The sequence below is a fragment of the Stegodyphus dumicola genome, chromosome 2 (genome assembly GCF_044657685.1).
Source record: "Stegodyphus dumicola isolate Sdum_Otavi_A_Nest chromosome 2, ASM4465768v1".
NCBI lineage: Eukaryota > Metazoa > Arthropoda > Arachnida > Araneae > Eresidae > Stegodyphus > Stegodyphus dumicola.
The window spans coordinates 173722559-173837741 of record NC_140769.1 but is presented as its reverse complement, the minus strand read 5'-3'; the positions used below and the strand labels follow the sequence as shown (position 1 = coordinate 173837741).

General features: G+C 32.7%; 1 protein-coding gene across 3 annotated transcripts; it reads right to left on the bottom strand.

Moving 5' to 3' along the window:
• Positions 1 to 8057: 8057 nt before the first annotated feature.
• On the bottom strand, positions 8058 to 86078 carry LOC118199002 (uncharacterized). 3 transcript variants are annotated; one of them, XM_085811455.1, is made up of 5 exons: positions 85677 to 85987; positions 70807 to 70897; positions 55387 to 55434; positions 31761 to 31826; positions 8058 to 10115 (listed from the first exon to the last, which is right to left on the bottom strand). In XM_085811455.1, the coding sequence occupies exons 2-5, from the start codon at positions 70895 to 70897 to the stop codon at positions 9787 to 9789; spliced, it is 534 nt and encodes a 177-aa protein (XP_085667581.1). In that variant the 5' UTR covers positions 85677 to 85987; the 3' UTR covers positions 8058 to 9786. The 3 variants fall into 3 exon arrangements, with proteins under 3 accessions (XP_085667581.1, XP_085667583.1, XP_085667582.1); XM_085811457.1 differs by lacking the exon at positions 55387 to 55434 and having other exon boundaries at positions 85677 to 85998; XM_085811456.1 differs by lacking the exons at positions 8058 to 10115; positions 31761 to 31826 and adding an exon at positions 46258 to 49049 and having other exon boundaries at positions 85677 to 86078.
• Between the last annotated feature and the right edge of the window lie 29105 nt (positions 86079 to 115183).

Sequence of the window (115183 nt, the reverse complement as noted above, 5' to 3'; positions counted from 1 at the left end):
AAGTGTTATTTTATTTAATTAGTATTTTATATAATATACTGTCATGAAATGGATCATCTGCAAAACTTCAAATTTTGTTTTTTATAACTATTGTGTGCATCAAATTAAGTATCTGGTGCAATGATGGACCTTTCTTAACTGCATCACAAATGCATTTCTCATTCTCTCTGTCTCATATGGTAAGAGACGGTAATGCACATTTTAATATTTTAATTTTCTTCCATTTATACATCTTTATAATCAGAAAAAAGAAGTATAGAAGTAAGTGCTGGAGTTTTCAAAACTGAATTTTTTAATGCTCAACTTCTATCTTTAATTTGTATAAAAATAAATATTAAATTTTATGCTTGACATATTTTATTTTTTATTTCCCAAATCCATATTGAGGTGCTGTACTGTAATTTGCCCGAAAGTTTCAAATTACAATTTTTTATAGTATATAGAGCTGTTTTCGCGAAAATTGCATGGTGAAAATATTATATTTTATCAGAAATCTATTTTATGCATTCAGGCATAAAAAGCCCTAATAACATAAATTTAATAACATAAACTTATTATCTAAAAATTTTAGCTGAAATTCATACATATATCGCAATTTTTTTCGATTTTTTATAACCATTAATATGCTTTAACTCATAGATATGTTATACAATTTTTGACCCTCCAATAGACAAGGTGATGAGTCATCGTGTAATAATAATTTGTTCTACTTTATAGTAAAACGAATGTTTGCGTCATTTAAAACCTTTTTATAAGTGCATATCTGCAACCAACCCTTGCAAAAATAAAAACCACGTAATAACTTTTATGGATACGCTGTATATTTAACTGATACTGACCGCCAAGAAAGGCATTAGTGTCAAAGAAGTCATAGCACTGATGCAGATTTATGAAATTGTTCGCAGTAGTTACAACATGATTTACTCAGAAACAACAACAAAATTAGGTGTCTTAATAGGCAGTGCTCATTCCATCATTCAAGTCCTGCTTGATTATTCCAAAGTGTTTTTAGGATAGGGTCTCCGTTTATTGTCACTGGAACACAGAGGAGGAGGATTTTCTTCTTCTTTAAATTTCCTTCAGTAATATTCTGTTGAAAGCAATGCCATTTTAGGTCACATCGTTACAAACGATGAGATATAGTTGCAGAAGTTCCTTCAGAAACAGAGATGGAATTTATGTAAACCAAATTTTTACCATCAGTCAGCGAGTTCATGGTTGTTGTCTTCTTCAACAAATCCTCCCACTTTCATCTTAAGCAGGCTTTGTATATCATTAAACCAGCATAATTACAAAAAACGGGTGTATAATGACTTTATGCAAAAAGCCACAACATGAATTTAAATTCTTACTGCTGAATACTAAGATCTCTGTGCAAGCTTATTGTTTTTACTGAAACAAAAAGTATTATTTTCTGTCATAGCAATGCGTCTCTGCATCAATGTTTCTCAGTCTTTATTTTCGTTACGGAACGCCTGTAATGATTAAACATTTAGTGGAATACGAAAAATAAGATAAATTTAAAAGAATTTTACGTTTCTAATTGATTGATGTACAAGTCTCTGGAAAAAATATTTGGACAGTTCTATATCTTTTGTTCTGCTGAGCCGACTGACGAAATTTACCTGGCGATGTTCATGTCTCAAAAGTGCGACTTAGAATATTACATTTAGATATAGTATTTTTCTAACATAAGTATTTGAACACAAATCGGACTTGTTCTGGAATGATATCTTGATTTCTCTTTCCCACATTTCGTTCCTACACCTCAAATTATGCCAAAGTGCCAAGTTTCGTAAAAATTGCACGAGTAGTTTTAAAAAATTAGCTATCAAACAAACTTTTAGCACTTCAATGTTAATTGAATTTTGAATATATTTATTAATATCTCTTTTTTATTAAACTTATTTGATTCCTTCTTTCCCAACTCGAAATTTAGATTCAATCCAAATAAAATTCGCGTATTTTTTATTTACTTTGCTATGGAGAAATTTTGATTTCAGTGATTTTTCTAACTGTAGATTCCTTGACAGGAAATTGGTCGGCAAAATATGGGGTTGGACATAAGACGTAAAGAGTAGGATGCTTTTCGCGATTTGTGTTTGTTGTGTAAGTGAAATTGTTTTCCCTTTTCTTAATGAGCTGCTGCTCGGCGGTCTGCAGGAAACGACGTTTTGATAAAGCTTTCTTACGGCGGTGATTTGTATGGCTTGAAGGAAAAGATTGTTTACATTGTAGGCGGCAACCTTTGTAAAACGTCTTGTCTTCAAGACAGGCTCCATTCATTGTTATGGTTCCTTAATCTAGGATACAAATACAAGATGTAGACAAGTGTATTGTTCATCGTAGAAGACGTTTTGTCGGGGCGTGATCTTTTTTGATTTTTCTCCCAGGAAGAGGAAAATTAACCTCAAGGACTCAAGGACCCCATTCCGGATATGAATTCCTGGGGTATTTATAGGATTCCTTGGCAGTGTGGTTTAATTTACATTGGCCAAACTAAGAGAGCCTTAAAATTTCGCATCAAGGAACATGAGGCATATGTTAGAAAAAAGGAAACACAGAAGTCTTCTGTTGCCCAACATTGTTGGTCCGAAAATCACACTTTCGATTTTTCTGCTGCCCAAATTATTCAAAAAACATCTTGCATTAGAGAACTGGATTTTCTAGAGGCATTTCACATTCAAAAAAATCTTTCTGCTCTAGTTAACGATCCTAATTTCAGTCCATGTTTGCCTTCGGCCTTTAAAGAAATTATGTTTTAGTTCTGATTTCACCAACAGATGGCGTCACTAGCTTATTTTCTGTCCAGGCTTTCCTATCTTATTTGATCATTATATCCTATCTCGTTCATTTGCGCTTTTGCAGCTGACGATGGTGGTTCGGTAAAACCATCGAAACTAGTCCTGTGAAAATTTGAAAATATAACGCTGATTTTTGCTGTTTGACTTCTGAATTAGTAAGAGAGTATGAACTTTTTAGAAGATTTTTGATGGATTGTGCATTATTGAAGGATAAAGTTTATGAAAAATTTAAGATTAGGCTAAGTAAAGGTGAGATTTTCCGGCATTGTTTTTAAAATTACATCCTTTTAAGCTTAACCATTTTCATTATATATAATATTTTGAGAACAATTGGTACCTTGACGGTTAGCTTTTCTTTCATGATCCTTTTGTCGACAGCGTTTACAGCAACAACAAATACAAGCTGCTGCAGGAATTGCAAAAACCGCACGTCCTAATTTAATGGATCTTTTTTCTTTATTTTGTTTGAAATGTCTGGAAATTTCACTTTTGAAATGTCTGGAATCTTTATATCCTTCCTTTTTGGAATTGGTATATACGAGGTATATATTGGTATATACGATATATATATATATATATATATATATATATATATATATATATATATATATATATATGTAATTATTTACACATATCAAATCATCCTTTTGCAGATAAGATGTTTCCTAATTATATTTGAAAACAAGTTTCATTTTGAAGTACAACGTCATTTTAAGCAAGTAAGCGGCAGCAGCATGCATGAAAAGCGTCTTGCCGGCAAGAGAGCTTATGCAGAAAAGGGAAGAGTGTCATAGCACTTTAGAGGAAGAAAGTTGGGAAGCCGAAAAGTTTCAATTCGGAGTTTTGGTTTACAGTTAATTTGATTACACAAGAGGTATCTGCATTAAAACATTACGTAAGATAGAAAAGTCTGGAACCTGTGAGAAGAGATAAATTTAGGAGCAGATCATCAAATTTAGGATGTTAATTTTGATGTCGCCAATTATTTTTTGAAAGAGCCATCATATTTTGTTATATCTTAAAATATATCTGCAAGGAAAACAATGATTGTAAAATTAAATTAACACACAGAATATTTCTTCAAACGTTTTTTAGATAGAAGTTTAGGTTAAGTTTTTAAGTTTAGGGTTTGGATTTACTATTAGGGTTCTAACAATAGTCAAAATTGCTAAATTCTTTGTTTTCATCGTAGAATTCTGTAGGATTCCTTTCAGTTCTCGACAGCATTATATTTAATTTGATTGGGCATTAAATAAATGAAGACTTTCTTGAGATATATTTACCATGAAAGTATTCATAACAAATAAAGTAAAATAAAATGAAGACAATCCTCACTTTAACATCATAATTGTAAAGCATTTTACTTTTTATTAAAGTTTTAACAAAACAATTTGTTATCTCTACTCACTTTTATTTTCTCTTATTGACTTTCAACCTTAACTGTTTCCATTGAACTCTAGTAAACTCGCACTGAGGAGATCAAGATTATTACTGGTCCGAATGGCAATAAAAGGACATTGAGGAACAAATGGGCATTAAGAACATACTCGGAAAAATTGATTGCTTATAAACACTTTTGAAACAGAAATTTAAGCATTCAAGCTGTTGCATAAATATTACAGTCACGCAAATATATTAATCATACCAAATTATGCCCAATTACCATACCAAATTCATACAAGTTAGTTTAAACTTTAAGAAGAATTTTATATTTTTATTCGTAGCTTGCAAGCTGCTATTCCATTCTTCAAAAACTCATGATCATAAATTGGTATTGGCAATTATTCCAGCATGATCAAAGAGTATTTTCTTCCAACGCATCCAGTTGCGAGTACTGTGGTAGGCTCTACGAGTTATGCGTCTTACGCACGTTCAATTCTATAAATAATTTGAGATATTTTTAATTTTTACTGAGCTATTATTCAATGTATTAAATTGTTTAATTATTACGACTTTTCTAGAAGTTATCTCCTACTTTGAAAGTTTTAAGTTTGACTACCCAGTTTTTATTTATAGATTGCTATTCTACGTTCTTCCTTTCCAAATAGACCCTTCAACTGACACATCCAAATTTTCAAATACTTTAGTTTAATAATTAAGTTTTTATTACTGCGTTTGAGTCTTCGCGTATTTTTTGGAAGCATGCACTCTTAAAACCCTATGTCAAAAACAAAGTAGCGAATTCTTGCTATGTCTTTAAGGATAAATATTGTAGATGAAAGGTTTAAATAAACTTTTTATTAAAATCTAAATTAAAACAGATGCACTCACTTCGTACTCACAAATTACCATCACTTGCGGCTACGTAACAGAAAATAAGAATGTCACAATTCAATAGTAATTTAAGATAATCTAATGACTGGCTCCTTAGCTTACTTAACGCTAAATCGACTGCACACAGCAAAGCCGAGCCGAGGAATATCAGTATAAACTGAAAGGTGTCGAACACCGAACTAGAGAGCTAATTTTAAAACTCGCTGTATAAACATCGGAATTAAGTCCGCTACTACTCTTTTAAACTCTTGCAAAGCAGCTTAACCAGTACCTCCTACATACATGTATGTAGGAGGTACTGTAATGTAAGAGGTACTGGCTTAACACGCTGAGCGGGTTACAGACTTTCCGTGTGGCCGGCGTCGGTCCCTGGGGACCGGCACTGGAATTTTCGTTTGCCTGGCTTCGGTCCGTGGGACCGACAGTATTAAAGTTAAAAAATAAATATAGTCTCAATGAAATGTGATCAAATTTAGTTTTAATGAAATGTATTGAAACATTCTGAACAAAAAGACGGCTTAGCTTTACGGCTTAGGTCGCTGCCGGCTGAACGGAAAAGACAGCAAATTCGGGGCCGCGCTCAACGTGTTAAATACTGCTTCTGAAACACGTTCCGACAGGAAACTGGCATCAGGAGAAACAGGACAGTCAAACTAAAAATAACTGGTTAGAATAAAGTAAAACCTTTCAGGGTTAGCCGCAGTTAAATTTACTACTAATTTAGTATTCGAGAAAAGTTCCCGAAGTATTCTTAGCTTGCTGCACCTTCTACAGCTGAGCTCCCCTTGTCAGGGAGTTTACTGGGGTTTGCATATAAGGATGAGTCGGTCAGAGCTGGACTAACCAAAATAAGCAAGTGCTTAAGACATCAAAGATTTGTGCCGCTTTAAGAAAGGTACTTAGGAATTCAAGGAAAGGGGGCACCACCAAAAAATTCCCGCTGCCAGTTTTATTATGGAAAACATAGTGCAGATAAACCAACGCCGAGAAGGAAGGAATATAGAAAAAATAGACGTTGTACTGTAATGGGAGAGAGGGGCTCCGTAATCTTCTAAGTCCTTAGAGACTCTAAAAATCTAAATTCTGACCCTAGAGTCGGACGCACCCAACTTTGTAGCCCGAATTCCATATCTTATACTGCATGTAGTTAACCGTTACTTCTGGTTCCTTTTCACTCGACTTTGGTATTGTTCGGTATTATGTATATATTGGTTTGCACTATTGGTATAGTCATTCAAAGAGTTCTTTTATGATTTCAGAGATTTAATTGTTAACTCTCTTATGTACAAGATTTAAGTCTATCGATTACTGAAACAACCGACTCCTACTAATTTCGGCTGGCTATACGGGTATTTTCACAGTTTTCTTCATATATACGAGCCAGTTGTTCCCCTTAGAAAGTCCTCCACGAGGGTATCTCTCCCCTAGGCAGATAGCCCTATTGTGCTTTGCCATTATCAACTAAACCAAACCTAATTTGTGTTTTCTATTTTATGTTCTTCACTAGAAACTTTTCGACATGTTCAAAGTAATTACTTAATTTAGCATTCATTTACACTTTTGAATTGTTATTTTCTTTCCATTAGCTTTTTAAGATGAAACTATAGTCCAGAGTTCATGAAAGGTAATTCAAGAGATTATTAGAAGCATGTTATCCCAAAATTGTTACAAAAAACATAACATAATAATATAGCATATATGACTAATATAAGTTTAATTAACAAGCTAGGAAGTAATTACAATACTGAAAGACCAATTTGGTCTAAAAAATTTTTTGCGCAATATGTTGCAAATTTAAGGAAATGAGAAATTGTAGAGAGCTCGCCAAAAAGTTACCAGGAGCTGTGGCTCCAAGAAAAAGTTCAACACATTTTTAAAAAAAAAACAATGTCATTAAAGGGTGAAAAATTAGGCTACACGCGAAATAGAATGTAAAATACTAATCGTTGGAAACTAGTAATGGCAAAAAATACAGTAAAATACCTATCGATGTGATAAGTGAAAAGTAAAAACATATAAAAAAAACCAATCGCTTGAACAAGTTAAAACAAATAAAACAAACAAAAAATATAAAAATATAAAGCGGAAAATGGTAAATTAGCTCAATTCGAAGTCCAATCTGGCTTTTCAAGGAAAATTTCTAATTAAACGTCGAACCAAGCTAACTCCATCACGCGTTTCGCCGAAACAGACAATTGAAACTTTTGCGTTACAAAATTTTTTATTTAATTAGATGAATTGTTTTAAAAAAATTTTTAGTCTCATTTCTCTGTTCCAATTTCCCGACGCGTCCGCACAAAATGACACATTAAAATGTTAAAAGATGTAAATGCAATTACGATGTACAGCAATAATTAAGAAAAAAATAAATAGCGATCTGCTATTAGTCAAAATATACAATAACTTACAGGCTGGACCTGCTAGCTGAAAGAATTAAACCTTTATAAAATTTAGAAATCAAAATTTGAATAATGTAGTCCTCCACCCGAATATGGGTACCTGAATTAAATAATATGGTATATGGGTACCTTAAAATTTGTTTTTTTTTATTATCTATTTCATATTTTGTAAAACTTTAACGAGTTTTCATCAAAAACTCAATGATTTTAAAGCAAAAAATGGCTACTCCGAACGCAGTACAGCATTTCTATCTCCAAAGCGGGAGATTGTCTGTCGGAAATTCTAAAGATATGCTTTTTTCAAATATTTTTGTTCCAAAGGAGTGTTGGCTCAAATGCTCTCGAAACTTGTATGTGTGTATAAATGAAAAAAAATCTCCCGTTTGGGCTTAATATAAAATCTGAAAGATTTCAGACTTTTTTGCCTTATTTTTTATTAAAATGCTCTCATAAAAATGATATGCTTTTAATTTTTAAGGGACTGCTATATCAAATCAGCTTCACGAAAAGCAAAATGTTCAAAGATAAATTGGGACACAGATTGATTATTTTAATATATAGAAAAAGAAAAGAAACATCAGACGCGTCACAATACTTTATTAAAAATTTATTCAAGTCCATTGTTACAATAACAAATTGTCTAAATTCATAAAGCAAATAATTTAAACTATGCTTCATTTATATACATTTATAAATCTTAAGATTTCATTTTATTCCATACCTCTAGAATAGTATATCAGTTTTGAATCAGTTCAATATCTTTTATGTAATTTCTGGTGTATTTAAAAGAAAACATTTGAATTATTTGCTCCAATGGCAATGTCTTAAATACATATTTCTAAAATCTACACTTTTTTAAAAAAGAGTTATGTGTGCCTAGCCAGAGTCGTAGCTAGAGTTTACAGCTGAATATTTTGCATTCCTATCTGTGTGCCACGATGGATAACATTTCCTTCTAAAATTTCTTAACATCAATTTGGAGTTCATTGGATACTGCTTTGGTGACAGATGCCCCCCCTTGCTCCACCCTAGCTACGTCACTGTGCCTAGCTGAATACAGAATGATGAATTGAAATAAAAAATATAGATAAAAATATTTTGATGCGATAAAGTGCATTAAACTATTAACTATATCTTGAAACTTATTTTAACTGTAAACGATATTTGAAATCATCATTCAAGTATTTTCTGAAACTAAATAGTTTAGCTTTACCTCTTTTTTATCTATATGAATTTTATCTTTATCTATTATATTTTATCTTTTTATCTTTTTTATTTATATATCACTGTTTTTAAAATCTCCATTAAAATTCGTATGAGATAAAATTTGATACATGCCCCCATTTTATTTGCTTTATTATTTTTATTTACAGAAATATTCATGTTGGGTACACGTTAGAAGGACGAATTATTAAAAGAAATGCTTTGAGAAGTTTCTCATAAAGTTCTACCTGCTTTACAATATTGTAAAACGTGTTTTACAATATTAAACCAGATTTTTATTATTCCTCAATTCCTTATACACGTAAAAATTATAGTGAAGATAAATTTATGTCGTAAAATTTATTAAAAAAACGCCTAGTTTTATGTCGTATTATTTTAATTTCTTTGTTTAACTATTCGTTTTTTTAATTTTTTACTCTCACCTCTTAAGTTTCAGTTATCATCTACAGCTGTCAATTTAAGAATATTATATTTCCAATGGCTTCATTAAATTATGTAATGCAAATTTGTTTGACTGAGGATACAGGTTACAGCCTCTTAAGTAATATTTATATAACCAAAAAAAAAAAAAAAAAAAAAGAACACTTGCATATCGAAGGAATATGCTAGGAAAAAAATTGACAGGAAAAGTACTTTTGCATGTATACATTTATATGAGGTATTTTTTCAATAAATTTATAATTTTAAGGGGGGGGAAGGAAAACTGCAAAATTTGAGATTTGAGTGTGATTAATTTTGGTAAAACTTAGTGCTAACTAATTAACTTTACTAATCCAATTTCTCACTCATTAAATATGTTTAATAGCTTTTTCCAAGAAATGTTGTCTTAATACATCTCTTTACCATTATACTGTATAACACTCTAGATTAAAGCATTTAATCCCATTAGTTTAGATATATAACAAAATATTTTAAAAACAGTTCTATGGGAAAGATGAGAGCTATGGGTATACTAAAACTTAACGGAAGCGGGGGTCTGAAAAAAGTTGGGAGGTCTCTGATTTAATCGTTCGATTTTTATTTATCATAATCTGCAACAGAATAATGTTCCACAACAGAGATTTTAACATAATGACTATACAATATTAATATTTGTAATTCGAAGGATTTGAAAATTCAGAATAACCAGGCGGCGGTGCGTACGGTGGTTGAGGACCATACTGAGTTTGCGGGATTTGTTGAAAATGTGGTTGCACAGCAAAAGGTTGCACAATAATTTGTGGAGGAGGAGCAGCGTGGGTTTCGTTGGAGTTCATAACAATAACATTTGGAGTATCATCTCGGCATGAATCACAACAGCACCTGCAGCACCAATAGCAGCAACAACAGACGAAAATGACGCCTACTATTGGGATACTGACGATGGCTCCTAGGCTTAATCCCACATTTTCTTTAAAGTCATCAAAAGAAGAACCTACAAGAGAAGTCAGTTTAGTAACTGAAAGTTCAGAGTAACATAATCTTAGAAAGGATGTGAATGTTCTATAACTAAAGAATAATGCTTTTAACGTTAGAAGTACAGAAACTACAGTTTTCTACTTAAAACTAGGTAAAAAAACTTAGATTGAAGTAGACTTTAAATAAAACTGTATCAGGTTCTAGGGCGTTGCTTGTTTTAAAAAAAGTAAACCATCTGTATGTTTCCGAATTTTAAATTTTAAATGGTTCTGCTCCTCTTAAACTGCTCTGTGCCTAGAATCACAGCAGCTGTTCTCTTAACTGTTTGTTTTATAATTTAATAATTTAAATTATTTGACGTTTTCTTAATGATTCGTAAGCATATACAATGCAGGCAAATAAAATAGTTCCCAATGGAATTTCCATCATAAACTATTTTAACAGTTTTAAATGATTAAAATTGCAGAAATTTCTTAATTTATGCCCCTATGTATGCATTCTTAAGAGGCTTAAAGGACAAACCACGCTACCTTTAAAGTTAAAAAGTACTGCTTTTTATAAATATTCTTATTAAGACATGTACTTTTAATTATAAAGTTCTAAATTTTCATATTATTTGGTACTGTGCACTTACTTTTATGATGGCAGAAAGGATGAAACATATTAATGTGTCATTTCCTTTTAAAGTAAAATTTTTATTTATATCAAAGATTTCAAAAGTAGAGACCGAAGACACGTTTATTACATAATAATGAATTCTAAATGCAAAATGAGTTTCCTGCTTTCCCCATGCCTATAAATAGAAAAGAGGATAGGACCAAAAAATTGGTATTTATATAAGAAAACGAATAAATTCTCCCATTTTGTGTCTTGAACATATATAACAATGTAGCAGACGTACGTTCTACATGTGTTTTACACAAGTCCAAATTTTTATTTGTTCCTTCTTTTTGATATACACTAGAGACGTTTTCTGTAATATTTTTGCATGTATATTCTTTCTATGTTTCTGAAATAAACTATTTCAGAAACATATAACGTATTTCCTAAATGCCTTCTCTCTCTATTCTTTTCTTAAATTTTTTTGTTGGAGTTTCGAGTAGTTTTCATTGTAGTAGTTATATGATAATATAACCAACACAAGAAAGGTAGTATATAGTAGTTATATGATAACATAACTACTGCATTATTATATAATAATATAGTTACTACACAATAGTACACTTATTGATCTAAACTAATCACCCATTTATTGCAGATAGGTAGAAATATAACGAAATACTTAAGAGGCCAATTTTTTAGAAGATGCTTTTACTGAATGCATTTTACTCCTTAATTTAAAATTTTCGTAGGGTTTAAAGTGCTAATAGTTCTGATAATTGCTTTACATGCTAGTTACTTTATTATTTAAAAGTAAGATATATTTATCTTATTTTCCTCATAGTCTGTACTCTCCCCCCTTTTCCTTCCTTGTGTTTCTCTACATGTACCTGAAGAATAGGGTATTTACAGAACAGGAAAAAATAAATATAAAATTAAAAGTTAAACGAAAGGTCAGATCATGGAAAGTTTTACTTAGCAAGCATGTAGTTTATTTAATCAAAGTGCTATGGTCACTTAGATTAGGGAAAAGTTTACTTAGCAAACATTTATACATATTTTATTTAATAAAGGCTCATGCTCATGATGAGAATCGAACACGCATTTAAAAATTGTACATATTTAGGATGAGGATTGACACTTTAATTTTAATAACTTTATCAAGATAGACAAAATGTACTGCACATAAGGTGGTGTAAATGACAACTTAATCATGAGAGCGCACATGGCAAAATGCAATACTTCCTTACAAACTTATTCATATTGTTCGAAAATTTATTATAACTCAATTCCTTCCCCAGACATGCTTTTCCTCGCAGAATATATTCTCTACAATGATTAAAAAATAATTTAATTCGCTCATAATTTTTATATCAAATAAATTCAATGTCAAATATTTTCAGAAGTTAAAATGCAATTTCCAAGTACACGGATCTAATATTTTGCCTTTGAGAATTTCCCTTTTTTCATTTATTTTTTAAATTTTATATCTGTGAACATGTAAATGTACTTAATCTACAGAATATGAATATAATGCTTTCCATCTTTCTTTACATATGCATATGTACACTGCAGAAAAAAAAAAAAAAAAAAAAAAAAAAAAAAGGGGGACAGTTCTATATCTTCCTATCTATTGGGCCGATTGACGAAATTCAAATTGCATTTTTCATGTTTCGAAAGCGCGAATAGGATATATATTAGATTTAAATATGGCATTATTGTAATATGGGTATTTTCACACAAAAATCGGCCTTTCTTCTGAAATGACATGCCAAATTCTTTCCCTATTTCGTTTCTTTCAAATTATGCCTAATATTAAAATTTTTAAAATTTAGTGCGACATTTAAGGAGAAATTCAGAAGTTTATCTAGGCGCATTTTTTTTAACTTTGCACCAAGAATAATTCACCTGGCAAACTTCTTAATATACGGCAATCTATTTTCCTTTCCTTTTGTACATTGTGCAAGAGCGGGAAAAAAGTCTCATCATTCCTACTTTCAAATAATTTAAAAAAGTGCCTAAACCCCATTTGATGTTATCATCGCTTTCAACAACTATGTCAAATTTCAAAACGCGCCAATATATAAATTTACGTATATCTTCGGAAATTTTGAATAAAAAACTCTAATTTTTTTTCAGTTATGTTTAGAAATGCATCTACTTTAAGATCATAATAAAAATTTTATAGATTATAAGATATTATAATTTTCGAAAATTTTTGAAAAATTACTTAAAAATACATAAATAAATCATAAAAAATGGCCGAATTTTATTTGGAATGAACCTAAATTTCGAAATTCGAAAGGAAGAATCAAATAAGTTTGATAAAAAAAAGAGTTTTGCATAATTTGAGTCGTAGAATCGAAACATGGAAAAAAAATTGGCATGTCATTTCAGAAAAAGTCAGATTTTGTGTCAAAATCCTATATATAAATCTAATATGTATCCTAAGTCGCTCTTTCGAGACATGAAAAACGCAAGTTGAATTTCGCCAATCGGCCTAGTAGAAAGGAAGATATAGAACGGTCGTTTCTTTTCTTTTTCTTTTTCTTTTTTTTTAGCAGTATACATATGTATGCAATAATTTGGAATTTAATTCACTTTTTATTTTGGAAAACCTATCACAACAGAAGCAACAACTGATGTAAAACAGAAAACGTTTATACTACTGGAGAAATACATAATTATTTTCTTACCTAATTGTTATCATGTCTTCAAACTGCTGAGAAAGCGATAAAATTTCACTTGGTTTTCAATTCTTTTATTTAGTTCCATGCTAAAAAATGGTGATTATAAACAAAAGCAGAAATTTTTGTTTCGATCCAAACCTTAGCAAGAGAAATAAGTCACAATTCTTTCGTGGTCAATACATTACTAAGGTTAGAACTCTAAAGGTGACCATTGTTTCTGAGAACATAAACCTAATTGGTATTTAAAACCATTTCTCTAAGAATACCACTTCTACGAAAGACCACAATCATGTGGAATTGTGGATCAGCATCGTCTAGAAGGAATCTTAGAGTTGGTTAGCTATATTACTAGTTCTAAAATGCAGCAATGTTTTAAGGGAGGAATTTAGAACAATTTATGTAAGTTTTAAACTAATTTATTATTAGATAATTTTACATTATTTCAATGCTTATTTTCACTACAATTTATTTTTATCCATTCTTTCAACTTGCTATTTTAACTGTGTAAAGAAGGGGTTAAAATCAGAACAAAACATTTTTCCCTGTGCCAAATACACATTGAAAAGTGCCTTTGATGCATGGTAAAATTTGCTTTTAGGATGACTTAGTATGCTTATAAAAAAGTAAACTTCTATTTCATTTAACATGAATACACAAACGCCTATATTCATCCTTTGGAATCACAAACTTATGTTCACCCACAGACGGAAACTGTTATTTTGAATTCACATAGCTATATATGCAAAATTTCATTAATGTGGTCACAAAAATTCGCGTATGCCTACAGGTAAAGGTAAATGTATGGGGAACACCGGCGATCTACATGGGTCTTTCCACACTAACACTAAAAACATTAAAAAATAAAAATAAAATTTAAATTAAAAAAATTAAATTGCAAGCTTTACAAAAGTTTACAAAGGATGGTTAAGGAAATGAGCAACAGAAGCTTTATAAAGGATCTGGAGTTTAGCTGTTATGGTACACGGCGTATGTTTGAACCAGTGTTCTTCAAACTTTGTCGACTCGCAGAATCTTTAGAACTGTAAGGTTGTTTTCGTGTAGCCCCATCCTACCTTTACAAAAATTTATATTTAAAGTAGATCAATATAGGTACTTTACCTAAAGACAATTAAAGAAAAATATTGCATTTTTATTAAAAAATTATAACATAAGACTAAAGCAGTTTATTCATTATAGCGTTAGCTCTTGTTCCAGGTATCACCTACGATAGTATTATTCTAGTGTCAGGAATGTGCTTGCTTTTTTTTACACAAATTGTCCAAGTATAGCTCTGTTGATGTTACCTGCAGTCGCGTTTCATATTCTGTATTTAATTTGCTTCTATATTTGGTTAGTGTTGGCACATATGTTCAGAAAGACTTGAATCCGTTGTCCCGAATGGCATTAAAATGCTTATAGCAATGCAAGAAATTTCTAGGTATTCTGCATGAATCTACAACCGAAAATGTTGGATCTGCTATTGCTTAAATTTATATTTTAAATCTGAGCCTGTTGATATGTAAGTTGTTCTTTTTCCTTCAATGGCAAGCATTCTGATTCATCTTAGTACTCAAACGGAGTTTTTTATAAAATCATGCTTATGTTTTTCCGTCTGAGAAATATTCTCTTATAGTTTTCTTTAACTGGAAAAGAAGCTCCATTGTATAACTTTTAACACCGTCATCTAATCAATTCATTTTCTATTAGAAAATTGTTTAGTTCTGCAAAGCATCGCACGTCATTCTGTTTGACATATTATGACCACATGTTAAGTCTTAAAATTAATTTATAACGAAATGTATCTTAATATGTTTTTAGTTAATAAGCACTGGTGAACTATTTTGAGTGCTTTATAATTCTTTTTTAACTTAAGAAACCCTAGGGTTTGACTCACAGAACTCCAGGATACCTTGGAACACAGTTTGAAGACTACTGATCTACATCATGTCTGTCGAAAAAAGAATAATATTTCATAAAATGTCATATGTGAATCCAAATAAACACAAATTAACAAAGTTAAACATGCGCTTAACAAATTAAATGTATTGAACAGTCTCCCAGCTAACAGCAGACAGAGCATTATTTACTAAAAAGTATCTTACACTTATCAAAATTCTGAAAACGTAGCAGAAAATCTACAGTCAGGAAGTTTGCAATTCGGAGGGTGAATCAAACGCGTCCAAAAAGTTACTGTTCCCAGAAATTTTCTCTTACTTTGTTGCCATTTCCTTTAAGGTGCTGAATCTAATTCCCACCGAGATACAGATAAGAATGTACACAATTTTTTTTTACCCCTTGTTAAAGGTTTAAAGGTTTATTGTATATTTATCCCATCTTTATTATGATTCTATCTCCTGAATTTCACGTGGATTAACTTCATATTCCATCCCAGGAAAACTACAGGCTGGTTCAGATCAGGTAAGGGTTTGGGTTACTTAATCAAGTAATACGAAGACCCTGAGTAGTATTACATTCTTCCAAAAAAACAAAATGATCGCAAAGAATAATGCTGCTCCATCGTTACGAGAAGATGCACATCAGCCATTCGTCGTAAGTTTTAGGAGCTATTCTTCATAATAACGGGTTGTGAATGGAGAAGGAGGAGTACTGTTCTGGTTAAATCATTTCATTGAAGGAAAACCGGAACTTAGCTAGTATATTAAAAACAATGTCCTGACCTAATATTGGCACACTAAACTCGTAAAGTGCTTGTTTAGTTTATCATAATTTGCACGCGCCTTTATGGTCGTAAAGAGTTCCGATCATGAAGAGACATTTTTATAAATTCGTGAGTATTCTCAGGATTCGACAGATGATTTTTATGGCTGTTGTTAAGTTAAAGGATATTGAGCTACGTTTCATTAAAAAATATTACCAGTTGAACGCAGTCAGAATACCTTCTTCAGCAAATAATGTTCTCATTTCACATATAGTACTGGAAGAACTTTAATGCTCTTAGTTTTCCAATTAATGCACGGTGAAAACTATATGCATAATAAGTAATGACATTTCCGTCAATTAGAGAAATAATAATTTTTTTCGCACATTAACTTGCTTTGACAGATATGTTTGATGGACTTAGTATATGGATTCATCTGTATTCTTTCCTAAATAACCGAAACGGTCTTGAACGGCAGTATTCGTAAATCAGTTTCGCAACCGAGGAAGAGCTTTTGAGTGCAGAATGGGATTCTACTGTTCTTGTAAAGCTTAGTATTAAAATATAGTTTACATAGTTTACATTAGTTACACTAAGCATTTGCTTTACAAGATCCAACATGTAGTTTTATTCCTTTCAACCATACTGAAATTTTCATAATTACTTTCATTTGATCTAATTTCGTGTTTCGTGTTGGAAGTTTTCATAAGAAATCCACAAAATATTTTGTAGAGGAAATTGTATGGAAAAAAATTCAAGCAACAGTTTATAAGAGCGTAAAGTCAAAAAGTGGCAGAAGTCTCGTGCCATAGTAGAAAATATAATTGGAAACTCACTGGTCTACTTCGCCTTAGAAGCGCCTCTCTCGGTTGCGATACCAATCTGCATTTATAAATTATATCTCGGGCAGTGGCGTAGCGAGGGGGGGGGCAAGGGGGTGCATGATGCCCCGGGCGCCTCTCGTACAGGGGCGCCAAATGGTCTCCAAACAAGAATTTCCGGAAAATTTCAGTTTTCATTTTGATCGATTTCTGGAAAATATATTTAAAATTAATAACGATTGTAATATAATTAATCATTTATTTTCTTGATTTGTCTGATAAAATGTGTAATAAATGTTTGCAGTACATTAGCCAAAACGTTCTTCCTGACCACTTTATTTCTCCAAAGTAGAGATCTTTTTTTTAAACGAAATGCACGTATATGTTAAAACGATTTCTCAAACAAACCGATTCCATAATCTGGGAATGACATTTTTTGGGAAAATCCTAACGCTTCCGCTACAATGGATTGCGTTTGACTCTCCTGTAAACGACTGATGGCCTTTCTGGCTACCGATTCAACTAAGTCATCTTGCTGAGACATCGTATATTCACTGCTACGAAGCATTCAACGCATGTCAATTCTATTTAATCTCCTATTACAAAAGGAATACTGCAGGTCGCTCCTTACTCCTTATCTAAAACTCATAGATTTCGACGTCACAGACTAAATTCGCATATTCCCAACTTGTAAACGTTATAATTTTCCTGTATAAGCTCTTCTATTTCCTTTTGTTCAAAAAGGTTGTCCATTATATGGTTATTTCATACCGAACCCACAATATCCCCTAATTGTGCCCACCAGCGGCCGAGCGGTAAAGACGCAGAACACTGGTAGTTCGGTCCGAGGTTCGAATCCCGCGAACGGGCTGGCTGCATGGGCGTTTTCGTGGTTTTCCCCATGTGTAACGTGTATACGAGCCAGTTTCCCTTAGAAAGTCCTCCACGAAGACATCCCTCCCTTTAGGTAGATAGCCCTCGTGTGCTTTGCCATAATTGAATAATCCTAACCCCTAATCCCCTGTTTTGAGCAGTGAATGTGAATGCATGACGTTACTCCGCAGTAGAAAAGAAACGGAACTTAAAACTACACTACAGATCTATAGAGTAAATGTTTTTCTAAGCCTAAGAGTCGCACTTCAAATACTACTTACTACTTCATTATCAAATGCTAACTATGAACGTTCGTTCAGCAAACTAAAATAAATGTTCACATATTTACATTCAGCGATGGGACAAGATCCCCTAAGTCATCTAGCATTTTTAAGTGTGGAAAGAGAAAAATTAGAAAGGGTCGACTTAAATAAATTTGCTTCATCCAAGGTAAGAAAAATGTATACATAATAATTAATTGTATTCATGTATTATATTATTATTAATAAATATAAGTGCCCGACCAAGTCGAGGTGCACGTGATTGAAGCGAGATGAGGGCAAATTTAAATTTTTAAGTTGGCTGGTCGTGTGTCTGACAATTTTAGATCTTTGGCCCTCCAAGCACGAACGTGTCCAGTTGGCTATGTCCTTTTGCATGCTAGGTCATACGAAGCGTTTCTGTATCAGTTTCCTCGAAGCCTTGATGCCAGGATGTGACAGACGATGTAACTGACCAAAAATGGCATGGCGAAATCCGGAGGGAACATAAGGTCGAAATCTTGAATCCTGAACTTCACAATAAAGTGATTTTCCAGTCGACAGCTGCTTAGGCTGCAAGTTGAGATTGGTGGAAGTTTTGCTTTTCAAGAGGGTTTGAATCTCGGTGTTGTTCATCCGCAAGAGCAGCAAACTTTTCTGGCGAAGAAACGGCTAGTTCTTCAATACGAGACAAGGTGTCTGCAACAATATTCTGCAAACCCTCAATATAATGGATAGCTGTTGAAAATTGCCCTATGAATTCTACGTGTCTCATTTGACGAGAAGTTTTATTGTGTTGAAAACCATAGGTTAAGTGTTTGTGATCTGTGAAGATCATGAAAACGCGTCCGTCTAGCATGTGTCGAAAATATTTGACAGCTTCATAAATTGCTAATAATTGCAATCGTAAGTGCTGTATCTGGTTTGTGCTGGTGAGAGTTTTTTAGAAACATATGAGTCTCCATAATTCTTCATCTTTCTGTTGTAAAACTGCTCCTATACCTGTTGTTGATGCGTCAACGTGTAGAGACATTAGGTTATTTTTTGGAAGCAGAAGAGATGAAAAATATGCAACTCCTTCGCCGGGAATCGAACCGCGGACCTCTGGAATACCGGCCCAGCGTGCTACCGTTACACCACGAAGACACGCTATGGAAGGGGTAGAAATACCTTATAATGTATATAATATATCGTGTATAATGCGACTGGTGTTTTTAGGGAACCCAATCGCCAAATACTAGGTGTGGAGAATCCTCATCCAAAACCCCTTTCAGTTCGGGCGTCACTGTAGAGACATTAGGATTTTTGGGAGCAAAAGAGATTGAAAAATTAGCAACCGCCTTCGCCGGGAATCGAATTGCAGACCTCTGGAGTACCGGCACAGCGTGCAGAACTACTACACCACGAAGGCACGCTAGGAAAGCGGAAGAAATACCTTATAAACGTAGAGTGATAATGGTTTAGATGCGGAAGGATACTGCAGATTTGTTGCCGAAATTAAATCCTTTTTGCGTTTTTGGAACGCTTCGAGAGATTCTGTGGTCCAGGTTATAAAGCGTTTATCGCTTTTCTTGCTTCCAACCAAAAAAGAATTCAGAGGTGATTGTATGGTTGCTGCATGAGGTAAGAAACGTCGATAAAAATTGAACATAGCAAGAAATAATCTTAAGTCCTTCACTGTAGATGGTTCGGACATATCGCGGATAGCGGTGAGTCTGGAAGGGGTTGAACGCCATGAGTGAAAATTTCATGACCGAGAAAGGATACTCTTGATTGGCCAAAAACGCAATTGTAAGGATTAAGACTGACACAGTACCTTTGAAAATGTTCAAAAACTGTTCTCAAATGTGATATGTGTTCTTGCTCTGAAGAGGAAGTGATTAAGACCTCATCAAAAAAAGGTACACGAAAGTCGAGGCCGATTAACACCTGATTCATGAAGCGATGTAACGTTTGAGCAGCATTGCATAAGCCGAAAGTCATGACCGAAAACTCAAATAGTCCAAAAGGCGTAATAACCCCAGTTTCAGCTGGGTTAACGGGTTAGCAGCTGGGAATATCAGCTGGGTTAACGGGCACTTGGTGATACGCCCACTCAAGATCAATGGTTGTAAAAATAGCTTTTCCCTCTAAAACTTGCATACAGTTTTGAATGCGCGGGATTGGGTAACGATGAAAAATTGTAGCTGCATTTAACCGGCGATAATCGCCACTTACCATTTCGTTTCCGAACTAGATGGAGCGAACTGGCCCATGAACTTTTTGAAAGACCGCAAATTCCCTGTTCCATCATGTATTAAAATTCCTCTTTGGTGGCTTTAAGCTTGTCCGGAGGTAAGCGTCTAGGTTTAGCGGCAATTGGCGGTCCGTTAGTTTCAATATAATGTAGTACATCGTTCTTGGGTTCGGAAATACCCATAACTGTGCGCGTGATTGTAGGGAATTCTCTGAGAAGTTGATGCCATGGGGAGTTACTCGAAATCAGTTTAATGCTGAAATCTTGACTATTGCGAATTACTCCCGGATAAGTTAAGTTGGTTGTGGAATCTATCAAACGGCGATTCTTAAGATCGACAAGCAAAGAAAATTTTTGTAAAATGTCAGCGCCAATAATAGGACAGTAGCAATAATGAATGGCTATTTGGAAGTCGCAGCGCAATCCTAAATCAACAGATATCAGGCGTTCACCAAAAGTTGGAATAGGAGTTCCATTTGCTACATAAAGTTGTAACTTGGTAAGGCGCTTTTGTTCGTGAAAATGTGGTGAAACGACAGAAACATCAGCCCCGGTGTCTAGAAGAAACCTTAAGCCCGAAATTCTCTTCTATGACGAAAAGGCTTGCAAGCTTCCGGCCGCTGTGATATATGACTTCGAGCAACGGTCCTTCTCGTCTCCCTGGTCGTTATAACAACGCACGGTGGTAGGCATTTGTTTGCCTTGTTTCCAAATTTGTGGTGGTAAAAAACAAATACCCGGAGGAGGGCTTTCATAACGTTTCCTCAGTGGGTTAGGACGTGTATTTCGACTACGTGATGTGGAGCGGTTGCGCGAAAAGCTTCAGCTTGAATGGCTACTAACTGAGCAACCTGTTTGAAAAAGTCATCAATTTGAGCCTGTAACGCCACAATACCTGACTCAGGAGCCTGCACTGGATGTATTTGCGCAGGAATGGCCAGCTTGTGAATTTTATCAGCGATTTCGGGAAGATTTTTAAGTGGCTTTCTACTGGCCGCTAAAATGGTTTGCATGTTAGATGGGAGTCTATTCATCCATAATGTTTTAAGAATGTTATCCGTTAGGTTACCGGCGACTAAGTCTGTCATTTTAGACAGCAATTGAGAAGGCCTTATATCACCCAACTGTAAATCGTAGTACAGCTGCTTGATTTTAACTGTCTCGGATTCTTCATAAACAGAAATTAATTTTTTTAAAGATGTGTATTTGTCTGTCGCCGGTGGATTCAAAATTATTTCACGAGCTGATTGATTGAAGTTTCTCTGATACTAACGTGGCGATCGCTGTATAAAATCGAGTTTCGTTGGCAGTAATGTGACTCAATTTAAACTGCGCATCCAATTGAATGAATCATAACGATGGGTCTCGGCGACAAAAAGGTGGTGGCTTAACTGTCACTCGTGCCAATTGTGAAGCAGCATCGTTGTCAACCACTTTAGATCAATCATATATGCACAGTAATAATATGTATAGAAAAATAATATGTATATAGTGACACAGTTTCTTGGTACTTGAAATTAGAGAAACTGGCGGCGCAAATGCAGCAGACGATACATATATCCGCTGAAATTATGACAAAAATATGTTGACTCATTGGAATATGGCGCAACGCTTGAAATCACGTGTGAAATGTCTTACTTGCATCTCATCACACTGGGTAACTTACTGCTGTTCAGAATTTTGATATATAAAACTCCATATTTGTGCAACATTGAAGGTTGCTATTCGTAATAAATACGGGTCACCAATTATGGCAGTACAATTTTTTGAGACTGATCGTTAAATAATTATAACAATTGAATAGAATAAATATTATTTTGTTTTGGGTTGCTATGGGTTACCAGACTGGCAGAGTTGAGTTGTAGTAGGAAAGTTGCCACATATCTATTTATTTATCTATAATGTATATTAAACTTTTAATTGTTTAAAAACACTTATATAAATATGTAAAATAAATAACACCTTTTCAACTAATTCTAGATCATCGTATGTCTGATTTTTTCGCTGACACAGATGCATTTCCAAATTCAAGGATAATGTAGTTAGGTAGTGACTATTCTTAATATATTTTTGAGTATTTTATGGCAGATTCAGCATTTTATTATTATTTGCATTATTTTCTTATTACGAATGTATTGTATACATCATATTACTGAAAGTGTTTTTTTTTGGGGGGGGCGCCAAAAAGGTATTTTGCCCCGGGCGCCAGTTATGCTTGCTACGCCACTGATCTCGGGTGATTGCGAATGGCTTGTAGAAGTGTGTTACATCCGAGACTCTTCCAATTTCAAAGAACTTTGTCCCAAGAATCAAGACTCATGGATATTCTTGATGAAACTGAAACTATATTTTTGCGGGTAGTCCTCGTTTAATCTTAAATTGAATAATCTATTCCAATATGATACGCATTTTGCATATTCGGAAAGCTAAGAAACAACTGCGCATTAGCCTTGAAATGATGAAGGCAGTTAGAGACGCAATGAACTTCTGGTGGCACATAAATTCAAATCACATTCATGCAGTTATGAAAATAACATGGCACAATAACTTTCAGATATATTGAATTAAGTTTCTGAGCTGAAGTTTTTCCCTTGATTAATAGTATCTGAAAAATATTAAACGAGACATTATTACCTAATTCTCACTGTAATTCAAAATTTATGAGCCTTCTGAAACTTTTCAAAGAAAATAAAGAATACTTTTCAATTTCAATAAGATGCATTTCAGTAAGTATTGCAAAATCTTTGATTTTTGATAAAAAAAAAAAAAAATCTCAGTTCCTTTGGGATACACCAGAACTGTTATTCAGATAGCGAAGGATTAGTTTTGCCATTTGATCTTGTGTTATAATTTTAAGTTTTCACCTTGCCAAAGATAGCATTTGTCATTCGTATTTTTTTGCAGAAAAAGTAAATATGTAAATCTCTACATAGTGTTACGAAATGTCCAAACACGGTAAGATAGCTTCCGCACAAAGCAGTTTTAGGGTTGCCATAAAATGGCAAGGAAAGTCAAAATTGCCACATTTGGCGAGAAATCGCCCAGATTTGGCGACAAAATTGGCGATATGCCGTGAACGGATGGAGAACCTTCTGAAAGGAATTCTTACCGGTTTAGCCCAGAATGTTTTCGAACACAAGCCAAAAGCTATATAAACCCTGCTGGTACGCATTGAGTGTGTCTCGTCAGTATCGAATCACTTAGGCAGTCCGTGCGGAGTCTATCGAGTTGACAGTCGGTCAGCGAGTGGCGAGTTGGTCGTTGAGAGCACCGAAAGAGTCTCTTAGTGTATCGCGGTTAGTGCATAGTCGAGAGAATGTGTGTTGAGCTCCGGGAACGACTGAGTCGAGGGTCGGGAGCTGTACTCTAGGGTATCGTCGAATGCACCGCGAGTTGTAGCGTGGAGAGTCTCGAGAGTACGTGGATTTCCTAGAACGACCGAGCAGAGTCGGGAGCTGTACTCTGGTGCTTTGAAGCTGTCTTCACCGTAATAGCTTGATAGTCTGAAGGTTGTGCTGCTGATTGTTCCAGAATGTTTATAGTGGATCTTCGACGACTATAAACGTGTTTTGGAGATGTCCTGAGAATACTGTGCAATAAAGTGAGTTTTGGTACTTCATCAAGTGTCGTCGTCGCTATTCACTCCAAATCCTTACAAAGACCGTACGTAACGAACGTACTAAAGGAAAGAAAATAACGTAACAATGTAATAAAAGAAAGAGTCTGTGTGTCTTTAGTTCGTGTTGATAATAGACCCAGGGCTACAAAATTTGGTATATAGGTGCATCTAGACCAGTGGCGTAGCAAGCATAACTGGCGCCCGGGGCAAAATACCTTTTTGGCGCCCCCCCCAAAAAAACACTTTCAGTAATATGATGTATACAATACATTCGTAATAAGAAAATAATGCAAATAATAATAAAATGCTGAATCTGCCATAAAATACTCAAAAATATATTAAGAATAGTCACTACCTAACTACATTATCCTTGAATTTGGAAATGCATCTGTGTCAGCGAAAAAATCAGACATACGATGATCTAGAATTAGTTGAAAAGGTGTTATTTATTTTACATATTTATATAAGTGTTTTTAAACAATTAAAAGTTTAATATACATTATAGATAAATAAATAGATATGTGGCAACTTTCCTACTACAACTCAACTCTGCCAGTCTGGTAACCCATAGCAACCCAAAACAAAATAATATTTATTCTATTCAATTGTTATAATTATTTAACGATCAGTCTCAAAAAATTGTACTGCCATAATTGGTGACCCGTATTTATTACGAATAGCAACCTTCAATGTTGCACAAATATGGAGTTTTATATATCAAAATTCTGAACAGCAGTAAGTTACCCAGTGTGATGAGATGCAAGTAAGACATTTCACACGTGATTTCAAGCGTTGCGCCATATTCCAATGAGTCAACATATTTTTGTCATAATTTCAGCGGATATATGTATCGTCTGCTGCATTTGCGCCGCCAGTTTCTCTAATTTCAAGTACCAAGAAACTGTGTCACTATATACATATTATTTTTCTATACATATTATTACTGTGCATATATGATTGATCTAAAGTGGTTGACAACGATGCTGCTTCACAATTGGCACGAGTGACAGTTAAGCCACCACCTTTTTGTCGCCGAGACCCATCGTTATGATTCATTCAATTGGATGCGCAGTTTAAATTGAGTCACATTACTGCCAACGAAACTCGATTTTATACAGCGATCGCCACGTTAGTATCAGAGAAACTTCAATCAATCAGCTCGTGAAATAATTTTGAATCCACCGGCGACAGACAAATACACATCTTTAAAAAAATTAATTTCTGTTTATGAAGAATCCGAGACAGTTAAAATCAAGCAGCTGTACTACGATTTACAGTTGGGTGATATAAGGCCTTCTCAATTGCTGTCTAAAATGACAGACTTAGTCGCCGGTAACCTAACGGATAACATTCTTAAAACATTATGGATGAATAGACTCCCATCTAACATGCAAACCATTTTAGCGGCCAGTAGAAAGCCACTTAAAAATCTTCCCGAAATCGCTGATAAAATTCACAAGCTGGCCATTCCTGCGCAAATACATCCAGTGCAGGCTCCTGAGTCAGGTATTGTGGCGTTACAGGCTCAAATTGATGACTTTTTCAAACAGGTTGCTCAGTTAGTAGCCATTCAAGCTGAAGCTTTTCGCGCAACCGCTCCACATCACGTAGTCGAAATACACGTCCTAACCCACTGAGGAAACGTTATGAAAGCCCTCCTCCGGGTATTTGTTTTTTACCACCACAAATTTGGAAACAAGGCAAACAAATGCCTACCACCGTGCGTTGTTATAACGACCAGGGAAACGAGAAGGGCCGTTGCTCGAAGTCATATATGACAGCGGCCGGAAGCTTGCAAGCCTTTTCGTCATAGAAGAGAATTTCGGGCTTAAGGTTTCTTCTAGACACCGGGGCTGATGTTTCTGTCGTTTCACCACATTTTCACGAACAAAAGCGCCTTACCAAGTTACAACTTTATGTAGCAAATGGAACTCCTATTCCAACTTTTGGTGAACGCCTGATATCTGTTGATTTAGGATTGCGCTGCGACTTCCAAATAGCCATTCATTATTGCTACTGTCCTATTATTGGCGCTGACATTTTACAAAAATTTTCTTTGCTTGTCGATCTTAAGAATCGCCGTTTGATAGATTCCACAACCAACTTAACTTATCCGGGAGTAATTCGCAATAGTCAAGATTTCAGCATTAAACTGATTTCGAGTAACTCCCCATGGCATCAACTTCTCAGAGAATTCCCTACAATCACGCGCACAGTTATGGGTATTTCCGAACCCAAGAACGATGTACTACATTATATTGAAACTAACGGACCGCCAATTGCCGCTAAACCTAGACGCTTACCTCCGGACAAGCTTAAAGCCACCAAAGAGGAATTTTAATACATGATGGAACAGGGAATTTGCGGTCTTTCAAAAAGTTCATGGGCCAGTTCGCTCCATCTAGTTCGGAAACGAAATGGTAAGTGGCGATTATCGCCGGTTAAATGCAGCTACAATTTCTCATCGTTACCCAATCCCGCGCATTCAAAACTGTATGCAAGTTTTAGAGGGAAAAGCTATTTTTACAACCATTGATCTTGAGTGGGCGTATCACCAAGTGCTCGTTAACCCAGCTGATATTCCCAGCTGTTAACCCGTTAACCCAGCTGAAACTGGAATTATTACGCCTTTTGGACTATTTGAGTTTTCGGTCATGACTTTCGGCTTATGCAATGCTGCTCAAACGTTACATCGCTTCATGAATCAGGTGTTAATCGGCCTCGACTTTCGTGTACCTTATTTTGATGAGGTCTTAATCACCTCCTCTTCAGAGCAAGAACACATATCACATTTGAGAACAGTTTTTGAACATTTTCAAAGGTACTGTGTCAGTCTTAATCCTTACAATTGCGTTTTTGGCCAATCAAGAGTATCCTTTCTCGGTCATGAAATTTTCACTCATGGCGTTCAACCCCTTCCAGACTCACCGCTATCCGCGATATGTCCGAACCATCTACAGTGAAGGACTTAAGATTATTTCTTGCTATGTTCAATTTTTATCGACGTTTCTTACCTCATGCAGCAACCATACAATCACCTCTGAATTCTTTTTTGGTTGGAAGCAAGAAAAGCGATAAACGCTTTATAACCTGGACCACAGAATCTCTCGAAGCGTTCCAAAAACGCAAAAAGGATTTAATTTCGGCAACAAATCTGCAGTATCCTTCCGCATCTAAACCATTATCACTCTACGTTTATAAGGTATTTCTTCCGCTTTCCTAGCGTGCCTTCGTGGTGTAGTAGTTCTGCACGCTGTGCCGGTACTCCAGAGGTCTGCAATTCGATTCCCGGCGAAGGCGGTTGCTAATTTTTCAATCTCTTTTGCTCCCAAAAATCCTAATGTCTCTACAGTGACGCCCGAACTGAAAGGGGTTTTGGATGAGGATTCTCCACACCTAGTATTTGGCGATTGGGTTCCCTAAAAACACCAGTCGCATTATACACGATATATTATATACATTATAAGGTATTTCTACCCCTTCCATAGCGTGTCTTCGTGGTGTAACGGTAGCACGCTGGGCCGGTATTCCAGAGGTCCGCGGTTCGATTCCCGGCGAAGGAGTTGCATATTTTTCATCTCTTCTGCTTCCAAAAAATAACCTAATGTCTCTACACGTTGACGCATCAACAACAGGTATAGGAGCAGTTTTACAACAGAAAGATGAAGAATTATGGAGACTCATATGTTTCTAAAAAACTCTCACCAGCACAAACCAGATACAGCACTTACGATTGCAATTATTAGCAATTTATGAAGCTGTCAAATATTTTCGACACATGCTAGACGGACGCGTTTTCATGATCTTCACAGATCACAAACACTTAACCTATGGTTTTCAACACAATAAAACTTCTCGTCAAATGAGACACGTAGAATTCATAGGGCAATTTTCAACAGCTATCCATTATATTGAGGGTTTGCAGAATATTGTTGCAGACACCTTGTCTCGTATTGAAGAACTAGCCGTTTCTTCGCCAGAAAAGTTTGCTGCTCTTGCGGATGAACAACACCGAGATTCAAACCCTCTTGAAAAGCAAAACTTCCACCAATCTCAACTTGCAGCCTAAGCAGCTGTCGACTGGAAAATCACTTTATTGTGAAGTTCAGGATTCAAGATTTCGACCTTATGTTCCCTCCGGATTTCGCCATGCCATTTTTGGTCAGTTACATCGTCTGTCACATCCTGGCATCAAGGCTTCGAGGAAACTGATACAGAAACGCTTCGTATGACCTAGCATGCAAAAGGACATAGCCAACTGGACACGTTCGTGCTTGGAGGGCCAAAGATCTAAAATTGTCAGACACACGACCAGCCAACTTAAAAATTTAAATTTGCCCTCATCTCGCTTCAATCACGTGCACCTCGACTTGGTCGGGCACTTATATTTATTAATAATAATATAATACATGAATACAATTAATTATTATGTATACATTTTTCTTACCTTGGATGAAGCAAATTTATTTAAGTCGACCCTTTCTAATTTTTCTCTTTCCACACTTAAAAATGCTAGATGACTTAGGGGATCTTGTCCCATCGCTGAATGTAAATATGTGAACATTTATTTTAGTTTGCTGAACGAACGTTCATAGTTAGCATTTGATAATGAAGTAGTAAGTAGTATTTGAAGTGCGACTCTTAGGCTTAGAAAAACATTTACTCTATAGATCTGTAGTGTAGTTTTAAGTTCCGTTTCTTTTCTACTGCGGAGTAACGTCATGCATTCACATTCACTGCTCAAAACAGGGGATTAGGGGTTAGGATTATTCAATTATGGCAAAGCACACGAGGGCTATCTACCTAAAGGGAGGGATGTCTTCGTGGAGGACTTTCTAAGGGAAACTGGCTCGTATACACGTTACACATGGGGAAAACCACGAAAACGCCCATGCAGCCAGCCCGTTCGCGGGATTCGAACCTCGGACCGAACTACCAGTGTTCTGCGTCTTTACCGCTCGGCCGCTGGTGGGCACAATTAGGGGATATTGTGGGTTCGGTATGAAATAACCATATAATGGACAACCTTTTTGAACAAAAGGAAATAGAAGAGCTTATACAGGAAAATTATAACGTTTACAAGTTGGGAATATGCGAATTTAGTCTGTGACGTCGAAATCTATGAGTTTTAGATAAGGAGTAAGGAGCGACCTGCAGTATTCCTTTTGTAATAGGAGATTAAATAGAATTGACATGCGTTGAATGCTTCGTAGCAGTGAATATACGATGTCTCAGCAAGATGACTTAGTTGAATCGGTAGCCAGAAAGGCCATCAGTCGTTTACAGGAGAGTCAAACGCAATCCATTGTAGCGGAAGCGTTAGGATTTTCCCAAAAAATGTCATTCCCAGATTATGGAATCGGTTTGTTTGAGAAATCGTTTTAACATATACGTGCATTTCGTTTAAAAAAAAGATCTCTACTTTGGAGAAATAAAGTGGTCAGGAAGAACGTTTTGGCTAATGTACTGCAAACATTTATTACACATTTTATCAGACAAATCAAGAAAATAAATGATTAATTATATTACAATCGTTATTAATTTTAAATATATTTTCCAGAAATCGATCAAAATGAAAACTGAAATTTTCCGGAAATTCTTGTTTGGAGACCATTTGGCGCCCCTGTACGAGAGGCGCCCGGGGCATCATGCACCCCCTTGCCCCCCCCTCGCTACGCCACTGATCTAGACAATAGCCAGTGCACCTCGAAGCGATTTTTTCAAAATTCGAATCAGATTTTTTTTAATTTTATCTTTTCGATTTTATCGCATCATTTTGAATAGTTTCATTCTTTTAGAAATGTGGTTTTGGCAACAGTTTTTCATTCAATGCTTTCTGCTGAGTGTTGAAAATACAAGATAAAATGCTGCTTTCTTTTATTTGATTTTTGGACACGCACATCGCAATCTTCTTATTCTGAAGCGCATGTGTCTCGCGAGGCACAACAGAAAGAATTTCCTATCTCTATCTCTCTTTATTAGCTAATGGCAAGGAGGTTTGTATATTTTGAATTATGTCATTCACAAAGCACAGTTTTGATTGGCTATTCCTTCTTGATGATAGTTTTTTTTTAAGCGTTTTTCATTCATTGCTTTGGATACTGGACTGCTGACTGTCTTCTCTTGAAAATATGAGATTTATTGCTTATTTCATTGCAATTTTTTATATAATGTTTTAATTATATAAAAAAGTTTTGCATGATTTTTGTTAGGAAACAAAGTTTTTAACTTCCTTTATACCATTTGAATTCTTAAGATTTTGCAACGGGAAGTTAGTTAATTTATTTATTAGGATAATTAATATTTGTATTAGGGGATATTGTTTATTTTATTGTAATTTTGTCATACGAAATACATTTAAAAAAAAAAAATGTGTGGTTTTTTTTTTTCTGAAGTTTTTCTGCGGAGTAAAATTCTGCGCAGTTTTTAAATTTAACGTTAGATATTCCCTTTAGTCATTTTCCCGGTACATTTAAAAGCCAGACGAAGGCTGGCCGCGTAGCTGCTAGTTAATAATAAAACGAAATCCACTAAAGAAGAAGATTGAGTATATTGAATGAATGATAAAGTTATGACATTTTGTGTGCTTGAAGAAACGCATTCTCTCTTTTTCCTGTAAACCAATATATATATATATACAGATAACAAAAATAAATAATGGATGTATGTCGCGCGACATAATCAAGGAGTAATCACAGGCTGTTATTCACGTTAATTACACGCATGTTTATTCGCAGGAAAATTTTTCGGTATTGCATGAAAGGTGCGAGAAGGGTTCGACGCTTCACCTGTGGCCTCTAGAGATGAACTGTCATTCTCAAGTTCGTCCCGCTCACGGGAATTACGGGAATTTAGAGATATTCCGTGGTCTCCCTACTACAAAAAATATGAAACGAGAAAACGTCGTGGTACAAAACATCGTGGAAAGAGAAGAAAGCAAAGAGGAAAACATCGTAGTTCTAAAACATCGTGGTAGAAAATATCGTCAACCAAAATAAAGCGCTTTAAAAACTTTGCAGTTTAAAAACATCGTCATCGAAAATATCATGGTAAAAAGTAAAATACCTACAAATAATCGCATGACGATATCATCGCACACATGCGTTATCAGATTTTGAAAGGTGTAAATGCATTTTCGCATAATGATTTGGGAACGCAGAAGGAAAGAGGGATATCTTTATTTTATATTTCATATTTTTCAATGAACTAATACATTTTTGCTGAAAAAATAAGGAGGAAACTTAAGCATTTAAAAATTAAAAATCAGTAGAATATTAATGCAATTTACAGAGCTTAATAGAAATTAATAAATTAATATATTTTTTATAAAGTTTTACTCATAACGTTTCAAGAAAAATACAGCCTAAAAATGTTTAGAAAAAGGAAAATAAATAACTGCATGAGGTTACCTCTATTAAAATTGCTTAGTTATTATCAAATTACTTTCCTTCCCGTTTGTTAATCTGATATTGTTTTGATGAAAATTATATCTTGTTTTGTTTCCGTTATCCTTAAAGTGTCGCAACATTTCTTGCGCTTTCAAATCTTCATGCGAATATGCATTTAGAACTTTTAAAACTTGAAAAACCGCATGTGTGCGATGCTATCGTCATGCTGTGATTTTGTAGGTGCTTTATTTTTTACCGCGATGTTTTTTACGACGATGATTTTAAACTGCGAAGTTTTTTAACTGCATTATTTTCGACCATGATGCTGTCTCTTCGCTTTCTTTTCTCCCACGATGTTTTCTACCAGGACGTTTTCGCGTTGCGTTGTTTTCTCCGCGATGTTTTCGACTGTCACCTAGTAAGAGATAAGTAAGAGTAAATCCATTAAGAGAATAACCTAATAATTTTTCATAATAATAACTTACTCATAAAAATAGTAATAAATATTTTATTACCTTGCTGCAATGCAGTGAAATTTCCTGAATTGTTCTTCAGTGCAGTGGATTCGGTAGTGTAAATCTCTGGAATAAAAATTTAAATAATTTAAAAACCATGTAATGGGAAAGAAAAAAGATTGTAACTAACTATCCTTGGAAAATTCAATATAACGAAATTCCATTTTTTTCTTCTAAATTCATGTCGAAATTCTTTTAGTTGGACATAATCCTGGACATTTCAAGTATATTATGTTAAAATGCAAAACAAGTATGTTTATTAAATTTAAACAAAAATTTAGATTCAGGAACAAATGAAGCTTAAAAATGTTGCAAACATAGATTTTATTATGTATTTACGTATAAAGCAGCTCGAAGACAGAATGTTTATATAAGTTCTGAAGTTATTAAGCAATAAACGTTTCCAGTTCTTCTTCTTTTATACATTCACTGCATATTATGAAATTTCTCTCATAAAATTAAAATGCTAATTTAAAACTGCAGGTAATTCCTAATGTTAAGGTATTTAAAAGTTGCAACTTTCTTCAGTACCGTATTTTATTTTTGAAAGAATTTGAATGAAACAGACAGTTTAGGTTACTAAACAACACTGCCATTTTTCAGAAATAATAATTCGTAGTGAATCATGGTTTATTTTGCATAAAAACTAAAAATAGAGGGAAATATTCTCATGGCGCCAATCTCCCTAATACGACCACTACTGAAAATACCAAGTTCTAGGAACGTAAACAAACATTTTGAACATCGGCTTTGTAAAAATAAACTGTTCCATGGAAGACTGGAATCCTCTGGCACTAAGCAACCGCTTTAGTGAGAGTTTACGCTATTCTTATCCGAAATGGGTAACTGATAAAAGAACATATTCATTTTTAATATCATATTCCATATGTTTATTTTTATCGAAGCATTGCCTATTTCAGTGTTGTTGCTTGTAAAATGGTATTGCAATATATTTCATTGCTTGGATATGCTAATTAATTTTATTAATCATTTATTTAATTAGAAAATAATGTATTACATCAATTAAAGTCAACACTGTAAATGATTCCATCTGGCATTGCGCCTGTCTGGTATTACCTATGTACAAAATACAAGGGAAATAAAATCTTAACTTCGAAAATAAATGTTATAATGAATTCGACTAGCAAATATTTTGATAATAAATAAGCAAACGACTTTATCATTTAAAAAGTTTTCTTTAAATTTCTAAGAAAAGATGAACTCTCCAGCCTTCCCAACAGTTACATTAAGGAGGAAGGTAAGTCATTGCGTACTTCCGGTATTTCATGGTTGGTCCCGATAAGCATTTACCTTGGAAGAAAAGACAACTCAAACCGGATTCGAGATACATGTACTATTTCTGCAGATAGTTACAGTGTCTTTGAGCTTTCATAATACCTTAATGAAATATTTTTTAGTTTATTACGTATTTGTAGTGTCAGAGATAATCAATGATAATATTTCTAAATCTAATCTGAGGTAATTAACTACTATATGTGAATAAAAAGTGATTGCCCTTTACTAACTATATGAAAAAAGGTAACGAGTTGCAAAAAATAATGGTATGTCAAAATAAATATTTAAAAAAAAACAAAAAAAAAAAAAAACACCTGGCTAGAAAGCATGTATGTTAACTCCGAAAGTTAAAACTTCGATTAATAACATACACACATTCAGGATTCAGGTTATTTCTCTGCCTCGAATGAGCATTTAAATTTTCCAAACAGAAATAAGTTGAACATATATGCAAAGTTGAATGTATAATAAAAATAGATAAAAGTAGTAAAGCGGCAAAAATTGGCATTTTTCTGAGTATGCTCAGTGTTTGCTACAATATACATAGTTTTTAACTAGTTCATGTAACGTTCCCGGCATATAAAAGAAAGAAAAAAAACTATTTATACTATTAAAAATGCGTAAAGAAAATATAAAAGTAATAAAACATTTTAGACGATTCTGTTTCAAATTTATTAACATTTTGAAACTGATTTAAGCAAATTTTAAATTAAAAACTAAAAGGCTAAAAAGGCGATTATTTCTGTAAGATCCTATAATAAAAAAGTAGTACTTGGATTAAAAACGTGTAAGCCATAAATGAATTATTGTCAGTTTCTGTACATGTTTAAATCTGTTTGATTGCGTTCTTATTTTTGTGCATTGTTTGATACTGTGTACTTTTATTTATTTATTTATTCAATTTTTAAATTTAGGATAGTATTTTTATGCTTAATTTATATGTTAATGAATTTGAGGCCTCAGTTTTTGTATATAAGCATTCAGTTTTTGTGTAGTCAGTTTTGTGCATCCAGTTACATTTCAATTGTAAAATTTAATTAAACAAATTAGTTCAATTAGAACCCAAAACATGTGCACAACCGGCTTACGGACAAATTTTGTTGCCAATTTGACGACAGATTGCGTTTTTCCGGAAGATTCTGGAAAGTGCATTTGGAGACCCTTCCCCCCCCCCGAAGCTTCCAGATTCGTTCCAAGCCCCAGAGCTTGCTTCGTGTATCACCATTTTAATGTGGCTCCCAGAGCCAGTAATCAGTTGTTATTCAGATCTAGGAAACTGCGTTTCAAACATAGTTAGTTGAAGTGCTTGTAATGGCTTATTTAGTTTTATAGTAACCAGTTTTGTTCATTTTTTAATCTTTTTAGTTTTCTCTCATTTCCAGAATGATATTTTAGTTTCGTGTAATAGGCAAAGTAGGGCAGAAAGATACTATTTAATCTGGGGTCTGAAATCCTTCAGACAGAGCATGTTCTGACTTCCAGCCATGTTGTTTTGCTGATATTTAAGCTTGCTATTTTACGGCCGTGTATATTAATTGCTGGGTTGTCTATGTAGGTGGTAGGGTTAAAAGTCAGCTCAGCTGATTATATAGCTTAGTATTAATTTTATATTTCTATTTTGAATTACAGCCAAAAGTATTGGTATGTGTTTAAGTACCAGGAGTGCCTAGTATAAATTCTTTCTTAAGTCGAGGGTCTTTTCATCCACCGTACGCCTTGTCATTGATACAGTCGAACATAGTAAATAGTCACTTTACATTTCAACTAAAGATCTAGCTAGCAAAAGTACAGTTATTTTATAGCTAGAATTTTACACGCTCTTTAATGTTTGCTGTAAGAGTGATATCTGTAATTTACAATATTTCTCGTGTGCTAAAGAAGAGTTTATGAGTATCTGCCTTCTCCTTGTCCTGTTTATAGCTATTAATATTTTCGATGCACTATCCTGTTCCAATTCTTATTTTTTTAACAAATTGTAAATTTCTTCCTCCTCATTTAAAGTGATCATGAAAAGAAACATGCATGAAGCAACATTAATTTTTAGACGACATTATGTAAACCATTAAAATAGTTTGAAATTAGATCGCGCTGATGTCTGATTTAAAACCGTCAGTAAAAAACCATCTTTGTGAAAAATTCCAACGTATTTTTGGATTAAAAATGCTGCTATCAACTGAAGTAAAAGCCTGTGATAAAACCTATTATAAAAGCAGTATAATAGTTTAAAGAGGGCCTTATTTCAAGTTCGTAAATGCTTTGAAATTAATTTCCGCAGATGTACAATTTAATTTGCGAAAAAATTATTTAAAAATTATCTCAGCGTGTAGCAGAAACTGAGTATTTTTATTCAAAATGTGTAAGCCACTGAAATACGAATTCTGATAAAAATAATATAATATTTTAGACAAGAAGCTATTTTATCGCTATCTTTCTAACCATGGTATTTTTAGATTAAGCTTATATATATATATATATATGCGTATTCGAAATATGGCTAACATTTAAAATAGTCTTTTTAATGTTAATTTTTTTTTTTTTTTTTTTTTTTTTTTTTTTGTGTGTGTGTGTGTGTGTGTTTACTTAATAAGGTATTTTCTCCCTCCTTTCCGCATGTCTTCAAGGTACAATTGGAAGCATACTTCCGTTCGAGTACCGACTAGGACACAACACATGTTTCATGTCTCCTGTTTCGAAAAACAAATCGAAGTGACGCCCGAACTAAAAGGTGGCCGATGATAATTCGTCATCTCCAGGATTTGGTGATTGGGCCCTCTAATCCCCAGTCGCCATTTAAAATGGGTTACTTTATAAGGTATTTTCTTCCTCCTTTCCGTATGGCGTCGTGGAATAATTGGAAGCATACTTGAAAAGTATTCAAAAGTTCCAGGGTTCGAGTCCCGGGGAGGACAGTGTACGTTTTGCACATCTCCAGTTTCAAAATAATAACAATAATGGCTCTACAACTTTATTTATTAACTCTCACGCAAAATACCATTTCGAGAATAATATCCCCATTCGCGAGTAACGTTCCTTTTGGGATAGTAATACTTTGATATAAAATCTTTTTATCTTGCGATATTTCTGCCTTAAATCTTTAACAGACGTCTACGTGCATAATACTGAATACATCATTAAGGAAAGCCTGCAGCGTAGAAAGGGTTGCCATAATTGTCTGTTATATATATATTGTAACTCCTTTAAATTTCACAGAAAAACAAACTGCAGGAAATATTAAAATTTTTAAAGGCTTATTACCTTTCTAATCAATTTAAGGAGAAAACTTTGCTTTCCGGATTGGAAAACTAATAAATTATTGATATCTGTAAAAAATAGCTGAACTAGTAACTATCTCCGAAGAATAAGTAAACTAATACATTATTTATAAAGAATAGGCATGCCAAACTCTTAGAGATGATTTGGAGTTAATGCTTATGTAAGTTAATTGTTTTCATTCATTCTGAAATTGATTTCTGTGTTTCTCGGGAAGCTCTGCCTGCTATTATCCAGTCTCCCATAATCCTTTTTAGCTATGTTGCAATCTATTATGTCTCATTAAATAATATTTATTGGCATCAGTCTTTCGAAACAGTATCGGATTTCCGGTAAATTGAACTAAATGAGATAAAAATAAGCTCTTGCGGTTATGTTCGTATGAGCAAAGAATGAATGCGAATAATGGGGAACAAATATGTTAAATAACATGAAAACTGAAGTTTATTAGGTATTTTTATTTGAGCTAGGTTTAAAGTTCTTTAAAATTTGACCGAAAAATAGGATTTGGTTCAATTTGCAATGAACTAATATATTTTCTCGTCGTTATTACATGTTTTAAAACCGAGAGAAACGGGGAAAATTGTGGGATTAAGATTTTGTAAAAAGATCAGAAAAGAAAGCTTAAAAGGTACATGTTTCTGAGAATTCTTTTTTTTTTTTTTTTTTTTTTTTTTTTTTTTTCAGCAAATTTTAATTTAGAGAGGTGTTAACTCATGAAATATTCTACAATTTTTTCCCCAAAACCTGCAGTTGCTTTTAAAGTTCTTCCTTTTTTCTTCTTCTTCCCATTTTTTAAAGCTTCGTATGTTCTAAAAGGCTTCTTTATTTTTTAGAGAAGGGGAGAAGAGGAAAATAATTAAAATTTTGATTAACTTTAATTATTTCAGAAAGCCTAAGACTTATGTATGGCTTATATCTACGTATCAGTGAAAATTAGAATTTAAAAACATAACTTCAAACGGTTAATTCTTTTTTGGTGTAAAGGTGACGCTTATAAAAATAACATTTAAGCTTCGTAATTTTTCACGGTAACTCTAAGTAATATAAAGTATGGAAACTACAGTTGGCACACTAATGAACACAGAAATCCTGAAAAATGTTAAAAATTTTATTTCAAAGTATTAGATAGTACGTTAGGTTAAACTATTATATAGTAAAGCATACGAAAGATATTTACTAAAAAGGAGGAGTGCTTTCATGGAAGAATTTCTAAGGATATTTACTATTTGATAGCACAAGTCTAAGAAATAAATGTAGAAGACAATTTTATTTTTTACATAGTACAGTTTTCTTAAGCAAGTTTTTTAAGCTTAATTGTATTTTGCCTTAATCTGGTATTTTTTTTAATAATGTATGCATTATAATCATATGACATCCGTACAAACGATATGGTTCAATGTTCAAGTGCATTCAACCTTATTATTTGTATAATAAGTTCTACTATTATTGTGAAAGTTATATACTTTTCTTTGTAGAACTTTAAAGCTCAAAGTCGAGAACTTCACCAAACAAGAATTTAAACTGAAGTTTACTTTGCATTGAAATATACGTTTTGGAAGATTTCAAATAATTGTGAGTTATATTATTATGCGAAGACAGCGTTTTTTGAATCTGGAACGTAAAATATGAGCTATGTCCTCGGCGGTACTCAAAACACGGATTTTGCAATTTCCAGCCTTACATACTACGAGTCAGACATCGACAGCAGACACGGGAAGAGGTTATAATTCTTTAAAATATTATAACAGGACATGGACCCTTCCCCACATATTTCTACGCAAGAAATTTGTCAAATTCTGATATCTGTATATGTGGGGAACAGGGAACTCCTGATCATTACACTTTCTCATGCCCCTTAACTGAGGATATTCACATAAAATCCCCAAGAACTGACCTCCTGGCATTTCAAAGGTTTTTAATTAAAGATAAACATCAATATCCAAAATTTCAGTAAATTATGCAACGACTCTCTTCCTACGGCTTAGATCTCTGTCAAGTGTAAGTCCACATACAGTTTAAACTTAGTGAACTTTTACATGCTGTGATTATGGACAAAAATGGCTCCGCTCGTGAACTTTATAAACTGCAATAAACCAATATATTTGAAATAACCCATGGACACCCACCTCTTTAGCATTATTATAACAATTCATTTGAACATTGTGTTGCCAGTACTAATTATAATTATCTCAGTATGTTTATTTGTTTATTAATTATGTTTATCTCCTATTTTCGTTGCACCAAATCAGATGTTCCATTTATCTTGTGAATCTCAAATTGTATTCCGACTATTTTGTAATCTACTTATGCCCTAAACCATTATTTTTAATAAATACTGGATGCGGGGCGTACTGTGGAATTGCACGATGTACCATAATAGGCAAACTCTAGACCTTTTGAAAAGCTTCAGTCTATGCAAATTCTTATGAAACTTGCAATTACCCCCACCCCACCCCCCCTTTTTTTTTTTTCAAAGAGTTAGTATGGGAAGGCATTACCAGTTGACCTATGGTACATCGTTGGTGTCCCCCATACTTTTACCTTTACCTTTACATTCTTTAAAATACTTTCGTGCTTAATGGTAGCTGGTAGGAAAAGAAAGAGTTCCAGACAGAGAAATATACATGGTGGTGAAGTATCGACCACTCATTTTAGTCGGGCTATTCTGAAGAGCTTATTAGATTTTCGAAGCCAGAAGCAAAAAAATCATGTATGCTTATAAGCATGATTTTTCTTCCAACTTCCAGCCGGTCGTGCCACTAGTTACACTCCGACAGAATGTGCAGGGGGAAGATTATAACTCTCTATAAAGTTATTCTAAGTAAATAATAATCCCTATAAAATAAATAATATCTCTATAATAAATAATCTGTAAAATTATTATATGTCAATCTTAGTTTCAAATTTTTGTTAAATTTTACAGTGATGTGTGTGGGTATTTGGGAGCGAGAGAATCATATTTATGAGCTTCAAAATTGTCATTTATTTTCAGCTTCATATTTTGTCATTAAAATACTTATCCAAAATTCTACAAGTTTCTGAACATACAAGTTATAAAAAATGTTACAAAGTTTTGCTGGAGTAGAATTTTTTACAACAGAAACATAAAATATCCTGCCGAATATTTTCGTCAATATTTTGGTTTTGTAGCGGGACAAAAAAAAAAAAAAAAAAAAGGTAAAATGATCACATTGGAATATTTATTTTAGATAACATGTTATTTTTATATTGATTCTTTCCTGTAATACCTACAGCTTCTGTCTTCTTAACCAGAATGCAAAAACTGTGTTGAGTTTGAACAACGAAAAATATGTAATTATAGCTTTTGCAAAGCACAAGGAAAGCAGTTGGTTTAGCAAGCTGCCCATTCTTATGTCGATTTGGATTTCGCTGAGTGTTTTCTTGCATTTCATAACATTTTATGCATACATATTGTGATTAGTTGATGGAAAGCTTATTACTACATAAAATACAGTTCTACTTCAATAATGTAGTATACGGGTAGAATTTAAAAAATTTATCAGAAAACAACAAAATTTCAAGCATTCATTTCGAATGTTCATTCGAATTCCTTCGAATGAAGGGACATCATCATTTCGAATGTCATTAACTGTGTCAATATCATATAGGCACAGCTTTCTTTGCCTCCGTTTTCTTATCTTTATGTCCTCCTGGATCCACTGGTGACTTAATTATCATGCATTATTTTCTATAATTAAAGTTAAGTACCGTAATAGCTGTCATCTTTAGCCTTGAAGTTTTTTAAATTTATGCACCTGTTTTAATATTAAAAACACCTCTGAAAAGAATTTTATTTCTGATATTGCTATTATTTGTAATTGTTTCATATCAGAATATGAATTTGCTAATTAGCAAATTCCGTGCTATAAGATCTTGAATTATTACTTTTTTTCATTAAAAAAAATTCTTACAGCTTTTCATTGCATTTTTTAAAAAAGTTTTTTACTAGCATTATGAAAGAAATATATAGGAAATTTAATTAAATATAGTTTAAAGTAATTTTTGGAAAGCAAAAAATTTCAGTATTTAACAGAGAGAATTTCATTTTTACGGAACACTTGATAAATGAATTTTAGGGCTTTATTATTAAAACCAAAATCGTTTCTTTCATGCACTTATTTAATTAACCTCTTATTAATACTATGTTTTCTAAATCTCATATTTCATTTCACGAAGAATTAAATAAAAAAAATCAAGGATTATTTATTTAAAAAAATTAAAATTATGTCTTAAAACAAATGAGTTTATTTTGATAAATATTCTTGCTGTATTTGGCTATATTTGCAAAGAATTATCGTTTTCCCCGACGCTTGCTTCATGGTGTAAGTGCTATCATAGTGCTTGCTGTTATCACGTCCACCTAGCTATTGGAACATCGACAGTATGTATCCCAGGAATACAATCACTTAACAGATTTTACACTAGTTGCCGAATCTTCTTTATATATTGTATATAAGCGACTAAAGTGTGTGTCGCCAATAGTTTTTTGTTGCTACTCGGAAAAAACGAGCGCGGAAATTAATGTTTTCGCAGTTTTTCTCAGCCGATTATAGTCGTATGAAGATGAGAACGGCATCGATGGATTCCGAGAATTTTTTGGAATTCGAGGATACGTGTCTCGAATTTCAACTCGGCACGTTCCGTAGATATTCGAGAAAAAAGAATTTGGCACGTAGCCAAATCCCTCTAATAGGGAAAACCCAAGAAAGAAAGTAGAAAATGTAGGGAAAACTTAGGGAAAAATTAGTTTTTAATTAATATCTCGGCTAATTAAAGTCCCAAGAAGACGTGAATGGTCAAAAAGCCGTGCCAAGGACCTCCGGAATCCAACGGTGTGCTTTGCTAAGCCCGGGAGCCAGCCGTTTCGGAGGAGATGATGTTACTTCACCCTATATATATATATATGTGCGGCTTAACTGTCTGTTTGTCGCCGATAGTTTATTGGTTGCTTGCGTAACTGTACTAGCCAATGGGGTGAAGTTGCCACGGCACAGGGTTGCCGTTTCAGTTGAGACGTAGGCAATTTCCTGTAAAACTTACCTTTGCTATGACCGTCCATAAGTCTCAGGGCCAAACGCTTAAGCGTGTTGGCATTTATTTACTTGAGCCTGCATTTGGAAACGGTCAACTTTATGTTGCCCGTTCAAGAGTTCGTGAAAGAACGGACGTAAAATTAAAAATAATTGATGGTCCTCTGCAAGGATAGCTTAAAAATGATGGAAAGATCTACACAAGAAATGTTATGTACAAAGAGATCTTCGACATGTGAGTTAACATTTCATTATTTAAATCATTTTTATTGATTGAGCTAGCGGTGGACTCTTAAGAATTGTACCGCCAGTGGTTTCCTTCATTGTACCCTACTTTAAGCAATTAAGCAAGTAGAAGGGGGAAACCCCGTGGGACAATAAGCAAAGGGACGTCCTCGCCGCCTGCCCTGGGCAATTCAGTTTAAATTAGCAGACACCTTTGCACAAATCATTTTAATTACAGTTTATAATATCTAGGCGGTCATTTCGTATGACCGCCCGGCTTTCTAGTTGAATATAACGGATGATACTTCCTCACAATCTCAATTTCGTTCGGGATGTATAATAATCTTTACAATGATGCTGAAATTAAAATATGGTGAATAATAGTTCGTCATCCCGTGGCTTTGATTATAAGCTCTCGTGCGTCTGCTCTGTCATCCTTCAAAGGGGAGAGATGAATACAAATTTTATCGCATATTCTCGGGCGTGCTCTCTTAGTGTAACTGATTAGCACAATCTAATTGTAATTGCAAGATTTGTGGTTTGAAATCCGGCGAGGGCACATATGACTTTCCCTTTGTTCTTGCCAAATGAACTTTCTAAACTCTATACTTTCGATAATAATTTTCAAATTTGCGATAGAATTGATCTAGAATAAAAACCTGGGCGAAAACTAAGACACTAAGGGGAAAAAAAATAAAGGTCATGCTAGAAATGTTAAAATGAATAATAATAACAATAACATGCTTAGAGTACAATGTAATATATGCTTAATTCAGCCTTTTAACTTCCGACCTATCAGTCGTTCATTCACATTTTCATCTGCTTTCTCAAAAAGGATGAAAATGCTAAGCGATGTAAATAGTCTGTAAAGACCTGTTCAAGCATCAATTTATTGAACGTAACTCCTAGCTTAGTAAAATGAATTGTTTCCTTGAACTGCTTAACAAATGCTGCTAAATATCTGAGGATTTAAACTGTAGCACACAGATTAGATAGGGTGAAAACCAACTGAGCTAGCAAATGTTCCAGCTTAATTTCTGTTATTATCATAGTAAATAGTAATTATGAGGCATTGTCTCTATGTTATCAATCCGCTAGTTTTAATGGTTTTGATTTTGCATTTCAATTAAATAGTAACCTTATTTGAGGTTCAGATGAAGTTATTATTTTTGTATCACACCAAATTTTACGATTACTAAATTCGTCTGGCATATGAATAACTTGTTAAATGGCAGAAGGCCAAGTAAAAGCAGAAAGATCTCCAGAGGAAATACTAGAAAGTCTGCATAATTCTTTTTTTAAATAGAACTTAAAGGACATTCAATTTCTAGTTAATTATTTCTCAAGAATGCGAGAATTATGGTAGAACTCATTCGTCATTTAACTATCTCATTACTGAGAATTTCACCTAGTGTGTGCTTCAGGGTATGACCGACATTACATCTTTTAGAAGTGAGAAGAAACCTTACAGGGCAGTGGAGCCGCACCCTTTATTTAGGACTAGTATTCAGTTTTCCCATTGCTCAAAGCGGCACGAGAGAAAACACAACAGTTCAAATTCTTCAATTTTTAGTACAAAAGTTCCTGATATAACTGATGAACTTATATTTGTTGTCTTTACTTTCAATGAAAGAGAGTTGGTGCATTCTGAATGAAGGTGTCACGATAATGAACATAAATGAAGAAGCTGCGCCCTCTCATGGCCGGCAACATGAAATTGTAACGTCTTATGCTGGATTCAAAATTACCTATGACTCACCCGTTTACTTAGCCAACTGGGTGAAGAAGACGCTTAGCACAAATTAAAATTTTTAGTGTGTTATTTATATTCCAAATATGTTCATTTAAATTTAGACTGGTAAAAATTTACGTGCGTCGCGCTGGTTTTAAACATCCATTATCAAAGTCAGAAAGATCTTAGTCCAGCCAAAACAAATTTCGCTGTTGAAAACAAAATTGGAATTGATCTGCATTCTCTGGAGTATTTCTAGCCAGAATAAGTATACTTAACATTTTTCATTAGATTTTTAAGTCTTTCTTATTGAATTTAAAGCTAAAACCTCGAGAATGTGGCTGATTGTTAAAACACAATTTGCATCCTTTTCTTGAGTCACTCGATAACTTCTCTTTTCTATACCGTTAAAAATATCGGAACCAAAATTTGACAGTTTTCGTTTTGTTCCTAAGTGACCAATATTAGGTAATATTATTTGAATATGGCAAAGCAAATGATGGCTATCTTTCTAAAAGGAGGGGCTGCCTTCATGGAGCCCCTCTTTTAGGAGATCCTCTTTTAGGGATTTTATGGAGGATTTGCTAAGGGAAACTGGTTCGTATTCACGTTACAAGCGTTGAAAACAGCGGAAACTCACCATGCAGCCAGCCTGTTTGCTTAGGATCGAATCCGGTTTGAACTCCCAGCATTTAGCGGTCTTAAGCACTCGGCCATTGGTGAAGGCCTCAGCCGCCAAATCTGAAGGAAGTTCGAAAAACTTACACGAAACGCTACCAAAAACATAAAAATCATAACAAACACTGATCGTTGTTTACATTTATTGAGAAGTGATATTAATCTGGAACGAGAACAAAATAAGCAGTAATTCAACGATAACAATTTTCAAGCAACAAAACGAGAAATGCGAGTTTAAAAATTTATTCTGCGATTTAATGGGAGTTTTACGTCGGCGAATTTGAAGGCAGCATGTCAAAAAGTCAAGACCCAGAAAAACTATAAAATGATAAAATGACAACTAAACAAACATAAATAGTTCTAAGTATGCTTAATTACTTTGATTTTTTCTGCAAATTTGCTTTCATTGGTTCTAACATATTCGTGCTTCTAGATAGTCATAGACATTTTTATTATTACCATTACTTACGTGTTCCGCACTAAGGCTCTACATGGAAAGGAGCGATGCCTTCGTGGAGGACTTTCTAAGGAATACTGGCTTGTATTAACACGTTACGCATGGGCAAAACTACGAAAACGCCCATGGAGTCAGCCCGTTCGCGGCATTCGAAACTCGGATATTGAAAGACTTTACCGCACGGCTGCTGGTGAGCCGTTATAGATATTTGTAATATAAATTTTAAATTTCGAATTATTAGTAACGACATTTTCATCTTTAGTAGTACAGATACCCAATTCTTTCTAAACCATATAAAATTAAACTTTTATTGAAGTTATTTACAAGTAGTCTTTTATTTATTTTTTAATTTATTATTATTAATTGAATTTAAATTATACGAGAAAATAATACATTACAGTGTCTAATTTTGAAGAAGCTATTAATTAAGGTAAATGTGTACAACATACCCATATTACGAATAACATTTAGCCTATAAAATAGTGACTTAGAAAATTCAGCAAATACCCAGACAGTAAACACAAAGCAAAAACGGTTTGTCTATAGATGCAGATAGGTTAATTGTTCTTCGTCTATTCCTCGAATTAGGTAGCTGACCTCATTCAAAAAGTCGATTTTGGCTAAAAATCTGTTCTTTTTAATTTCATATTTTTAAAAGTTGCACTCTTAGCTATAAAAAACAACTTTTCTTTTCTTGATATGTTTATTAGAAGTAGAGATATACCAGTGTTTCTGAGAGACGACAAACCGGAAATTATTGTTTGTCACAGCGGAAGTAAAAGTTTAAAGAGCAAATTAAAAATGCAGTTTTCGCCCTTTTTTATGTTATTTGTTAACTACATAATTTTAAGTATTTCAATTAGTTTGGAGAATCTGGGAAAGTATTTTTATTATGTATTTTCTCCGTATTATGTAATCCGTTTGGCAACGTGAGTAGTTCTGTATACATGTCACGTAAAGCTAATCTGAAACTTTTAATGCGATTTTTGATAATTTTTTTTATGATTTATGTTCACAGCAACTATGACAACGCTAAAAGCTCCTTATAGAATCACTTGAAATTTTGCAGACAGTTTGTATATTATTAGGCATGATGTAGGTTAAAAGCAAGAAAATTAGCCTTACAGAATTTAAATTATATCATTTTTCCTTGCTACTATAGACACATTTAAAAAAAGTTTTATGTGTTGACTAACATATTTTAGCCATACATCACTAGTGAATATTTTCCAATTATTATAGTTCACTGTATGTTTATACAGTGATATATATAAATATATATCAAAAATATATATTTATCATCATTATTTTCTGGTCAGTGATGGTTGATGTTTTAGTAATTTGGATGTAAATTTTCCAGTTTTTTTGCATAATTTTCACAAAATAATGAATTTTTATCATTTTTGTAGTGTTTAAGTGTGAGCGTATTCCAACAAAAACGTCATAAATATACTAAGAATTTGAAAGAGGCCCTTCAAACGAGGTCAGTTAACATTGATTCCGGTTTTAAAAATATGTTAATATATATTACATTTTCATTTTCATTCTTGTGTATACATAAAAAGTAATGTTTTAGTTCAATTTTAGTACAATAAAAACACGCGATGCTTTAGGTTTTATTAAAATAACAAATGATTTATTTATTTTATTTTAGTATAGGAAACATAAAATCTTGGTTATGTACTTATTGCCAGCAACTGTGTAGGTTAAAAAAAGAACTTCATTATTTTGGTTTAATTGAAATGGAAATGAACTATGAGTTAAATGAGAAATGGTTTCATTGAATAACTTTGTAGAAGAACGTATGATGTATTTTATTTTGTAAGACTAAAAGTACTTCTTGCCTATATAATCTTTGAACATTACACGAGGCCTAAGAAATAAAATGTCTTCATTTGCACTACAATAAACACATATTTGTGTCTCCTCCAACAAGTGAAAATATAGACGATATACATATAATCTTTGAGCATTACACGAGGACTAAGAAATAAAATGTCTTCATTTGCACTACAATAAACACATATTTGTGTCTCCTCCAACAAGTGAAAATATTTGCATTGATTTTCTTTCTCTTTCGACATAAATGAACTATATTTTAATACAGAAGCCTGAATTTTCGGCCACAGCTTTCACCTTTCTGCGTTTTTCCATCATGATCGTTTAAAGGTCTTCAAATTCCCTTAATCTGATATTATTCTGTGAGTATCGTGCATACGATTTGACAAGTTTTTGTAGCAAAATGTCTTTCAAGCGTAATTTTTGTCATTAGGTGAACTTATCATGCATGAACTTGAATATGTGCACAATACAGCAACAGCCTTCAATGTGCATGTTATACTATAAGAGTGCGTGTTGTAGAAGGTTATAAAGTTATTTGAGGCACCGCTGTTGCTAAACAACAGTGGCATCAGTTCCACACACAAGGCTTATGTTGCCTCTCTGCCCCAGTCTCCGCTCAGGCTATCCACACGATTCGATTTCATTCCCATCAAGAAACATCAAACTCATCTTCATCTTTTCAGGACATAGTTTGGATCAGCACAACTTTCCTTAATCATCTACGTGATAGTATTCTAGCATCGAATATTGAGGTGAATAATAAATATTCATGTAATTGCTGCAGTTTTACCCTTTTAAACTTTTTGGATTAAATGACATTAATGCACCCTTCATCATTTTCTTTTTGTGGTCGATTAAGATATTTATTCTTTCCTTCTAAAATTTAGATAGCATATCAAAGTATCAATCCGAAACTTTGGAGCCCAAACAAATCCGAGAGCTATTTTTCTAGTGATGCAAACCAAAGAAATATTTAAATTTAAGATATAATATTCTTATGTTAATGTGTAGAATTTGTCGAATATAATGTACATTTTAGCTCAATAGATTCGATAATTAGATTTATAAAAGGTACATTAAGCCTAACACTACAAAGAGAAAATGCACATCCCGCACAAAAAGGGGGGTGACAGTTCTTTATTTTCCTTTCAACTGAGCCAATTGACGAAATTTAGGTTACATTTTTCATGGCTCGAAAGCTGACTTGGGATATGTATTAGATTTACACATAGCATTGTTCCAACATAGGTATTCTCATATAAAATCGGACCTTTTTTCTGAAAAGACATATCCATTTTTTCCATATTACAATCATACGACTGAAATTATACCTAAACATTAAATTTTGAAACAACTGGTTAGAAACTTACCGAGAAATTAAAAAAAAAAATATCTTGGAACACTTTTTTTAGTTTGCGCGAAGAACAATTCAAAATTGGCGTAATTCTTAATTTATGGTAACCTATTTTCCTTCCCTTTCATTGCGCTCGAGCAGAAAAAAGGTACATCTTTCATTCTTCCAAAGAATTTTATTCAGGTGCGTAAACCACATTTGACGTTAATATCGCTTATAACAAATATGCCAAATTTTAAAATGCTCCAATATGCAAATTCACGTATTTCTTGGAAAATTTTGAATAAAATTTTGTAATGTTTTGTAGGCATGCTAAGAAATGCATTTACTTTGAAGTGATGGTAAAAACTTCATAATTCAAAAAGCTTTTCGAAAAATTGCTAAAAAATACAAACTTTAAAAAGAAACCAGAGAATATTTGCGAATTTTATTTGGATTGAACCTAAATTTCGAATTGTGAAAGAAGGAATCAAGCGAGCTTAATAAAAAAAGGGATATTAATGAATATATATCCCATTTTAATAACATTGAGGAGCTAAAATTTTGAAAGCTAATTTTTTCAATATTGGTATGTCATCTCATATAATCTAATTTACACTTTTGAGGCATGAAAATCGCGTTAAATTTCGTCAGTCGGCCCAGTAGAAAGGGGTGTTTAGAACGGTTCTCTCCTCATTTTTTTATGAAGAATGTACCTGTGCACAATTTGAAATTTTCAGGTCAGTCATTTATTGACAGATAACATAAGCATTTAAAAGTTTTGTACTCCACAATTTATTTTAAAATGCATTTATTTATATAATCCCAGAATATGTGAGGTACGGCATAAGGCATAACGCTCAAGTATAGCTGAAATTCTCTCCAAGAGCTTCTAGTTTTTTCGGCTTTATTTAAGACATTTCGTGGTAAGATATGTTTTTCTAGAACATAGGGAAAAAATCATATTTTTGAACTTCTATTATATCTGACATTTGAATTAAAGCATTCAGCTTTCATAGGTCTTCTAAAGGTGGGGCTGTTGGGGTGCATATATTGTAAGAGTTGTGAACATTTGAAGGCCCAGAAGGTAGAGAAGTGTTTCGTTTCACGTTTTGTGGTACTGGAATGAACTGCATTTGTTGCTGAAATTTCATATTTTGTTGCATATCACCCGAAGATATAGTTGGTATGTGATTTTGTCCAGGTGCCAGGTCTAGTGGAATCTGAGTATTTTTGGATCTACACTTTCTGAAGCGTCCGAAGATACAGCAGTATAAAAGTCCGACGCAACTAAGAACGACCACTAGGCATGCAATCGCAATGCCAATGACAGCACCTGTAGACAGGGCATTCTTCTTGCTTTCTTCGACTATGCGGTTATTATGAATGTTGCTGATGTAACCTATATGAAAAAGGAAGCCTTTTCATTTTAAGATAAATGAACATAAGCTTTTATTAAAAAAAAGCAAAATATGGTAAGTGTTTAAATATTACATATTTGATACTTACCATACTAAGTTATATATTTTGAAAGAAAATTACTTCAGTGTTCGTTACTCTTGAATGGATACTAAATAGGAAAAATGTTGCGAGAAACCTAACATTTACTTGTGTGAAGTTGCTGTCGAAATCAAGTATATCGAAATTCTATAAAAACATTAATCTCAGTGTATGTGTATTAGTGAAACAGGGAATTACTTTTGACTAGCGTTCCAAGCAAATTGTTCAAATAAAGAGGCTCTGTGCTCTATACATGCATCTCTCAAAGTTATTTACAAAGGAAGTCTCTCAACCTTGAATTATTTTTTCTTGATCGAAATACAAAGAATCAAGTAAGTCTGCTCACCTAGATATACATTAAAAATGAAAATTTGATGTCTGAAGAAATGAGCCCAGACTACAAGAAATTTTAAAATCACCTACTGTAGAAAGATGTCTCATACCGTAGTAGTTTTAGGGCGAAACAAATAAACTGATATCAAGTAATAATAAACCCATTGATTAATGTATAACATAGAAGTGCAGTGAAAAAAATTATAAAAACTGTGATGTTTTACATTAGCTGCATTGAACGCACTGAAGCTAATTAGAAGATTCATAACTACAGAACTACAAATAACTGCAGTTATTTTACATAATACAAATTCAATAAGATTTTCGACCTTAATGAGGTGTGCCTTCTTTGTATATGCATATTCACATAACTGAATTCTTTACTTTGGTAAAAAATTAAATTCACTGTCTGCTTAACTTTTAACTTTTAGACTTTGGCAGTTAATTTGAGTGCAGTGTACTAAAAACGAAATTTTTAAGAAACGTCAGAATAGTTTGCATTTAACGAGAGTCAGAGTGATTTGAAATTAAACAAAAATAAAAAAAAAATTGTTTATAATTAACTTATACGCAGACTGAGACTGCAGTGTTTTACAAAATGAATTTTTTTTCAAGTGTTTTCTTCACCTAAACCTGTCGAAAAAAATAATTCTTAGATTGAGTAGAATTTATAAAGTGTGTCTTTGGTGACTAAACATTTATTCACTTTTGTTTATGTATAAGACTTTAGTCGTTAATTTTAATTCGATAGCTTTCATTTTAGAGTGTAGAACTGTATTTCTTATCGGTATAAGATTAAAGTGAGTACAGATTGCAGTCTTGCTCAAAACCTGAAGAAACGTTTTTCGTAAACATTGAAATTATTGAAAATAAGGTAATACACATAATTTTTCTAATGTTTTTGTTCAATTATGTATACGAAATGTTAAGAAATTAAATGCTAATTTAAATTTTTTAACACTGCATTTGAACATTATGAGAAAAGCTGAGAGCTCTAGGTTGGAAGATTTACCTTATTAATAATCTTATAAGAATAACATATTCTTTTTGACATTAATTATGCAAATATATAATTTGAAAATTTGGTCCTTTTTACTTCCTTGTACGAAGTAAAAAGGAAGTATTGTAATCGCGAAAAGTTTCAGGCAGCATATTTCAACGAAAATATCCTATTTTGACCCCTTTCAAATGCAATTTAACGATGTATTTCCGTGATATCTGTATGTAAGGACAGAATAAAAAACTCGTTTCCTCCAAAAAAATTATAAAACTGCTTTAAAATGAATTCTGAAGAGAATTTTTCGTGGCGTCTCTACGAACGTATGTACGTACGTGTGTACGTACGTATCTCGCAAAACTCAAAAACGAGTAACCTCAGAACGTTGAAATTTTGTATATAGGACTGCTATAACATGTAGATGTGCACCTCGTATTTTGGTTGCAATCGGCTGCACCAAACGTATATAAATATATTTATATATATATCCACTCTGTTACCCGGCTCAGTGATCTCAGTTTCTTTAGTGTTATATGTTCGTAAATTGTACATTTTTTTTGCTTTAAAAATGATTGAATTATGTTGTTCTTATCTTCCGGTTAAGGTTTTTATGCCTTTAGTAAATCTGTATGCGATAATTTTAGAATTATCAACAATTTTAAAATTGTTTAAGTGCCGCTAAGCCTAATAATATTTTTTATGGCGGCCATGGATTGTTTACATTTGAAACAGCAGATTAGTGGATTTGTTGCCAATCTAGAGAAACTTAGCTTCGCAACAACAAAGATAACGCTTTCATTTATTATTGCCAATTAAATCGTGCTTAATCCTTTATGGAATTTTTTCGAGGAAATAAGCGTTTAAGATTTACTTCGTAATTTTTAATACAGATATTTTGAGATTTTATGTATTTTTGCCATGTCGCGAAGTGAAAACGGAATTAATTGAATGAGAACTACTCAATCGTCTGTGAAAAACTGTTTCTTTTTTGTTTTGTTTGCTTAATTTCTTTTATACATCGTTCTAGCTTTATTATAGTATTTGAATAGAACATGTGGCAACGATTAGATAATTCTTTAAATGATATAAATTTTGTGCTTTATGAGTTATAATATGAACGAAATATAATACTGTTAAGTAAACCTAGCGCCAGAGTGTCGCTATGGTAAACAAAGTGAATTTTAAAGAATGCATTTATTCTATTGTGGTTTATGCGCTGTCGGCGAAGTAGGTTTAATTTAATCTAATAAGTTTAAATAAAAAGCAAGAAAAAATACGTATAATTTAATATTCCGTACAAGGAAGTCATGTGGTGTACACATCAGATTTTTTTTCTTTGACTTTATGAGAAGCCTCTCTTGGAAACGTTTTGTTGTGGCTGTGATGAAGGAGTGGAAGAAGAAAAATTATACAAAATTTTCTTTTGATATTACAAGGGATAAGAGCTTATTATTGAAATTGCTTATAATTTGCTCTGAATAACAAACTTAATGATTGTGGAATAACCTTCTTGTGCAAAACAAAACGATATATAGTTAAGTTATAAACAGCTGTAATGTTAGTTTGATAGTTGGAAAAATTTACAGTGTAATTATCTTATATAACAGCTTAAAATGTGATCTTCGAGTGAATTCATTTACTAAGAGATAACACAAGCATTGAGTAAATTACATCTAATCTTGAGTTTAAGTAGTTTGTGCAATTTGAATTGATGATAATTCACACCGTTTGGGCCTTTTTGTAGACTTTTTTGACAGAGTTGTACAAATTAACAATCATTTACAAAAGTCTAGGAAAGAAATATTACACATTCTAGCTAAATAAGCTGATTATTTCAGAACAATTAAGTTAAATAACTGTGCATGAAATCTTAAATAAACCGTGAACTCCGAAAAATATAAACCCGCAATTTTGTTTGCGGATAGAGAAAATAAAAGGCAGTACAGCAAGTAGAGAATAAATTCAAAACAAAAGCTTTGCTCCGACGAATCATACATACTATTTGACATGATTGGTTGGTTCTGAACGGCTTTCAAAAAACAGCTCAGCTAAATGTTTAAGAACAGAACGGAAAGAGACACAGATGTGCAATGAAAATATCAAGAAAAATTCACTGTTCCCACTAATGGAAACTGTTAGAGAAAACTGTGATTCAAGGTATGTCAAAAAGGCTATCTAAATTTATCTTGATCAGTTGCTAGCAAATACATGGTGCCAGTTTAAGTATGATTCCAATGTGATTTTAATTCACAATCTGGTAAGCAATATAAATTTTTATTATTGTCAAGGTTAAAAATCATCTTTAAGTACTCAAAACTTCTGAAAAAATTACACTTCGTTTTAAGATTTATTGTCCCTTACTCTTTTAAAATACTATAAATAAGTCCTTTATAACTAAGATTTAGTTTAGATATCTAAACATGTAAGAATGTATCTAAGTGTAAACATGCATATTTATAAAAGAATAAAATTACGAAAAAAATGAAAATTAAAAAAATAGATTTAAACAAACGTTTCTAACTCACATTAAGCTGCAACAAAAAGTAGTTTATATGTAAAAGAAAATTTTTGACATAAGGAGAAAAAGAAAATATTTAATGTAATAAATTTTCTTCAGGACAAATGTGTCAAAAGATTCAATACAAACAATTAGACATAAAAGATTTTAAAAGTCATTAGACAGGCATTAAAAGGATATTGCAGTGGAGAAATATTTCTACTTTCTGACAGCTGCAATTTGCTTTGAGCTTATAATTCTAGATGATTTTGGTCATTTATGAAGCGGTTGTCTTAGTATATATCAATGACAATGCAAAGCAAAAGCATGTGAAATAAACATTCATATCTTTGATAAGTGATATAATAACAATATAAATAATTGTAAATAAGCAAGCGTGCAGAAAAGTAGAACATGGAAATAATTAAATTACTTCCAGAGTAATAATTTAATTACTTTTTACTTTTTACTTTTTTTACTACTCTAAATATAAGAAGATACAGAATGATTTGGAAATGAAATCGCAAATAACGTGTGATTGCATCAAAAACAGGGAGCATAAGCTCAATGTATAATATAAGTCCCTAATCGTTTTATTGCCCCTTACGAAGTTTTTCTTTGTTCAGCTCTCACTAACCTTACAATAATGAAATACTAGATGTCATCTGAGCATGATCTCTAGGTACTGACAGAATAAGCTTTGAAATTTTCAGGCATTTTTTGCACCTTGATTGCACGCAATTATGAATTAAATCTTATTTCGAGAAGAGACTAGTAAAGATTAAAGGTTCTCAAACTACTCAAAGTTATAATTCTGACAAATATGTAGATTTTGACCACAGCATATGTAGTGATGTATAGTGAAAAGAGCATTTGTGGATGCTTTATATTATTATATGTAGAGAATTGTGAGTAGGTTTTTGATGTTGTGCATTGCTTTTTGCATTATTATTTGGAAAAGAAATGAGTTTACACCTTGGACCAACATATCTAAATGATCAATTGGCATGGTTTGATATGATTCTTGAAAAAATATGCAAATAGTAATCAAGTTGTAAGGTGTATTTTAATTCTATAGCAGTTATTTTTAATTTTGAAACCCCTTCCTTTCTCTTCTTGTTTCTCACTTACACCTTCTTACCAGAATGAGTTTTAGAATCGCTTTGAATGCAAGTGAGTTAGAAGAAGTATTTAAAGGAAGTTCAACTTACTTCGAGAGAGAGTGCTTCTAGTGGCGCGTGTTTGTCTCCTGCCTATTTCGGTCTTAAATCTATTACGCTCAGCCGTATTGTACGTGCCCCTTGAGAACCGCCGGCTAGTTTAATTTAAGGGCCAAATACGTTAGGTACTTGTGTCTAGCTTCGGCTAAGTCTATTTAGTTTACTATTAGATTAGTTTCTTATTTTCTGACCCTGATTTAAAAGCCCAAATGGAAGCTTTACTGTAAGCCCAAGAAGGAGCCATCTGTTATTATATTTTTGTGTAAATAAAAAGGTGTTTTAACCCTTCTTAAATCTCTGTATCAACTGCTTGGTGATAATTCGCTACTTAGTTCAATAGGTTCATCGACATTTTATCTAGACAAGGTATTGAAGAACATTTTAAAGTGAATGTTTAAGAGCTAGTTTAAAAATTTCAAAAAGCATTCAGATTTTTCAGGAGAATTTTTTGCTCTCCATCGGACCACTAACGTTTTCGTAGATCATCACAACGCTTATGTTAGGAAATGATAATGTACATTTAATAGGAGATACTCTTTTTTTTGACAATAAAGTGACATGTTCTCTCTGCAGAATTCATTTCTGAAATACTAAAAACCTCTCCTCTCAAAAGTCATAGACACTTAAGGGAGGGTTACTTTTTATATATTCAGTAGCTTTAAAAAAATGCTATATTTATGTGAATTGCATTCATTTTTTAAAGTATTTTGAAAAATATAAACCTTAAAAATTGTTTGTATAATACTATTTCAGAAATTTATTAATGCTTTCCAACTGCCTGCTGCTACGATACTAGATGAAAATATTGCCCTAAAGCATTATTAGGTTTGAAATTTTACATGCTACATTCTTTAAGCAATTTTAGAAAAAGTCGTGCAGTTTCTCTTTTAATGTTAACACATGTATGAGAATGCAAATTTTGTCAGCTGTCATTTTGATTTGTCCCGTGGCGTTAGTATTTACGAAGACATCATTTATTCATTTAAAAAGTAACGTGTTTTTAAATTAATTAATTGCTTTATAACATAAAGTAAAAAGATATAACTTTGGCCTCGTTTCACAATTCTAGTATTAAGAATTATTGCTATATATGATATATTAAAAGTTGATTCATATTTGATGGACTAAAATCAATTCTATATTTTCAATTATTCATCAAATTTTAGCCAATAAATTTATGTTAACTACTTACCGCTATATCCATGATGCAACTTTTCATCATTTTCGGCGGTGTAATGGTCTAGGAGAAAAAACAAATTCTGAAATTTCGAAGTAAATTAAATGTACTTAGAAGACAACTATAAGGAAACTAAAGTTAATGCTTGAAATTCATGTCAGTAAAGAAATATAAAGCAAGGAAATAGGAAAAACGGAGCTCATTGCATAGCTTTTCCAAAAAAGTAAAAACGGAATCTGAAAATTCGTTGGCTAACAGCCAGGATCAAGTTCTAATCTATACAGCGAAGAGCGGTTTTATATAAAACATGCGAATTAGAATAGTTGGATATTGGTTTTTTTCCCCTCTTACATGCCTACATAAACATTTTTAGTTTAACTACCTACTATCTGTAACACCACAGCTTTCCTCTTCAAACTGTAATACAATCCTACTAATGCCCTTGTAAGGCCATGTACTTCCCTTTGACAACCTCAATAATCTCCTGGTGCAGCCTCGTGTGGTTCCAGGTTCCTCGTGTGGTTTTGCCGTAGTTAGAGGAGGGTTTGGAACACATGCCTGTTTACCTCTGTTAGACACCAGGCGTTCCAGTCCTCCGTAACCTACCTACCTACCTACCTACCTCTTACATGCCTGCCAATGACATCCTTTTGTGACTTACCAATATCTTTATTCACAATTTTGTTACGTTTTCTATGCTAAACGACTTTCACACAAGTAATTTATAAGTTTCAAAGTCTAAAAATGCGTTATTAATATTCTCATGAAGTATTTTTACTTTATAAACATACTTAGATAATCCTAAAAATCATTAAACATTAAAGTAGAAAGATTTTTAATTTTTAATTAATGCAAGTAATATAAAGAGCTGGTTGCACGCCTACACTAAAGCTTGGAAGTGTTTTCTAGAACACAAATTCTATAAGGTTCTGTAAATAAGGTCTCATTTTTGAAAATAAATATTAAAATGACTAATAGTTTTCACAATAATCTGCATAAACATATTCATCACGTAAAGCTGTTAACATTATAAACATTTTTCAGAATAGTGTCTTTTTTCCCTCTTTAGCTACCCATAAATGTACATATTTTGGTTTTCAATTAGTGTTGTAGAGACATTAAGATAATTTTTTGAATCCAAGAAACATGAAAAATGAGCAATGCCCTCGCCGGGACTCAAAACACGGACCTCACGAATATGCATTAAGTGTACTGGCCATTACACCACGAAGGCATGCTAAGAAGGCGGAAAAGTACCTTATAGTGTACGGCCCCTATATATCAAATGTCACGATCAGTTTGTATTGCAAAAGCTACAAACGTAATGTTTTTACTTTTCAAAACAAATCGAGAGATTTCCTAAATATAAGTATAGAAACCAAAGGAAAGTGTAAAAAGTAAATTTCGTAATTTTTATAAAAATGATTTCTTTAAATTTAAAATGCCAAAATATGAATCTTTGCATCATTTAAAACACTTTTTATAAGCAGAAGCATATAATTTAATTTCCTTTTAAAATTTTATTAAGAAGATGAATTTCTTCTTATTGTTCAATTTCTGTGTAAACTTTTTTAATTATAGTAATTTATTTAAAAATTGCATTTGCCATTATTTTTTAGAGATGTTGGGGTACCAGTTCATAAATTTTAATGTAGAACAATTAAACGCTCTTCTTTTTATCAAGCAGTCTAATTTCTGTAAGATTATGAACGCTAAGATCCAGATAATTTATAACTAAATTTTTTTTATTGGTTTTATTAAGTTTTAGACAGTTGGGGTGAATGTTGCTAATTTCATTAAGATTATTAGTGTTGAATGTAATAATATTCCTGCAGCTATAGTGCAGGACGAGTTTAATTTAATTTTTTTTTTTTTTTTTTTTTTTTTTTTTTACTTTTAGCCTAGCCTATTATTATGCTTCTTTATAGATAAACCTAAAGCATTAAGTAGTAAATTCGAATGTCATTAATTAGTAAATTTAGATGCTTAAAATTTATTCTATTGCAATCCTGCAGCGCAGGACGGTAAAAAAAATTTATAATTCAAATTTTTAGCCTATTTTTATACTTATATTTATATATAATAATTTATCTACTAAAGAAATATTGACCATATTATCTTCTAATATAAATGTAGTAGTTTTCCTAATATACATGTAGTAGAATGCATCAAAATGAGGAAACCCAGAAGTATGAAATTTAACTCCGAAATAAATTCCAATTTAAGAGATACGAGCAAGTGTTTATAGTAAAGAGGCTGCTAACCTTCAGTACACTAAAGCTTTTGTAGAAAAACTTTAAACTTAAAAATAAGAAGCGAAGATAATATATTGGTGTAATGCATCAATAAAGATAAATAGCGCTAATATCAAATCTTGAATGAGTTAAAATTCATTGAAATCGGAAAAGGTGTTTCTAATACTTGCGCAATAGCTGCAAAGTAAGATGATAATAATTTATCTACTAAGGAAATGTTGACCATATTATCTCCTAATATAAATCAAGTAGAATGCATCAAAATGAGGCAACTCAGAAGTATGAAATTTAACTCCGAAATAAATTCAATTTGAGAGCCTGCGTGCCATTATCATCTTAAAAGTACTCTCCTTCAGCATTCACACATTCCTAAATTCGGTGCTGCCATTGCTGATAACAGTTTTGAAACGAAGTTTTGTGAAACGCCCTTCAGGAGATTCTCCATGTTTGCCTGAACCTCTTGAACTGTGGTAAAATGGCCCTTTAAGCAATATTTAACTTTAGGAAATAAAAAAAAAGTCGCATGAAGTAAAATCAAGTGAATAAGGAGGATGCCCCAGGACAGTAATGTTTTTGCTGGTCAGAAACTGCTTAACAGATAAGGCCGTGTAAGTCAGTGCATTGTCTTGGTGCAACAACGATTCATCACTCCCCAACTGTGGACTTATTTTCCTAATTTTTTCTTGAAGTCTTTCCAGTACTTCAATGTAGTAGTGCTGATTAACAATCTGACCACTGGGTTTTTGATGAACGTGCTGGGACCCCCCCCAGGAAGTTCATCATCTTCCACACCTTCCCTTCCCCCTAAAAGCCGCTTATGCCATTCAAGCACACGTGCATGAGACAAAGTTTCATCTCCATAAGCATTTGAAACATTTGTTAACATTCGAAGTGTTTCCTCCGTGACTGATTTCTTAAGTTTCACAAGAAACTTGATGTTAATTCGCTGTTCGGTTTTTGCATTACACATTTTTCCGGCATAATCAGTTGCACATGTTCACTCAATGATGCAGTTTTCCCAACTGGCGTGATCGGTTAAATCGAAACTGGTCTCATGGATAGAGGAGGAGTGTGACATGACGTCACCAAAGCAGTTGTTGCCAACTCCGCTCTTCTTTCAAGCTACACACTTAGTCTTCTTTTTTTTTTCACTTTTTGTATATATATATATTTATATATAATGGATAGAAAATAAAAAAAAAGGATATTTACATCACATATATAATATAAGAGTAATAAAAAGGTTATTAAATCGTATCTTCTGATGTATTCCCAGTGTGTACTATCTTATGTATTCCCACTATGTACTATCATATTTACAAATCAGAAAATAACCAATGGAATAGTAGTACTTATTTTTTTTGGGGGGGGGGAGAATTAGTAATATTGTTAAACTCTAACTATAAAAAAATATTGTAAATAATCCAATAAATGCAATCAGGGATTCTGAGTAAATCAATAAAGAGATGATAAGGATAAAAGATTTTAAAATTCGAGTATTAAGAGTTCCAGCAAAATTAAAGAAAATAATCAAAATTTAGGGTACAAAAGGAAGCTTAAAAAATGCAAACTGTTTACTTCAGAGATATTCCGTGCCATTAGATGGACAAAATTTTATCCATTTATATGGGACTCAGTTATTTTTTATATAGTTCAGATTCTAGGTTTCACCTAGGCTCTAGATGTTACCCAAAACTTACATAAATATAATTTTCATTTCCTTTTAATGGAATTTTTCTTCTTATCGAGAGCTTCACGAATTCAGCAATTCTGATGACCTAATAAATAACAAACCTTTTCTCAATTCTGATGATCTAGTGAGTTGCAGTTTTGTTCTCAAACTGTGGATATATGAGTGTAAGAAAAGTAAAGACTATGTAAAAGATTAAATCAGGAACGTAAATTTCCCTTCTGTGTTCTAAAAGTAGTAACTCTATTTGCACTGCGTCATTTCGAGACTGATCTATGTCATATGACTCTTACATAATTCTGATGATATAAATGAAACTAAAACAGCAAACAGTAATTTTATAGCAGTATTAACTATCCGATCAAATTGTTTTGAAAACCAAAACTAATTCAGTCTGAATTAAGATTTCACCCTAAACATAACTCACTTGCTTTCTACGCTTTCGCCTAGCTTGATAGCAGTCTGTCTCTGTCTGCTCTTTCTTTCTTACCGCAACTTTATCTAAAATGTATACTTTTTGGAACAGGCACATGTTTGCTGAAATAAAAAATCAAAATTTAATCTGCCTTCGACTCCAATTTCCTATTCATTATGGATCAACACTTCTACGCCATCAAAATTCCTGCTGGTCACTACTTCTGAGTTTGAAATTATTACATATCATTTAATCAATTTTTAGCTGAAACACAGAGTAGACCCTAGTGCCTGTCTTAGAAGACTAACTGATTTTCAGTCGTTTGAAAGAATAAGGTCTAGTATTGCCTTAAAGGCTATGGTATGAATCGTTCTAATTCGAAGTGACTGACTGAATACACCTAATAGAGACAATATTTGAAAGATTATAAATAATGTAGCGGCTCTTTTATAAAAAAAAAAATTATCTATAGATTTTGCAACTTTGCAGTTATATCTGAACTATTTCAAATGGAATACATAAATCAAAATTTGCATGTCATCAAGGCAACAAAAGTGCAGATCTGAAGGAAATATAGTGCTCGAAATTGTCTTTGACTTTCTTCGGGAGAAGTGTGTCTAGTCATAAATTTCTTTATCGTGACTAACATTACACAAATTATTATACTCAGCGGAATTCCAGCTATTTACAAGAAACTTTTGGCTTTAAGAAGCTTTTTTTTTTTCAAAAATAGACTCTTCCACAATTGGAATTTTGCGCCATGTAGTTACGATGACGATTAATTAGTAGGGACCTTGCTTATCTATGTTTATCTTTGTTTATAGTATGTGCTTATGCTTATATATGTTTATCTTTATATGTTTTTATGCTTATCTATGTTTATCTTTATATGTTTTTATGCTTATCTATGTTTATCTGTGTTTATATGTGCTTATGCTTATCTATGTTTTATATTTCTTTATATGTGCTTATAGTTATCTATGTTTATCCTTCTTTCTACTTGCTCAGTTTTTATTCTTTTATTTTTTGATGGAAAATACTAATACACCCTCAAGTTGTTAAGAATATCTTATGCATGTGTTCATTCCATATTCTTCACATTTTAGTTGATCAAATAGTAAATTTCCAGATTAGGACTAGACTAAGATAAATGAACATTTTATCACAAAATCATAAAAATGGATTCTAATTTACTGCAAAGGAAATTACACATGTTAAGCTATTGCTGGAACTACAAGAATAATTTTTGTTCTCACTTTACCTATCCTATTACAGTGAGAGGTAATGAATTAATAAAACAAGAAATGGAGACCAAAAATGAAATAATACTTTAAAAAAAAATTCCTGAGAATAAGAGAATTAAAATAAAAATGAATAGTAGTGTAAAATTATCAATATTTCTTTTTATCCAGAACACGTTCAATGGCATTCACAAAAGTGTTTTCGAACGTTCAGTTTCTTCCCTCTTCGAGCATAAATATATTACTTTCACGATAACGTATAAGCACTTTTTTTTTTTAACTTCGGCATTAGTGAAACATTGTTCCCAATCAAAAGGTAGGCCTCGAACAATTGTGACAAATAAATTCTTAAAGATTAAAAGTTAGAATAAAAAATCTGATGTGTACACCACATGACTTCCTTGTACGGAATATTAAATTATACGCATTTTTTCTTGCATTTTATTTAAACTTATTAGATTGAATTAAACCTACTTCGCCGACAGCGCATAAACCACAATAGAATAAATGCATTTTTTAAAATTCACTTTGTTTACCATAGCGACACTCTGGCGCTAGGTTTACTTAACAGTATTATATTTCATTCATATTATAACTCAGAATGCACAAAATGTATATCATTTAAAGAATTATCTAATCGTTCCCACATGTTCTATTCAAATACTATAATAAAGCTAGAATTATGTATAAAAGAAATTAAGCAAATAAAAAAAAAAGAAACAGTTTTTCACAGACAATTGAGTATTTCTTATTTAATTAATTCAGTTCTTACTTCGCGAGAAGGCAAAAATACATAAAAACTCAAAATATCTATATTAAAAATTACGAAGTAAATCTCAAACGCTTATTTCCCCGAAAAAATTCCAGAAAGAATTAATCATGATTTAATTGGCAATAATAAATGAATGCGTTATCTTTGCTGTTGCGAAGCTAAGTTTCTCTAGATTGGCAACAAATCCACTAGTCTCCTGTTTCAAATGTAAACATCAATGGCCGCCATTAAAAACAGGCTTAGCGGCAATTAAACAACTTTAAAATTGCTGATAATTCTAAAAATATTGCACACAGATTTACTAAAGGCATAAAATCCTTAACCGGAAGATAAAAACAATATAATTCAATCATTTTTAAAGAAAAAAATGTACAATTTACAAACATATAAGTGTAAAGAAACTGAGATCACTGAGCCGGGTAATAGAGTGAATATATATATAAATATATTTATACAGGTTTGGTGCAGCCGATTGCAACCAAAATACGAGGTGCACATCTACATGTTATAGCAGTCCTATATACAAAATTTCAACCTTCTGAGGCTACTCGTTTTTGAGTTATGCGAGATACTTACGTACGCACGTACGTACATACGTTCGTACAGACGCCACGAAAAATTCTCTTCAGAATTTATTTTAAAGCAGTTTTATAATTTTTTTGAAGGAAAAGAGTATTTTATTCTGTCCTTACGTACAGATATCACGCAAAAACATCGTTAAATTGCATTCGATAGCGGTCAAAATGGATATTTTCGTTGAAATATGCTGCCTGAAACTTTTTGCAATTACAATACTTCCTTTTTACTTCGTACAAGGAAGTAAAAATTAAAAACAGCTATTAACAATACCTGGAAATTTTCATTATAATGTGAAAATAACGCTGTAACGTAAATTAAATATAGAACCAGAGTTAGGAATTTTATGTATGGCGTCATTTGATAGTAGAAAAATATATATCGCAATATATATAAGTACATAAAAGGCAATTTTTGAGGTATTTTATACAGCAAAGCACCTTAAAGAATATTTGAGCATAAAATAAGAAAAGAAAATATGTAGGAAAATAAACCTTAGCACGTAGAAGATAAAGCTTCCATCTTTCTTTGCTATATTTTTTTTATTTTTATATATTTATTTGTTTAGCTATCGTTTTAAATCTGAAAGCATTTCACTTCAAAGAAAAGGGGGAAAAGCGAACCTCTGCCAACAATTACAGGCCCTTTAAACTACGAGAGTGCCGCAAACCTAAATATTAAAAGCGAAACGCATTTTGTATTATCCTTTTGTTTGTAAATGCAAGTAATATTTTTTTTTGGGGGGGGGGAGGGATCTAATAACGTTTCTTTAAGCACAAGATATTTTCTTTTATTAAGGATGTAAATAAAAATTATAATTCAGCCTAGCATAGAAACCTAGCATAGAATAAAATTATAAAACGTCAACGTGTTATAACTCTATATCATCATAAAAAGGAACTCACATAATTAAATAAAGTACTCTAAAAATTTTGAAATATTTAAAACTAATACACTGGTTTGCACAACTGTATTTAATCATTTAAAAATACTGATATTTTATGAATAAAACAATTAATCTGATTTCTCTTTTTCATGAAAGGAACACAAGGCATTTTAATTATTATCAAATTCAGTTTGATCAGTATCTTCATCAGATGCAAAAAATAGTATTATGTTATTCCTACGCGTAACAAGAGCTTTTTTCGAAGCAAGTTTCTCTACGAACTTTTATACAGGTATAATTTCAATGTGCATGGAGTTAAAACCTACTTACGGCGTCGAAGTATCATTTGGAAAATTCTTTTAGTGGGATACTGCTGGTGATTCAGAAGCGAAGCAGAACAATTTTGGAAATTGTAAGATGGTAAGTTGTTTCCAAGAACGATGTACCCAGATTTTTTGCACGCAGACGAATTTTATGCGAGGAAGAGAACGAATTTTATGCGAGGAAGTAAATGGTTTGTATTTGATTGAGCTCGTGGCAAAAGATGACCGCCCAAATGGTGCTGAAAATTTCAGAACTGGAGTCTAAAATATCAGTCTAGTTTTCTTTCTCCCAGTTTATCGAAGAGAAGTTTAGTATTCGTTTCTAAACTCATTTAAATCTGGAAAAAGGCAGCAGTGCGAAATACATACACCAAATATCATAATATATGATAGTTACAGCGATTCGGATGTGCTGGTGCGGGTAGGAAAGATCAGCGCGTGGACTCTTATGTAAGTTCTTTTTTTCTCCTGAATTTTAACACGCGTCTTCATCGAATAAATCGATGATTTTTTTTAAACCCAAATGATAGAAAAACTAAATTAATGAAACATATCTCTTGATCTCTGAAATATATCTCTTGAATTTCAGCAGAACTTCTCTGACACCTTTGGAAGTGCCATTGCAGAGCGAGTAGCCGTTCGATATCTTAGAACTAGAAGACCATATTGGTGGAAGAATGAATATGGTTCCTCAGAATCTAACCAACAGTTCTAACAATATAATATTGCCTTGTTATTTAAATGTGTAAAAGTTATGGAAGATTATGCTTCTTATTAATGAAAAAGGCCTCATTTATTTTTTTCTTAAAATTCGCAGGAAAACTTCTTAATTCAATATGAGTGGCAACTGCTGAGCACTGACTGTAATGTTTAGGTTATTTCCCGTTTACTAAGTATCTGTTAACTCTCGTTACATAATTAACTTTCCATTTTATGAATCGATTAGTCTGCCGAGTTGATTGATTAATTATCAAGTCACTGATCATCTTAAGTATTTTTTATTTAATTTCAATTGAAATGTTTATATTATTTATTAACTTATTAATTTTTATTTAATCATTTATTTTGTTTTAGTATGCAAATTTGTTCGTAGCTATAATGTTTTTAATTGATCTATATTGTTAAAATATGCAAATTAGACAACTGTTATTGTGAAGATACATTCTAGTCGGAGCTGATATTTTCGATTTATGCACAAAGTATTTCAATAAACATTTACCCAAGTAGCACATGACGTAGCAAAGGCGTTGCAAACTGGTCTGAGAGGTTGCAAAGTGGTCGTGGTAACGCCTTTGCTACCAGTATTAATTTAATGTTTCAAATTGATCAAACTTATCCATCATTTACCTGCCTTTTATTCTTTTCCCCTTTTAAAATTTTCACCGAAAGAGTAAACCTACTTCTTGTTTATTCTACCAATTCCAGTATGTCTCCCTTTCAGGATGTTTGTCACCGGCTCGAAAAGCTTTCACCAGATGTTTCCCCCATTAGTCGACTCTGTTTCATTACACTTTTTCAATTCTTATCTCATATTAACTTGTTATTAATAATTTAATATTAATATATTGCTTAACTTTATTACCTTTTTTATTATAATATCACGACTTACCTTAAAGTTATTTGTGACAAAATTTATTATGTAACTTGTTACTTAAATCTCTTCATATAACTGTTTTTTTTTTTAATTTAGAAATTTTCTTTGTGTTAATGCTCACATAACTAGTAATTTTTTAATTTTATTCGATAAGGGTAGGGCCTTAGGCCCAGGTACCCAGGTGTATACACCATTACCCCGTGAAACAGAATATCTTTGCTACGTCATGTGCTACTTAGGTAAAAACTGGTTAGTTTGAATAATTATTCAATTTTCGGAAGTATACATTTTGTTAGCATGGCATATTAAAATACAATTCTTATCATTCATAGCAATATACATTCATTAACATATATTATTGGCATGTACGGAGAACTATTAATCCATTATTCCTAAATATTTCGCTGCGCCAGATTGATTGTATGACTCTGCTCATATTAAGGTAATGTTTATGCGGTATTAGAAAATGGAATGGCATAAACTGATGCTTAACTATGACGTGAATGTATGTAAATATAAGATGTAGATAAATGTGTAGATTTAATCTGGAAAAACTAGACCTTTCGCTATACGTCTCACTATACTTAAAAAATGTTTTCTTTTATGGTTTCAATGCTTAATAATAATTAAAAAGATATAAGGTATTTCTCCCGCCTTCTTGGCATGCCTTCGTGGTGTGGTGGTCTGCACGCTCAGCGCGTAATTGAGAGGTCCGTGGTTCGATTTCCGGCGAAGGCGTTTGTTCATTTTTCATCTCTTCGGCTTCGAAATAACCTAATGTCTCTACAAAGAAAGAAACAGGAAAAAAAAAAAAAAATAGAAAGCGTCGTTTCAATCGACGAATATACATTTAACCACATTTTCTCCTTCCTTTTTTACTTGTAGTAATAAATTAGGATACAGCTATAAAATAGTTCTTTCAACTTCGTTCCAATTTGGTGATCTTGCTAGAAATTTCGCATTTTCCTTTGCATTTCCAGTTAATAAAATTCCTTATTGCAACCAAGCTTGCATTCCAAAAGCAACTTTATCATCGTCAGTGAAATATTACCATCACTGTGTGCATCATTAGGGAATTTCCTTTGCATAGTTATTGTTAATGCTGAGGGCGCAACTTAACGATAAGTCGCTTAATGTCTACATAGACTTTAACATTGGATGATACCCAAAGAGAGTTAAAATATACCCATATAATTTTCAAGCAAAACTGATGAAATATAGGCCTATTTTGTATTTTACTTCCTTCTACGAAGTAAAGGAAGTATTGCAATTGCGAAAATTTTCTGGTATCATATTTCAATGAAAATATCCATTTAAACTGCTCTGGACACCATTTCAACGATGTTTTTCCCTCTACGTATGGACAGAATTAAAGGATTTTTTTTTTTTGCCAAAAAAGATTGTAAAATAGATTTAAAATGGACTCTGGAGGGTTTTAGTCCAAAGGGGCTTTGTCCCTGAAGAACTATTGTTTTAGTTTTGCAATTTTCCGTTAGTTAACTATAAATGTCCGTTTTACTTTTCAAACTGTTGCCACCAAATGTTAGAGTCCTGCATTATATTTGAAGAAATTAAATAATGCAAAATATGCATAAATTTATGTATATTTCTCGCATTGTGATAAAACAACGGTACATGGAGCCATCGAATTTTGAATGACGTAATCTTTCTGCGAATATGGGCATGTGGAAGCCTAAATTTGGAACTTGTTTTATGATCGATTTCATATTTAGTGAAACTTTAACGTCTTTTTGATTAACAAACTCAAGGATATGAAAGCGAGCAATGGCAGTGTTGTACAAAAAAAAAAAAAAAAAAAAAAAAAAAAAAAAAAAAAAAATCTGAAATTTTTCAGATTTTAAATTACGTCCAAAGGAGGGTTTTTTTTAACGTTTTGAGTGTTACCTTTATTTATTAAATATCATGTTCTTTGCACTTAAACCATAAAATTCAGTTCAAGAGCAATATCGCAAAATAATGTTAAATGTTAAATTAAGCATATCTTTAGAATTTCCGATATACACAGTCTCGCGAGCTGGAGATAAAAGTATTTTTTTTCTATATAACGTTGCCATTTCTCGCTTTTAAAGCATTGAGTTTGTAAATCAAAAATTCGTTAAAGTTTTACAAAATATAAAATCTATAATAAAACAAATTCCAAATTTGGGATTTCAGATGCCCATATTCGCAGTAGGATTTCGTCATTCAAAATTCGATGGCTCTATGTACCATTGTTTTATCACAATGCGAGAAATAGACAATCATTTATGCAGATTTTTCATTATTTAATTTCTTCAAATATAATGCAGGACTCTAACATTTTGTGGCAACAGTTTGAAAAGTGAACCGACGTTTATGAGTCCGACGCAAAATGCCAAAACGAAAGCAATAGTCCTTCGGGACTGAAATCCCTTTGGACTACTAAAAAAAAAAAAAAAAAAAAAAAAAAAATTTATCTCCAGCGCGCGAGACTCTGTATCGTAAATTCTAAAGATATGCTCAATTTAAAACTATTTTGCGATATTGCTCTTGAACTGAATTTTATGGTTTTAATGCAAAGAACGTGATATTTAACAAATAAAGGTAACAAACAAAATGTTAAGAAAAACGCCCTTTAAAATCTGAAATCTTTCAGATTTTTTTTTTTTTTTTTCCTTCTATACGTACGTATGTATTATCTCGCAGAACTCAAGAACGTGTAGCCGTAGAACGTGGAAATTATGTATATAGGACTGCTACGACATTTCGTTTCGCACCGCTCTTTTTAGTTACAATCAGCCGCATTAAATGTATATAAATATATATATTTATACCCACTCTGTTACTCGGCTCCATAAGGTCAGTTTTTTTTTTTTAAATTCTTATACATTGTTAAATTGCGCATTTTTTGCTTAAAAATGATTGAAATATGTTGTTCTTAATTTCCAGTTAAAGTTTTTATGCTTTTAGTTAATCTGCATGCAATAGTTGTAGAATTAGCAAAAATTTAGATATTTAAGTGACGAGTTAAACCTAACGAACCGCCATTTATTTACATTTGAAACTCAGTAAAATAGTCAGTTTCTGCACCTTCAATATCTTTTTGCCCCGTGAGACTAAAAGTAATCTTTCAGTTTTGTGTACCGAACAATCTGCCTTCTTGCCCGCTGGTCGAATTGCTTGTTTTTGTGTAGAAACTCTAATTTTAACTGTAAAAATATTTTTTCCCTCTTTTAACTATATTTGATGTTTTATGTTTTTCTGTACTTTGTAATTTTTAATGAGGGTATTCTGAGTTTTTACGTATTTGTGTTTTGCCGTGAAGTGAGAACTGAGTAAATTACATCAGAAGTACTTATATATCTCTAATGAAATTCGAGGAAATAAGTTTAAATGAAATGCAGAAAAAATGTTATATAATTTAATAGGCCGTACAAGGAAGTCATGCTGTATTTGCATCTTCTTCTTTTTTTTTTTTTTTTTTTTTTTTTTTTTTTTTTTACTTAAACGATTGAACAGGCTAATAATTTGGGAGAATATTGCAAATAAATATCGAAGCAAAAGGAAGGATCATTTTATGAGAATGTAACATTTCAAATTTGTCTTGAGGGTTTGAAAATTTATGTATACATATTTATCTTTAACATATCAGTTTCAGTTTTTGGGGCCATCTAGAAGATTACAAAAATAATTACTATCGTATGGCAGCATAAATATTCAGAAGTTTGGCAAAAATTTTCAGGCTTTTTAAAATTACGTATAAGGTATTTCTCCCGCTTTCCTAGCGTGCCTTCGGGGTGTAGTGGTTCTACGCGCTGGGACGGTATTCCAGAGGTTCGTGGTTCGATTCGCGGCGAAGGCGATTGCTCATTTTTTATCTCTCTGACTTTTCCAATTAACCTAATGTCTCTACATAAGTTTTGGAAAAAAAATTTACATACTTCAGGTTAAGTGCATAGATGCATTAAATAAATTCACAGAAGTGAAAAACAACTTTCTGGAAAATGAGCTATACGTGTTTTATTTATGACATACTCAAAAGTCACATTTCTGTCAAATATGCAAATTGATATATTGAAAAAGCAGTGATATTTTTATGTTCAGAAAATGTTAAAGTAATACAAATTCTCTGAAAAGTATGCAAAATTTATTAATTTATTCAAACCAAATTTATTGTAAAATATACTCTTAAATGCTCTATCTGCTTATAAATGGCAAAGGAATAAATTGAGACTGACCTATACATTTGTATTATGAGGTTTACAGTCATGTATTTAGTGATTTCACACTGCAATAAATGGATTTTATTTAATTCTTAGATCAAAATTCAATCCTTAAGGGTGCATTTATTTTGTTCCTTAAGTAAAAAGAAGAAAACCGTCTATTATTATCCTCATCTATGGCGTATAATTTTAGAGATCACTGAAATGTACAGAATTATCAGATCTTTCGAAGTGGGAAACATGAAAATGAATTGTACCCTCGCAAGGTAAAAATCACGGCTCTCTCAATTGTTAGCTGATCGAGCTGACACTTAACACCATGTGAGCACGTACGGGAGAATGTTAAAATCCTTTGCAAAATTATCGCTGTCATGTATACAAGAAAATTTGTGTACAACGAGACAGTTTTAGGAAAATGCTGGAAACGTATTTTCTAGATAAGGATGATAGAACATCAAACGAATTCGATGGAACAAAGGTTAATTTATACCTTTTGCTCCGTTCAATACTTCAGCAATTCTAATTTCACTGGATTTAAAAACGAAGTTCCAAAATATTACTGGATAAAATTTTAACGTTTTTATAAGCACTTTAGCTATTAATACATCTTCATCCACTATTGAGTTAAAAAATGGAAATTAGGTAATCAAGAATAATGCAGAGCAGAGATTTACAAGATGAGCATGCACTTCTTAGGTTATACATATATGAATGTATAACCTAAGAAGATCACCTAATTAAGAAAAATCTTATGGAATATCACCCAAACAGAAATTTTACCTTTACTTATTTTTAGAGATATATTTGAATCAAAAGAACAAAATAATTTTTACATGCTTTCAGTTATGTAACTAAAATTATTTGTCCTGGAACGTATTAAAAAGAGCGGATAATTTAATAGATAAACTTATAAGCTCCTGATACGATGAAGAAAGAAAACTTTTAAGTTATATTATATGGTATATATTAATCTTTTAAGTGATGAAATATTTATAAATAATTGGCTCTTGATATTAATGTGTAAAAGACCAAAATGAATTATTTATGTTTATGGTATTAAATGCTTTATCTCAAACAATATGTTGTATTAGATTGCTTAGAAAATAGGAATACATGCTTTCAAGCTCTAAGCAACGCATAATATTACTCTAAACTCAAATGTAAAAATCAAAGAAATCTTATGTTTTATTCTTTTGATTAATATAGCCCTTAAATTTTTTACTTGAATACGGTAACACCAAATATCTATCCTAAATTTAAGAAAAAAGAATTATTAGAAAATATTTTACCAAGTACATAATGATTATACACTAAGTTTTATATTATAACATTGAAATATTATTTCCATTTATTTATGCTGTTGATTATGACATAAAAGAAATACAATTTAGATCTTTAAAGTAAAAAAAGTGGAGCAGGTTGTTTTGCAAAAAAATATAAATGATAGTAGAATTTCAGCAACTCACTTACTAGGTACTTACCTCTGTGATGATTATGGTATTCGTGATTACAAAATGCTGAGCTAAATAGCAATACTGTTGCCAAAACTAAAAGATTAATTGAACAACTCATCTGAAAGAAACGTGGCAAGAATGTAAATATCAAGAAAATACTTATTAAATATATTATATATATTTTTATGTTTGATATAGAAATGCTGAAAAGGGATAATAGATCACAATTTGAAGAAAAAATCACTCGAAATTAACAATTTGGTTGAAATAAAGTGACAGAAATTCTAAGTATCTTATTTCCACTAAAAATACTTAAGTATTTATTATACGCAAAGAAAACACATTATGTACAATGAAAGGTTATATATAAAAATATATTTTTTCAAGTATTCCTACTTTTCTAAATCTTCCTTTTTGCTGCGGAAAATATGAAGATGGATTCAAAATTCTTTTAAATAGAAATAAAATCTTGAACTACATGCTAAAATATTCTTTGTAAGTATGAGAAATATTTATACATTACTTTAATAGAATTTCTAACATCTTTCAGTTATAAAAATGGCAACCAGTAAAAGATATTTTATAAAATTGTTTATTTGTGCAAAATGTTGTGAGTCTAATATCTTCAGAATTAGTGAATTACTTATATTACAACCTCTATCTATACTTATTTGGAAATGGGCTTGCATTTAGAATTGCGTAATACAATTAATTTTAAAATAAAGAAATTAAAAAATACTGCCTATATTCATTTTCTGTTTCAATCCTTCTTACCGATATTTGAGCAAATATCAATTGCTGTTCTTAATAATTTTAAATGTCTTAGTAAAAGATGCATTCATTAAGGAGCTAAAATGGTAAATTTATTTAAATTTCTGATAAATTAACTAAAAACCGTAAGTTGAAATTATGGAAAATATGTTAATCAGAAGGGTTAAATAATATAATGCGAGGGAAAGACATCAAACTTACCATAAATTGGCACGATATATTTGAAAACATTGTAAGGATCTTAAGTTTTACTAACGTTTATTTTATTTTAAATCTTTACTATCACTTCTTATTTTCTACTTCCGGCCAGAATTAAAAGCTTTAACATATTTATGCAAATTTGTCTTGCGAACGCCAAGTACTTAAGTTGTGGCTTTTTGCCAAGCAAGAGAGAGGAAGGAGTGATTAGGAGTGGGCCGCTTGCCATTGCAGTTTTACTCGGTTGCTGGTTGCCTTCAAGGCCAGAGGTTTAATCCTCTTGATAAATTTTAAACGTATCGTAGTGTTAACAGTTCTCTGTACTACATACGGCCTTTCTGTTAATATACGGCCAATCTTCAAGTAGACACTTGTTTATTAATCGAAAGTTAGTTTAGTTAGAATTTAGTTAATATTTTTATATTCTTCCGTTCAGACCACAAGTGGTTGGTCTCTGTATTCCGAAGTCCGGAAATCATTGTAAAGAGAGAAAAATAAAGGGTTTCGTATACCCTTCCTGTGTATCTTGTCTACTTCCCACATTTATTGAACATAGCTTTAGTAAGCTCCCTGTTCCGAGTCAGGTCATTTTATGTTCCCCAAGCAAGTAAGGAGGAACACTGAACCTGATAACATCAATGGATATTTTCACATAACCATCCTATAGTTCATGATATTCATTTTGTTATTTACTATTAAGAACTTCTAGGAGAACTTTGGTTAAAAAGTTCCAGTTGTACGTGTATTGTTCAGTTTGAAATGACGACGAAGCTCGATAACTTTACAAAAGAGAAGCAGCGAGATGTTATCCTATTGGGGAAGGGAATTAAAAGAACTCTGTGCAAAAAATGTTTCTTGTTTATGGAACAAAGTGTTTGTTGAGTATAGAGCCAAGCACCAGTAGTATGAAAATTTTTTTAAGGCCGTTCCAGAGTTTGGGATGAGTGCAGAAGTTGGCATCCTGTTCAGACTCAACAGCGCAGATGATGGAGGAATTGATTCCAGAATTGTGCACTAAAAAAAAAGTCTTGGAGGCAAACGCTTTACAAATGATGGCGATGTTTAAGATGGAATCCTAATGGACAATAACCCAAATAATTTTATGCAGACAACATAAAAGACAACCTGAGGACTGAGACGGCAGCCCAAAGAACTTTATGCAGCTGATAATGAAGCTCTGATAAAATGGTATGACACCTGTATAAATAATTATGAAGATTATGTTGAGAAATAAAACTAGTTTTCAAGTGAGTATCTAGCTAGTTTATTTTGTAATTGCCTTTTGTGACTTACTTATTCACTTTCCGTCGTACTTGTGATGCAAATTTTTAAATTATAATACAAGACACTATTTCACTGCAAAGGTTTTCTACAAAATTTGAATTTGAATTAACGCTTTCTCATTCTCCTCTTTCAGCGTTCAGTGGCGGCCAGGTGAGGAAGACAAAGCACAAACAGAAGCTAATATGCAAGGAAACCTTACTAAAACTCAATATGAGTGACAATAATTTAGAGATATTATTCTGCTTCTTGTTTTAAATGTAATTTAAATGTAAAAATATTTTAAGTTAATAAAATATTTTTGCGTGAAGTGAAATTTTTTTTTACCGCGTATTTAACAGGATAAATTTACTTATAATCCCATATAGTATATTAGAACAGGTAAACAATGATACCTGTAGAGAGGGTTAACATATTTTATAAAGCTATCAGGATAGTTCCCTTAATATTTAAATGTCAAATTTTTTTTATTCAAATGTTCGACTTAACAATATTTTTTTCTGTTCTACCTTACTTATTTTAGCCAGTACCAGCCCTTGGCATTTCTGCCATTCGGCAACGAGCTTCTCAGTATAGGCTGGGAGTGACTATACTGCAAGATCAGTGTGTTGGCAAGATCGCTGTAGCTTCGCAGATGCCCTCAGTCCGTTCTTCCATCCTGACAAAGCGGGCATGTGGCGCTGTTCCGTAGACCAAAGAGGTGCAAGTGGGTTTGGAGATATTCGTGTACCGTATGCAGCCTGAATTCTGCCACGGCACCTAATTTTGGTAGAGTCTTTGGAATGGGACCTTTTGAAAATAAGCTTTCCCATTTCTTTCCGTGTCATACGTTTTCTCTTTAGTTCTTGATTTTACTTTTAACTGAGGCTTCAGTGATGTATTTGTCAGATGTTAGGCAAGCCGAACACAGTATTAAAGGCTAATGGTGTTGAAACACATCACTGACCTCTCTCCCTTTGACCTGTTGTATATATTGGCGACATACTTGCCATGATAGAAGAACCTTTCGCAAAATTATCACAGGTATGTTTTTCCATTTCTCTATAACTTCTTTCCAGAACTCAGTAAATGAGGTAGGTTTGTGTTAAGAAAGACTTCTTTTCGGCAGGCCAAAGCTGAAATATCTAAGGCCTTCGCAATTGTATGTAGAATAGGTATGTGTTATACTTGTAGCCTTCTTCATTTTCTCAAGGAATGCAGAGATAGCTTTCGAAGTTAAGTAATGGTTTTGTCTTGTGAACTTTTACTGTTTGTTTGCTATTATTAGTGTAAAGCAATGCCATTTTTACTGCAAATATTGGAAATAAAACGCTTTCCTGAGACTATGATGATTTGGTTTTAATATTTTCTTTTTCTTTTCTCTTATTTTTATAATTTTTTTATAAGAGAAACCTGCAGAGAAAAAAAAAAAAAACCTTAACGAGATTTTCTTCATCTTATTGGAATAATTTCTCTTCATTTGTGGTAATAAATAAATCTTTACTTGTCACAGTAATTTAGATAAACCGACGAGTCATCAAGAAGTCACGATGTATTTTCATTTGCTCCTGCTAAATATTATTCATATAGAGTCTGGGCTTATACCTCAGTAATCATATACCTCAGTAAATACGCAGTGAACATCCTCATCGAGTCAATTTTGTTTATTGTTGCTACAAATGTATTTAAAGATTTGGCAACTGATATCTGTATCGGAGAATGTCCTTTTCCTATTAGACTTCACATTAGAAAAATTATGCTTTTTTACAAGTATTCGTTTGGAGCTTTTATCCCATGAAGAATAATAATTAAGGGATTTTCTCTGGCCGATTAAAATAGTCATTTATTTTTCAGTTAAAAATTTAATGTCATGAGAATTGCAATGTATTTGAACTGAGGAATAAGAATACTTATCTTGAAAAAGGCAAAAATTGTTCGATTAACATCTTTTTTGCAGATGAAAATTTGAAAACATAATAAATTTCAAGGTAGAAAGCAATGCTGTTACCAGAAACTTTTACTTTATGGAATTTTCGTTTTTTTAACCCTTTCCTAAAATCTCTTTTAAACTTTTCTAACAATGTGTTAACACCCTCATTTCCAGTTGTTTTTTACAACACAAAGCTAATTTTCAGCCATAATATACACGCGAAGGCATGAAATGGTATCGTAAGCGTCGACTTATTCAATGAAAAATATGCAGTGTTATTATCCCGGAAGTTTCACTAATATGCCAAAGCCTTATTCTCTTTGAGTCATAGTTTACTTTTAGGGATTAATATTTTACTAGCAATAACTATTGTAAAGATCGCATCGGATTTCCCTAAACTGTAATATTAGCTTTCCTGTAGCAGTTCCTATGAAAACAAAGGGAAACCACGAGGTCCTTTTCTTGAGGAGAAAAGAATATTCCCATTTAGATTCCATATTTCACCCGTGTGGTGACAGAGTGTGAAAGAATAGTCCCAATGTAGCTCATGCATGTCGTAAAAGGCAACTAAAATGGGTACCCAGTGTCCGGGGTATAGCTGGAAACCTTGCCTCCAGGGATTTACAAATTTGGACGCCTGGCTCTACAGGCTGGGGATTGAGAGCAGGACCAAACCCCTTGCCTCGTAAAAACTTCTGAATCAAAAGTCTCAAAACGAATCTTCCGGACTGACACATTACCTACGACCTGGCTTGAAATCAGATCTGAGATTCGGGACATGGAACATAAAGATTTTATATAAAGGCGGAGCTTTGAAAACGGTTACTGATGGTTTTATTGAGTATAAATTAGATATACTGGCCATCCAAGAAGTGAGATGGACTGGCAATGAAGTGATTGATAACGTAATTGCAGTGTTTATTTTAGCTTCCATGATAAAATACATCAGCTTGGAATTGGTTTCATTCTTTGTAAACAAATTAGAGATAGAATCATCGAATTTAAGCCAGTGAATGAAAGGATTTGTAGGCTACGTATCAAGGGTACACATAATATCTCACTCACCTGGAGATCTTCAGATGGAAAACTCAAAATAAAATAGATCACATAGGACCTAAGACATAGAAGTCTTCTAGATTTACGCAAATTCAGAGGTGTGAATGTGGATTCTGAGCACTTTCTAATTATTTTGAAATCGTGTTGTAAGATCAACGGATCTTAAAATAAAAGGCCGAGCGGTAAAGTCGCTGAACACTGGTAGTTCGGTCCGAGGTTCGAATCCCGCGAACGGGCTGGCTGCATGGGCGTTTTCGTGGTTTTCCCCATGTGTAACGTGTATACGAGCCAGTTTTCCTTAGAAAGTCCTCCACGAAAGGCATCCCTCTCCTTAGGCAGATAGCCCTCGAGGCTTTGCCATAATCACACACACACACATAAAATAAAAGGAGCGATAAATAATCTAAAAAGCTTGATATTGAACAACTGAATAAAATAGAGCTAATTAAGAAGTATAGGAGACAACTACAGAATAAATTGTCGACAAGTAGGAAGCCCCGACAGCTGAGAATGCTTGACAAAATCTAAAGAAAATCATTGTTGAAGCATCTGAAAATACAATAGCGGGAAAACAAATATAGTCATTAGTTTGATGAGGAATGCAGTGAGATTACAAAAAGGAAGAATGAGGCATTACACTAGAAATGCGCAGGAAAGGTACAGGGAATGAAGAAGAGAGGAGAAGAGAATTCATAGAAAGAAAAAGCGATAGTACCTGGATACAGAGATATTGAAAATCTGAAAACACAAAAACAAGCCAGGAAATTTTATCAGATGATAAATAATATCAGAGCTAATTTTAATCCCAGAACAATAACTTGTAGAAAAAAAAATGGAGAAATCACCAGAGACACGGGAAAGTTTTTTTTTTTTTTTTTGGGGGGGGGGGTTGGCATGAGTATTTTAAGGATCTGCTTTTCGGTAGAGATAGAGAGAAGAGGAGATAACTAATTACTTATAATAAATTACCTACTATGAGTTGTGAAGGCGAGGTTATGAAGCATAACCCATCAACTCTGTATGATGTTGAACTGGCAATCAAAAAGTTAAATAATAATAAATCATCTGAACCGGATGGCATCAAGGCGGAGCTTTTAAATGTCAATGAAACGAATTTAAATAAAGCAATCCATTATCAAATTTGTTGTATATGGACACAGGAACAAATTCCCACTGAGTTGGAAGGAGGATCTGTTCTCCTATTTATAAAAAAGAAGAATGTTGTAATTACAGAAGAATTACCTTATTCAATTCAGCATATAAAATTTTCTCCACTGTCTTGTATAAACGATTGTTTACACGTACTCCTACTATTGTTGGGAATTACCAGTGTGGATTCCAGAAGGACAAAATAACAACTGATCAATTGCATTCTATTAGACCAATCTTGGAAAGAACTAAAGAATATAACATTGACACCTAGCACCTATTCGTTGACTTTAAAGCTGCCTATGACAGAACTAACAGGAAAAAACTAACAGGAAGCGATGTTGGAATTTAATATACCGAAGAAATTGATAAGCCTCAAAAAGATGACTTTTAAAAAAGTGATATGTAGAATAAAAATTTCAACATATCTTTCAGAACCTTTTTATACTGAGAAAGGATTAAGACAGAGAGACTCACTATCTCGCCTGTTTTTTAATATAGTTCTAGATAAGGCCGTAAGAGACTCTGGAATAAACACAAGTGAAACCCTCTTGCACAGAACCATTCAACTGCTCGCTTTTGCCAATGATATTGATATCATTGGGCGGTTAAAACAAGCTGTGGTCAAGGCATTTGTCTCGCTTGAAAATGCAGCAAGATAGATGGACCTGATAATCAATGAAGACCAAACTAAATTTATGATTGCAATCTAATAAATATTTTGATTTATCCTCCTTGAAAATTAACAGTTATGCATTCGATACCGTAAAAAAATTTAATTATTTGGGGACATTGATCACAAGATGCAACAGTATAAAAATTCAAATAAAAAGTGGAATATTATATATAAAAAATGTCACTTAAAAACAACTTAAATCCGGACAGCATAAAAACTAAATTAAATATATAAAACTTTATTAAGGCCTGTTGCACTTTACGGAAATTAATTTTGGTTACTCAACAGAGCAGAGAAAGATCTGATATCAACTTTTGAAAGAAAAATCCTAAGAAACATCTTTGGACCGGTACAGCAAAATGACATGTGGAGGATTCTCTATAATCATAAACTGTATGGAAAATATAGGAAATATGGTGAAACTGATATTGGGAGAATCGTAAAGGCATCTCATATCAGATGGCTGGGCCATGTGTTTAGATATGATAAATGATAATGCATTTCCAACCAAAAAGATAACCTTTTAGAGAATTGAGTGAGTAAAACGAAAAGGAAGACCACCCACTAGATGGATAAATGATGTAGAGGAAGATTTGAGGTTAATTGGAGTTAACCGATGGAGGACTATTGCGTCGAATGGGGTCAGGTGGAGAAAACTTGGAGAGACAGCCTTGGCCTGTAACAGGCTGTGGAACTTAGGAAGAAGAAGAAAATTCCATATTTAAATCACATATTGTCACTCAGATATAGTTGCTTCTATTCTCATTTAAATCTTGATTAAAACCTTAAACTAGATGATAGACTAAGAACTTTACAAAAGCTAGTTCCAGACAAAGTAAAAATACTCTATTAAAGAAATTTTATTTGAATATTCATCTTGGTATGTAGCGAAGCATTGGAGCTCTCCGAATCTTTACAAAACTACATCACAAGATAAAAATTCACTAGCAATTCATTAATAGTTTTGGTTAAAAAGTATCCAATGGAATATTTTTGCAGTTACTACTATCGTTTAGATTACATTCGCTTAATACGATTTTGCTTAGCGTATGATTAACTGCGTTAAGTTGGTTCTTTTTGTACGTAAATTTGAAACGCCCATCTGTTTAATCCGAAACAAGTAAGCCATATATGGAGGCTGTAAGTTGAACACCTATCACTAAGATTAGCTCTGTGCTTTGTGATAAGAGTATTATCAGTATAATGCAGTAAATTCAAGCCAGTTCCGGGAATTTTGTTATCTGGACACATCCGGTAGAGAGAATGTTACTCTGTATAGATATTTGAACGTAGTTAAGTTTCTTAATTTAAAATTACCATTTCGATTATTATTACTTTTTGTTTCCTGCATTTCGACTGCCAGAAGTTGATTTTTCGTTATTACATTTACAGATTGATACAATTAACATTATCCGTCTTTCTAACTCTATAACAGACATATTGTTTATAAGAATTGAATACGCTTAGAAAATTCATATCTTAGATTTACTGAACAGATTTCCTTTCCTGAATACTATAGCTTGGAAATGCCTTCCCAAGGGAACAAATGTATTGCTGCCATCTGCCAGGCAGATTGCCAGAGGGCGTCCTCAGTAACATTCTCAATTTCATGAGAATTACACCTTTGACGATTAACGTCAGGCAATTCGTGAATGAAGCTTGAAATTTCAAAAGTATTCCCATAAAAATTTTGTTGTAATTAAATTCATGGAACAGAATAAGATACATTGAATGAGGCTAATCCGAAAGAAATGTGGCATATACGTTTTTCTTCACTGGGTAGGTTAGATTAGGTTATCTGAATACGGCAAAGCTCACATGGGCTATCTCCCTAAGGAAAAGGGTGCCTTAATGGACAACTTTCAAAGGAAAACTGGGTTATATTGTCGTTACACATGAGGGGGCGACCATGAAAACCAACCATGCAACGATCTCTTTCGCCTGATATTGAACCCTGGTCGAACTCCCCGGATTTAGTGATTTTAATCATTTGGCTTTTGGTGAAGCTTTTCTTCCATGCGAACAGTTTTTGAAAGTTCACTTTTTTCCCCACTCACATCTTTACATTAGCAGGCTTAAAACGCAATTCCTCAGGAGTTTATGAATGCTATTCAGGATGTTTTACATCGCAAAATGGCAGCTTTATATGAGGACATGGAAGCAATGAGTTAATTGTGATAGAGGACATCTTCAAGATGTTATATCGAAAGAAGTAAGATTTTTTTAAACTAATCCAAGGCATTGATTTATATAACCGTGTTTTGTTTTAGGCATTGTTGAGTATAAGGAGCATACTGGTTTTTAAAAAACTGTGTAACGTTTAATGCAATATATTTTGAAGTCGAAATATAATTCTAGGCTGCTTAAATAATATATGCAGATTATTCGAGTTTTTCTGAATTTCCTGTTTGATAATATTTCATAGTTTATATGAGGATAAAAAATAAACTTTTTAAATTTAGAACATTACGCTCTAACGGAAATTTTTAGCACAAGGACTCCAGCTTTCTATGAAGTGATCTAAAACCGCTGTTCTTTTTTCTTTTTTCTTTATTATTATTATTATTTTTTTTTTTTTTATATGGAGATCTAAAAAATTTCAAGTTTACGTTAGTTCTACATGTTGCGAAAATAGCATAAGCTACTTTCTGTTCCTCATAAGCATCGTTGACAAACATAGTATTTCTATTCAAGCAAAGGCAAAATAAATATGGAATTTTTCCCTTTAATTACGTGAAAAGATCTGGCAATTTTTATTTTCATAAATGCAAACAGAATTCTGTCAATCTATTTTTCATTAATTTAAGAGCATTTTAATATTGTTTAAAAGTGCTTCTGAAATGCATGCATGTTATTTTCTGTCTGTGAAATGTACTGTTTCCTGATTAAATAAAACTTTCAGAAAGTCATTCTTTCGTAACTCATGACATTTATCATTTTGATAAAGGAAAACAGCATCCTATCACACATATATTTTTCACAGTTTTGTATAGCCCTTAATATTATTTAAAAGCGTTTCTGAAATGCATGTACTTTATTTTCTGTCTATAAAATATACTGCATCTTAAGCGTAGTTTATGTTTCCTGATTAATTATAAATTTCGTACTTTCTCAGATTTGATGTTAATCTAATAAAATGCATAAAGTTCTTTAATTTTAATACTGTGTATATAATGCATAATTTGGCAAAGTCATTAATTGCACACTTTTGCTATCTTAATCATCTAAATACTATACAAAAACACTTTAGCGATAACCTTTGTTATCTAATTTCAAAAGATGTGGCAGATTAACCCAGAAGATTGTCTTTACTGTTATGATAATGCAGAAGATTCCACTAATGTTTTTTCCCCTGATGACTGTTTATTTTATTAAATATATGTTGTGGCAGGGAATATTGTAACATTAACATATTTTCAAAATATCCACATTTCTATCAAATTTTCCACATTTAATTACTGGTAATTAAGATTTAGATCGTTTTAGACGTAGCTATTGAGCAACTGACATTTTTAATGCATTTAAATTAAAAGATAAAATACTTCGAATAATGCCTATTTTAATTTAGATAAGGAAGAATAAACATGAGTTAAAATTAGCTATTATTTCTTGCTCTTTATTTACCTTTATTTTAACACAATAATAGGATAACCGAATAAATACATGGACGAAAGATTTTATTTTAACACAATAATAGGATGATTGAACAAATACATGCATGAATGATTTTATTTAACACAATAATAGGATCATTGAATAAATACCTGGATGAATGACTTTATTTTAACACAATGATAGGATGACTGAATAAATACTGCATGGATGAATGATCGATAAATTAGTTAAAAGGTTATGACCTGTCTTCGACCTATATCGATCGATTCGATCCTATAAAAAGGATATATATATCTTCGCTGTAAAGAGGATATCTTCGATATCAGGAGAGATAAAGCTGGCTGCCTTCAATTTGAGTACTTTTTCACATGTATGATACAACGCTAATTATGACTCTGACAAAAGGCTCCAGAAAAATCAGTTGTATCTTGTGTTTTCAAACAAAATTTGCTGATTTTGTCACAAACTATTCTCCAAAAGTTAGTACGAAAGTTGAATATTTCCGGAAATTAGAGAATTATCTTGACATGTTTATTCATTTACTGCTACTTTATCGCGCACATGACATGATTCTGTGAAAGATCTGAACATTCAATTTATTAACAAAAATCTGAAAAAAAAAAAAAAAATCTGAAATGTTTCAGATTTTAAATTACGTCCAAAGGGGCGTTTTTTAACATTTCGTGTGTTACCTTTCTTTATTAAATATCATGTTCCTCACACTTAAACCATAAGATCCAGTGCAACAGCAATATCGCAAAATAGTTTTAAAACGAGCATATCATTAGAATTTCCGATACAGAGACTCACGCGCTGGAGATAAAAATGTTTTTTCTGCACAACGTTGCCATTGCTCGCTTTGAAATCCTTGAGTTTGTTAATCAAAAATTCGTCAAAGTTTTAAAAAATAGGAAATCGATCATAAAACAAATTTCAAATTTCAAATTTGGTCTTACATATGCTCATATTCGTTGGAGGATTACGTTATTCAAAATTCGATGACTCTATGTACCGTTGTTTTATCACAATACGAGAAATATACATACATTTATGCAGATTTTTCATTATTTAATTTCTTCAAATATAATGCAGGACTCTAACATTTTGTGGCAACAGTTTGAAAAGTGAACCGACATTTATGAGTCCGACGCAAAATGCTAAAACGAAACTAATAGTCCTTCGGGATTCAAATCCCTTTGGACTAATAATTCTTTTTTTTCCTGTTAGTGGCAACGGTGTTATAGGTAAAACTAAACAATTTAATTGCTGTTGCGCTTCTGTTAAACTTTATCATAGATTTCATGGGTCTAGCTACACATAGTAATTGAAATATTGTTTTTATTTGAATATTCCATCTGAGTGAAATTCCACTTAAACGACAATCAAGACAAAATATATAGGCAAATAAAAATATAAAAACATAATGTTTAAAATATGTCTTGCATGTTATGATAGGACATTTGAAGAAGTATTTACCAGGTTTTAGAATAATGAATGTGAAATAAATCACTATAACGATAAATGAAGAAAATGCTTATAATTTTCGGAAGGTATATGCTTAGAGTCTGAAGATTATACTAATATATATATATCTGAATATCTGAAAACAAATGCTCAGAACTCCCTGTTAAATGTATGATTTATTTCTCATTTACTACATTTTAAAGTTCTTTGATATTCCTTACATATTTTCTATTGTTGCTGAAAAAATGAAGAACTATCATACGAGTGATTATAAGATGAACAATATATGCTAGTTAAAACGAAAGGATAAAATTAGGGAATTATATAACAGTTTAAAGATTCGATTAGCTAGTTTCTGTATGTATATCTCATACAAATTCTGGAATGTATTATTAAACTTTAGTAAAAATACAAATTAAATTTTTCTACATGTTAAGATATAGATTATTACTGCGCGATGAAAAATGTGTTTTTCGATAAGGGGTGACTAAGTAGGGAAAGATAAGCTATTGGTCAGATTTCTGAAACTGCATTCTTTGTCCCTGAGTATTAGATATTTTTAGTATGTATATTCAGTCCAGTATTTGACATATATAAAGGTTTAAAGTTTCCACATCCTAGTGCATTTTCATGGCAGTTTACTACATTTAAGGTGACTAACATTTTGAAACGTATTTAAAAAAAAATTCTACAAAATTTCCACAGTTCCACCAAGTAATAAACAAACCTTTTAATAAGAAAAGCGGAAATATGTAATGAAGTGATAAAATTTTTTGTAATGTAGACTTCAGTATGTTAATAACCGAAAATAAAAAATAGGAAAATAAAAGCAGTAATTACCAGAGATGTAACTAATTACCAATTGTAACTAATTACCAGAGAAATAATAAAAACGCAACATAGGGAAATAACAGCATACATTACTGAATATAATGAAACTTTCAAGCCTTTTGGTTGAGTGTTAGGATTTCTTTTCCAGGGAAACCGAGAATATGAAGTCTTTCAATTTCGAAAGATTTTAATAAATTAGAGGTGTTTCAATTTAAAGTGTAATGTCCCTCGCTACTTTGTTTATGGTAAAATGTCGAGGAACCTAGTGAACATCATAACACTAATAAACTTATCATAGCGACTTATCGCTGAGTTCAATCACTTACAAGGTAGACTCGAGAGGGGTTAAAATATAATACATTTTTATTTGCTCAATGAAAGCAATAACAGTTGGCCTTTTCTCGGGCTTACAGGAAAGCCTCCATTAGCCGAAGCTAGACACAAATATCTAACGTAGTTGGCCCTTAATTTAAATTAGCCGGCGAATATCAACAGGCATTTACAATATGGCCAACCGTAATAGCTTCAAGAATGGCCGAGCGTAATAGCCAGAACACAAACACGCGCCACTAAGGATTCCTAAACGCTCTCCTTCGAAGAAAATTGACTTCTAACTCATTTGCATTCAACGCGATTCTAAAAACTTATTCTGGTAGGGAGCTATAAGTAGGAAACAAGAAGTGAAACGAAAAGGTTTCAAAATTAAAAATAACTTTTAAAATCAACATACACCTTACATTGCAAGAATTTAACATTTAATTGAGACTATAAGAATATTGATTCAGTGCAAAGTAGTATTTGATAATAGCTTATACTAATAACTTATTATAAATATTATTACAGTTTGAAATTAATGTATCTTCTTATTAGTGTTATGATTATATGTACAAAATGAAACGCATTTTAATTATTGTAACAAAAATATAATAGAAAAAAATGAAAAATACAATAAGTATGTTCGTAATGAATAAAAGACAAGTACCCTAAAATTTTGTATAACTATATCTTAGTTCAATGCTACTAATACCCATAGAAATTTATACGAACTACCCATAGAAATTTATACGAAATTTCTATGGGTTTTGAGGGTCTCATGTTAATCTTCCCCGCCGAATGCATAGACTCGTATTTTATACCAAACCAAAGATAACTTAAAGTTGACTTTCCCAAATTTGGAGCATATTTATGAAATTTGAAGAATTTTTTTTTCAAATTTTTCATTTTTGTAATTTTTATAGCTTTTAGAAGACTTTTATAATTGGTAAAATAGACTTACAGGTCTACAAATCTGCAGTTCGTTTAAAGATTTTCATAAAAATAAACATCTTTATTTTACATCCTATGAAAGGTGCAAATTATAGCCATTCATTCTCACGAGACGTGTGTCAAGAGTGCGATGAGTGAGGCTTGAGTCTCTTGTCTCAGATAAAATTCAAAAAGGGAAGCATAAAATGTAAGCAATAAAATCGACAAAATTATTTAAGAAGCGCAGTCGTGAAAGTTATGTTAAAGTTCCTGTTTAAATCAACACGACCTATGCTTTACGATATATGTTTATTTCATTCAATATTTCCATATCAGGTGATCTCTATACATATGATACTTATAAATAATATATATGTCATATAAATTTCATCTATATACCAGCAGAAAGGTTGAGGAAAGTAAAATACATCATTTTTGTTTCAATAATTTTTGTTCAAATAACTTTACGCTGGTAGAAGTTGAACGCTCATAAATATGTGTCAATATTTAACTACTTATTTTCTAAAATTAATTTCAAAATGGAACTGCAACATTTCAGGCGTTAGAAGCTCTTCACTTAATTTAATTTTTATTTTATATAGTAAATCTAAACCTAATACATTACATGCAGAATGGGTTATTATTTATTTTTAAAAACCTCTTTCAAAGTAATAGAGTATAAAATGGCTAGAAAGAACATACCTTGAATTTCTTTTATGAAATGCACTCATCTAAGTGAAATGCCGTCGTCTCATTTCTGTCTTATCAATGTTCAGCTCAAAGTTGAAAAGTATTGGGACTGATTTTTCAAAAAAATTATCTCAATTTCTTCAAAAACGAAACGTTTTGATCAGTATTCTTGTACATGAATAACAGAAGGCAAAAAAAGAAAACTTCAAGTGGAAGTCAACTGATAATATTTCAGTACAGCTGCCTTGGAACTACTGATAACAATATTTTGTATCACACAAGATAACAACGAATGGTATATATGAGGCGATTATTCCATCGAGACTGAATAACTGTAAGTGATGCCTGCTTTCCACCGAATGAAATATAGACATAGCAAAATTTTAGTAATCGTATCACACAGAAGCATATAGATAATTTGTACAAGCTTCTACATTGTAAAACATGAACTGAAATAAACCCAGAAAGGCGTTTTCACAATTTAAAGTGATAAGAAATAAAATATATTTACTTCGAATCAACGTTTAGTGAAAGTGAAACTACAAATTACCAAATATGTGTCTGTTTTATAATCTAACCTTTGATTCTTAAATGATAATTCGAAATAAATACATTAAAATAATTTTATGTAAAACTACACAGTCAACTGAAGTGCTTCAGTAGTTCTTTTAACACGTCTTTGGTGACCTACTATATAACTGAAACGGTCAGATACGAATGCAACCCTGTTATGTCCTAGGAAACTATAAAAGTAGGAAACGAAGCCCTCTGTAATGGACAATAAGCTGTAAGGATTTATTTATTTTTAACTGACCAGTTATTTTATCTTAAACTAGCAGCTTCGCTGCCAGCCTTCGTCTGGCTTTTAAATGTACCGAAAAAATGGCTGAAGGAAACACCAAACGTTAAATTTAAAAACTGCGTAGAATTTTACTCTGCAGAACAACTTCATAAAAAAAGTTATTACGTATAACAAAATTACACAGAAATAAGCAATATCCCTTAATATAAATATTAATTATCCTAATAAATAAATTAACCATCTTCCCTTTGCAAAATCTTAAGAACTCAAATGGTATAAAGGAGGTTAAGAACTTTGTTTCCTAAAAAAAATCACTCAAAACTTTTCAATATCTTAAAAACAGTGAAATGAGCAATAAACAACATAAAAGAATACAAAAAACAAAAACTTCTGAAAACCAAAGTATAATTAATGATATTTTATCTTATATTTTCAAGAGAAAAAAATTACAATGAAATAAGCTATATCTCTTAATACAAATATTAATTATTCTAATAAAAAAATTAACCAACTTTCCGTTGAAGAAAAAAAAATCATGCAAAACTCTTTAATATCTTACAAACAGTGAAATAAGCAAAACATAACATGAAAGCAACTCAAAAAATCTGATGTTTACACCACATGACTTCCTTGTACGAAATATTAAATTATACGCATTTTTTCTTGCAATTCATTTAACTTATTATATTGACTTAAACCTACTTCGCTGACAGCGCATAAACCACAATAGAATAAATGCATTCTTTAAAATTCACTTTGTTTACCATAGCGACACTCTGGCGCTAGGTTTACTTAACAGTATTATATTTCGTTCATATTATAACTTAGACTTAGACTATATAATTGACCGAGCTATTGCGAGGAGCAATGTTGCCGGTTCCAGAATTAAAGCCCAAGGGCACTTGACATAAATAAATCCGGACGTGGAGAAAATCTCAGATGAGAAAACGGAGATAAGGGGAAGAAGAGAAGTACCAAAAGGAGCAAGACAATCCAATCGGACAAGTTCGCAAAACGTGACGAGCGATCATAGCTTTCAAGGAGGACCCAAGACAATGGAAATCAATGACAACAATACGAGAAGATAAACTACAGCAATAGTTCTGATGACAAACTCAAATACAATTAAACAACATCAATCAGTAGTGCTAAATACAACACAATACAAAACAACTATACAGCACAATTTAAATACAACTATTCAACGAAGCTACAGAAGAACTTCAATCAAAATCAGATGCATTGGAAGTATAAACAGCTAACAGTTGAGGATCTACGTGAAAAAGTTGGCATCTCCTCCCATGAAGGTGTGAGCTGCAAGTGGTCTGAAGCTTCTATCTTCGAAGAGAATTTCATAATTAAAGACTTAGGAGTAATTAACAAAGTCACATTGCACAGCTTTGTTGAAGAATTTTTCATTAGATCTTCTGATGTAATCTGGAATCGTCTCAAGTTTTAAGTCTCTGTGTAAAAGTTTATTGCGGATAAGATAGTGTGAATCAGTAATAATCCGCAGAAATTTGTTTTGCACTACTTGTAATTGATGCAGTTGAGTATGAGTGACCGTGTTCCAAGCAGGAGCAGCATAACAAACTATCGGTCGAATGCAAGTGGTATATATATGTTTTTTGGTACGCAAGCTAAGATTTGAATATTTTCCAATGACCGGGAGAAATCTTCATATTATGCCCATGGCTTTGCTCTTGACTTTAATGTGATTAGACCATGTGAGCCTTTGGTTCAAAATAATTCCTAAGTATTTGGCCTTTGTGACCAGAGGAACAGCTTCCTGAAAAAAGTAGAGATCTTTAAAAGCAATGTTTTTCTTCGTTTTGCTAAGAATTAAAAGTTGTGATTTGCTAGCATTGATTTTTACGCGCTAATTTGTGCACCAGTCTTCTACGGCATAGAGGTAATTTTGCATTTTGTCTATTGCATGATTAGCTTGGATGGATTTAATTGCAATCGCCGTATCGTCGGCATAACATGCTAACAGAGATTAATTGTCCAAACCAGGGTGAGGAAAATCTGATATGTAAAAAAGATATAGTACTGGACCGAGAATACTTCCTTGTGGGACGCTGGATCTTATAGATCTTGAATTGGATTTTTCATTTCCTTGAGCGACGAAGAAAGTGCGGTTCTGCAAAAAGGAGAAAATCAGAAGAATGAGTTCTCTAGGAAGTCCCAAGTTGATAAGCTTGAAGACGAGCCCCTCATGCCAGACGCGGTCAAAGGCTTTTGCCACGTCTAGCATAAGGAGCGCAACACTTTGCTTGTTATGGAATGCAGATCCCACAAATTCTACAATTCTTACTAGTTGTCGGGTAGTACTAAGGTTTTTTCTGAATCCGTACTGATCATTAGGTAGCAGGTGAAGAAAAGGTTCCAATCTAGTGAGAATAAGTCTTTCATAAATTTTACCAAGGCTGGATAACAAACTGATTGGACGATAGCCATCAGGTTTGGTCACATCTTTACCCGGTTTGGGAAGAAGAAAGATCTTGGCTTGCTTCCAAGGATCAGAGAAATAGTTAAGAGTAAAACAAGTGTTGAGAATACTAGCGAATTTACTGATAAGTTTTCTAGGTAAGGTTACGAAGCATTTTATTAGTAATTTGATCACTTCCAGGAGCTTTTTTGATGTTGAGATATTTAATAATATTAGTAATTTCCATAGGAGAAGTAAGCCTTGGGATGTTATGAGCCGAAGAAGAATGAAGCCAGGAATACACATAGTTTTCCAGAACATCTTTAAAGTTCTGATTCATGGGCTCCATATTAGGAGTAAACTGCTTTTCCAGGTATTCAGCGAAAATATCAACTTTATCTTTAAGTGAGTAGGCAATTTTAGTATCCGTATAAATAGGTCTATTGTTAAAACTACTTCTTTTAAGATTTTGAAGATACTTCTACAAAGAACCATCATTAATATTAAGTTTAGATATAAAATCTTCTCTTGTTTCCTTTTTAAAATCAGTGATAAGCTTCTTGATTCTTCTATTAAAAATATTGATTTCTCTTTTAAGGGCAGGGTCCCAGTTACGGTGCCAAAGCTTCAGCAATCGGTTTCTTTCTTTGATAATGTCTCTGATACTGCGGGGAAGTCGAATATTGTTGTTAGTTAATTGAATGGTAACTGTAGCATCTCTGAAAGCTTTCAGTACACAGTCAGTGAAGATTTGAATGGCAAGATCGATATCCTGTTTGGTAGAAAGTGAAGTGAAAATAGGAGGATGTTTGATTAAGATATTGTGAAAAGTAATCCAGTCAGTATTATTTCTGGTAATAGGAGGGTCTTCTTTAGAAACACCAAGAGAAGCAATGACAGGTACATGATCAGATGTAAGTTCTGCCTTGACTTCCAAGGAAATAGGGATAGAAGTATTTGTAAGGATAATATCCAAGATGTCCGAGAGATTTGGAGAGGCAGGATGATAAGTGGCTTCAGAAGGTACATGTAATGCGACAGGATGATTGCAGATAAAATTATGCATAATACGTCCATTGGTGTTAGAACGACGACATTCCTATTCGAGGTACTTAGCATTCATGTCTCCGGCAATAATAACTTGCTGATCTTCAGGAAGTAAGTTTTTTTAACATATTTTCAGAAAGTCGATTTCGTGGTGGATTATAAATAGTCGTAAAATGGATGGTACCAAATTGTGGGAGCATAACAGCAACAGTCACACTTTCGAATCCAGAAGCAGAGTTTGTCGAGACAAGACAGGATTGCAGAGAGTTTTTAACAAAAATTGCAGCTCCTCCTATCTATCACCTCTGTAGGTGCGATAATTAGCAATATACAGTCTATCGGGAGGAACAACATGTGTTTCAGAGATCATGCCAATATCTATGTTATATTCTATAAAAAAGTCTGAAAGTTCATCAGTTTTGTTAACAATGCCAGCAGCATTCCAATAACAAAGTTTAATCGAATCTGACTTATTGAATATGCTGGTCAGAATTAGTTTCATCTGATACTGTATTAGTGGCATTTTGACGGATGTTTTGCGCAAGGATGTTTTGTATTCCTGAGTTTCTCAGGAAGATGACTAGAGTATTAAGGTCATCAAATATCTTTTTTGCTTCTGCAATAAGATTTGGAGAAGGATTGTTATTAGTTTTGATGGCTTCAGCAGAAGGCTTATTAATAATAAACCTATCAGCATATAACTTGATTTGTTCTTTTTTAGCTTGCTTCGGAAACTTTTCACAACCTTTAAATGAAGCTGTGTGGTCTAGACCACAATTTGCACATTTACCAGGTGCATTCTTGTCTTTTTGACAGGTTCTTAAGTCATGGTTATCACCGCATTTAATACATCTAATCATATTATAACTAAGAATGCACAAAATTTATATCATTTAAAGAATTATCTAATCGTTGCCACATGTTCTACTCAAATACTATAACAAAGCTAGAAAGATGTATAAAAGAAATTAAGCAAACAAAACGAAAAAGAAACAGTTTTTCACAGACGATTCAGTATTTCTCATTCAATTAATTCAGTTTTCACTTCGCGACAAGGCAAAAATACATAAAAACTCAAAATATCTGTATTAAAAATTAGGAAGTAAATCTTAAATACTTATTTCCTCGAAAAAATTCCAGAAAGGATTAAGCATGATTTAATTCGCAATAATAAATGAAGGCGTTATTTTTGTGTTGCGAAGCTTAGTCTCTCTAGCTTGGCAACAAATCTATAATTCTGCTTTTTCAAATGTAAACAAATATGTCCGCCATGTTATTTAAAACTTAATCGCACTTAAACAGCTTTTAAATTGTTGATAATTGTACAAATATTGCTTCCAGAATTACGGAAGGCATAAAAACTTTAACCAGAAGATAAAAACAACATAATTCAATCATTTTAAAGCAAAAAATGTACAATTTACAAACATATAAGAGTAAAGAAACTGAGATCACTGAGCCGGGTAACAGAGTGGATATATTTATAAATATATTTATATCCGTTTGGCGCGGCCGATTGAAACCAAAATACGAGGTGCACATCTACATGTTATAGTAGTCTTATATACAAAATTTCAACGTTCTGAGGCTACTCGTTTTTGAGTTATGCGAGATACGAACGTACGCACGGACGTACGTACGCACCTACGTACATAAGTTCGTACAGACGCCACGAAAAATTCTCTTCAGAATTCATTTTAAAGCAGTTTTTTAGTTTTTTTGGAGTAAAAGAGTCTTTTGCTCTGTCCTTACGTATAGATATCATGGAAAAACATCGTTAAATTGCATTCGAAAGCGGTCAAAGTGGATATTTTCGTTGAAATATGCAGCTTGAAGCTTTTCGCGATTACAATACTTCCTTTTTATTTCGTACAAGGAAGTAAAAACATAAAATGCCGCGCAGAATTTCACTCTGCAGAACAACTTTATCAAAAAAAAAAAAAAAAGAATCAATAAAAATGCATTATATATATATATATTGGCATATATATAATGACAATGAAATATGCCAATCTCTTAAAAAGAGTGACCTAAGAAATACGATGAAAAATTGTTGCCAAACCCATATTTTTAAAAGGATGAAACTATTCAAAATAATGCTATTTCATCAAAAATCTATCAACAACAATAAGACTGTTGCCAAAATCACATTTTTAAAGATGTGAGATGTGAGAAGTATACTCGGAAGCTTCACTTAAAAAATTCTTTAAAAATACAAAATATTATTATTTTTCCAAAATTATTTTTGTAAAAGCAGTCGCAAGGATGAAAGTTTAACGTGTCTAAAAATCAAAGAAAAATAAACTGTACATTTTTAAAAATAAACTTTTTTAGAAAAAATCCCGTTGAAAAGGTGTTAAGCTCCCTTTGTTAAATAAATTCGTGTTTAATCGATTTATTGGAACACGAAATTTATTTTAAGTTCATAAAATAGCTAAGTGCCTACGTTTCATGACGATGTGAAAAGGGAGTGTGTAGAGTAAAATCTCGCTTTCCTATAGTCCATTATGTCTCAAAATGACGCGATTTCGTCACAAAACATAAAATAAAAAAAAAAAAATTCGAATTCGAATTTCGAAAAAATCGCTTCGAGGTGCACTGGCTCTTGTCTAGATGCACCTATGTACCAAATTTCGTAGTCGTGGGTCTATTAGCTTACGCGCAGCGCGAACGAAAGACAGACACACACACACACAGACTCTTTCTTTTATTATACGTAGAGATAGCTTTGTTGTCTTTCTCCTTTACCGTTTTCCTTCCAGAATGCAAATTTTAGTTCGCACGTATTCAAATGAGATAGAAAAGGATAGTTTTTAAAGAAAGGTTTTAGATTGTTTAATCTAAGCGTGTTTAATCTAAGCCAACTTGTGCGTTATTCATTCTGTGTAGCCTTTGGCTATTTACCACTTACTTTCGCTTTGCTTTGAATTCATTACTTTTAACTTACGCCATAAATGCTGCCTGTTTTTGTAAGCACAAAAAGGCGCCTTCTGTTAAATTATCTGAGTTTAATAAAAATGTCTTTTACATCCTTTGTCCATTTTTGTTTGTTTACAGGACATAGCGATAAATCGCTTACGTTCCGATTAAGTCTCGTTGCAGTTTATGCTTCCAAAGAAGGTAAGACTTTACAAAGCAAAGGTTGATGTCATTCGCCAGAGGTCGAGCAATACAAATGTGGAATACTGGAAGCAGTTCAACCCGAGGTACGACCCTAATATGTGGTTACAGTTAGATCAAAGTTAAGAATCTCGATAATCCCGGGCTGGCTGCATGAGAGTTTGCGCTGTTTTCTCTATGTATATGGTGACTACGAGACAGTTTCTCTTAAAACGTTCTCCATGAAGATATCATTGCCTGCATCATCATAATTCCATCTGCAAAATAAATAAATAAAGTAAAAAAGTTTGATCTTGCTAAGTTAACTTATAGCATATGTTTACACTGATGAACACAATAAAATAAATGTTTATATGTTACATACGTCATCTTAAAATATGTTTACATGAATATAATTTATCGTATGTGTTGTATATATTATCGTAGAAGATATGTTCATTTTAGCAGAATATATTCTGCGTTTTAGTTCAGCATGTAGCTACCCTTTCACCTTTGTTTAGATCAGCTGTTGTCAACCTTTTGACTAACGCGTACCATGTAAACAAAAACTGAAAACCTTTAGTACCACCACTACAAAGTACTATTACTACCACCACTCTTGAACAAAGCTCAGATCGCATAAATTTACGAGTGTTAGAGAAAAAGCTCAGTCAGGATGTTGGGGTTTTAATTTTTGAATTCAATAGTTAAAAATACTTTGCTTCTTTTGCGTACCACGTATTTTTCTCTTGCTAATTTTCACCTATTTTTCTTCCACCGGTTGAGAACCCCTGGCTTAGATTAAAACTTTAACACTAAACCTCCATAAGGTATACCAATAGTAAAATACTTATTGTGTTATCTGAAAATCTTTCATTATCCTTAGAAAATTCTTCTCTGCACACATATCACCATCTTACAGACAAGTATATAGGACGATTAATAATAAAGGAAACATACATTGCCTCTCATTGCATTCACCTCTCGAAGAGACCAGCAATTTGGTACTGAACACCCCTGACAACCATGCTCTCTAAGAAACTTTGCGAAAGAGTTCTGCATCTCAGGAACAACGTTTTGACGAAATTTTTGGTGTTTATCTCTTCTGGAAATCAGGAGTAAAAAGCTCGGATTAATTTAACAATTAATAGAGAAATTAAAAAATAACAAGTCTTTGGATTAAACTGAATTGTCTACATTGATGGAAACAAATCAGCTACTAGTCTACAGAAGTCCTTTTAAAAGTAACTGAAAAGGAGATCATCTTCTTTCCTATCTCACAAAAGTGTTTATTAAATTTAAAAGCATCATTTATAGTTTGATAGACTATCTAATTTGTAATGAATACGTAAGACGGTAGACTCATCTTCGAATCAGGTAAAGTTTGTATTTCCCGTACTTGCGTAGAGAAAAGATAAGAAAATCTTTATATCGAAAAATTGTTCCATTTTGCCAGGTAGAAAGAAGACATAAGATCTTTAGATATACCACTCTGAGATTTCTTTCAAAAATTAAATGATGTTTGATATTTGTAATCAAACACAATTGACACAATTTACTAGGTCATCGACTAGATTAGATTCGTTAAGATACACTGCATCCTTTATTTCATGGAGATATTAAGATGAACAAAAAACTTAGTTATTCATAATAAAATAATAAAAATTCCTTAGATTAAATAGGAAACGCTTTGTAACACAAAAAGGTCAAACTTCACTAAATACAAGGTCAAAATACTTAATAGAAAACCAAACTTATCAGGCCATAAGAAAAGTCTCTTTTCATTTGTTTAATTTTCAAATAAACATATATAATTTAAATCATTTAATTTTATTACGATTTCATGAGCAAACTGATTATAAATTTTATGTAATTTCTATGTTTATCTAAATCAACCTGTTATACACACAAGCATAACATTCAAGTACGCAGTATTATATTATAAATGTATCGGAGGGAATATCTATCAAAATGAAGCTACCAACAAAGAACTCACACGAGTAAAATCTGTTATTCCTTCATAAAAGATCTAAATATCCTTCTTTATTTCTCTACCACGTTATAAACGCCAGTTTTAATTAAACTTTTGAAAAAAAAATTATTACTTTATTTTAAAGCTTTCATATTAAGCTTCCCCAAACTACTTTTATTTTATCTCTAAAGGTGCATAGAGTATTCTAAATAGGAATGTTGAAAATGAGAAGGAAATTGAAAATGAGAATGTTTGAATTCAATCCTTTTTTTAATTTTCAAAAGATGATTTTATGCCTTTCTATTTATTATAATATTGTTGATTAAATACACTAAAGTTCCGGTTTATGTAGGTTTATAGAATTTTTTCCCACAATTTTTCAAATGAAAAGAGGGAAGTTTCTCGAAAAACAGCTGTTGCATGTACTCAAACAGATAGAGTTTAATAAGTGTTTTAATTCATCACTTAGATTTTAGTCCATTTAATTCCTTATACCTTAATAAACATAACTGACAAAAATAAAAGTAAAATATTCATAAATATTTCTTTGTGAGAACATACTTAGTAATCGTGAAATTTAACACGTTTTTAACCTAAAATGTAAGGGGAAAAAACTAAAATTAAACTTTGATAATTATATGACCTGTTGCTATCATTTTCAGTAGTACTCTGCTAAATAAAACCAATAATAGATGTATTTGTACTTCTTTCCAAAATTTGGGTGTCGAATGTAGTCGGATACCTTAATATTTTCATATCATATCAGTTAAAAAGAAGGGCAGGTTTGCTTAAGTACCATTTTTTGCTTTCTTTCGATGTGGCCCTTGGCTACTGGATTGATGGTTATATTGTTGTTGAATTTATTCAAAACCTTCTAGATACTTACAAATATATCTTCGAGAGAGTGTTCGTTTATTGCATGTACTCGGTGTATTAATTTTTTTTGTATATTTTTCATGTCTTGAGCATGTACTGTGATGATGTTTCTTCTAATGTTTATCTCTTTAGAATTTATTCGCACGTTTTGTAAGTTTGTAGTGATATGCATTTGCGTTTTATTGAATTTTCTTATGAAAGCTTGAGTTAAAAATAAGTAATGTCAGGTTAAAAATACTGAGAAGTCTAAATTGAGAAGATATCGATATTTACAATAAAATGTATTTGTATGTTTAAACAGATTCAGGATTAACGAGCTAACTGCTTATTAATAACCTAGAAAGCCCGGCGGTCATACGAAATGACCGCTGTTCTAGATATTATAAATTGTAATTAAAATGACTTGCGTTCACTTGTAAACCATTTCAAAAACAGATGATTACTAATGCAAACAAATGTCCACGTTCCCCCTGACACGCTCAGTTTGTGTTCAGTTGTAAACCATTTCAAAAACAGATGATTGCTAATGCAAACAAATGTTCACGTTTTCCCTGACACGCTCAGTTTGTGTTCAGTTTTAAACCATTTCAAAAACAGATGATTGCTAATGCAAACAAATGTTCACGTTTTCCCTGACACGCTCAATTTGCGTTCAGCTGAAAATTCAGTTTAAAATACAATGTCGGAATAAAATCGGGCAAAATTTTAAACTCTTTTCGCGAAAGGATATCTAGCATAGGAGTTTGGGTAAACCTACCTGATGAGATGTACTACGCACAACTCGTTAGTTGGTTTCGTCTTCTTTAATTTCTCAACGTTTGCAAGTTTCTAGGTAATTCATATGTAAATATAGTAATTCATATATAATCTAGGTAATTCATATATAAATGCATAAAAAGCAACAATTGTATGAATTAAAAATATCTAAATGTTCTTAAATACCACGATAATTTAATTAAACAATGATAACTGCATGTTTGGTATGTGTATATGGACTATTTGAATGCCGTGGCAAATTCACCCCATTGGCTAGTACAGTTACGCAAGCAACCAATAGTTTATATCCTCGACAAACAGACACTTAAGCCTCATATTTAATAAATTTATATTTATGAAACGAAAGTATTGTACTGTTAAAAACAAGTCATTTATCTTAATTTTAGATTATTCTTAGTAACTATTTCGTATTCCTATTTCCTTTCAAATTTAGTTTACTGCTGAAAAATTCAAATTTCAAAATTCATAAAATTTCGTGCTTTCATTTTGCGATCGGGCATATTTTAAACCGTTCTTTCGCAATTCTTTCTCCTTCGGATTTTAAATGCTATCTTCTGTCATTAACTGAGAAGTGAACCTCATTTTTATATAATTCATTCGCCACCATAACCTCAACATCTGACATTAGAATACAAAAATCATCTGTGTTCATAACGCAGGAAATTTCTAGTTGTTCATAAAGATCAGAAGATCTTAAAGCTTACTTCAGAAACTTTTATTTTCTGAAATCAGTTTCGCATTGTATTCGCCACAATTGTTTATCCATTCGAAGAAGAAAAAAAAAAAAAAAAAAGAAAAAAAAGGAGAAAGTCCAGAAATTCACTGAAAGCAAGGCATTTATATCTAGCAGAAAGAACTTGTGTCCTTATTTTCTACAAAGTATTTAGCTGTTTGATATGTTATTACAACATTCAAGGATATTAGGGATCCAGGAACATTCAAGGATATTAGCGATCCAGAGTTATAAAGCTAAATTAACTGCTCCATATTTTCAGATGTACTTTCTTTTAAAATACAATAATTTCTTTTAAGATTTCTTTTAAAATACAATTTTTAAGCTGATAACAAAATTGTACCTGAAAAATTGAAATAATCAATGATTTAGCTATGCATTTGCTATACAATTAAATTTCATTGATTCGATAACATTATACGATTGTTAATGTTAACAGATATCGCATTAAACATCTAACGGTTCATTTATATTTTATTCATCCTTCCAACAGGATGCCATTGTACAGACATATTAGTTAAGTCAGTCTCTAGTTCGATCTAAATCTGAAAGAATGTGTGTGCATATTTTAGACAAACCAAGCAAAAATACTTGACTAAAGTCAAGAAAAAAAAAAACATTTAGAAAACTAAACTAGAAACAAATACTAATAAGGCCGCCCAACCGGAATATGGGTTAGTGCCATACTGAAGCCATGCTGAAGGGCCCGTGTTGGAATCCCGGAGATGGCGTGGATGTTTATAAGCGTATAACATCTGTGCGATATAAAGGCACTCTAAATATGCGGCAAGCCTAAAGAACTCTCAAGAGGTTGATGGCAGGGGAAAATGATGGAAGACCCTCGGAACCGTCCCCCAGGGATGCTGTCCTTCAAAATTGGTGCGGAACTGAGAAAAGTCGTACTGTCTCCCGTATGGTGCCCAAGGCTCTTACCAAAGACAGGAGAAATCTTGCCTCCTTGCCATGACGAATTTTGTGGAGTTGCTCTAATATCAGACAAGGAAGTTTAGTCACAGCAACAACAAATGAAATATTAAATTTCTTCTGTGTCTGGTAAACAGTACTCTAGTTAGAGTGTAAAAAGCAGGCAGACAAATATCTTGAAAAAGGGAGAATTTGGTTTTGTTCGATCGTATGATTATATGACAGAGAAGTACTTAAATTATGTATATATGCCTTCAATGAAAATATGCTTTTTTTGTTGTAATATTAAAATTTCATACTCTCCGGCAAAAATATTCCTCTTCGTAAGTATCAAATTTCAGAAATCGCATTAAACATCTAACGCACATGTTTCGTTGTTCGACGTCTCGGAAAGTAAATTCGCTCTATGAATACGGAATTTAATTTTCGATTTTGACAGAAAATTTACTAAAATATAAAAGCCTAAGCATCTAAAATTTTATTTCACTGGTATTGCCAGAAATTGTTTTTCGATATGTTATAGATTCAGAGTATCTTTTCCTTTCAAAAACTAGCAAACATTGCAATTGTATTCGTAAGCATTCTGTTATATGAATTTTTGAGACAGTTATAAGAACGAAATCTTTTTATGAATTTCTTACTTTATTTCATGGATACAACGAGCAAATATTTGCCATTTTTATGACTGGCATAGTAATGGAAATAACCTTCGAAGAATTGGACCATAAAACTTGATGGTAGGAAAGAAAATAAAAAGAAAAACTGGGAGGGGTGGGCAAACATCTTAAAAAAAGATTAGCTATTGAGAGAATAAAACAAGTTATTATAATATAAAAGGGCATCTTGAAAAAGTATTGACTTAACATGAAAGGAAACCTTCTCCTCTAAATATTATATACAGGTTTCGAAAAAAGTTTTATTCCAAATGTCTTTCTTGCCTGGCAATATTATATGGCAAATGATTCTTTCGTTGAACTCATTAGCTTGAATAGACGTGAAGATTTTATATAAAACGAACTAGAGCAGTAGAAAAATGAGCTTCATGTTCGCATTTCAAAATTGTAAAATACATAATCTGTAAACAATTTATTCTTTGATATATTAACTTGTAAAAATAGTTGGTAGATGTAAAATCTTCTTTATAAACCATTTAAGTTTTGCAAATATGAGCAAACATGCATGTACTGAAAAGAAGCATTTTGCATAGGTGGTTATACATCCACGCTAAATATATTAAGAATTCAATTAATTAAATATGCGTTTGGTAAATTCAAGAGTATGATCGAAAAATTTAATTCCAGAAAGGAAATACGAGACTATTTCAATAAAGAAATGGGGCAGGCCAAGAAGAATCTAAATAAACCTGTTTCTTTTTTAAATTATACAAATAATCTCAAATTAAAAAGAATTCTTTAAGACAAAAAGTACCAAGTTTCTGACTTGTTATAAATTGATCGCTCGCGCCGTTAGGTGGCGTTCCGAGCGTCTTGTCTCTGTTGATATTCTATAACTTTAGTTTGATGGGAGATCGAAGGTGACCAGACGTCCCGGTTTTGGCGGGACAGTCCCGATTTTTGACAATTTGTCCCGCGTCTAGTCCCGTTTTAAAATAGTCCCGTTTTAAATAGATTTTTGGAAAGAATGCTCGATAATTTAGGGAACGGTGGGAGAATACGGTTTCCGGCGGCCATGTAGCTACTTCGCTAGGATGTGAATCTTATAATATTTTTGTTAATTTTATAATGCTAAATTTTAATAATAATAAGTAATTGTTGACAACTGATTATCGAGAACTGCTTATCAAAGTTCGCATTGTTGATCAGTTGTTAGAATTCGACCACCATTGTTTGGACTTATTGGCAATGACAAAAACATTTTGTAACTCTCTCAGACGATACACATCAAACTGCGTGCTAGTGCTAGTTAAACAAGTGATGTTAACAAATCAGCTATTCAGATAATTTAGGTGCGTAATTTATTTATTTATTTATTTCATAAACACATAAATTTTCTTGAATTTAGCAGACAGTACTCTTATCATTTATATTTTATAGTGGCTGCAAAAGGTCTAGCGTCGGCCTTGAAAGTGCCGTTTACAACTTACGTTACGGCAAATTCAGACGAAAAATAATGCAAGTTAGTATTGTTATTATTTAGAAAGAAATAATTTTTAAAATATAGTTACTTTATAACAAACAAATTAATTTATTTTTTAAACTAACAATAAAATATGTTCATGTAATTATATACCTACTTACTGTGTTTTTAAGCAATATATATAGATAAAAATTTATAATATAATTTATAAATTTATAATAAATTACTTCTTTAGATTTTTAACATAATGAGTAAGAACAGAGGATGCAAATTCAAAGATGATCTAAGAAGTGAATTTCCTTTTCTTAAAAAACCCAAAGCCATTACATGGTAAAATGTGAGAAATGTAACGGTGAATTTTCTAGTATTTCGCCCGGATGGAAGAATGATATTTCAAAGCACTCGGGGACACAGAAACATAAAAGATATTTAAATACTACTGCATCTTCCTCTAAAATGCAAAAATTCTTTCTGAAAACAATTCTATGGAGACGAGTGAAAAGAAATTAGCATTAGCGGAAGGACTTATGTCTTTTCATGCTAATAATCGCAATCATTCGTTCAGGTCTTATACACCACAAGTTGTCCAAAAGTTATTCAACAAAAAACGACAGCAATCTAGTAAAAGAATTCACTCAAATGAGAAATATGCCAAAGAATAAAATAATACTATACGTAATATTTTAATGTATTATATTTTTAAATTTTACTTATGTTGAAATAAAAAAATATATATTAGAATATTATTTTATGCGTTCTATGAAGTTTGTGTTGCTCCATATAGACCAAATTTTTAATCAAGAACCCCCCATCCTACCCCGGTAAATGGTGTTCCGCTTTACCAATGTTAAAATCTGGTCACCTTATGTTAAGCTCAATAATGATAAAGGCGTTTGCCTAAAAATAATGCTTGTAACCAATGTATTATATTGTAAATAAAACGTATGTGTATTAATAACGAAGCGGATTATCACTTACCTCTGGAATTAATACTCTCTGATGGTAATGGAATTAGTTACTACGTGATTAAAAGCGTTAAAGACATTTCCTTTAAAGTTTACATTTTTAAAGTTTAGGCTGTAACAGCGGTTCTCAAACTTTTGACTAACGTGTACCATCTAAACAAAAACTGAAAAACTTTAGCAACATCACTACATTTTACAATGATTATTTTTCAATTTCTCAATAGAAATATTAAAAAAAAATATTTTGCCATTTGCACAACCTGTTAACTATATGTATTAAATATTAACACAAAAAATATTAGATTAAAAATTGGTTACCATTTTAATCATCAAAATTCAAGTAATATTCTTAATTATAAAATTTAATGCAAAATTTGGCCCTGATTAAAAGAGATCAATTTCTTTATGTCTGGTCTTATTTGACTTAGTTTTAACCGTAAATTAGGATCCAATTTTAATTTTGTTCTATATTTATATTTCGAATATAACATTGAAGAAAATCCTTGTTCATACCAATAAGTTAGCAAAAAGGCAATGAAAATTTAATAGCTTTATTTGAAATGACTTTAAATTATTGTTTTCGGTTCAGTAAAAAGTTAACAAAGGTCCTATTTTTGAAATGTCCAGTTATAGTTCGGTCACAGGAAATTTCTATCAATTGTTCCTTTTCCTTACGAGATAAAATTTCAGTTACATTTGAACAAAATGGACTTTTTTAATCCAATTTTCTTTTTAATAATCCTCGGGAAAATACATGTTGAAATTATTTATCAATAAAAACAATGATTTTTAATGTCGGACGCCAATTCTTCTTTTATTTTCAAATTATTTTCGGTTAGAAAACTTCCTAAAAGTGGTAAAGAGCTTAAAATATTATTATGCAATTCTTTGATTATTAGCTCGAATTTTTTGTAATTGCATTTATTTTCTGTCTAATGGTAAACAAATTAATACATTGTCCTTGTAATTACAAATTTAATTCATTTAACTTTCGCTAAATATCAGCTAAATATGCTAAACGCACCAACCATAATAATACACTAACTAAAGATTTTTGCAATTCAAATTTGAATCAATCAGAAAAATTTGAATTTTTGATCCAAATTCAAAAATACGCTTTGCCTCTGGATTACTTCGGTATATAAATAAAAGCGTTTCATGTTCATTGCCCATCTCTTGGGATAAAATCGTTAATATTCTTGAATTTAAAGCTCGGCTTTTAATAAAATTCAGAATTTTCACAGCTTGATTCAAAACGATTTTGAGGTTTTCGGAGATTGTTTCGGATATTAAAGCTTCACGATGAATGAGCAAGTGAGTAAATTTAGTTACAAGTGCTACTTTCTTTACCTTTGAAATAACACAGAAATGTTTTTCTGTTAATGACCGAGCTCCGTCACTGCATACGCCAGTGCATTTTTATTTGCAATTGTTCTCTCATGAAGGAGATTCACAAAATAAATACTCTTCGGTAATTTATTTATCTTCTTCGAAATGTATGGGTAAACTAATAATTGAACAAAGTTCTGTATATCGGTATTCTCGTTCGACTGCAATGTGAAATAATCACTATGTTTTATCTTTTGTATAAGTATCTCTTTGACGGAACTTGCCATTTCGTGAATTCATAACGGAATATTATCAAGTCCATTACGCACTTTTTCGTTGAATAATGTTAAAACGATATCTTTAGCTGCTGGTAATACAAACTTTTTCTTCCAATAATGTGAGCTTGTCCAGTCTTGGCAATTCCTAGGCTTCCTAGATTCCAAAGCTTTTTCACTTGAAGTAACAGAACCTTTTATTACTTGTTGACTATTTTTGAACTCTGATAATTTCCTCTTAAAATATTCTTCAGATTTATCATTTCAATTGGCATGCTTAGATTCAGGATCTCTTTTAAGAAACAATGGTTTCATACTTTCATTGGATAACAGTTCAACGCAAACAACACACTGAGGTTGACGGGCCATTATATCGCCATTCGAAGTAAACCCAAATGATAGATAACTTTCAATATTGTTGCGTTTTTCTTTTTTGACACCAGTTGTTACGGGGTTCGTGAGGATTTGGAGTGAATAATGACGACCCTTGACGATGAAGTATCGAAACACACTTTATTGGCCAGTATGGTCAGAAAAGCTCAAAAACACGTTTTTACAGTCGTCGAAGATCTACTATAAATACCCTGGAACTCAGCGACACAGCCTCCAGGTTATCAGGCTATTACGGTGGAGACAGCTTCACTGCAAAGCACCAGAGTACAGCTCCCGACTCTGCTTGTTGTTCTCGGAACTCCACCTACTCTCGAGACTCTCCACGCTACAACTCGCGATGCATTCAACGACACACAAAGCACAACTCCAGACTCTTCGGTTCAGTCGTTCCTGGAGCTTAACACGCTCTCTCGACGATGCACTAACCTCGATTCACTAAGAGACTCCTTCGGTGCACTCGACGACCCAAATTGCATTCGCTGCTTGCCTGGCTGTCAACTCGATCGAATCCGCAGGGATTGACTCGCTAGACGAGACACCAACTCGATACTAACTAACTCGCACTCTATGCGAGGCACTCTCACTCGCCCTCTCGACAAGGCACACACACACTAACTGACTGCGGACCAGCAGGGTTTATATAGCTTTCGGCTTGTGTTCGAGAACATTCTGGGCTAAACCGGTAAGAATTCGTTTTAATGAATTTAAACGTTGTATCACAAGTCTCTTCAATTTTCGATTCAGTATCTGCATCAATAATTCGGTCACTAATTCATCCGTACTTTATTGCTATGAATTGGATGAAAATATTTTTTCAGATTTGTCTGAAATCTTATCAAATGTTCTTTGGTGCTAATTGAAATTTCATCAGGCAAGCCGTTAATATTGTTTCTTTTTGTTCTTCAGTTAACTTCATAAAAACATTTTTATTTCATTTTCCACACCAAGGGTTCATTAACTGTGCTTTTTTCATTGCAGCTTCCATCTAGCACTTTAAATGCAGTTATAATGTTGCTTTGAAAAGAAAGATTTAATTTTAGTTTTCAGGTATTTCCTAAGTCTTCTTAGCATGCCTTCGTACTGACCACTATGGCTCCGTGGTTCGAGTCCCGGCGAGGGCATTGATCATTTTTATCTTTTTCTGCTTCAAAAATAAACTAATGTCTCTACATAGTTAAAAAATCAAATGTTGTATAGGTAAGCTAACTTAATCAACCAATTAACATCACTAAAATTATCTTTAAATTCAAAACGTTGCATTTATAGCCATTGCGGAATGTTGATTTAAAATATCAAATTTCATCTCTCATTTCTTAAAACATTCTTTCTGGATAACTACCACGCTTCGCAATGTAAAAGAAGATGTTCGTGTTCACTCCCCATCTCTTTACATAATGCACTGAATAAGGTGGAATTTAAAGGACGACGTTTTATAAAATTTATGAATTTTATACACTCTTGCATAACAGTTTAAAAAAGCAATGGCATTTTTTATGGTCAAAGCTGCGATGCAACCACATATTTTCTTATGCCATTGTTTTATTTTTGAAAAACTTTCTCCCCAGATGCCTGCCACTCCGTAAGCCGCATCCCTCGCATTTTTTCCACTTAGTGTCATTTCGACTGTTGCAAGTATCAGTCAAGTTAAAAATTTCTTCTGATCTTTTCTTGTATTCAATGGATTACAAAACAAAAATTCTTTATTAGATGTATTCTCAACATCATATCTCAAAAGCTGATAACTATATTGGCATTATTAGAAGTGTTGTACTTTAATTGATTTGAGGAGAAAAAACATTGCACTCTTTTAAGCGACCTGCAACATTTTCTTCAATATCACCTGATATTTCCACGATTCTACACTCCACTGTGTTATTGGAGAAAAACTATGCATTTATTTGGCTATTTTTATTACAAATACGAGATGTCAATATATCCATCGCATGTACTAATAACTTTTTACGCAACTGTATGAGAACGAGAACATCCAAGCCCCAATTGTAATATTTCGTAAAAACCATAACCTGATTTCCAGGCAAAGCCTCTCGAGAAAATTTCGAAGCAGTAGTCTGCTTGCTAGTTATTCTTTCTTTCTTATTATTTATGTATATATATTTTTAAAGAATACTGGCTAGTTATTGTTGTTCGGTGGTCTTTGAGGTGGTCTTTATTCGAGTCTTTGAGATTCTTGTGAACTCATTTGGCAGAGCTGTACAGCAAACGATACGCAATGGGTTTTCATCAGCGCCTTTAACAAAACCAAATTTTTTATAATCGTCAGAATAATGTCCAGTACAGGATGTTTTCTTGTTCTTTTTATGTGTAATGGTGTTTGGTGGTGTTTGGTGTATTTAATTACGGCAAAGCACACAAGGGCTATCTGCCTAAATGCCTTCGTGGAGGACTTTCTAAGGGAAACTGGCTCGTATACACGTTACACATTATATGCGTAATGAATAGCACCTCATACGGCCATTTATTTGTACCATTCCCAAAACTCATGTTTGATTGAACGTCGCTTAACTGTTTAGTGTCATCAAGAAAAGATTTTATTGTCTGAACATAATTTATTTCGTAATAGGTTATAACTCGCACTTTGTATTTTGATGTTTTGTTAACCATTCATCCATTGGTAATTAGATGTGACATAATATAATAATTAGTAAATAAGTACAAAAAATGTACGCAGTATCTGAACTAATAAACATCATATAATAAAGACTTCTAATAAAGTCGTGTCGTTACCGAAAATTGACTGGAATGCGACAGCAGATTCTAGCAATGTTTCCCCGTTCTAGTATAAACTCGATGTCGTCACTCTCGTTTAAAATATTGACTGGTTCTGTTATTGTATTGCAGTCAAGCCTAATCAAGATACGTTGGCGCCGCAGATAATATTGTTACGAATTTGGTATTTAAAAAGCTAATGTTAGTTCAATTATAAATTAAATGATTTTATTTCTCGCGCAGTGCAGCGCGTGACGAATATTAAAAGAAAGCTAAGCCGGAAAAATTAAAAATACAAGAGCGCGTGCGTTAAATAAATAAATATCTCTTTTTGATTTCGAGAAAGTACTGGAAAATTCTAGCACGTGATTTTAAAATCTTATAAAAGGAGGAAAACATCTCAGTTCGTAGTAGTTGCTTGCTTAGTTTGTTGTTGTTTAGAAAACTGCCGTTGTTGATTATAGCGAATTCGCGGATTAGCGTTCTTTAGCTGTTTTGAATTACGTTCTATTGGATATTTGAGTAGTTAAAAGATAACTACTGTGAGATATTGTAATACTGCATGATAATTTGAGAAAATTTAAGCATTTTTGTTGTGATAATAATAAATTTTTGTTCATTTTTCATCGGACTTGTGCATTCATTTCATAACGAACCCGTACGCACGCAACATTTTTTGGTGTCAGAAGTGGGATTTGAATGCCAATAACAAGAGGGATGGAAGAACAATTGAGACAGCTCATTACTGCTTTTGCTGCTTTCCAAGAAAAGATGAAAGCTGGCCAAACATTTTTTAAAGAAGAAATTAAAGAGAAAATGGATGCTGGTCAAAGGTCCGTTAAAGAAGAAATGAAATTGGGCCAGGAATCCCTCAAAGGAGAAATGAAATTGGGCCAGGAATCCGTTAAGGAAGAGATGAAATCTCTTAAAAATGAGATGAAAGCAGGTCAGGACGAAATGAAAAGAGAAATTACCTGCGTAATAGAAAATAAATTTGAGGCTATGGAAGGCAGAATAGACGCGGTTGAAACTAAAGTTGGACATATAGAAGAGAGAGTTTCTGCCGTCGAACAACAAATTGATGATAGGGTTTCTGCTGCCGTCGCCAAAGAAGTTGACAGCCTAAAGAAGTGCATAGCGACGGTAGGAAACAATTCTGAAGGTTTCAAATTTTTATCGATGCCTGCTCGTTCCGTTCTGAAACTATCTACATATGATGGGAAGACCTCCTGGCAGGTGTATAGGACACAATTTTCTATCGTTGCGGATGCGAATGGGTGGGATTCCCAAGCTAAGGCCTGTCATCTCGCCGCTTCTCTGAGAGCAGACTTAGCGGATATCCTGCAGACGCTTCCCGAAAATCAAAGGCTAGATTTCGAAGCTCTATCCGGCGCTTTGGAGCTGCGCTTCGGCGAGAAATGTTTAAAAGACTACAGCAGGCTCCAATTAAAATCTCGTCAACAGAAGCCTACCGAAACACTTCAGGAGCTCGCCGCGGATGTTGAAAGGCTGTCCCATCTCGCCTTTTCGGAATGCCCGACAGAAACAAGGGAAATCCTGTCCTTACAATACTTTATCGACGGCATCCGAGATACTGAAATACAGAAAGCTCTTCGAATGGCAGATGTAAAGAACATAAAAAGCGCTCTGTTGTACGCCATGAAGTTCGAGGCAGCCCAGCAAGCAACTAGTAGAGATCGCTACCCAGTTAGAGCTGTGCGAGTCCATGAGCCAGTGGATCAACTGATGCCTCGTTTAGATGATTTAGCCAGACAAGTCGAAGATTTGATACGGAGTAGGAGCGAGAAGAAAGTGGCTCTAAGGTGTTGGAGATGTGGTAGTGAAGGTCACCTAAGACGGAATTGCAGAACACCCCAGGGTACGGAATATAAAGCAGATGATTTTACCAGACAAGTCAGTGGCTTGAGACGGAACAGAAGTGAAAAGAAACTAATTCTAAAGTGCTGGAACTGCGGAGTTGAAGGCCACATACGAAGAAACTGCAGAACAACCCGAGGTACGGAAAATAAGACCATTTCCCAGCAACAACGCAGTAAACAAATTAGTGACCATATCGAGGAACGGAGGTTGCCAGATAGTGAAAAACCTTGTTTTAAAGCTCTTAAAATTTATACAGTGAGTGGCAACAATAACGGACTGTCCATCAATGGGAATATCGATGGAGTTCCTTGCAGTATGATCATTGACACAGGAGCTAATGTTACCATCATTAGGAAAGATTTAGCTGAACAGTTTAAAGATAAACTTATTTGGACGCCATCCTGTGTTACCCTTCAGACTGCGTCTGGTGACAAGATCGACATAACTGGGAAGTTAAACGTAAACATCACGTTTGGAAGTGCCGCCTACCATCACACGGCATATGTGGCGGATATTACAGATCCATGCATACTCGGATTGGACTTTTTAAGGAAATGCAATTTTTCCTTAGACTTGAAAAACAACAAACTGCTTTCAGGATCTAAAGACATGACTATCCATCCTAAGAAGGGATCCTCACCTGGAAATGCCGACGCTTTGTCCGAAAGAACCAGCTCGAGAAACAGTCGAAATCATGCTAGGGTCGAAAAGAAACACCAGACTACCAGCTATTCTCCATCTCAGATACTCTTCGGTCGAGACTTTCGTCTGCCTTGTGACCGCCTGTTTCATCGCCGTACGGATGCGCCTTCATCGCCTGAGGAACACATCCAAGATGTCAAGGCCCGTTTTGAAGTGATGCACCGTTCCGCACGAAAGCGAGTGAACTTGGCGACGGAGAAAGTGAAGACCAGATACAACACGAGAGCTGCTGGACGCAGTTCCACGAAGGAGACAAGGTGTGGTTGTGGAATCCGACTCGACGGAAAGGACTTTGTCCGGAATTAGAGTCACCTTGGGATGGCCCGTATACAGTCCTAAAAAGGCTGAATGACGTCGTGGTTCGGATTCGTAAGTCTTCGAACTCTAAACCTAAAGTCGTTCATTACGACAGGTTAGCTCATTACTATGGCCATAGTGCGTAATGTAAATAATTGTAAATAGTATCAGACCATGGTCCTTTTTGTTTATAAATGTGTATTTAGTATTTGATTTGCATTTAGTATTTGATTTGTATTTAGTATTTGTTTTGTATTTAGTATTTGATAGCATTTGATTTGTTTAAGTTAGTTATTGCATTTATTGTTTATATTGTTTGATATTGTAATGTAATGTTTATGCCTCAGTTGCATTTATGCCAAAATTGTAAGTTTAGCTTCCTGTCCAGGGATTGTACTGCCCGGGACGTGCAGTCCTTGGGAAGGGGGCAGTGTTACGAATTTGGTATTTAAAAAGCTAATGTTAGTTCAATTATAAATTAAATGGTTTTATTTCTCGCGCAGTGCAGCGCGTGACGAATATTAAAAGAAAGCTAAGCCGGAAAAATTAAAAATACAAGAGCGCGTGCGTTAAATAAATAAATATCTCTTTTTGATTTCGAGAAAGTACTGGAAAATTCTAGCGCGTGATTTTAAAATCTTATAAAAGGAGGAAAACATCTCAGTTTGTAGAGTTGCTTAGTTTGTTGTTGTTTAGAAAACTGCCGTTGTTGATTATAGCGAATTCGCGGATTAGCGTTCTTTAGCTGTTTTGAATTACGTTCTATTGGATATTTGAGTAGTTAAAAGATAACTACTGTGAGATATTGTAATACTGCATGATAATTTGAGAAAATTTAAGCATTTTTGTTGTGATAATAATAAATTTTTGTTCATTTTTCATCGGCCGTACGCACGCGACAATATTAAAATAGAAATAAACTAAGTAAAAAAATTAATAAACGATAAGTTTCAGCATTATATGTAATTTATGGAGATATTAAGGGGACAGTGGACGTTTAAACACTTTTTTTAATTATTGCCATAGAGATATGAAACTATGCATGCATGTATATTTTACTATAGTTATATGAAATATCTTTGAAAACAATTTCTGGCTCATTGCAGTTTAATTTTTTTTTTTTAATTTTTAAAATTTTTTCACAATGCTCCATGAGACTTAATTTTTTTCTGTTTCTTGCTATTTTGCTTTATTTTTATTGAAAATGCATTACAAACACAACTTAGTTTCAATTAGTAAATTGCATAAAATGTTAGTTTTTAATAAACATTTCTTTCACATATACCTAAATTTTGGACAAAATTTCCCACTTTAATACATTTTAATTGGACTTTTATCCCCTTAATGAATTTGCATTCAAAAATGCATACTAAGTTTTGTTACATGTATAAATAGGAATCTAAGTTACAAATTACAATTCATTTTATCATAAACTAAAGCGCATAGAGCATTTTGAAAATGTAATAATCACGAAAATTTCATTATGAGAAAAATACATTTTAAGAATATTTTTACTCTTACCTTTAATATTTACTTATCAGTATGCCCTAATATATGATTTTATTTAATATAAATTATTTTAAAATTATTTTACGTATGCATAAATAATTTTTCTACTAATAAAATCGTAAGAAGTATTTAATATTATTTTAGAAATTTTTTCGAACACTTCCAGTAAATTCAACTAAATACTTTTTTTTTAAACTAAGAATCACTTTAAAAACTTCCTGCACCATATGTTTCCTCTTCCTTTATTTACATTTTCATTATCTTTAGCTACTTTACACAGTTTTTTTGGCAACTCTTCTTTTCTTGTATCCAGACGAACACCTCTTTTTTCATTAGTCTATACGATATGTATCTTGCCTTTGACCAATAGATATTGAACATGAATTTATATCTTCCTGTTCCATACCTAAAGTATTTAAACACTCAAAATTGAAGTTACTAATTGCTGTGATAACTGCTACTTCGAGTCTGTTTTCAATACAAATGTTTCTCTGAGGCGGTTTTTTCAAATGACTTTATGTAAACACTCTTTAGTGTTTTGTGTTTCTTTGTGTGCCTTGTGTATTTTGGATAAAACATCTACTGTTAATTTGGTTTTTATCATTGAATGAGATTTTGGTTTCTTATTATTTGGTGCTACTTGGGGGTGGGAAGCATGATATCACACCTATTAGGCATTTATAATGTCTGGGTGAGTCATCCGTGGAAAAACAGTGAAACAAATTTGCATAAATTGCGGTCTTCATATCTTACTAATAGTAAAAAGTATTAGTCGCGGAAAAAATAACGATTCTTAAATGATTGTTTACCTTTTTACTAACATTTAAATGTCACAAAAAAGGTAAACAAGCGTATTCAAATGCTTATAACATCTTTAAAAATAATTTTACACACAAGCGGTTTTTTGTAGACGATAGAGTTAAAACCATAGAATATTATCATATGAAATATTTATTTTCCAATTTTTGGTCGATTTTTGCTTAAACCATTGTCCACTGTCCCCTTAAATTACTAAATTTTGGTGTCATTTATTGAGAAGCTATAATAATATAGTTTCACATAACTCTAATATGTAAGGTTAACAATATCGTTAAGTTTATAGGCCACCAGACGTTTAGCTTTCGTGATTCAGATCCAGCTTTTGGGAAACGTTGGTCTATGGCAAGCAGCTTTGAACATATGGCAAGAAAGCTTTTCTATCGCAAGATTCTTTTTTTCGTCACAGCATACGTAAATGGAGTTGTTCGAGAGACTCTACTTATTTTGAGATAGATTAGGTATCCAACTAACATGGGATGCTAAGGAAAGCTTTCTTGTATTGCAACTATTTAAAATTCCAACCTGTGTAATCAGCACATATGTTACAAATTTCTTCTTAATCTTTATCTGCGGTTAAAATGATTGTTAAACTGGAAATTTTAAACAGTCTTCTAAGTAATTAAGTAAGTCTTCTAAGTGTTGCATACATCATTGTTTTAAATTCAAACGATAAGTAAAACAAATTAGCCCACGCAAGTAATTAACTTACGCAACCCAAAAGTAATTCAATCTACCGTGAGTTTTTAGATCTCGAATAATAGTTGATGATACACTTTTGGATTATTGTGTTTGCTGTTAATACGTCTCCTCCGTAGAATTGTGGTCGCACCAGGAGGCTTAGATGGCGAGATCTACCCCTAATCGAATAAAGTTGAATTTTACAAATCGATATCAAAAACATAACTGAAGTACAGTTTAGAAAGTTTTTTTTTTTTTAAATAGATTAGAGTAAGTAAAATGCATATAATTTTGCATGTAAGAGTTAAAAGAGTAGAGGGTAGTAATACAGCTGTTGATCCTGATAGCAGTGGAGCTGATGTGATTGCCGAAAAAGTGTAACAATAATTAACAGGCAAATGAGAAATCTTTGGTGTTTTTATATAAGAAAGTTTTTATATATGAAAGAGAAAACTAATATGTTTAATAAGGCAAAGTAATTTTAAATGAGCACACAAATTAAAAAGTATTATACAAATTAAGAATACATATACAGAACACAAATAAGGATATTGGGTATAAATATTATAGGCAGAAGTACAAATCGGTAGTTACGGTAGAAGTTGCTTAATTAAGGCAAAAGAGTGTCTGTGTGTGATTATGGCAAAGCCTCGAGGGCTATCTGCCTAAGGGGAGGGATGCCTTCGTGGAGGACTTTCTAAGGGAAGCTGGCTCGTATACACGTTACACATGGGGAAAACCACGAAAACGCCCATGCAGCCAGCCCGTTCGGGGGATTCGAACCTCGGACCGAACTACCAGTGTTCAGCGACTTTACCGCTCGGCCGCTGGTGGGCCACAGGCAAAAGAGAACATAAAAAGAATTAATCAATTTTCATGTTAACAATTGACGGTATATTATACGTTTCGTTGACAATGTAGTCATAAATTCTAACAGCAAGATTGTTGATCTGCTTTTGACTTATTAGCAAGCCGGTAGTAACAAGTTCTTAGTAGTTCGATTTTTGGTTTCTAATGTATTCTATGTTTACGTACATACCATGGTGAATCTGATATTTGGTGCAAAAAGCAGTCCTGTGCCGTTTGTAGTTTCTTTCTATTTGTATGAGAGGAGTAGCCCCGTACAGGGCTTGCATAACGTAACAATGGACAAGACGGATTTGTAAATGTTTGACTTGTTGTCAATTGATACAACGCTATTTCGATCAATTAAGGGGAAGAGTTGTGCTTTACGTGCTCGAAACTCTGGATAATAGAGATAATGTGTGGGGTTCATGTGAGAATATTACTGAGGATCGCTCCGATATAAGGGACTTGCTTGGCCCATGGAATAGATATACCACAAAATTTTAGATTTTCTTGATGTTTTTCTTTTTGGTGAATAGGATAACTTGGGTCCTGTCCATGTTTACCAAGATTTTCGATTTGTTCAGGCAAGTCTTAAGTGTTTGGATGTGTTTTTGTAACCATTGGATGACTGGACTGATAAATGTATTTTGTGTCAGGATCGCTGTATAATTAGCATATATTGCGAGTGTAATTTTGAGTGTGGTGAGAATGTCGTTCATGTAAATATTAAAGAGGATGAACCCAAAAAGAGACCATTGTAGGATGCTTGCTAGAATAGCACGGCTGGTGGAATATGTATATGTACTAGATACATGAATGACGAAGTGTCTACCTGTCAGATAGAATTTGATTATGTTTGTGATGTAATCTGTTAAAGCCAAATTGTTCATTTTTATATTAATGCACCCAGCCATACACATCGAAAGCCTTGGCAATATCCAGGAAGATACGTCCGGTGATTTTTTTAGTCTGGAGTCCTTCGATTATCATCTATTTGTATAGTTGATTAGTTGTAGAGAGTTTTTTCTGAAACCAAACTGGTATGGAATTAGCATATTCTTATCTACCATGTGAGTATTTATCTTCTTGAGCAAAACAACCTCCACGATCTTTCTAAGTAATGAGAAATGGTATGCTGTTAATATCGTCTACTCTCCTCCTAATAACAAATGATTATAGCAACCATTTTATTCCAATAATCGTTGTTCTCAACTGACGAGATTACTCTAAACCCACCCTCTTTATGTTTGCTACAAATTGTAAAGAAATTTCTCTTTAGGACGCAAAGAATCGTTATAAAACGAGCGTCGATTGTAATATGCATTAAAACCGCAACTTGAATTTATTTATTAAATTATTAAAACTGTTTTTATAAAATAACACACTGCAAAATCCTAAAAATTATGTTAAGACGTTATCAGTTACGAAATAGCAAAACCACAAATAACTTAAAATTCGAATAAATTCACATTTGCGAATTTTATTACTTAAATAGGTATAAAATCCGATTCTGTAAAAACGCTAACTGCCTCAAGTATTGAGCGATCTCAGTTTAACAATTATCTGTTCAAAATGTGATACTTAAAATGTTTTAAAATTAATTTTTTCATTAGTTGAAAAGTGTTTGTTGCAATTTTTGCTGTTCAAACATTGAAATAAAACATCCAAGAACGTTAATAAAAAATTTATATTAGTGATTTATGTGCATTTAACCAACTCGGTTTTACAAGAACAAGCTCACACATATCTGTGATTTAATACTGTGCAATGATAGTGTATTAACAGGTAAGAAATTTTTAACTAATTTAAAAGTATAAAGAATTATCTGTAACTTGATTAGAAAAATTAATTTTAATATCAACTTCATTATTATTAAGAGGGAACTTTAATTATGCATGCGTACTTTGTCTCGATCCCCTTCTCCTAATAACCTTTGCAAGCTCATTCAAAAGTTTGTAATGATAAGTCTTGCTCTCTATTCTCCTAACCAAACATTCGGAATGTAAGCCGTATGATAATTATACACAACTTTCAAATGTTTTCGCAACTGATAACGTTGTCAGGTTACAAAATCCCATTCCTCCCGCAAAGCGCACATGCGTTACATTTAGTTGTTATTGTTAACAAAGCGAATTACTCGCTTTATGCACTGCTACTGAGACATTCAGCAAGTTGTTGATAAGACGAAAACTAGATTTAATATTTTAAGCTTCCGGCGGAGAAAGACGTAATTTTAATTCTAGAGTGTTATCTCTTGATGAATTATTGTATAACTCAACCGGAAGGCAAGGAAATGGCTTCATTCAGAATTATTGAACGAAAATGAAATTTTAGAAA

Bases quoted from the DNA above. Each gene is read 5' to 3' on its own strand.
- LOC118199002 (XM_085811455.1), bottom strand. From the start codon at position 70,897: ATGAGTTGTTCAATTAATCTTTTAGTTTTGGCAACAGTATTGCTATTT. The intron at 55,435-70,806 runs GTAAGTACCTAG...TTTTTCTCCTAG, and splicing joins ATACCATAATCATCACAGAG to ACCATTACACCGCCGAAAAT. The intron at 10,116-31,760 runs GTAATAAAATAT...CTTCTCTTGTAG, and splicing joins TTTCACTGCATTGCAGCAAG to GTTCTTCTTTTGATGACTTT.